We start from the raw sequence: 121,896 nt of genomic DNA on the forward strand, positions 1-121,896 counted from the left end.
CCAAAATAAATGTTAAATGAAAACAAATCTCATAGGAAAAAAATTCTCCTATAACCAAAAATCTCAACACTGGTTGGTTAACCCAGCTCCTGGGAAGTAGAGGCTCCAAATCCCAGGCCAGGAATAAAAAACCCCAAAATCCCAAGTCGACTTGATGGAGGGGCAGAGGTATCAGGTCATCCTCAGGTACATTAAGTCTGGGGCTAGCCTAGGGTACAGGAGTCCTCTCAGACAAAGGAAAAGGAAGCTGCAAGCAAACATCTGCAGGTTAGGGAGTCAGGGGTGGCCTTCCTCTGCCTGAAAAAAAAGCCCTCTCTATAGATTCAGGAATCCATGAAGATCGGTTCACTGTGTGACATGCTATCTCCACCGTGGTACCCAGATTTCCAGGCAGAGATTGAGTGCCTTCTCCAGGCTCCCAGAGCTGCTGGGATCCTAGGGATGTCAGTGTTCAGGGAGGGCTCCCTCCTCGCCCTGAACTGGCCCCATTAAAAGCAAATGACTAGAAAGAAGGTCTCCTCCTGACACTGTAGAGATGCCGGCTTCTGCATCCTCGCTCCGGACAATGGTGATGAAATGGCTTGCAATGAAAGACCAGAGCTGGGTTTGCTGGGTTCCTGCTTGTACCTGCATCGCAGGACTCAAGTCTCAGCTTGCTTCTTCAGGTTAAGTCTGGTGGCCAGGACCTTGCAAGCTTCCCCATCAGGGTAGGGATATAAAGATTTCTGAATGGTTTCTTCAGCGAGTATTGAAGACCTAGAACACAGTAGGGTGGGGGAATATGGAGGTTCTTCCATCTTGAGAATAGCCCAATGCAGGTCCTGATATTTATATTGCATACCAAAGGAAACACAGGCTCAGAGAGATCTAGGCACCCACACAGAAAAGTGTGAAGAGCTAGCTTCAGAAGCCAGCGCTTTGTCCCTACTGCAGCCAGGGAAGGATGCCTGAGCTTTGTATTTGATGAACCAGCAGCTTTCTGAGCACTGGAATTTAGAGATTTTTTTTGTGGGCCAGTGCAACCTACCCTCACCACTGGTGGCCGATTCAAGAGACACAGGACAACTACTGTACCCTTGGCTGGCCCAGGAGGCAATACTGAGCCTGGAAGGAAGCGGCGCTGTGTATCCTGCCGCTGAGGGCATTCTAGCCGGTGCAGACCTGGGCGAGTCTAGTGAGTGGTGTCTGGTGCCCTCTAGTGGGCAAAGAGAGCAGCACTATGGCTTCATCCAAGCTGTGGAGGCCAGAATCAGATAAAAATATTAACAATAATGGCCCCACTCAATAAGTATTTTCACATGCAGGTACTTTGCATGAATATAATATCTGCACCAACTCCCTGGGGCATCATCACCATATTACAGAAATAATCTAGGACGAGATGATGCCATCAATTCCCTACCCCCATCCCCAGAAAACAACTTCAAGGCTTTTTAGTTGTCAAGAGCCAAGGAAGACGCCATCAGCCAGGGACATTCCTGAGCCAGGAGAGGAGCCGGAGCTGGACTTGGAGGTGATTCATGAGGCTTCTTGACCCTTTAACCCTCCACCCCTTTACAGTTTGCCTCCCCAACCTTTAGAGGACCTCAACAGTATATTCACATGGTCTATAACATCTGCAAAAGAAATATATTTGATTGCAATTGTCTGTGATTTGAATGTAATTGTCACTTAGGCAAGAGCTGAATGTCAAAAAGAATCAGACCAGATGGTGGGAATCAGAATATGTTAATACACTCCCCTCACCCAGCACCGCCAGAAACCATGGCAGTGGGCTTCCCTGGACACCCTTGTGAAGTGTGTTTGTGGGAGGCACTGCCAGGTGTCCACTGCTCCTGGAGAGGCCGAGTCCAGTGCCTCAGGGGCTCCTGAATGGATGTGGTGTGCTTAGCCTGGTGTGGGGGAGAGGCCGGGCCCCTGCTGACTTGGGCCTGGGGAAAGGTTTACACAGGTGTGAGGGTTTCTGCATCCAGCTTCTGAACCCTTTGCTGGAGAGTGAGGAGGCCATTTCGCAGAAGAGGAAACGAGTCTAGACACTGGCTGGATGGTGCTGGGCCATGGAGGTGCAGCCGTCAGTTGTCTCCCATTCCAGCTCTGGGCTTCTTTCAGAATGTCAGCAATCCCGGACATCCTGTGGCTAGCACTGGTTGTCCATCACACCCCCTGAGTGGGTCCGGGTCCTACCACCTAAACACTGGTCCCGCAAACCTGTGGGCAGGAGTCATGGCTCTTTCCACTTGACAGAGGGGAAAGTGGTGAGCCCGGACGGATGGAGCTACTCATCTGGAAACCAGAGGCCATCCCAGGGTTCCTAGCAGCCCAGATGCCCCTGCTTCCTGCTCAGGGATGTAAAACTCATTTTGACCAGCAGGGGGTGGCATGCCCTCAGAGATAACGCCAGGCAGGGCACAAACATTCTCGCTAGCAGAATTCAGATTTGTGAAGTACCAAACCTTCAGCCAGAGCTCCATCCCAAGCTCCAAGAGGGCTAGAGGAGCAAGCTGAGAGGCACAGGGAAGCGAAAGGCACTGGTTCCCCTGGCAAGCTGACAGGCCACAGCCAGAGCAATGTCATGCCTTCTAACACCAAAAGAGACGCCTCTCACGCCCAGCGAGAGAACTGCGTGTTAGCGCTGCTCTGCTACAGCTGGTACTGTTTAACCAGTAGACAAAGCTACCCAGGGTGAGATGGGCCAAGGGAGATAAGCTTGGGCACGGTCTGTGGGCTTGCACTGGCTTTACCACCTACAAATGACAACCTGGCAATGTCTATCAGTATCAAGCATGTTCATGTAGTAACATACTCACATAGCAACCACTGGCCACGAGCCCAGGAACTGTGGCTGGTCCTAATTTAGATGTTCTGTTACTGTGAAATGTGTACATTTTGTCATTACAAAATCCAAGGTGTGCGCATGTAACACACACACACGTGCACACACTCACTCACACTGGGGAGTGGTGAGGTCGCTGGGTTTTGCAGCACTTGGGGTTGAACCCCTCGCCTTGTGCATGGCAGGCAAGTACTCTACCACAGAACTACGCTCCAAGCCCTGTTTGCTTTCGATCTGAAAGAGTTCGATCGTGGGATCGATCTGAAAGAGGGAATGGTGGTCCCGGTTGTCTGGCGGCCACTACAGTTAGATGTGAAGAGAGTGGGCTTGATGCTGGGTATGTTAGCATGTCATAAACCAACGACATGAAGGGTCTGTAAGGTGAGAACATTTTCAGGAATAGTTGGGAAATAGAAACCAAGGAGAGACTGGGCTGCTGGGTAGCTCCCTGGGAGTGCATTCTGGGACTGATTCCCTGGCACCTGGGAAATCAGTTAGAAACCAGGAGCCAAAGGGAGGAGAGGAGGGCAAGGTGCTGGGTGGGGGGGAGGAGCTATGTGACTCCAAGATGTCACGTGACACCAGAGTGACCCTGAAAGCCTGGCCTTTCCCCAGCAGATCACAAGTACAAGGGCTGGCAGGGGAAGGCCAGCAGCCTACCTTCAATTTCTCACTCCCCATCAATAACCATGAGATACATAAAAAAGATCAGGGGCCGTGGGGCGGAGCCAAGACAGGCAGTCCAGTGGGCACAGCTCTAGGTGTGTGTGGGGGGAGGGGCGGAGCTTCAAGATCAAATATGGGCTGTGTGTGCATATGGAGAGAAGGGCTGTCTTGTCTACTAGGTCCTGCTGGAGGGACGAGAGGAGACAACAGCTGGCATGGGCGATAGACTCCCAAGGGCTGAGGAGAAGGTTTGCAAGGGAACCCCAGAAACAGAGATGTGATCTCTCAAGGCTAAGGTTGAGAGAGGCTTGTGAATGTGGCCATCTCTGTGAGACCCACTCCAGCGGGCGATGGGTCCAGAGAATTAAACCAGCAGTTCGGGCTGGGGAACCCGGACGGACCCTTCTTTATCACCTCATTCAGGGCCTCAGTCTCCACCTGAGGCATGAGGGGAGGGCTCGAGAAGAACACCAGCTGGAGTATAAGTCCAAATTGGGAATTTTAGTCAAATCCTGACAGGACATTCTCATTCTTTTCCTCTCCCTTCCCCTCCTCTCCTCTCTCTCCTCCTCTCCTCTCCTTTTCTCACCACCTCCTCTCTCCCCTCCCCTCCTCTCCTCTCTTCTCTTTTCCTGTACATGAGACTCCTCATACAGGGTCTCATGTAGCCAGGCTGGCATTGAATTTGCTATGTTCCCAAGGGTAGCCTTGACTTTCAGAGGTTACTGCCACCTTCTGTGTGCTGGGATTACACATGTAGGCCACCACGTCCCCCTTCATGTGGTGCTGGGGACTGAATCCAGGCCTCACACATGCTAGGCCAGCACTATACTGACTGAGTTATACCCCTGGCCCTGGATATTCGCATTTTTGGGTTGAGATTGTGTTTACAAGCTAAGGTGACCTTATATAGGTTCTGTGCTCCCATTCTACATAGTCCCCTTGGGGAGAGGGGGTGACAGAGACAGAGAGACTGGGGAGAGAACACAAAAGGTTGAGGCTTGGACTCCCTCAGACTTGTACAAGGTCTCTTCTAGCACACTGTGTTGACCAAGGAGACCCCCAAATAAGCTCAAGACATACTTGGGGGAGCAACAGGGAGACTGGACTCACTTTGCTATATCTGCCACAAAGACTTGGCTTTCCCAGTCCAGGGTGGAGGTCAAGATGCAGACTCACTGACATCCAGACCCACTGCGCATCCAGAAGAGAAAACAAGTTCAGAGAGTTGTCCATCTCTGCCTCTCTGCCCTTCCTCTCCCGAAGGAACAGCCCCTGTGTGCTCAGATCAGCAGGGTGGCCAGGGGAGTGGGAACCGGGGAGAGAGAGAGAGGATTGGGACCCCTATCCCCACAGCTGACATGCACTGCCTCTGATTCCTCATCTGTCAACTGGAGATAATCTGCTAACATCTCTCCTTGGTTCAGTGACCGTGGAAGTGTTTTATCAATGCATGACCGGCTGAGATCATTCAAAGAGGTGGGTGGCTTTGCCCCATCCTCAAAGGATAACCAGAGAAGGTAAGAATGGAGCCCTGGCCCCCACAAGATGAGACTGAGGGATTGTGTTAGCAGAGGGAAAAGGGGAGAGACTGCGGCAGGAGAGAGTCCAAGGCCTAGCCTTGGGCATGGGTTGAATAGCCTTGGGCATGGGTTGAACGGGCCTGGACAAAGGAGAGAGGTCCACACAGTGGGGAACAGACACACGGGCACACAGGTGTGGAGAGTAAGAGCACCTGCGGTGGGTGACAGGGTCCCACATCCCATGATAAAACAGAAATTCTAAGGGATTCACGTTAGCCAGGCGGGAGCTGAAATTGGTTTGCATGTTTGTTCCTTGGCAGGGTCGTATTGAAAGAGGGGAAAAAAGACCAGCTGATTGAAAACAGATTCCTGGGGAGGAAGTATTTCAGGCTGGCGTGAGATAACTGCCTGCAGCCTCTGGCCGCATCCCATCCATTCCCCAGCCCTGACGCAAGGCTGGCCAGAGCAACTTTCTTCCTGGCTTCATCAAGCAAGCTGAGGGCCCTGCTGGCAGGAGATGAAGCTTCTGCCATCCCTGCCTGGGTGCCAGAGTCTGCGCTGAACTTCAAACATGGACAGTCAGACTACAGGCCCTCGGCCAGGCTAACTGCTCCCATTGGCCTTGACTTCTCACCTCTGAGGGATTGTCCTGTTTCCTAGGTGAGCCACTGAAGTGAGAAGTTAACCAGCTAGTTCACAGGGGATCCTGTGGCCTTGCTGGCCAACCAGTCTAACTGAATGGGTGAGCTTTGGGCCGGTGGATTTATCCTGGACCTGGGTGTAGATAGGGAGGCTTAGGATGGAATGGAAGAAGTGGGTACATTATGATGTGAGGGCAGAATGGTACAGGGACATTCATCTGATACTAACTCAGATGCGGGGGTTGTTTGTTACAGCAGCATGACCTAGCTTATCCTGACAGATACAACTCATGATAAACTAAGGTATTCTCACTGTCTCTCTCTCTGTGTTTCTGTATATGTGTGTATGTGTGTGTGTGTATGAGTGTGTGTATTACGCTGTATTGTGTAGTGTATAGGTACATGTGCCCAAGTAGGGGTCAACGGTCAAATCAGGTGTCTTTCTCTATCACACTCCATCTTCATTTGGGAGTCAGGGTTTCTCCTTGAACCTGAAGCCCAGCATTTTGACTAGGCTAGCTGGACAGCGAGCCTTGGGATCTGCCTGTCCGTGGCTCCTAATGCTAGGGTTGCAGGTGTGTGCCATCATACTGGGGACTTTTACAAGAACTGAGGACGGAACTCAGGTCTTCATGCTTACCCACCAGGGCATCTCCCCAGCCCGATGGTGCGTATTCTTTGGATCTTGGGGCTCGGGAGATGGCTCAGTGGCTGCAGTGACTGCTGCCCAGGCATGAGGACCTGAGTTCAGATCCCCAGACCCTCTGAGAAATGCCAGACATGGTGGCATTGAGCTGAAGCAGTATCACCAGGGCGGCAGAGGCAGGCGACTCCAGATTCAGTGAGAGAGCCTGGTCATGAAGTGGCAAGAGGAGAGTAATAGAGAAAGACTCCTAACGTCAACCTCTGGCTTCTACACATTCCTCTGTGTGTGTGCACGTGTGCATGCGTGCACATGCGTGTGTAAATATACAGAGTGTAACATTACTGTCTTAACTTTTTGGGATTTTCAGTGTTAGGAATTGAACCCAGGGCCTCACCCACAGGGAGAATGCATGCCCAGCCCACCTTACCTTTCAAAAGTTCAGCACAGTGGCACTAAGTACACTGTGTGCAGCCCTCACCAGCATCAACCCACAGAGTTCCTCCTCCTACAAAACTGAAACTTTGTATCCATCAGGTAACAAGAGCGCCCCGTCCTCACCCAGGGCCTGGCAATTTCACTTTCAATCTTTGCCAACTGGACTATTTTAAATAATTCTTTCAACTGGAATCATCCAGTGTTTGTTTGTTTGTTTTTGTAACTGATTTATTTCACTTAGTATGAGTCGGAATTTCCTTATTTTTCAAGACAGAATAATATTCCATTACATGGACTTACCACATTTTGGTTGACCATTCATTGGCCATTGGACATTTAGGTAGCTTCTGTGGTTTAGCTATTGTATATAGCTTTTTAGATATTTTTAAGCATTGTGTGTGTGGAGATGCTTGCCAAGAAGCCAGAAGAGTCCAGGCTTCCGGGTTTGGGTTCTAGCTTACTAGGCAGTTTTGAGTAAGCGGCTTCCTGATCCGAGGCCAGCCACCCTCACCTACCTGCCTGCTCTCAGCTGTGTGCCGAGGGCCAGCTGGGACCGCAGTGTGAAAGCTCTGGGCAGAGAAGCCACCACGGGAGACTATTATTGTTATTGCTCAGTGGACAGAGGCCAGTGGCTTCCCAGAGGCGTGAGTCACTCCTGGTGGAATTCCAGGCACCAGGAGAGGCTGTTCTGGGCAACAGAATCCAGATTCCACACAGAGCAAAGGCCTTGACCCTGAGCCCTTGGGGAAGCCACACCCTCTGTCCTGGGCCACCGCTGCTGTGAAGAAGCCTGTGGATGTCAGAAGCATTCAGGCTCTTAGGAATAGAGTCTCTAGCCCCACACCACACATAACTGTTAAGGATGTACAGAGAGGGGGATATACTCACCCAGAGTTGCACAGCCAGAAGAACTGGACTGGATACGGAATCTCATTCACACAGTGCCTCTCTGCCTCCCCCTTGGTACCAGTCATCAGTGAGTAAGAAGAATGAGTGGCCCGAAGGCCTCCAGAAGCAGGTTGGGCATTCCTTTGTGTTTCAGGGACACTGCCGAGGACTGGTCAACGCACAACCATCTGTTTACCTTCCCACTTCTTGGTTAACATGGAGACGGCTCAAAACCATAGGAAAGTGATTAAGCCCTTCCTTCCCACATCCGTGGCACAGGGCTGAGCTGTCACACACAGATTTACATGTTTGCCCTTTTGTGAACCTGGAGCCAGTGCTCCACCACTCAAAATCCCCGAATCCCTGGTTGAAAGGCATTCCCAAAGCCGTAAAATGAGGACAGGCAAGAGCTTTGACCGGAACCTGGGCAGGAGTCCTGTGAGATGTGTTCACAAAATGCATGCCCTGTGTCCCTTTGGAGCTGTGGCATCTCTGCAGAGCTCAGCAAAGAGCCCTCTGTGCCCACTGTCCAGGTGGGACAACCGAGGCTTATCACAGCTTGCTGACATGCCGGCCAGAGCGGGCAGTGAGGGTGAGGACCCACCTTGTCAGGACTTGGCTTTTGGTCATTGCACATGGTACAAGGAAGTGTGTGCAGAACAGGATAGACCAAATCTTGGAGATGCAGACCAGGAGGGTAGGGTGATGGGATCCGAGTGCCACCTACTGCCCAACGACAACCGAAGCATCCAGTATTGTGACACTGAAAACTCAACATAAAGACAAAATGCTCAAACCGCACTCAGAACTGCCAGACTTCGGCCACAGCCATTTGGAGCCTGACCTGGGATGTCTTACATAAAACCCGGAGCCTGGGTTTCTTTTTAATTTTTTACTGCATTTAAATTCATTTATTTTGTGTGGTGATGGGACCTCATACCATGGCACACTTGTGGAGGTTAGAAGCTGATTTTCTTTTTTTTTAAATTTATTTTTATTTTATGCTTATTGGTGTTCTGCCTGTGTGTATGTCTGTATGAGGCTGTCGGGTCCCCGGAACTGGAGTTACAGACATCTGTAGCTGCCATGTGGGTGCTGGGAATTGAACCCGGGTCCTCTGGAAGAGCAGTCAGTGCTCCCAACCACTGAACCATCTCTCCAGCCCTAGAAGCTGGTTTTCTTTTTTAAACGTGTGGGTTTCAGGAGTCCGTTAAGCTTGGTGGTGGCCACTTCCAATTGCTTGGAAAGTAAACTAATTTGGGGCTGGAGAGATGGTTCAGCAGTTAGAAACACTTGCTGTTCTTGCTGAAGACCTGAGTTCAGTTCTTAGGACTCATGTCAGGTGGCTTGCAACCAACTGTACTTTAGGTCCAGGGGACCCAAGGTCCGCTTCTGGCCTCTGTGGGCACCTACGTACACGTGTGCATATGTTCTCAAGTTACACACAAATAAATCTTAAAAAGTTTTATTTTTAGTGTATGTGTGTATGCGTTCCTGTGTGAACAGATGCACACACAGTTGGTCGTGCACATGTTTGTGTGTGTGTGTGTATGTGTGTGTGTGTGTGTTGACCAGAGGTCAACCCCAAGTGCCTCTGCTCAGGAGCTCTCCACTCTGGTCTCAATGAGACCTGGGACTTGCCCATCGGTTATACGCAGCTAGTGGGTCTCAGGGATCCTCCAGTCTCCAACCCCCCTCCCCGGCTCCCAGCACTGAGATTATGGGGATGTACAACCTGCCCCTTGAAACTCAGATGCAGGGGAGTAAACTAATATCCTCACGCACAAGCAGCAAATACCTCACCAACTGAGTCCCTGGGCCTGATTTCTTCTGACCCATGGCTCCTCACTCAAATGGACAATCTCAAGAAAACAACTCCCACTGTCAAATTTACTATTCAACAAGGGAACGAGAGACACACTTGGACCCTCAGATCTGGGCTTCGCACAGTAAGACTAAGCCACCTCTCCCTCCAGCTCCACCCCATCTCGGCGAGGTGAGGCTCTCACTAGGACCTGGTCTACCCTCTTCTGCAGTGTATTTCAATAAATCCTCTCTTGTCTTTGGTGTCCTGGTAAAGTCTTTTACCTTCTGCATCACTGACCTTCCCTGCGCCATTTTCCACAGCATGTTGGTGGCCTGTAGGGACAGAAATCCCCCGGGCTGCCTCTCTCAGTCACTTATTGTGGTGACGGGGTGAGTGTTCAGAGACATCTGAGAAACTCTGGTGCCGCACACCAAGCCCCCGTGTCTGCGCTCTGTGCGCTGGCACCCAGTTACTGAGCTTCAAGCAAGGGGCTGGAGGTTAAAACACACAGACACACACAGACAGAGAGACAGCGACACGGCTCATCCTTGAATTCCCCAAGAATGCCCCCTTTATTGTGTTCAGGGGCAGATTATATAGAGATAGCCATGCCCCAGCCAAACCCACCAGAAACCACTCTCCTGCCATCAGGAACTCCTGAAGGTCTCCTGCTCAGAGCAGCTGTAGGCACTCAGATCAGGGGAAAACAAGAAATTCGGGATCTGGGGTCTCACTGCTCCCAACACTCCGGCTAGGGTAGCACCCTACCACGGCTTTGAGGCTGCTGCCAGTTGTCAGGCCACAAGCCAGAGGGTTTCTTTCGGTCCTTGCGGATCAGTCTATGAGAGCAAGGGCAACTCTCCTTCCTTTTGGAAGTTCCCTTACACACTGTGGTAGCTGCTGCAGGGCTGGTCTGCGCACCATCGCGAGGGCTCCTTCATCCCTCTGCTCACTCCTCTCTGCAGGGCTGGTCTGTGCACCATCGCGAGGGCTCCTTCATCCCTCTGCTCACCCCTCTCTGGCACTTCCATTGCATCATTGCCCCCCAGAGCAGAAGGGAGAAGTGTTTACATGGACGCCATCTGCAAGCCTGGCAGTTCTCTCCTGGACATGTGCAGGTGACCAAGCTTTCACATCTCCGGGGTGTTGGTCTTCCTGTCTCTCATGACCAGTCCACAGCTGGTTTCTGTCTGTGAGTCTCCTTTGGATGTCGATACAGCCTGACCAACTGGACACTCTGGCCCCGTGACCCAGGAAGCTCCAGCATCAACCTGAATTTCACTTTCACAGGCTGGAGGCCCTCCATTCTTAGTGGGATGCTCCAGCTTAGAGTGGCACGTACGTCCCCTGCAGACAAGCAGAAGGGCTGTCACCTACTAGTCATACCTTCTGAGCTGAAGTTGCACAACGATAGGTTTCACACTTGCTCTTCCTCCCCAAGTCTCCCGAGGATGTGTTCTTTTCCAGCTGTTCTCTGCTGTGGGATCCCTTCTCTCCGTTTCCTTTCCCTGATGCCGCCTATAACCACATCGAATGTCTGCTGACAGTGTGTACAGACTTAACTTCTGCTCTCCACCACTGCCTCGTTCTGCATCTCTGGGGACAGCACTGGGACTTTAATTGAGGACTGCCCACTTCTTTCTACGCTGCTTCCTGATTCTGACAAACTAGAGGGACATTTTCCTAGGAAAGGAAGTGAGATCTCAGTGTCTCTAGCACTCCCTTCCTCTTACAAGGACTGTCAGCGGTGACCCCTCCAAACTAAGCTCCCCCTTGTAACTTCTTCCTACCACTCTGAATTAAAACGAGACCACGAAAAGAAGACAAACAACTGGACAATGGGTCTGGGCTCCTTCTTGGGACCTTAAGAGAAGTTTCTGAGGCTGTGGATGCCAAGAGCAAAGAAACAATATGGAGATGAACACCCCTATGTAGCTCTCTGGGGGAAAATATCACACTGTAAAAAGCATATAAACATAAAGATTGTAAAAACAAAAATAAAATTTTTGAGGGGGGTGTAAGATAGGTAAAACAAGACTTCTCTTTCAAAACAAAATGGCAATGCTGAAGCCCCAACCAGAAATGTCTGCCAAAGTCCATTGTGGTATAGCCACGCTGATGAGAGCTTTAAAACTCCTGAGGTCAGCACGCTGACGAAAGCTGGACTGTATCTTCTGTTCCAAACAGTGAGGTTCTCTTAAATCTGTTCCAGATAACATTTATAATACCTGAATTTGAGAACAAAGATTTTGTTTTATTACTTACTTTTTTTTTTGCTAAGTCTGTCCAACTTAGAAACTGAAATCTTAACGAAACCAGTCATTTCAAAACATGTTCCCCCTAAGTTTTGTCTAAATGTCATACAAAATATTAAAGCTAAAATCTGTTATTTCATCTTCAAGATGGGTGAAACTGTCCTCTCAGCCTTCGGCTTCCTAAGCTTGAATGCCTAAACCAATGAGAGCAAAAAAGATAACCAATATTGTATTTCTTATCCTATGAGGTCAGCCAGGGTGAAGGGGACAATGAGGCCCCTCTCAAAGGACCCTACGACTCTGAAAAAAAATTGGTTTGATCTCATAAAATCTGTTGGCATGGTCAGAAAGACCATGGAGAGCCCAGAGGTGACACTAGCAAACTCCACATTCTTCAAAGTGGATAACCAGTCAGAGGAGAAAATGCCCCCCCCCCCCAGTTGCATGGTCCTCAAGACCCTTATCCATCCTAGCATACACAGAGAAGAAAAATTAAGCCCCTTAAGAGAAACCTTTGAGTTGGGCATGGTGGCACATGCCTTTAATCCCAGCACTCGGGAGGCAGAGACAGGACGATCTCTGAGTTCAAGACCAACCTAGTCTACAGAGGGAGCTCCAGGTCTTGAAGAAAACAAAAATCAAAACCAAACCAAGAACAAGAACAAAAAAAAAAAATCAAATGACAAAAGAGTGTAACCCTTGAAGTGTCTCTACTGAGCTTCACAGTTTAATGAGAAAAATTAACTCTTGGCCACCCGTAAGGCCCAAGGCACTCAGCGGGAAATCGACTCCAAACAAAGCAGTGTTAGAAAATGAAGTGTTCTCAGCTCCTGAACACAGTTCTCATCTGACCTGATTCACCTGGGGACCTGGTGATCCTTGAGACCTATAGACCATCCAGGTGACTAACCACATAAGTAACCTATGGACACCCGTGCATAGCTTCAGATTGGAAACTATCCAGGTGGAAGACGTCCTATGCTACCCACGCTTGCCCTTACCTGTATCCCACCAGGCAGGTCCTTTCTCAACTGCCATAAAAATCTTTTCAAGATGTCCTGTTCTCCCATCAAAACTCATTTGTCTGACTCTGAGTAGAGAGAAACCCAGTCCTCTGCTTCACGTCTCCTCTGTTATTGCTAGAGAAGAATCTCCATCACAGCAGGATCCATCGCACCCATCCCAGGCTCGCCTACACAGCTGGCCTTCACAGCTGTATGTCGCCTCAGTCCTCCAAACACACCCTTCACTCAGCTTAAGAGTCTCAAACCCCAGAGGGCCCCTAAGGTGTCCCTCGGTACACAGTAACTGACCGTATCTAAACCTGTCTCCTGATTCTCTCCTGCTTCGTGGGGGGCTTTCAGGAAAAATGAAGCTCCCCCAGCTCCCCGAGTCTGCCTGTTCTTTTTCCTGAGAGATAGGGTTTCTCCTTCATGTCTGGTCCACTGCTCTGCTCTTCCTCTCACAGCTTGTATGCCCAGTCATTTTTCTGGAAAACTGGCATGGTGATGGTTGGCCTCCATTGTCTTCCTAGCAGGGTTTTGTATTCTACTCTGTATTTTTAGTCCCTGCTTTCTCCAAGGCGAGTCAAGTTGTTTCTTCCAGAATTCCTGGCTGGGACAATTCCCGGGCAACTTCTCCAGATGGATTTGGACTCTCTTGGTTCCCATGGCCCCTTTCTTGCTGTTATTCACCCTGTTTTATATTTCCAGCCCCTGCTTACTTAACCTTCTGTCGTCAGTGTCTTAGGGATCCATTGCGGGGATAAAGCACCATGACCTAAAGCAACTTGGGGAGGAAAAGGTTTATTTCATCTTACAACTTTTGTAAGTCCATCACCAAGGGAGGCCGTGGTAGGAACTCAGAGAGGGAACCTGGAGGCAGGAACTGAAGCAGAAGCCCTGGAGGGGTGCTGCTTACTGACTTGCTCTGTGTGGCTTACTCAACCTGCTTTCTTCTGCGCCCAGGACCACCAGCTCAGAGGTGACTCCGCTCATGATCGGCTGGGCCCTCCCATGGCAGTCATCAATTAAGAGATTCCCTACAGACTTTCCAGAGGCCAGTCCCATGGAGCCATTTTCCTGATTAAGGTTTCTTCTTATCAGATGACCCTAGCTTGTTTCAAGTTGACATGAAAACTAGCCAATGCAAATTGTTATCTTCCAGACAACATGATACTAAGGTCCAGATTATACTGTCTCAGGCCATTGCCATCAGAGATAACAATCATTACCATTGGTCGTGGCTATTCTTGGTTGTGAACTTGACTACATCTGGAATTAACTGAAATCCAAGTAGCTGGATATGCCTGCAAAGGATTTTTTTTTCCTTAATTAAATCATTTGAGGTGGGAAAATCCACCTTAAATCCAAATCTTTTGAGGTAGGACTATCCATCTCTCTCTCTCTTTTTTTTGTTGTTGTTTGTTTTTGCTTTTCAAGACAGGGTTTCTCTATGTAACAGCTCTGGCTGTCCTGGAGCTAGCTTTGTAGCCAGGCTGGCCTCGAACTGAGAGATCCTCCTGCATCTGCCTCCTAAGTGTTGGGGCTAAAGGTGTGCGCCACCACGCAGTGGAATATTCATCTTAAATCGGGGCCACACCTCCTGCTGCCAGCCTATATAAAGGACGTGGAAGAAGGAAGCTCTTGCTGTTGGCCTGATTGCTCTTGGTCTCGCTTCACTGGGATTAGAGCCCACTTCTTCAGAAGTTCCAGGGTATACTAAATTCCAACTGAGACATCAGCCTCGTGAACTGAACAACCATGGGATTCTTAAACCTTCCGTCGGGAGACAGGAGGGTTGGGCTAGCTGGACCACAGCCTGTGAGCCACTCTAATACTCCCCCCTTCTATATAGATAGACTCATTCTACCGGCCATGTTCCTCTAGAGAACCCTGACTAATACACCACCTCAGAGTTACCGACCATTGCCACCACCATCTCAGAGTCGCCAGTTGTTATCACCACTGAAGGTCTCTCTATCGCTAAATGGTGGTCCCACAATCTGGCCGTTCACTTCTTGTAGTAGCTATTTCCCCCTTCTCTGGCACACTTCTGGAGAATTTTATACCATCCTACCTGTGTTCGTTAATTTTCTAGTTGCTGTGTGAAAATACCTGGCAAAAACAGCTTAAGAAAGGAGCCGTTTCTTTTGGCTCACAGTTTGGAAGTGAAGGCTGTCGGGGCAGGGAATTCACAGGGGCAGGGGCCTGAGTTGACTGGTCTCCTCGCAGCCATAGTCAGGAAGCAGAGGCAGATGGATTCTCGTGCTTGGCTGCTTTTGTATTTCTAATGCAGTCCAGGACCTCAGCACATGAAATGGAGCCACCACACGTAGGGGGGTCTTCTCTCCTTAATCAACCCAATCCAGATAACCCCTCATGTATAAGGCCAGAAGCTTGGTGACTCTAGACAAGATGTTGAAAATCAATATCAATCATCACAACCCCAGCGTGTCATTCCTAAAGCTGCAACCATCCATCCCTCAGGACACCTTTCCCACAGGCTCATGACCGTCTCATGATGCAAAATCCATACTGCCCGATGTCTGAACTCTCATAGTCTTTCAGAGTTCCAGCACGGACTGTCCGAAAGTGTAAATTCAGAGTCTTCAAGCCTCTGTACAGTTAAAAGATGAAAATAAAAAGCCCTGTACTTCAAACACACAGCAAGGAGGACCAGGTTTCTCTTTAATAATGACTGTGGCTTTCAAACCTGCTCTGCCTGTAACGTTAAGCTTTCTCCCGCCTTTTCGTGTCTCTGTGCTCCATTTCATGTGTGTCTGTAAGTACCTACAGGAGCCAGGAGAGACGCCAATCTGATCCCCTGGAGTACAGGTGGTTAGGAGCTGCTGTTGTGGGTACTGAGAATTGAACCCTGGTCCTCTGGAAAAGCAGGAAGGAAGGGCTCTTAACCACTGAGCCATCACACCTTCCCCCAATTACATTAATTTAGGAAGGCAGAGAACAATCCGTAAGAGTCAGGCCTGCCCTTCCACTATGTAGGTCCTGGGGATTTAGTTCTGGTTGTCAGATTGGAGGCCTTCCTGCTCTGAGCCACGTCATCCACCTTTTGTTCCGTCCTCTTCTCCCTCTGACCGTGGCCTGACTGAGAGCATTAATCAGTGTTCGTGTGTAGCCTGAGTTCTCGTCTGTCTGGAAATTTCCTCCACCAAACAATTAAACCCACGACTCATGTATACAGCCTCACTCAAGTTGTTTTTTTTTTTTTTTTTTGGTTTTTCGAAACAGGGTTTCTCTGTAGCTTTGGAGCCTGTCCTGGAACTCCCTTTGTAGACCAGGCTGGCCTCACTCAAGTTTTAAGATGGGGCAGAATCCAGCCAGATTCTCTGTTAGCATGTAACAAGAATGACCCAGTTCCTTATGGAGTCCTAATATCCCTCTGTCCAGTTAGCATTAATTGTCAAGTTGACTGTAATGGTTTGAATAGCTATACCTCCCATGGATTCATGTGTTTGAATGCTTTGCCCATAGGGAGTGGAACTATTAGGAGGTGTGACCTTGTTGAACTAGGAAGTGTGTCACTGTGGGGGTGAGAGCTTTGAGGTCTCATATATGCTCAAGCTATGCCCAGTGTCTCAGACCACTTCCTGTTGCCTAGGGATCCAGCCCCATGTCTGTGTGCATGCCACCATGTCTCACCATGACGATAAGGGACTAAACCTCTGACACTATAAGTTAGCCCCAATTAAATATTTTCCTTTATAAGAGTTGTTATGGTCATGGTGTCTCTTCGCAGCAATAGAAATTCTAGCTAGAGCATTGACACAAGCCCACATCCCCTGAAGAAGGAAGTCTCCACTGAGTAGTTGTCTTTATCAGGTTTGTCTATGGACATGCCTTTGAAGGATACTCTTAACTGAAGTAGAAGAGCCCAGCCCACTGTGAGCAGCACAATTTCCTGGGTGGGTGGTCCCGGGCTCTATAAGGAGACTAGCTAAACATGAATCTGTGTGTGAGTCAGAGATCTAGCCAGAAAAAAATAACAGTCCTCCATGGTTTCTGCTTCAAGTTCCTGCCTTGCTTGAGTTCCTGCCCCAACTTCCCTCAGTGAAGGACTCTGACCTGGAAATAAAAGCTGAAACCAACTCTTTTCTTTCTCAGGTTGATTTTGGTCAAGGGTTTCATCATCTCAATAGAGAGAAAACTGGAGCACACTGGAAACCTTTTGAGTCAGGGCTCTACTGCCTGCATTTTCGCAGCATTCTGTTCTTCCAGACTCCCACCAGAAGGCTCATTAATCTCTGCTTGTAGCATTCAAGAACTTTTTCTAGCCTAAAGCTATAAATTCTTCTACATTTCTCCTGAAAACTTGTTTCACAGTCCTGTGAACCACAAGGCTTCATCACATTTAGTATCCCACTCCTGGTACTAACTTCCTCTTTGTTACTTTTCTAGTTACGGTGACCAAAATACCTAACAAAATCAACTGAAGGAAGGAGAGGGTTGGTTGGCTTAGTGTGAGGGTACTGTCCAATCAGGGTATACCTGGAAGTCATGGGAGCAGAAGCTTGACATGTCTGCATGTGTTGTCAGAAAGCAGAGAGAAATGAGAGCTGGTGTTCACTTAGCTTTCTGCTTTTCATGTAGTCTAGTACCCCAACCCACAGAATGGTGCTGCCCACAGTGAGGTGAGTCTTCCTCCTTCAGTGAACCTGATCTGCACAGTCCCTTACAGACATGCCCAGAAGCATCTCTCATTAGTGATTCTCACCCGAGAAGTTGTCAGTCAGTATTAACCATCACACTGTCCTATGATCCAATGGTAGACTCCCGATGCTAATTAGGGTCCCACCACCCCTACTCAGCTCTGAGGCAGCCCCAGAAGAAAGATGATTTTTGCCGTTTGACAATTTGATCTTGCTGATCTGTCAAAGGGGAAATATAGAGACAAAAAAATGTTGTGGGAGGCCACTTGTTCATTTCCCAGCCACTCAGACAGATGTAGCCCCACCAGAGACAGACGCTGGAACTTTACCCGGTAAACCACAGCCTCCTGGTGATACACAGATGAATAGAAATGGGTTAAATTAAGATGTAAGAGTTAGCTAATAAGAAGCTAGAGCTAATGGGCCAAGCAGTGATTTAATTAATACAGTTTCTGTGTGGTTATTTCAGGAGTCTGAGCAGCTGGGAAATGAACAAACAGCCTCCTACAACACAAAAGGACAAAAATAAAAATTCCCACACTTTAACAATCAGGCTGCAACCACTTGGAGTTGGGTCCGTCATGTCTTACACAGACACCTGGAGCCTAACCCCAGTGGCCCACAGTGCCTTACCCCGGTGGCCAGACTCAAAAAAAAAAAACATCATAAAGATTACCATTTAACAACTTAACGACCCCCCCTATGACTCCAATATCAGTTTACCTGGGAGTCCTTCAATGATAAGGCTAAGCTCTCCTTCCTTGGCTGCTGTAAAAGCACACCCACCTTGCAGCAGTGTGGTCCTCTCTCTGAGAACACACCTGTCACTTTCTAGCAGTGAATTTCAACACATCTCTTTTATCTTTGTGTAGCCTGGTGGATTCCTTCACCACCCCATCCCTGGCCTTCTCTACATTTGGCACGGTAGGCCACATTTATTTCCTCTGTTTCGTTTCCTCTCCACCCTGTTTCTCAATAAATGTCCTCTCTGTTGGTGGCTGTTGAGGTAAAGGACTGATGGCCACATTGTCGGTCAGTGTGAGTCCCTTTAGCCTCACCTCAGCGGTAGGTGGTCTGAAGCTCAAGGAAAGGTGGCCCAAGGTCATGCAAATAGGAAAGGCAAAGCCAGGGTTCTAGCTGAACCCTACTATATGCCAAGCATCATGTCAGTGTCCTGTTGGAGGTAGCAGTCCTGCCTGGGAGAGATTGTAACTGCCATTATTACCATCCTGCTTTCTCTGTCCTCTCTCTCTCTCTCTCTCTCTCTCTCTCTCTCTCTCTCTCTCTCTCTCTCTCCTTTCTTCTTTCTAAAAAAGTTCAGACATACAGAAGACATTTGCTGTTTATCCATCATTTCCATTCCACAGCTGTCGACATTCTCCTCGCTTTGTTCTGTCTCTTTTGTGCCAACATTTTCATTCCAGAATTTCCTTTTAGAAAGTTTGAAGGTGGGGAGTCGAGTCTGGTTTACTCCCTGGCAGCTGGTGGGCTTTCCATAAGTAGTCACCGAATGGAAAGATCTCAGGGCTCCCCGTGCCAAGCGTATGCCGTAGGTGCCATCTGGAGAGAGGTGCGGCCGGGAGAAGAAACTGAAGCATGGGAAAGGAACCCAGCTTGGAGGTGATGAGGCAGAGTGCCCTGGGGCTCTTTCTAGGGGCAATTCCTGCACTCTCTTGGTTCCCTTGTACTGTCTAGACATCAGCTGCTGGGGACACCTGAGGGAAGTTGGGGGACTTGGCTGACAGGGGCAGATCACACCTCTGGGAACCTTAGTGCTCTTAATGAAGCCTGCGCCCTTCTTCCCAGCCCTGGGGTGGAGGCAGAATGCGCCTTCCCAGACGGGTGACCTTTGGGGTTTGTTATGAATAGAGATTCTTTCTGGGGAATGTGATGGCTGATGGCGGGAGCCTGCGTCCCCAGACTTAACACCCAGGAATGTGGACAGGCATTTCCAGCCTCTACCCTAGAGACCAGAAACTGGCTCTCTCAAATGGCCCTGGTTCTAAGAAGCTCTCATAGACACCCAGTTGCCGGGGAGGAGGCCTGGCACCAGCCATCCTCAACTGGAAGGCAGAAGTTCATAAAGTGGGCTCTAACACCAAAGACAGCTAAGATCCCTCTTTGCCTTCCCAGCTATGGGACTGGACAGGCACCAGCTTGGGCAAGCAACTCTTCACATCATCAAAAAATGAGATGATTATCAGGGTGGTTTTGCACCAGGTCTGGCAGGGGAAGGCTATCCAGGCACCTAGAATAACCTTTATTTTTTGCAGTGCTGCAGATGGGGACCAAGGCACCATGGGGGTAGAAAAGCTCTCTCTTCTAGAGCACCCCCCCCTACACTAGCTCCTACATTTCCTATTGGCTGCTTTTCTGCAGTAGGCAGGACCCATTTTCTAGCCATGGTCCCTCTTGGATCCCCTTAGCATCCCTCCACCTCCACCTCTTCTTCCACCCGTACAATCACACTCTTTACTCTTTTGTTACCTGTCCCCGGGCAGCGTGTGTAATTGCTACACTCTCCTGTACCTTCCAAGGACTGGCTTTTTGCCTCTGTGCCATGCCGTGTGACTAGTGACAATGGATTGCCGCCTGAGTGAAGTGTTTGTCATGAGAGCAGGAGGATCTCAATGATCTCCACCAGAAGCTGAGTGTGGTGTTGGGTAATTGTAATCCAAGTATCTGGGAAGCAGAGCCAGGAAGATCTCTGGGGCTCTCTGGCAAGTCAGCCTAGTGTACCTGGCCAGTTCCGGGCCAGTGAGAGAACCTGTCTCGGAAAACCAAGCAGATGGCGCTGAGAAACAACACCAGAAATTGACCTTTGACTTCCGTATACACTCATCACACTCCCCAAACCCCGCATACAAACTAGTGTTTGGCATGTGCCAGGCACTGTGCTGGCCTCTTCTAATCTTTATCCTGGTCCTTTGAGGTCTAAATGGTAGGCGTGCACACTTTGAGGAAACTGAGGCATGTAATGGTTACGAAACTCACCCAAAGATGTGCTCTGAGGACAGGCTGACGTTAAGGGTAGATTCAAGACAATACCAACCTCCAAACCCAGGAGCGGGGAGCCCAGAATACTCTTCTTCTTCCACCTCTAACAGGGCTCTCTTCACCAGAGAACTCACAGGGGAACTCCAGGTGGGGGCCCAGTGATGAATTCAAGAAAATTGACCTTCCTTAGTTAAGACAGGTATGGGGCAGAAGCTGTCTGAGCATCTCGGGGCAGAACCAGTTACTTCTGGGTCGAGGTGTTTGCCTTTAGGTTTTGATAGTCACACCAATGGGGAAGATCTTGACTTCTATTGACAGGGCAATCTCTCTGCACAAGATCCTGGAGCACCGTGCTGCTGTGACCAGCCTGTTCAGGGTCTGCACGAATCCGCACAATAGCCCCTTCCTCATCAACATATGTGTACGCAGAGGATGCAGCTCTCGGGGACTGACCAGACCCCTGGGTACCAGGCCAGGGTCTCATTACAGCACTGGTCTATCCAAGATCCTGATTCACGGTCAGTTTCCCAGTGGGCTGGGGATAAAAGAGGCTTGTGAGAGCCTGATCCTGGTCCCTGCCTTCTTCTGGGCCTCCTCCTACCGCTGGCACCCAGCCATTGTAGGTAGGCGCTGGGACTCAGTGGGAGGGAGTTTCACTTCTGGCTCAAACAAGCTTCAACATCACACAGTGCACACTGATTTTGATGAAGTGGGACACAAAGTGATTTTGACTTAGATGGGTGGACTATCACCAGGAGCTATGCTAAGCCTCTTTATTTGCCCGTTTGTAACTCACTTTCCATCCAGGTCATGTGAGTGGCCCTGTGTCTTGTCACATGTAGTTTCTACTCAGGAATCTCCACATTCCTCAGCCCTGCACACCGGTGTTCATCACTTCATAAAGGGGCCAGAGGTGAGCAGACTTACTCATTTGTCTTCCTACAAGTGAGGTACCCCATCATCTTTAATGTGCCCTTGCCTTAAGAGTCTTCTCAATGAGTGCATTAGTTTCTGAAAGTCCTGTCCCCGGATCTTTAATTTTTACAAGAAATCCTCTTGGAAACCTGGGCTCAGAGATGGGAAGTAACTAGATCAAGGTAACCTAGGACAGAGCAAGTAAATGACAGACCCAGGACACAGCCAGGCCTGTCTTACTCCTCTGAACCAACTCCATCTGTCTTACTTAGGGCTTCTGTTGTGAGGAGACACCATGACCACAGCAACTCTTATAAGGAAACATTTAATTGGGGCTGGGTTACAGTTCAGGGGTCTAGTCCATTGTCATCATGGCAGAATCATGACAACATGCAGACAGACAGGATGCTGGAGAAAGCTGAGTTCTACATTCAGGTCTGCAGGCAGCAGGAAGAGAAAGCGACACTGGGCCTGGCTTGAACATTTGAAACCTTAAAACCCACCCCCAGTGATACACTTCCTCCAGACAGCTACTAAAATAAGGCCACACCTCCTAACAGTGCCACTCCCTATGAGGCTATGAGGGCCATTTTCATTCAAACCACCAGGTCATCTTCCTGTCTGGATGCCAGACAGTTGGGTCTAGAAGGTGCTTGCAGGCTGTCTTTCCCCCTCAGTGTTAGGGGTGGACCCCAGGTCCTTATATTGCCAGACAAGTGTCCCACTACTGAGCCATGTCCCCCTTCCCTGCCACTACAAGTTCCAACCATTTTTAAAGAGGCAGTGAGTCTAGAGAGTGGAGTGGGTGCAGAGACCCTGAGTCCACCTTGTGGGGGTCGAATCCCAGTTCAGCCTCCTACCTTTGTGACCCTGTTGAAAAAGCCATTTCACTCTTTGATACTTCAGTTCCCTCTTTAGTAAAATGGGCACTGCAGTGACCCATAATGTCTGGGATGATGTAGGGGCAACTTTCATGCAGAACTCTCTGAGGATACGGTGGTTTCCCCCACCCGCTCTGTGTGTGTTGTATGTGTGGAGGCCAGAGTTGGCATCAAATGTCCTCTTTGATCACTCTCTGCCTTACTTCCCAAGACAGTCTCTCGCTGAACCTGGAGCTCACTGATCTGGCTAGACTGGCTGAGCAGCAAGCCCCAGGGGTCCTCCAATCTCTGGATCCTCAGTGCTGCAATTATTGACGTATGTCACCGTGTCCAGCTTCTGCGTAGGTGCTGGGGATCCAACTCAAGCCGTCCTGGTTGGAGGAGCAAGCACTTTACTGACTGAGCCATTTTCCCAGGCTCACAGAGACAGTTGCTTCTGCCTGATTCCCACCATTCCTGCTGCAGGGGGTGAAAACCTAGGCTTGGGATTGGAGTGATGCCTAGGGTACCCCCAGGTCTAGCCTATCCCTCCTGGGGTGTCTTGGGTAGTATAAGTTGTCTGAGCTCCTGGGTAGCACATCCTCAGCCTTCTTGAGGGAATGAAGGCCCCAAGGAGGAAAAGGAGTGGACAGGAAGTCCCCAGGGCTCCATACCACCAATACCACCAGCTCCAGAGAAAACACATCATTACTGGAAGCCCAGATAGGCAGAGGGGGTGGAAGTGGCCATGTCATAGAAAACCACATGAGGCCGGCCAAACCCCATGTGGCTAGCTCAATGGGATGTTTACGGAAATGCTGGCCCTGAGGTCGCCCAGCTGCTGGGCTGGGATGCCCTGGGTACCCTCGGGGCCCCGAGTGCCAGCTTGGCAGGAACCATTAAGAGCCACAGTTGAACCCTGTTTACCTCCATGGCCAGCTTGGGAGAGGAGAGCGAGGGTCAAGAGAGTAGGCAGAGGGATAGCAACCCTCTAGACCACTCCTGGGCACCCTGCAGCAGTGGTCGAGCAGAGCCCAGGCCCTCTCAAGTACCCTGGGAAAGTGACATTCCCTCAGGAGACACACACAGAGGGCACTCCGATTCTGGTTGTGCCTACACTACCTAATCCTGTAAGGCTAATGCAACTTCTTGGTGCCTCAGTTTCCCCACCTCTGGAGTGGGGACGGTGGCAATAGTACGATTTGTGGGGACGTTGACATAATGAAGTGATTTAATGTTTAAGGTTGTTCAGAACCACCTGTGGATCATACTAAGTACCCTGTATCTTTGCTGTAAATACAGGGTATCTGTATTCAGATTCAGGCCTGAAACTATGGAGGAACTGAAGTTATGAGTCAGTCAGACTTAGGTCCTGCCTGGGGACTGAGGGGTATACTTTGGGGGGCCACTACCCATCCCTAGTCACAACTGTGGTAGACTGGGGTACCATTTGCCTCATCAGTTTCTGTTGGAACAGGGAAGGACTTGGGTCTACCCATTGCTCTTTTGGGGACCCCGTCTAGATCAGCCCAGATTCATGTTTTTCATCTGGCTGTGGAATAAGTAGACACACGGTGCTTCTGAGCCTTGAGCATGCTGTAGGCCCAGAGCCTTCTAGTCTGGGGCTTCCCTCAACCTCTAACCCAGAGGAGGGGTCAGTTGTTCATGGTGGTAATTTGAATGTAATTGGCCTCTGGTGTGGGAGAATTGTCTGTATTCTGTAAATCATGTTTTAAATAAACGCTGATTGGCCAGGCAGGAAGTATAGGCAGGTCAACCAGACAGGAAGTAGAGGCAGGGTGATGAGAACAGGAGAATGCTGGGAAGGAAGAAGACCATTCCTCCCGAGTCCTGCCCAGACCACAGAAGATATGGGATGTGTCCTGCCCTGCTGACAAAAGGTACTGAGCCATGTGGCTAACATAGATAAGAATAATGGGTTACTATAAGTTATAAGACTAATATGAAGCCTGAGCTAATGGGCCAAGCAGTTTATAACCTAATGCAGACTCTCTGTGTGATTTTTCTCTGGATCTAAATGGCTCAGAACTGGGCAGGACAGAAACCCTGAGGAGCAGGCCTTCATGTTACAGGCCTCCACAAGTTCATAAGGAGCAGCACTATTAGGAGGTGTGACTTTGTTGGGGTGGGTGTGGCCTTGTTGGAGGAAGTGTGGCACTGTGGGGGCAGGCTTTGAGATCTCTTTTGCTCAAGCTTCACTCAGTGTGATATTCAGAACTTTCCTGTTGTCTTCTGATCATGTCGACCTGCAGCACACTGCCATGCTCTCGCTATGATGATAATGAACTAAACCTCTGAATCTGTAAGCTGCCACCTCAATGGGATGCTTGACTTTATAAGTAAAGACATCATGGTCATGGTGTCTCTCCACCCTAACTAAGACACTTGCATACGGCAATCAGGAGAAGGTACACTGGCCACGTTTAACTTTCTTGCAATGCACATCCTAGCGCACAGCCCCCTGCAGCTTCTCTCAGGGAATAGGCGACGATCTGAGATCTGACCTTCTCTCTCTGAGCTCCCTGCATATGTCCTGGGAGAAGCGATCTCCTAACCTCCCAGCCTCTAAGGACCCAGAGGGCTGGACCCAGCTACCCTGGAGGTCTCCAGCGCTGGACTGGGCAGCACCAGAGTCAGAAGAGATCAGCAGGAGTGAACGCTGGTTGTGTAGCTTCCATCTCTGGGCCTCTCTGCCCTCCTGAGTGTGGAGGGTGCGGGACTCTTGGATGTAGAAGGGCTTTTCCAGGCTGGGATGTAGTTTAGTTGGTAGCGTGCTTGTCTAGCTTACCACGAAGTTCTGGGCTCAATTCCCAGAGTGAGATAGCTCTAGGTGAGATAGCTCACACCTGAAATTCCAGCACCTGAAAGGTGGAGGCAGGAGGATCAGAAGTTCAAGGTCCGTGACAGGACTAGCATGCTTGAGACCAGCCTAGGCTTCCTGGGCTGTCTCAGAAAGAAACAAGACACTCCTCCACAAGGTCTTAGGGGCTGCTCCAATCGAGGACCCCCCCTCCCTCTGCTACATTTCAAGCCATTTTTCTTGGGCATGTTTTAAACATAGTAGTTCTTAAGGGGCTATGTTCTGAGTCTGCTGTCTGGCGAGCTACCCTGGAGGCAGCTATAGGCAGAGAGAATCAGGCTCCCATCTCCCACCGGGAGACCCCGAGGCCCAAGCTGATGACTGGAACAGTGGCCCAGCTCTTTCTTGGCATGTCTGCCACCCCATGGCTAGAGCCTTCAATAGTGGCGCCTAACCAAAATCTCCCACTTCCTAGCGAAAGCTCCCCCAGCACGGCAGGGATGGAAACAATTAGCTCCAGGCCAGGCCACACGCTCACATACCCTCAGTTTGCTAACCACATTGTGACTCGGGAGCTAGACAGGTCCCAGGAGGCTAAAAGGACAACTTGTGATGTCATCGTTGGGGACTAGGCCTCGTAGAGTTGCCCGACGTCACTCTGTCAGGTATGGGAGTGGGGTTCTGATTCCTGCCTCTCCAAGCAGCCCTGCAGTGTGCCCAAGGCTTTGGTATCATCCCTACCCCAGCTCCCTGGTTGACACTGGCCTGCCCAGCTGCAGCTCCGCTGAGCCCCTGCCCCCCATTAGGACCTCATCCAGACTCAATTCTACCACCTCCAGGCCTCTACTCCCTCCTGCCCCTGCTCAAATCACCTGGATGGCACCCATAGTTGCTTCCAAATTCAGTGTCATACCCTGGCTTAGGCCTCCCCCCCCCCATCCTCTACTTACCGTGTGGAGATCGTCTCTACTGGCCTCGGTCCCCAGACCCCTTGAGCTTACTCTGGACAGGGATGTGCTTTTGAGACCAATGCATGGCATATACAACCTGGGCTTGTAGAATGAATACATGGATGGTGGATGGATAGACAGATAGATGGGTTGGTGTACAAACAGATGGACAGGTGGGTCAGGTACACAGACATGAGTGGAAAGATGGACAGGTGTCTAAGGCAGAGAGTGTCACTATAGGGACCCCTAGGGAGAAGTGGGTCCTTGGAATGGGGGTCTTCTAACCAAGACAGGGGCTCTCAGATGGGGTAGGGATAATCTAGCTTCTTATTGCTCCCTGACTTGGTGCCCAATCAACTGGTCCTAACTCAGCGGAGTACCTCGAATTCTGAGTTACACTGTGGGTCTCTGCATTGCTGAGGCTTTCCCTCCAAACCTATCTCCTGGTCAGGACTGCCTCTGGAAATAAGTGATTTCCAGGGATATAAAACATAGACCTCTGGGATCAGGGAGGCCTGGAAAATAATTACTTTTCATTCATTTTACAGATAAGGAAACTAAAGCCAAACAAAACAAAGAATTTGCCCAAAGGTGCACAGCCATAGGGCCAGGATTGGAGCTTGGCTTGAAGCCTGGCTTCTTCAGGTCCCTGATTCATCCAGACACATGCTGGGATCTGTGGCTTTCCCTGGCATGCTGTCCTGAGAATAAGCCCTCATACCAATTCCCAAAGCCCTGCCATGTGCCATCATAACCCTCAGCTCGCCAGCAGCTGCACACTTGGCACTATCCCGATGCCATCCCCTCGCGCTGAAACCCCCAGCTCACACTGGCTTACAGCCACACGCTATGACGGTCATATGTGTGCGCTAAGATCACCACATTCCAGCCCTCTGAGGGAGCATGTCATTTCCCACACACTCCTTGCCAGCTCAGACTTCAGCCAAGTGGTAAACTGTCCAAGTCTGCAGCTGTCTCTGGGGACCTGTCACACGGTACCTGGGACCTCAGGGCCAGGAGCAGACATCTGAATTCCTGTCCAGCCAGCAAAACACGTGGAAGGAGAAGCCACAGAGGGGCCTCGCGGGCTGGATGTTTGCAGTCAGCCAAGCAGGCAGTCATTCCCCCAACCTGTCCCTCCTGTCACAGCGGAGGCAGGGTGATGTATGTGTGTGTGTGTGTGTGTGTGTGTGTGTGCGTGTGTATGTGTGTGTGTGTGTGTGTGTGTGTGGTGAAGGGGAAACATTCATTGTGAAGATAGAGCCTCCAGTTTGGGGGTCGGAGCCCATGTCTCTTTTATGATGCACATGATGTTGCTAAAGATGCAGAATGGGTCAGCATCGAAGGCCTGAACAGAGGGTTGCTGTGTGCAACAGGAGATTCCATGAACAAATCAACCAGCTAGAGATCAAAAGAGTTCAACAAAACAAGACAAAATTAAGAGCAGACACACACTGAGCCGGCTGACCAGAATCTAGAGAAAGGGCTGGGATGTGTCTCAGGGGCACAGCACTTCCCCGGATTTCACAAGGTCCTGGATTCTATCCCTAGCGTGCACCCACCAAGTAAAACAAAACACACAGCAAAATGGTGGCAGTCCCCTGGACCTAAAGGTTAAGCAATTTAAAGGCCACTGTGAGCCAGTGATACAATTACACATCTGATAAGCTAAAGGCTGGGGAATTGAGCACTTCTTAGGAAGGGGCCTGCAGGGATGACTCAGTGGGCAGTGTATGAAAGCCTGAGGACCTGAGCCTGAATCCCCCAAACTCATAAAGAACGGCAGAGTCAGGCAGTACGCACCTAACGCCAGCACGGGAAGGCAGAGGCAGGAGGATCCCAAGGGCTCAGTGGGCAACCAGCCTCATCAAATTAATGACTGCAGGTTCAGAGAGACCCTGCCTCAAAAAATGGGCTGCAGTGTCACAGAGGAGGAAACACAACATTGTCCTCTGTGTCCAGTGAGGCACACATCCACCCTCAAATCATCAGCCCCAGGGCGTCTAGCGGGGTGCAGGAAACAATTCTTTTGTTGCTCAGGTTGCAAGGGGAGCCGGGAAGGGGCGGGGAAGCTGCCAAAAGAGCTATTTGATAAGTGACCAGCGTTACAAAAGCGAGACCAACCCATCAAGGAATGTTACAGGCCCGTTTCATATGAGCACAGATGGAGACACTAAATAAAACACTGGCTGGATCCAGAAAAATCACCGCATTCCCCCACTATCAGGAAGTTTATCCCAGAGAAGACAGCAACAGTAGAGAGCTGGCCAGCGTATCTGCCTCGGAGGATCAAGGGGGAAAAAACAGCCCCAGTGCTCATGAAGCCGGGAGCAGACACAGCTCTTGGACAGGGTCCACCGTCTTCATGGAAAAGAATTACCTTTATCTCATGGAGCTTTTCATCCTCCAAAGCTGCATCTATGTCCTGGAGGGCCAGGGAAAGACGGGAGCAGCAGATACTGCTGCTGGGGTCTGAGGCCTGTGGCAGACAGCCAGGCATGTAGGGAGAGAACGGAAGAGATGCCATTCCTGGAGGGAGACAAGGCTAGACAAAGCAACAGACAGAACATTAAATGGGACTTAGCAAAGCTTCCAGGTTCGTGGTCACCAGCAATGATAATAACAACAACAACAACAACAAAATTGCTATTTTTTACATCAGCAGTGACTAACTCAAACTCATGTCAGCTCAAACAGGAGGGTCTATGGGGACTATATAAATATTAAAAACATTGGTGACATATATATGTGTTATATATATTATATATATACACACACACATATCATTACCCCCTTAACTGTGAAAATTAAATCTATAAGGTACACCCAGGACACATATGTAGCTCTAGGGCCAGGGTCTTTCTATGTAACCCAAACTAACCTTAAACTCCCTATCCCCCTGCCTCAGCCTTGTAAGTGCTAGGGTGGCATGTGTGCTTCTCCGTGCCTGGCTCCAGTCTCCTCTTTTAAAGTTTTATTTCATCTCCCCTGTACATGAGATCCATCTTCAAAGTACTGTCATGGCCCAAGATGGCTGCCGAGCTCCACCGCTGCATCTTTGACCAGAAGCAAGAGGAAGAAAGAGTGTTGATGAGTCAGAGAACGTCCTTCCTTTTAGGGACTGGTCCCAGAATTTGCACCTAGTGCTGTGCACAGATCTCACAGCAGGAAGCTAGCCACACAGCCTTGCCTAGCTGCCAAGCTGGGCATATCTCTGTCTCAAACAAACTCAGGTCATAGTGACGGTGACAGAAAATAAAGATGATTATTGGCGTGGACATCATGCAGGTCCGTCTGAGGCCCAGAGAGGGTATGGAATTTCCATGCAGCCACAGAGCAAATGGACAACCAAGGCAGGGTGTCAAGCTTGGCTCAGGGTTGATTGCACACTTCAGCATGCCCAGCCACAAAGTCCAGCTGCTTCTCAGTCCCTGTCTGCCTCATTCCGGGCCTGTGCCCATCCCCAATTCCTCTGCCCCCACTACCTAACCAAATGACTGTGATCTACCTTTCAAGTCGCCTAGTGTCCTGCCTTCATGTGACATTGCTTAGGCCCAGTAAGCAAGAGAAGGGCCAGCGGAGAGCTACAAACAGCAGGTGCCCACACTGGCCACACCACTTCTGCAGGCCCTGCCTGAGGCAGGCCTCTTTTTTTAGAGATGGCTTTTAACACCCACAGTGGTAGGCGTAGCCTGCGTGTGACCAGGAGGGAGCACGTGGATTCCCCGCTTCTTTGTTTTCTTAAGAGATGGGGTTTTGCCTTGTAGTCCAGGCTAGCTCCTTGTGTTCTGGGCTCACAGGCATGTTCCACTGTAACTGGAACACACTCTGCCAACTGAGCTGTAGCCCTGGCCTTCAGATCCCATGTCCTTATACCCCCACACCCATCAATGAGACCTTAGGGAATGTTCCCTGCACCCAATAGCTACAACACTGGAGACGTCCTACAGCTGGCAGTGTGAATCCTGTGTTTTATCTTCCATGTATTCCCGCACAGTCCAGTACCCAGGAGGCCTCAGGCGCACCAAGCGTCTTCTGCTCTGAACAGGCCAGGCTGCTGTGCTGGCTCCCTCCTCTGGGCATTTGACCGTGCTGCTTCCTCTGGAACACTCTACCTCAGAGCGTCTTTCTTGGCTCTCAGAAATGGCATCTCCCTCAGAAGGTTATACCCCAGCTTTAGTCTGAAAAAGGGGGCCTCCTCAGTGTTTCCATTGCTGCTCCCACACCCAGCACCCAGTCCCCAGGTCTGTGCCCGTGTCTCCAGCCCTACAGAGCCCCTCAGTGCTGGTGGGATTTAACAAAGACGATTTAGCTTAATCAGATCAGCAGGGCCCAGCTAGTGCCAGCAGCACATAGTAGGCCCAGCCCGCTCAGCTTGGCCACACTAAGCCACCTTTGAAGCCCAGGAGGCAGGATAGGGAGGCTCCTGGTCGTCAAGAGAAGCCAGGCTGCCAGGGAAGCTCTGCTCTGGGTCACACCCACCTCTGGGTGACTGCCAGTCTCCCTGCCAGAAACCGCAGGCTGGGTCTGGGCTGCCCGGAGTTCGGGCCACAGGGCTCAAGACGCCGTGGGTCAGATCTGCAAAGGGGCTTTGCTGGACGCTTCTAGTCTCTACAGGCCCCTGGGGGTGGGACAGGGGCCCTGGCAAGGCTGGGGCTGCTGTGGCAGTGGCTTGGGCTGGAGGACTTTCTTCCTGGGAGCTGAGCCGAGAGGCTCCTGCCGGCTTGTCCTCAGCTCTTGGCACTGGCGGTGGCTTGGGCTTCACACACTGTCAGACGCCTCCTTGGTGGCCTCAGTGGCCTCACGTTCAGGTAACTGGGCTCATTCTTGGGACTATGGGGAGGAGAGTGGGCACTACAGGTGGGGTGTGTGTGTGTGTGTGTGTGTGTGTGTGTGTGTGTCTGACCGTCCATCTATGTCTCTCTCTCTCTCTCTCTCTCTCTCTCTCTCTCTGTACCTAGTAGAACCTTCTAGAACATAAAGACTCAGGTCTTGCCTCCCAGGTTTGAAGCTGGCTTCCCGAGGGACACGGTGACATGAGGGGCACCCCACTGACCCATCTTCTGGCCATCTCCTTCCTCTGCCTACCCTCAATGGTAAGGGATCCTGGTCTTTTAAAGTAGAATTATGGGTGGACAGATATGTGGTTACAAGAGGACCCTTGGTGGGACCCTACACTGGGTACAGTCTGGTCCTCCCTGGGCTCAGACCGTCGTTCCTTGCAAGTTCTGCTGTGTGACCTCAGGCACGTGAGCCTCGGCCTCAGCGGAATGGGTACAAGGATCCTCTGGGGAGATCAGTGAGGAGAATTGCCCCGAGCCAAGATGAGTGTCCAGAAGAGGACAGTGATCAGGCAGGGACCCCCAGTCTCCTCCGCAGAGAGCAGAGAGTAAGAGTTGCGTAACCAGGGCAGGGATGGATGCTGGGGTCCGATTACAAAGCACAGAGTGCTGGCCCTCGGGTGGTCGGTGACCCTCTGACCCTGGTCAGAGAGAACAGGAGACATCTGTGGGTAATGTCCCTCAGTGTCATGTGGAACACTTTTAACGGACTTCTGTATAGTTCCACTTTGCCACCCACTCACAACAGTCTTATAAGTCTTTTAATCAAATGAGACTCAGAGAGGGTGAGCAATTGCCCCAAAGTCACACAGCAAAGAACACGAGATGAGTAGCATGATGGAACCTGGGACCTCCCAGGTTCTGAGGAGACCTCCCACCCCAACCTGGGCAATGCTTCACACTAAATGCTGACTTCCCAGTAACATGGATCTGGGGCTCCAAGAGGTCTCCCTGACAAGGTCAGAACCAGCCGGCTTCCAGTCTTGGAAAGGATGCTGGAGTGGGTGACTTCGTCTCCTGGGCTCCAGGGAGAGAGAGGGGCTCTGAGAGACCGAGGAAGAGAGACCTGGAGCTAGGTGATTGGCACCTGGCACAGAAACCCGGGGATGCAGCCATGGGGAGTTGTGAAGCCACATCCTTCACGGGGGTGGGGCAGGAGTGAGTTCACAGGGGTGGGGCAGGAGTGAGTTCACGGGGGGGGGGCAGGAGTGAGTTCACGGGGGGGGGCAGGAGTGAGTTCACAGGGGTGGGGCAGGAGTGAGTTCACGGGGGGGGGCAGGAGTGAGTTCACGGGGGGGGCAGGAGTGAGTTCACGGGGGGGGGCAGGAGTGAGTTCACGGGGGGGGGCAGGAGTGAGTTCACGGGGGTGGGGCAGGAGTGAGTTCACGGGGGGGGGCAGGAGTGAGTTCACGGGGGGGGGCAGGAGTGAGTTCACGGGGGGGGCAGGAGTGAGTTCACGGGGGGGGGCAGGAGTGAGTTCATGGGGGGGGTAGGAGTGAGTTCATGGGGGGGGTAGGAGTGAGTTCATGGGGGGGGCAGGAATGAGTTCACGGGGGGGCAGGAGTGAGTTCATGGGGGGGGCAGGAGTGAGTTCACGGGGGGGGGGCAGGAGTGAGTTCACGGGGGGGGGGGCAGGAGTGAGTTCCAGGTCTTCCGGGCAGGCTGCGGGCTCCTGGCTCTGGACTGGGGTCGGGACAGGGATCCTGAAAATAGTGAAACTGTTGGGACAGCTTGAACATGGGGACATGGTGGTTAGCAAGGGCATAGGGGAGGAGGGGGCCGGAGGATGGCGGGGGTATCTCTTCCATAGGCCAGGCAAGAACATGTACCCTGTCTTGTCACTACCCTTTAACAAACGAGTAAACCGAGGCAGAGGCTGAGCTGCTAATAGAAGAGTCCCTAGAGGGTAACGGGTAGGCACAAGAGTTAAGTCTGGGCTCTGGCTTCCCAGAAACCTCCTTTCTGGTCCTATCCACCAGGTAATCACTTCTTGCTTTTGACCTGTTTTGCCATTATTGTTTTGGACTTCATTTTTAAACCAGCAGCTTCTGTAGCCCCGTCTGGCCTGGAACTCACTGTATAACTCAGGCTGAGTTCCAACTTGAGGCAATTCTCCTGCTTCGGTCTCCCAAGTGTCAGTTCATCATCTTTAAACCAGACAAGCTACCCAACCTCCCAGAAGAGTGCTACACAGACAGCTTCTCCACACAGCACCCAGAGTAACCGGTATCACTAGTGGGTTGTGCTGGGGGTCAGGACCTGGAGAAGCTGGGTGCTACCGGGGCCTGAAGCCGGCCTGGGGCTCAGTATAGGCTTATTTCCTGCTCAGCCAGTCCTGGTCAGCCAAGGGAGTTAAAACCCTGTTCTGAACATCTCTCCTCTTTCCTCACAGGCCAGCTCCAAGTGAGGTACCCCAGAATGTATTATATCCCATATTGAGGTTACACAGAAGGCTTGGAGAGGTGACAGTGTGTGTTCTTTATAAGCTCCCAGAGACTGCTGGTCCTAGAACGCTTTGGAACCTGAAATTCTGCAGAGTACCCTGCAAAATTTAGGTGGGAGCTTCTGGTCAAAGACAGGCAGCTACTCTGTGGCGGCCCCTGCTGGTCACAGTGAGAACTTCGGGTCCTGGAAAGTAGGGTTTGGGGACTCTGGGTCCAGGGGCGGAGGACAAGATGCCCCTCCCACCTTAGGTAAAGGGATCACTGCCTCTTTGGGCCAATCAGGAGGTTTGGGGTCTTTAGTTTTCTCTTCCTAAATCACAAATCCTCCACATAAGACCATCTACTCTGCTAAAGAGTGAGTGACCTCCACCGCTGGGGCAGACAGTCAGGAGCATCTTGAGTGGTACCTCCCTCGTGGTCCTCACCCCCTAGGAAGCCCATGGCATCTGACACTTCATCTAGGTATTTTTGTCCTGGGTGGGAGGCACAGTTGTGTCTTTGGGGGAAGTCTTGGCCCTGCAATGAATGGGTATTGAGCCCCTGGTTAGGATTTTGCCTGTTCCAGGAGAAGTCTGCTTCTCTGGTGTAGTGATATTTCATTTGTATTTTAGTAAATAAAGCTTGCCTGAAGATCAGAGAGTAAAACAGCCACACTGATCAGCCATACAGACCAGGCAGCGGTGGCACACACCTTTAATCTCAGCAGCTACTCTAGTTTGCCATAGAAATCGGACGGTAGTGGTGCATGCTTTTAATCCCAGCACTAGAGAGGAATATAAAACAGGAGGAGGCAGCTCTCACTCACAGTCTCATTCCGAGATTCCTGGAGGCTGGATCGACATTTTCGGACTGAGGTCAAGGTAAGAGTCTGTGGCTGGCTGCTTTGCTTTTCTGACCTTCAGGTTGAACCCCAATTTCTGTCTCTGGGTTTTTTAATCATGCTACAGTCTGGGGCCACGAGTCCACATCAGGGAGGTGGTCTTGGCACAGCTCCCAGATCTAGCTATGGGCAAACACTTTTTCCCCTTTGGAGTCAATTTCCCCATCTGTGCAGGGAGGTGGGGAGTGGGGATGGGATGGAGGTGTGGGGGTGGGGAGTTGGGCTGGGTTGTGCCAGAGAGTCTGTGAATCTAGCTGAAGCTAGAAACTTCTAGATAGCTTATTAAGTAGAGCGCAGATCCTGCCTCGGTGACTTCTAGTTGAGCCCTGGTGGCCTGGGAATCTGTATTTTCCCTTTCCTGACTGATCTGACATGCACTCAGGGCTGGGCTGTGTGGTTTCTTCGCCCTGAGGGTAAGCACTCACCCAGGAAGTCTTGGCTTCCCTTCTCACTCCTCAGGCTCTCGCTCTTGCTTTCCGGTGAGTTCCTAGGTTAGCCTCCATTGTGATGAGCAAAGATGACCACCAGCGTCAACCACACTCAGGAGGCTGGGGAGACGGCTCAGTGGGTGGGTAAATGGCTTGCTGTGCAAGCGTGAGGACCCGAGATCGATCCCCAGCACCCGCACGTAACAGCCAGGCACAGTGGGGCACACCTGTACCCCCAGTGCTGATGGTGCAGAGATGGACAGGTCCTCAGGGTTCACTTGGCAACCTAGCCAATTGGTGATCATCAGGCACAGTGAGAGACCTTGTCTAGAGAGAGAGAGAGAGAGAGAGAGAGAGAGAGAGAGAGAGAGAGAGAGAGAGCTGGGTAATGATAAGGACAGAGGCAGCCGTGGGGTGGTGATCTCTTCACATTTACACACATACATGTGCACACCACACATACATGTGTCCCCACCCCCCGCAAAAAAAATATGGCTGACTTACCCATGCTCAGGGGTTAGTGACATCATCCCTGCTTTCTTTTACACGTGAGGAAAGCCAGGTTTGGAGAACTCAAGGAACTCTCAGGGAACTCCACCAACATGGCAGAGCCTAGAACTGAAACTCTGGCCTGGGGTCCTTGCTCCAGAGCACAGTGTCATGCTTCCTCTTAGGAGCACCCTCAGATGGCCCTGGTTCAAGGCTGGTTCTGTGTGACCCCAAGGCCAAGCTACGGATCCCATGCTGTCTGATTTGGCCACGAAGTGACCGGTTGTGAAAGTCTCAATACCTGCCGTGATAGTCAAAGCTAAGTGAGGTCTCTGTCTCCTCAGGTGTGTGCCCAGCTGTGCCCAGCGTCCTGTACTTGTCCCTGGACACCACCCCAGTGCCCACCGGGGGTGCCCCTGGTGCTGGATGGCTGTGGCTGCTGTCGAGTGTGTGCACGGAGGCTGGGGGAGTCCTGTGACCATCTGCATGTCTGCGACCCCAGCCAGGGCCTGGTGTGTCAGCCTGGGGCAGGCCCCAGTGGCCGGGAGGCCCTGTGCCTCTGTAAGCAGGTTTTCCAGACTAATGGTGGGGGTGGGGGTAGGGGTTGTCAAGGCCAAGGGTTCAGAGCCAAGTGGAGCTCGGCTCTCTGTGTCTCTCTGACCTCGCTTTAGGCTCTGTGTTCATTCAGCTCAGCTGATGACCCAAGGCCTCCTGGGCCCACTCCCTGTTTCTTCCCTCTTGCCCTCTGCTGGGACTTCCCTGGTGATTTCAATCCACACCCATCCAAATCACAGCCAGTTCCAAAGCTGGGCCAATTGCTACCCCAAGGCCAATCACAGCCCTGTGGGGAGCAAGAGCACAGCCTCCAATGGGGAATGGTGTGTGCCCCCACCAAGGCTGGTCACTCACTGTTCGTGCCCCATAGTCCCGTTGCATCAGTTCTACACACAGGGAAACTGAGGCTCAGAGCTAGCCTGCTCTATGCCCTCCAGCCTGTCCCATCTTCAAGCATTCCCTCCATTCCCTACTGGGAACCGTGGGCTGCGGTGAGAACCCCAGTGCTGTTTCCTATTGGTATTGGATGTGTGACATTCCTCACGGGTCTCAGGCCTGGGTGTCCTCTGACACTTTGGGGCAGGGCCAATGTTGAGGGAGGCTCTCTGTGGCCTGACAGTTGGCAGCACCCTCTGGACCTATGAGGTGCCAGAATCAGCTACCAGTGGTGATCTTGCCAAGGTCACCAAAGAGCGAAATTGCACCTTGGGCTGAAGAACTTTAGAGAAACAGAGAAGGGTTAGATTTTTATGATTCATCTATTTCATATAAGTGTGTTTCACACTTGGACAAAAATGACCTCATCTGCTCCCTTTCTTGCTCCTCTTCTCGGCTCCAGCCACACTGGCCTTGAGCACCCAAGTGGCGCTCTCCACCTCAGGGCCTTCACCCTGGCCGTTCCTCTACCCTCATCCTTTCCCTGATACACACATGGAAAGCTCCCTCTCTGCCTTCACACCCCACTCACACGCTACATCATCCATGAGGCCCTGTCACCACCTAGTTAAGATACTGCAATTCCTCTCTAGTCCCTTGCTTTCTCCCGGCCCCATCACCAGCCGGCCCAACCTCATTGGCTGTGTTTGTTTTCACTGGAGTGCTCCACAGAGGAGGATGTTTGTCCATTTGCCCACATAGCCTGAATTACAACTGCTTGGCACATGGCCTAGGCCACTGTAGGTGCTCAGCAAATATTTGGGCATCACGTGGCTGACGGCAGAGGGTTCTAGTGGGGCGGGCAGTAACAGGAGCCCTTCCCTTGAGTCAATCCTGTGGGAAAATGCTTTAAAAGCTGGCTTTACCTTACCCTTAACACTGAGGAAAGAGCCTAATGTGCCCGTTTTGCAGGCGAGGGAGCTCAGCTCAGAGAGGCTCATGCCACTTACACAGGTCGCACAGCTTGCAAGTGGTGGAAGGGGAAAAACAGTAACTCTGGGATGACTTCCAGAGGGGAGAAGGGACGTTGAGAGCCCCCGGATGGCAAGCCTGTGCCTTGTGCTCAGGGGAGTCTGGGGACCTCAAGTGAAGACTGCTGTCATGTGTGGGTAGGGGAATCCTGAGATGGTTCATGGGGTTTGCAACCTCAAGGCGTCTCTCACAGTGCATCTACCCTGCTGAGGGGTTGGCTGCCCAGCCCCACTTGGCCACACCCAGCCAGCTCACCGCTGATGACCTCCAAGGTGCCAGGAATGCTTGCTAAAATTATCATCCTCCAGTTGACTAAATGCGCCTCTGTTTACCAGGTCGTCCTGGCAACTGGGGGCCCAAAGCAAAGCAGCAGAGGTCAGGTGGTGTGTGCATGTGTGATGGACGTGTGTGTACGCATGTGTGTGCGTGTGTGTGTGTGTGTGTGTGTGTGTGTGTGTTAGAGTGAGCCCAGAAGTAGCAAGACCAGGTAGGGAGCAAGATACAGCTACCTGAGCAGTTCCTAGGAAACCATTGGCAACATGGCCCAGGCCAGAAGGTCCAATCTTTGTATCCAAGGCATTGATCTGGAGGCAGTGGGGACAGGGTCTGATACAATCATCCTCTCAGAAGATTATGGGTATGCGAAGAAGAGTACTCTGGGCTCCAGCTCTCCAGGCAGGTGGTGATGGGGCCGGCCACTTGGAGGATTTAAGTAGCAACTACTGAGCCCCATGGCCAGCGAGTTAAGCCTTGGCAGACAGTGATGACCCCACATAGGAAGAGGACAGACGCGATGCTACCTGAAGCCCCAGGTCCAGTGTGCTTTATGGCTAACTACTAAATATCACTAATTTCACAGGGTCTCCAGCCCAGGCTGGCCTTGAACTTCTGAATCCTTGCCATCCCCCCCCTCCCCGAGTGCTAGGATTACAGGAGTGCCACCAAGCATGCTACCACACTGAGTTCATACATTGCTAGAGGTTGAGTTCAGAGCCATGAGCAGCCAGGCAGGCACTGTACCCACCCACTGAGCCACACCCCTTTACCCAGGCTTCATTTTGTCAGATTAATTATAATCATGATTTCATTTAGTCTATGACACACTCTGAAATAAGAGCCAATGTATAATCTTTTTCATGTAAACTGGTGCAAGAAGTGAAATTACTTGGTCCATGGGGTCCAAGCCAGGCTTGCCGCCTCTCTGGCAGGCCCGTGGGGGAGGGGTCGGTGAAGAGACAGGGTGTCTGGCACTCTGGTCTCAGGCCCCAGAGCTGCTCTGCTTTCTCCTCCCTCCGCAGTGGAAGAGGATGACGGAAGCTGTGAGGTGAACGGCCGCAGGTACCTGGATGGGGAGACCTTTCAGCCCAATTGCAGGGTCCTCTGCCGCTGTGACGACGGTGGCTTCACCTGCCTGCCGCTGTGCAGCGAGAATGTGAGACTGCCCAGCTGGGACTGCCCACGCCCTAGGAGAGTAGAGGTGCCTGGCAGGTGCTGTCCTGAGTGGGTGTGCGACCAGGGAGCGAGGCCAAGGATCCAGTCTTACACGGCCCAAGGTGAGTGAGTGTAAGGTGGGCCCCGGCCACCAAGGCCTCAGCTGCTGGGGTTGGGGACGAGCGTTGGGATGCTGCAACAGTCTCCTGGAAACTGACAGAATAAGAGGCAACCACTTAAGAGATATGATTTCAACTAATAAGTCATTTAAAATAAAGTTTGAGGGACTTGAGCTATGACTTTGTATTTAAGAGCACTTGTTCTTGTAAAGGACCCAGATTCAGTCCCTAGCATCAATGTGGCGACACATAACCTTCTGTAAGTCTAGGTCCAGGGGATCTGATGCCCTCTTCTGACCACGGGGGACACCAGGCATGCACAAGGTGCACATATGTGTATGAGGAAAAATGTACATGGGTAGAATAAAAATAAATCTTTAAAAAAAAAGAGTTCTTGTTTAGGTGACAGAGTGGAGAGGAGGGAATGTTAGCCCTTGAGCCAAATTTGTGCATCTCACAGCAGTGGTATAAATAAAATAGCACAGATAATAAATATAGTATAGACTAATATAATATGACAAAATATAGATATACGTATAGAACATATATTTATGATACTTAATACATGTGGACAATTTACAATACTATGAATACATGATGATTTGGATTTAGTAAACGATTCGATAAAAACTGAACCAGGCAGGACTGGAGTTTGGGACACAGTCCAGGGCTAGGCAGAGATACAGACAAGACAGCTACATTCTTCGACCAACTCCTCAACTCTGGGATTTTGTTGCCCTGTTTCTTTAAAAGCATTATGGTTATCATATGAATTTGCCCTGGGAAGGTGCCCAGGAAGTAAGGACTGGTTCTGTGGATGCCACCACATGCAGAAGGCAGGAGACAGGGTGGGTTAAATACATGGACGCTACATTTCCATACTGATCTCTGGCCTTGCTTGCTGCGTGACTCTGAGAAAGTTGTTGACGTTCCCTGCCTCAGTTTCTCCAACTGGAAAGTGAAACTAATAAGAACCCCCACCTTTCAGGACTGTGGTGAGGACAAACTGAACTAGGACAAGTAAACAGGTTGTAAAGATGCCTGACACTAAGCCTGCATAAGTGCCCTGGCCACCATCATCCCTGTCAGGGATAAGACACAGCGAGTTAGGCACATGAGAGAAAGTCGTCCAGCTCACAGTATGTATTCCACACCCCCATAGTACTTGGAATTGAACCCAGAGCCTTGTACACACCAGGCAAATGCTCTACCACTGGGCCATGCTGCCAGCCCTTCACTTACATAGTAAAAGTCAAGATAAAAGCTCTACCTGCCACCTGACTTCCACTGTGTGTACATGCATAGGGCCATGAACATACTAGCAGCTGGTCCTCTATATCCGTGGATTCAGCCAGCTGCTCATCAAGGATAGTTTTGTCATTGGGTTCGTACTGAGCCCGTGCAGACTATTTTATGCATGAGGCTCTTCCTTAGCAAAGGTGGTTTCACAACTCTTCAGTAACGTTTCCCCATTTTAGCTAGCCTTAGTGACCTGGACATGACCTGTGTTTCTAGGTGTGTATGTGGGTTCTGTGCAAACACTGCACCATTTGTACAGGGGTGCCGGCACCCTCACATCTTAGCACCCTTGAGCAGTCCTTGATCCAACGCCCGCTTCTCTGACACATAAACATGACACCTGTGCATTCAAAGCAGGGTTTTCATCATCAGCGCCAGTGACGTCTGGGATGAGTTTCTCATAGTTTGGGGTTGTTGTGAATATTGTGGGATGCAGAAAGATAACTTGGCCTCCACACTCTAGATGTCAGCAATACCCCCCCACCAAACAAACAAACAAACAACAACAACAAAAAAAATCCCTTGTATACACTGACCATGACAACTGAGAAATCTCTCTAGAGTTTGCCAGATGTGCTCTTGCTCCTCGGGGCTAGAAGGAAGAACATCAGACATCAGAAGTGAACGGGGAAGGTAGAGCCAGGTCATGGCCAGCCTGTTATCTGGGCCGTTCTTGCCACCAGGCGTGTGCCTGTATGATGCCCTGTATTAGAGGGTAGGAAGGTGAGAAAAAAGGAAGATGGTGGTTTTTAGTCGTCTCGTGATGGATGTCTGCGGGGTGCACTGTGCTTAGATTCCCCAGCCATTGCTTAATTTCATCCCCAATGTCGGGAAGTTTAGGAAGAAACTAAGGCTGAGTCTCACCAGGGTCCCTGTGAGGGCTAGCAGGGGAGCAGACTTGTCTGTGGAGTCCTGACTTTTCCATGTTCACCCTCTTCTTTCTAACCCCCAGGACACCAACTTTCTGGCCTCGTCACTCCTGCATCTGCTGATGTCGCCTGTCCCACATGGAGCACAGCCTGGGGCCCCTGCTCAACCACCTGTGGGCTGGGGATAGCCACCCGCGTATCCAACCAGAACCGATTCTGCCAGCTAGAGATCCAGCGCCGCCTGTGTTTGTCCAGACCCTGCCTGGCTGCCGGGAGTCGCAGCTCATGGAACAGTGCCTTCTAGAGCCAGCTGGAGATGGAGATACAGAGCCTGCCATTCTCAGCAGGTGTCCCTAGGACCTGGCCCTGGACTGATGGTAGATGCCCCTTTCCATGCTCTTGGCTGCAGTTAACTGTCCTGGTTAGGTTCCTCGTCCGGGGCCACTGAGGGTTGCCTGTTCTGTCTGAGGTAGGTGGAACAAATGACCGACTCCATTAATCTAACACAGCCTGGGATTCTGACCCAGGCTTCTGGGCTCTCCTGGCTAGTTCCTTATCAAATATGCACACGGGACAGCTTTCTTTCCAACTTCACCATACAGAAAAAGACCACAGAAAGGATCTTGAAAGTTAAGTCTTTAACTGGGCAAGTCTCACCACCATGCCGGGGACAATAGGGGTGAGGGGACACCAGGAAGCAGATTGCCTGAAACTCCCAATTCCCTTCTTGGACTTCTGTGCACTTGTTCCCAAAGCAAGATTATGGGTGGGCTAGTGAGTCTGGCTCCCCTCGTCTGAGAACACCTTACCTGTCTGGGAGGAGTTCAGTGGCAGAATTCTCTGTGAAAGTGAAGAGATGAAGTCATACTGTCCCGAGGAGCGTCAGCAAGATCCGTGAACTTTACTCTGTATTTGTAAGAATGCAGATTTCCTAAGCACTCAAAAAGCATGAAGTTCACAGCTCCATACTCCAGCAGGCCAGGCCTCTTCATCATGAGGAAGACGAGGGAAAGTGGAGTGTCCTTTGGAGGATAGGGCCAGCCTGGAATAAAAAGCCAAGCCACATGCGGAATTTTGTTTGGTGTCCTGTGTTTTCCTGTCAAAATAAAAACAAAAACAGAAACAAACCCCCACCTAAATATAAACTTTACATCCTCTCCCGTGGTCCACTTTGTGTTTATTTTGAAAAGAGAAGTGCGGGCTGGGGAGACAGCCTCGTTGGTAAAGTGTTTGTTGGGAAAGCGTGAGAACCCAGGATGAATCCCTGGAACTTACATACAAAAGCCAGATATGGTGGGGCTCACTCATGATACCTGTACTGGGGAGTCGGAGGCAGGAGGATCCCTGGGGCTCAAAGGCCAGTCAGCATAGCTTACTTAGTAAGTTCCAGGCCAATGAGAGATCCTGTCTCAAAAAACAGTGGACAGCTTCTAGGGAAAAATGACTGAGGTTCTACACACGCACACATTCATAGACACACAAGTGCACATGCACACACATACAACACACACATACACATACATGAATACCACAAACGACAAATAATTTTTTTTTCAAGACAGGGTTTCTCTGTGTAACAGCCTTGGCTGTTCTGGAACTTGCCTTGTAGACCAGGCTGGTCTCAAACTCAGAGATCCACCTGCCTCTGCCTCCTGAGTACTGGGACTAAAGGCATGAGTCACCACACCCAGCAACAAATACTTTTTAAACTGGTGCTATCATCAAGGTCTAGCTAGACAGTCAGAGAAGTCTCTGGTCAATGTGGTGGTACATGCCTCTCATCCCAGAACTCCAAGGAAGAGGCAGGTAGATGGATCTTTGTGGGTTTGAGGCCAGCCAGAGCTATCCAGTGAGATCCTTGTTCAAAAACTAAAAGCTAAACAACAATAATAGTCTTTGTTCTTAAACAGTGATTTTTTCCCTATAAAATTTTGTTGAGATGTATGTAATTCATGCAGTTAAATGTACAAACCACAAACCTGTTGAGCCTTCACAACTGTGCACCCTGCAACCAACACCTCCATCCAGGTATTAAATGTTCCCATCACCTCAGGACAGCCCTGCTCTTCCTGCTGCCCCCTCTGGTGATCTGACGAGCCTGTTCTACCTGATCTCCATCTCCACAGGAGTGAGTTTTGCCTGTTCCTGAGCATCACACATTCGAAGCCACACACTCTTTAACGACTGACGTGTCCCACTCAACAGAATAAAAAAAAGAAGAAACATTCAGTATAGGTACCGAGTCTGTCTGAGAAGCTGGGAAGAGAATCAGGTTCAGCACCACACCTGGAAGTGAAAGCAGCCTCCGCTGGCAGGACAAGGTTGCCAAGCCCAAAGCTGGCTTGAAGGCAAGAGGAGGAGGCCCCCTCACCAAACAGGGAGGGGAAGGGCAGCCTTTGTGATTCTGTGTGGTCAGAATGATGGAGGCAGAGCCAGGAGCCCTCCCTGTGTGCGAAGAGATGGCACTGGGCTCAGAGATGAATGATCTTCTGACCTTCCTCCAGCAGGCTTTCCTAGCTGAGCTTCCTGGACCTGGCTGGCTGAACCCCAGGAAAATGTCTGCACTCCCTTGCTTAGTGCTGGGTTGGAGCAGCAGGGGAACTGCGTGCTATTAACCCATTGCTCTCTGGAGACTCCTTCTCTGTCCCTATGGCTGAAGCTCCCAGCATGGAGCCAGACTCTGTGGACTGGGGCACTCCATCTTCCTGCATGTTGAGGGAGATAATGAAGGTGGGGCTCCCTTAGCGGAAGGGAAGGCAGAGAGAGCTCCCTGGCCTGACAAGATGCCCAGCCCCCTCCCTGTCTTAATTGGCAATAACTCTAGAGAATCTGGCCCTCCAGACCTTACCCTGGGGTTGGCACCAGGATGGTGTCATTGTCTAGAGAGCACGTGCTGTGTCCTGGTGCCCCTGTCTGTGACCTTACGACCTGGGAGATACTTGACAGAGCTCCTGCTCTGCAGAGGGGACGCTGAAGCTGGAGAAGTAAAATTCAGCTGCAATCAGGGCTGGGAGGCTCGGAACCAGCTGGACCCACAGCCTGTGCGCTCTGTCCTCCACCCATCTCTCTCCTCTCCTTTTCTCTCCTTCCCCTCTATCTTTTCTCTTCTCGTTTTTAATCTACCTCTTCTCTCCCCTCTCCCTTCCTCCCAATTTGTCTTTTTCCTCCTCTTCCCTCTCTCCCTTCCTTCCTCCCCCCTCCCTCTCTCTTTCTTTTTTTCTTTCTTAACTTTAACTAAACTATTAACTATCCAGAGCTCATGTGGTCATTTGTCAACTGTTCAAGAACAGCCTTCCCCTCCACCTGCATCTGGTCCGAGCAGGATCGTGCATTTCCTTAGTCTTCTGTTCCCTCCCCACTTTGCTAAAAATCTGTGTATTATTAGTGGTTTCAAACGGGCTTTGGTTAGAGGAATCAGTAACATGGTGCTGCCCCCTAGTGATATTTGTAAGCATGAAGAGTGGAGAGGCTGCCAGCTGATGAAGTCCTGGAACTAGAAGTCACTGCCGCCCCCTATCGCCCAGTTGCAAAAGCGCAGCCTATTTGGAGATGGTGCCCCAAGCTTCAACGTGAGGTGGTGACAGAGGTAGCTAGTTTCCCCCTCCCCTTCTGGGGGAGAGTATTTTGTTGTTTTTTTATTTGTGCTGAATGTGTTATTTAATCACCAGGCCCTGAGGCAGGGTACCTTGTCTGACCCCACTGTGAAAGCCTTCTCCCATTGGTCACACTGAACATCCAGGAATACCTCTGTAAGCACAATCATGGCTAAGTCACTCTCTTAAAGCCCTCTGGGACCCTGAGATAAACCTGCACCTGATTGGAACAGATTCCTATGACTCCCAGGCCTTTTGTGTCTTCCATATCTTCTGTGCCGAGCACCCCCATGGGTGTGGCGTCCCCTCTTGTCCAGATTCTCCCCTCTAGGCCTTTCTCCAGGCTGCCTGCTCTGACCAGGATGGCTCTGGATAGTCCTTGTGACTCTTGGTCTCACTTTTCTGAGGCAAAACTCCTCTGGCTTCCAACTAGATAAAGAACAGACCCATGTAACTAGTGATTGACAGGTTAAGGAGTCAGGGAGAGAAAGACAGTAGGAGCAGAGGGAGGGTGGAATGGAACACACAGCCATGACTTTTGGGGGAATTATAAGGCAACAAATAGACAGATATTATCACTTAATGCCATCCGGAGAGCTGGCACGATTTTACCAGGGGTCTCACAGTTGGTACATTGCAGGCTCAGGACCTAAACCTGTTCCCTCACTCTAGAAACTTGCCTTTGACTTCACTACATATGCTGACGGAACCAGACCAAGAGGAGGAAACCAGTAGGATGTTTCCAAGAAGGGCCTGCAGGTGAGTCTTGGAGCTTTCGGGAACATAAGGTTCTTGGTACCTTGTGTTTGACCTCAGCTGTAAGTCAGACTTCATCTAGGAACCTGAGCTATTAGAAGTCCCACTCAGAAGTCTGTTGTGTATGTATCATCTAATTTGACTGTCACACAACTTACCTGGTGTGTTCATAGGGTGATGCTCGCTGCCTTAATAAACCCAGCAAGCATTCTGAAGGGATGGCAGCTTCCCTTCACGTGATGCTCCTGGCCACTTACATGGTGACCCACCATTTCCCAGGGATGGAGAAGTCCCCCTGTTCTCTAGAGGTCATGCCTGGAACCTACACTCTAACTTGCACTCCATCAGTGATGCTTACCCCATAATCACTTGTGGCTGTAAGACAGGCTGGCAGATGAACTGTCTTGCTGGGCAGGTGTCTCCCAGAGTCAACACCACACTATGGAGTCTTTGTTAGCATTAGGGTGACAACAAAATTCTCGTTAGTAGTCTGTTTAAACAGCTCACCGGGCTAACTGGTGCTCTCCAGGCAGTTTGAATGGGACACTCCAGCCACACGCCTGCTGAGTGGCCAGCAGGCCATTCTCTGGCACCCTTGTTCCCTCTGGCTTCCTGCCATCAAATTGCATGCTTGCCAAGAGTTCGTCGGGTTTGTTTCCAAACTGGTCTGCACCAGCCACACTGGGTTTTGTAAAGAGGCAATTGAATTAGCCGTCCCATAAACTGGTGAAACATGAGCACAAAGGGAAGCAATTTTGCTTTTTAGGAAAGCTCGATAAAGACCTGTGGTTTAAAAGCTACTTTACGTCGGGCTTGGAAGAAACAACTCCGAAAGCTCTGGAAAGAAATATCCAGGAGGCAACTGGAGTGACAGCTCAGTGGATAAAAGCATATGCTGTTCTTAAGAGGTCCCAGGTTTGATTCCTAGCACCATGCCAAGTGGCTCACAACTGCCTGTGACTCCAGCTCCAGGAAGTCCAACGTCTCTGCAGGCACCTGCACTCTTGTGTGCACACACATGCATGCACACACGCACATACACACAATTAAAATAATAGAAATAACTTTAAAAGAAAGACCCACACGAGTGTAGAGGATTCTGCTTTCCAGCTGTTCCATCAGTCGCCTGCCAGTCCCTGGGCGTCCTTCACATATGGGGGGCAATGTGTAAAGCTCGTGAACTGGGCTAAGCCCCCTCCTCTGTGATGTTCTTGGGGCCGTGTGTGTGTGTCCCATTCTGTGCTGAGCACCCAATTGTCATTCTCTGCACTTTGATCACTTATGATTCTCCAGCTTAACTATGGCTACTGCAGAGAGAAGCTTCTCTGACCGAGGCTGAGAATAGCACTAATCTATGGAAATAAGCATAAATATTTAGAAGGGAGCTTGGCAACATGTTGGATACATGTTGGGTACAACAGTAGTGTGTTTCCTCTAGAACCTCTTGAGCCGTGCTTTTGGCCAGGTTTACAGTACCAAGCATGAATTTCTTCCTGTGGATCAGGCCTCAAATGCAATTCAAAAGCAGTTGGTTGCTGCCGTAACTTTCATGCCACTGTTGTTACAGTGGGCAGGCAAAGTGCCTGGCAAGGCAGTGTTGTAGGATACAGGGTTGACAGCAGATCAATCCCACTGATGGCTTTTCTCCCCTAGAAAGCCTGCATAGCCCCTCTGTCCTAAAGAGACACAGCAGGCAGGGAGTTTTCATGTCGGTCCCAGCTTTGCGTCTCTGTGTCCTGCAGCCAAAACGTGCTGTGTCTTCTGAAGCAGCGTCTTAACATCTGGTTCTGCTTGGCAGTTAAGAGCAATAGCAACAGTCTGTGTTGTTTTGGGGATTTCTGAGGCCTTCCTGATCAATAACCTATGCCTGATATTTTTATTTAATAACCTAAGTGTTCCAGTGGGAGCATTGTCCACAGATGCAGGGTATCCGTGTTCAGACCCATTCTATATTTTAATAATTTGTAATTAGTTTATGAAGCAGTAGGTTTCCATACTGGTTTTCAGGAAGTCTTTAGTCTTGGTTAACCCAGTCTCTCTTCTCTAGGGTGGAATCAAAGTGCCTAGCCCACGGCCTTGCTTTGAGGATTAACTAAAGGCACGTCTGGCAGGGTGGGTCATACAAAGGGCTTAGCCCACGGCCTTGCTTTGAGGATTAACTAAAGGCACATCTGGCGGTGGGTCATAAGAATGCTAAAATCCAGGTGTGATGATACATGCCTGTATTCTTAGCACTCAAGAGGCTTAGGTGAGAGGAGTGTGAGTTTGAGGTCAGTCTATACCACATAGAAAGGTGTGTGTGTGTGTGTGTGTATGTGTGTGTATGTGTGTATATATGTGTGTGTATGTGTGTGTGTATGTATGTGTGTGTTTGCGTGTGTGTGTGTGTGTGTGTGTAATATTTAACTAGGCAAAGATGTGCTGCCTTTGTTTAATTATGTAAAGGTGTGCTGCTTTGTTTACGCTGCATTTGTTTAACTATGTAAAGCTGTTTCACCTTGCCTGCCTAAGGCACCAGATTGGTCTAATAAGAAGTTAAACAGCCAATAGCTAGGCAAAGGAAGGATACAAGGGGCTGGCATGCAGAGAGAAAAAGGGAGGCAGCCAGCCAGCAGTCAGCCAGCTGGGGGCTAGCCAGCCAGATTTGGAGGAAGCAGGAAAGCAGATTGGACAGTAATTAGATGAGGTAAATAAGCCTTGGGGCAGCACATAGATTAATAGAAATGGGTTAATTTAAGCTATATAAAAAAAAGCTAGGGCTGGAAAGATGGCTCAGAGATTAAGAGCATTGCCTGCTCTTCCAAAGGTCCTAAGTTCAATTCCCGGCAACCATATGGTGGCTCACAACCATCTGTAATGGAGTCTGGTGCCCTCTTCTGGCCTGCAGGCATACACACAGACAGAGTATTGTTTACATAATAAATAAATAAATATTAAAAGAAAAGCTAGCTAGAAACAAGCCTAAGCTAAGACAGAGCATTCATAATTAATAATAAGTCTGTGTGTCATGATTTGGCAGCTGGTGGCCCAAGAAAGACAGCTACATGTTTGTTTTTGATTTTTTTTTTTGAGACAGGGTTTCTCTGTGTAGCCTTGGCTGTCTAGGAATTCTCTTTGTAGAAGAGGCAGGCCTTGAACTCACAGAGATCCGCTTGCCTCTGCCTCCCGAGGGCTGGAACTAAAGGCGTGCACCACCACTGCCCTCTGAAGAGCAGAAGGTTTAATATCTCCATTAACCTTACAGTAGCCATCCTCGTGCAGCTGAAAAGGAGCCTCGATGGCTCTTAGTAAATGGTCAGGGACAAGTGTCACCACTGCAGCCCTGGCTGAGACTACAAGCCAGAGAGGGGTCATGCGCACACAGTTGGCATCTGTCCCGCAGATAGCATCCTCATTCTGGGATGTCACCAGCATTCTGTGGTTAGTGAGATGCAGCCCAGATCCCTAAATGACAGTCAGGCTGCTGACAGGCCACAGCTGCTCTCTAAGGAGCTCCCAACGATGTCCCCTGGGGTGAGAACAGTCAATTCTGTTAAGAGAGACACATGGGGATCTTATCAAGGGGAATGCCTGAGCCTGCTGGCCTTCTGGAAAATCACAGAGCTTATTTAACTGAAAAAAAAAATCAATTTCCTCTGATCCCCAAAGCCCTTCAGAGTGAGCAACAAGGAAGGGCTGGGAAGAAACTGGCTGGATGGAGAGGGTGCCATCATTTGCTGGTGAGACCCTGTATTGAGCACATTTTATTTGATTCTCACAGGAATCCTATCAGGCAGATACCCTACCCACCTGCTGAGGCAGAGATGGGTAAACTGAGACTCAGAGAGATGAAATCACGTGCCTACGATGGGACCCAAGGTCTCAGATAACTATCTACTCCGTCCTGGTCCCGTGTATGACCTTAGATGAGTCCCCTTTCCTTTTCTGGGCCTCAGCTTCCTCTCTCCCAACATGGGAGTGGAAAGGCTGGCAGCTTTTAAGGAGCTCCCAGGCCTCACTGAAGGGCCGTGGGTATAATGCTAGCACCAGGGGTCAGAGGAAAATCACTAGGTCCCCTTAGGTTCCCAAGCAGGGGGAGCAGGAGGGTAGACAGAAGGAGGGAAGCTGGAAGGAACGCCTTGGGGAGTTGTTTTTGGTGTCTGCTCAGCTGACGACTTTTCAACCTGAGAAACACACATACACAAACCTAACCTCCTCCGGCTTAAAATAGAGCTGCTGAACCAAAAATGCCAAGCACAGGGCAGAGTCACCTGCCTGGCAGGGCCAGACAGTGCCTCCATGGCCCCAATTATACCCACCCTAGTGGGTACCTCTGACAAGGCACCCTCAGCTCTGTGACACCGGAGTCTCACAGTGTAGCTCCATCTACCAAAGCTCTCACAGCCATCACACAGGCGAAGAAAGCAAGGTCCCCAGTGACGTGGCTGGCAAGAGTGGTGTGCCCTTGGGACTCAGGCAGCTACATGTTCAAGTCCTGTCTCAGCCATGACCCCAGGGACTCGGCAGGTTGGCACCTTCTCTTTCCTGGCCTGTAGAGGCGACAGAGTGGCAATGCTGAGCACACACAGGACTCCAGAGTCTCTAGTCTCTCCTCTGTTTCTGAAAACTGAATTCCTGGCATCTGTGGATAGGCAGTTTTGAAGGGGGAGGAAACAAGACTACCAGCTCAGGGGCACCTGGGAAGCGGAACGCCACAGCGTCTGTCATGGTCCTTTGTGGGAAGCATTGGTATCTCCGTCCTCACAGGGGGAGACTGAAGTACAGAGAGGCAGAGATGTCCTACCTGCGGACGTGCGAGTAGAAAGTGGAGCAGTGGGAATTTAAACTCAAGTCTTTGTGGACCCCAGCTGTGCTCAGGAGCATCCTCATGAACTGCCCCACCCCATGACGAAGCTGCTCCCCAAGCCTGCTCTTCTCCAGCTCTTCTTGAGTGGAAGGGCCTGGTGCCCTGCCCCCACCCCGAGGATTCTGCCCAGGTTTCTGCTTCTCTAATGCAGAGAAGAATCAGAAAAACAAACTTGCTGATGCCCTTACTAAAAATAAAGTCGCGGCAACTGTGTTAGCTCTCCCGCGTCAGCAACCCGCTTCTGGGCCACTTGGCTGCCATCCTGACTCTCTGGGGGTTGAGGGCATGCAAATCTTTTTCTATTGGCACTGAGCCCCAATTCCACCCCAGAACTGAGGTCTTTCGGGCCAGGGTCTACTGAGTGTGATAGCGACAGTGGCTAAATGCCCCTAGGCAAATCCCGTTGGCAAGCAGGTGCTGCTCCCCAGCATTCTCCATTCAGCCTATGGCAGCTGTCAATCATCACAAACATGGAGACTTACCCCCACATCCAAAAATTTCCTTCTGGGGCTGAGAACAGAGAGAGTTCGTACAGTAAAGTGCTTGCTTCACAACCATGAGAACCTGAGTTCAATCCTCAGCACCCATTTTTTAAGTCAGGTGTGGTGGCATGAGCTTGTAATGCCAGCTGAGGAGGTCAAGTCAAGAGGATCTCTGGGGCAGGCTGGCTAGCCAGTTGCCGCAACTGGAGAGCCCCAAATCCTAAGGAGTGACCTTGTTCCAAGAAAGTAACAAGGTGGGTAGCTGCTGAGGAGTTGATGTCTGGGCTCTACACATGTGCACACACATGTGTACCTGCACATCCACCCCCACCCCCCAAAAGAACTTTCTGGTTCTTTCAATATGGGCCTTCATGGGCTAGAATAAAGCTGCCTGTATGTCCACATTTCTTTTTTCTTTAGACTAAGCAGGGATCCGTCCTCTTCCAACTTCTAGCTCCTGGATGTCACCCACCCTGCCTCATCTTGGGGGCCCCTCCTCCAGTGATCAGGTTGAGGAATTGCTTATGCTGCCCTCTCTCCGGCTGTCTCTCCTGCCTTTATCTCCAAGTACAGGGTCTTCTGTGGTGATGTTGGGCCCACCCAGAGATTTGAGATCATTCCCCATGTAGAGGCAAGCTGCTCAGCAACCAATGGTATCAGCATCCTCAGTTTCTCTTTGCCAGGCAGCCAGATATATTCGCAGACCCCAAGAATGAGGATGCTTTCACAGATCCAATGGATGAGGCATGGGTATCCTTGGGGGCTGTTCTATGAACTACCGCAGTTCCTATGAGATGGAAAAAAAATTAAAAACAAAAACTGTATTCTAAGCTAGGTGGTGGTGGTCCATGCCTTTAATCCCAGCACTTGGGAGGCAGAGGCAAGCGGATCGCTGTGGGTTTGATACCAGATGCCTGGTCTACAAAACGAGTTCCAGGACATCCAGAGCTGTTACACAGAGAAACCCTGTCTTGAAAAACAAAAAACGAACAAGCAAACAAACCCATCGTTCTATGGATGGTGAAACTGAGCCAACCCAAGCTCAGGAGGAAGCAATGAAGGTGAGCTGCTCTTAACTTGCACATGGAAGTTCTTATTTGACCTCACATTGCCACTAGGTGTGTGCTGCAAGGCAGGTCTGAGTGCTGGAGACCAGAGGATCATCCTGGGGTGTGGGATGCAAGGGTTATACTGCACTGGGAGGGATGGAAGATGGCAGGCACTCAGGCCTTTGGGGGCTCAGAGGAGACCACCTGAGGTGTCAGGAAACATGTGGCCAGGGTGTGAGCCAGCTGAGTTGGGGGGATTAAGCACATCAGTGTCTGTGTGGCACTTCTTGCTGCTACCTGGTCCCTGGCAGGGATGCAACAGATGTCCGCTGAGTGGGCTGGAGAGAAGGCTGTAATGAGTCAAGGGAGAGTTCATGCAGGAACTGAAAGTTGAGGGTGGCTGGGGGAAGCAAGGTGAGAGGTTTGGGGGAGGGTGCTCTCACTCTCTGCCACCTTTTCTTCCACATGGCAGTCCCTTGCTTTTTCTGAGGTGTGGTGGTGAGACATGATGCCAAGTAGCCCAGCCCGGACTCGAACTCCTGATCTACCTGCCTCCACCCCCCCCCCCCCGCAAGTGCTGAGTGTGGACTGTCATGCCTGCCTCTGATGCCCTCTTGAAAAACAAAAAGCAAACAAACAGATGATGGTGAAATTGTGTGTGTTTCTGCTTACGGCTTTTCCATGCTTTCCAGTTGTCCTGCAGATTCACCCTGGGATCTGGAAATGCGGTTCAGTGTTTAAGAGCACTGGCTGCTCTTCCAGAGGACCGAGGGTTCGATTCCCAAGCCCCCACATGGTGGCTCACAACTGGAGACTGTAACTCCAGTTCCAGGAGAACCTACGCCCTCTTCTGGCCTCCATGGGCCCTGTGCAAATGGTACACAGGAGTATATGTGTATATGTGTAGGCAAATATAAAATAAAAATTAAATTAAAAATGGATTTATAGAAGTCATTTCTTTCTGTTCCTCCTGTCTCTTCAGCCTGTATCCCAGTTCTCTAGACTCAGCTTCACTGCTGCTCCCGGTTGTCTCCTGTCACCAAATCACCTCCCTTTTGATTGTGGCCTGGATTTTGTCTCCCGGGTCACTCCTGGATGGCTTGGCACGCGCCTCTCCGAGCGCTATTTTTCTCCTCTATTACACATGTCTTACCTTATCTTTTTGTTCATTTATCATCCCTCCCTGCTTGTTGACATACCCGTTCTACTCCCACCGAGAATGGTAGGCACCAGAGGGCGCTTAGTAAACATTTCCTAGATGATAGACGGGAGGAAGAAAAGGGTGACTAGCCCCAAGTCTTAGGGCGAGCTCGGGATGGAGGCGGGCCCTCTGCACACCTGAGCAGGGCCTCTGCACCAGATGTCCCCGCGGGGACCTGCGTGAGCAAGGGCGGGGAAGCGGCGGAAGAGCTCAGAGCCGGCCCTCTGCTGTACACCAGGCGCAGAGGGATGGAGCTGGCACCGTCGGGGCGCACAGAAACTGGGACTCAGAGCAGGCGAGACGCGATGAGGAAGCAGAGTGCGCGCACGGCCGCGCTCGTCCTGTGCATTCTGTCCTACTTGCTGGTGGGCGCCGCGGTCTTTGATGCGCTGGAGTCCGAGGCCGAGCGCAACCGGCAGCGGCTGCTGGCCCGGAAGCGCAGCGAGTTCCGCAGAAAGTACGGCTTCTCCGCCGACGACTACCGCGAGCTGGAGCGCTTGGCGCTGCAGGCAGAGCCGCACCGCGCCGGCCGCCAGTGGCGTTTCGCAGGTTCCTTCTACTTCGCCATCACGGTCATCACCACTATCGGTGAGCCCTCGGAGCCTCCCCTCTGTCCCGCTCAGTCCCGATCTCTCCTCGGGTGCGGTCCCACCCCGGTCCCTGCCTTTGGAAGGAGCATGTTAGTTAGCTCTCCGAGGCTCATTTGCCTCACTGGGCGAAACGGGGGTAGTCAGTAATGGTTTGCCACGAGGCTGTAACAGGGGTGCTTAGAACAAACCCCAGGGTCTTGGGGAACAGAAGTGGGGCTTCTTTGTCCCACTCTGTCAGCTGTGTAACCTTAGATAAGTTTCTTGACTTCTCTGAGCCACTGTGTTCTTAGAAAACTAGGAGTCCTAATGTGTTTTGCAGGGGGAAGAGAGGAACGCCAGCTGTAGTGGAGATTATTATGTGTGCGTGCAGATCGTTTTAGCATAGAGCCTGATCCACAGAAAGCACCGTGGAAATAAGATTGTTTTTTAATCATATTGATTATTCTGTTGGCCCCATATAACAGAGCTGTCATTCGTCTTGGGACTGCTGTGTGGCTAGCGGCTACCCAGAGCCTAATAAGAGTCCCATCATTTGATTACCAAAGTTTGCCTCACATTGGAGCATCCAGAGGAACCCCTATGTATACCATCTGAATTCCAGCTGTGACCATAACTGCAGTTGTTCAGGACCTGAGGGCTAAACCTGGGGAGCCTGCCTTCAGACCTGTGTTAGCTAGCCACTAGGTACCAGGCTCCAAGTGTAATTGCCAGATGTCCCGGTGGCCTCAGAGGAGCAAACCGGAAACCAACATCTGGGAGAATGTGCTTGCACAGGAGCCAAGGGTTTAAAAGCACACCTGCAACCCTAAAAGCTGAGTTCTGGGCACCTCCAGCCTCCTGCCTTCTCAGGCAAGCTACCGTGCCCCCTCAGAGACACCTGTTTTTGTCAAAGGCAAAAGCAAATGCTCTACCTCGCTGGGTGAATACCAGGTTTAAAGTGAAGTCAGATGTGTGAGCCGCCCAGCACGGTGCCATAGGCTATGTGGGCACTATTCATTAGGAATAATTTATCAGTTGCCAGCTGTAAACCCAGCTCCCAGCAATGCTTCTGCCATCTCTTGTCTACAAGCCCCATTCTCAAGACCGTGCCTACAGAGGTTGTATCTCTTCTGAAGCCTCTGCCCCTTCCCGTTTTCGCTGAAGGTCTACCAGCCAGATTTGGCCTCTTCCCGTGCTAATGCTAATCTGAAACCAAATTTGGGAAAGAAACCAGGGATTGGGGGGCAGGGGATCACCACTACCAAAACAATGGCGTAGAAATGGGAAATGTTTTGGCTTTCTGGCCACTTGGGGGCACCACTACCTGCTTTTTTTTAAGGGGGGGGGCTCTTGGAGTCCAGAAACTCTGGTTCTGCTTTAGCAGAGGCATGGACAGGCACTGGGACCTTTGCACAGCTCCCTCCCCCGCAGCCTGCTTCCTGTATCATAAAACAGGGTTAACCTGGGCCTAATGAGAGAACGGAGAGTACCTGGTATGCGTTGTTGTTGTTATCACTCATTTCCCGATGCTCAAACCTGGCAGATCTCAAGAAGATGAGAGCAGTGCTTCCTGGCCTGCTGGTCCTGGGAGGGCACTGTCCCCCTCTGGCTTCCCTCTCCTCCCATTTGCTCGGAGTCAGTTAACTTTCTTTGAACCTGTTGTCTGCGTGTCTGTACAGAGCACGGGTGACTCGGAGTGCACAGATGTGGTTACCATGGTCCCTGTCCTCGAGGACTCACAGTAGCGATGGACAGAGTGTATGTCTCCCCTGGGTACCACGGGGCCATGCAGTGGAAGGGCGATCAACCATAGGGGCTTTAAATCCTATGCTACATTGAGACTTAGAATATTATACATGTTCACACTGCACATTTCACAGGGTACCAAGGGGTACAGGATGAAAAGGAAACTTGTTCCTGCCCTCCCTTCCCTGGAAGCCATTTGGTCTTTTTTCTTAGTGTATATTAATTTTGCAGAACAATGGGTTTCACCGTGGCGTTATCATACATGTGTACCGGGCATGCTGATCATATCTACCCCGCTACTTTCTCTTGTCCTCCTCTGGTCCTCTTTCTAAGTGGTCTCTCTTATAGCTTTCATGAATTTTTTTTTAAAAAAACAACTCTAGATTTCATGTGAAAGATGAAACATGCTATTTTTGGCTTTCTGAGACTCTATCCTATCTTTTAACCCATTTATCCATCTCCCTGGGTCCCATACATCTGACCAGTCTCTCACACATGTCCAGCTACATGCACTGTATAGCTCTGCACATGCTCTGTGTATATTTTCCTTCAAGTACCACACGCTGTCTGTCTAATATATTATATACATTCTTCTGCATATTCCCACTCTTTTCATTTTGTACACCTTTTTTTTTTTTTTGAGACCGGGCCTCATTGTGCCCAGACTGGCTTCAAAATCACTATGTAGCTGTGAATGACAGAACTTTTGGTCTTCGTGCCTCTGCCTCCCAAGTGCTGGAGATTTACAGGTGTGTGCCACCATGCTTGCCTTGTATGAGGTAGTGGGAATTGAACATGGGACACCAGATATGCTAGTCAAGCAGTCTATCAACTGAGCCATATCCTAGACCCTAATTTAGGACATCTTAATGCTTTTTTATATCAACCCTAAAGAGCCATGACACCTTTTTCCTCAGACTGAATAGCAGGTCTTCTCAGCCTTAGAAGTACTGACATCTTGCTCAGGTTAATTCTGTTTTGGGGGCCTGCCCTGGGCCCTGTAAGATGTTGGTAGCATCCTCGCCTCTGCCTCTGGATGCCAACACCACACAGCTAACCCCATTCTCGTCCCCTAGTAGAGAATACCAAGAGCTTCCTTAGGTGCTGCCAGATGTCTGCAAGGTGATGTGGCCATTGTGGTCTGGTGAACTGTTCTAGGGTTCGGATAATGCTGAGACAGAGCTAGCCAGGCCTCTACTGATGGATGGGTTCTGACTTTTGCTATGACCACAATGGCAGCCCATGTGTGGGTACCATTTTGCACATCTGTGTGTACTGGAGGTCTAACCATGTGGAGCTGCACAGGTCTAGGGGTCTGTATGCTTTACCTTTGGGCAGAGATATTGCCGGAGGAGGGATATTGTCTTTGGGAGAGGTACTCCCTCGCGTCTCCCTGGCTATGGGCCCATGTACGTTATTGTTGTTCTCCCCAGAAAGAGACATATCCACACACTCCACAACAATGGCACAGTGACCCACGGCTCAAGGAAGCCCACACATGTTTAGGTCCATGAGGGAGCCAGTGAATAATACTTGAACAAAAGACTCCCAGAACCAGTTGGTGTTTAGTGAAGGCCGACAGGATGGCAAAAGAAGATGAGGAATTTGAAGGGATGGGGTGCTGGGAAGGGAACAGAAGGCAGTCCAAGAGGAAGGGAAATCTGAAAGAGGTGGAGAAGCAACATTCTCCTAGGGAAACAGCAGTGTGTGCCTGGAGAGTGTGGGTGTCAAGAGGATGAGCATAGAGACTGGGAATTTGAAAGAAGGGGTGAGGCTAGAGAGTGGGGAGGAGGGGTGAGCCTGGAGGGTGGGGAGGAGGGGTGAGGCTGGGGAGTAGGGAGGAGGGGTGAGGCTGGGGAGTAGGGAGGAGGGGTGAGGCTGGGGAGTGGGGAGGAGGGGTAAGGCTCGGGAGTGGGGAGGAGGAGTGAGGCTGGGGAGTGGGAGGAGGGGTGAGGCTCGGGAGTGGGGAGGAGGGGAGAGGCTGGGGAGTGGGGAGGAGGGGTGAGGCTCGGGAGTGGGGAGATGAGCAAAGAGGGATGAGACTGGGGAGGAAGGAGTGGATGAGGATGAGTGAGTGGAGGCATAAGGATGGAAGTGTGTGTGGGGAACTGGGGGCTCCTTATGAGAACTGGGACTTCACCCTGGAGGTACTAAAAAACCACAGAAGACCTGTCTGCCGTCCCTTTAGACCAAGGCATACTTTGCTAAAATTCCATTTTCCCGTACACCTCAGGTTGTCAGAGCACCTATAAAATACGTGTAGACCAAGTCACAGAACCCTTCCAAAGCCCCTTGTGTAGTCCTCCAACCCCCAGGGCAGCCAGCCACAGCGCTGGTCTGTCCTCCAACTACTATTTCCAGAGCATCCTATCAACTGGGTCCATGCTTTGGGGCTGAGCTTCCTCCACTGCACCAGGCAAAATACATTTCAGATCCTTCGCTACCGCTGGGGACAGAAGATGCCCCAACAGAATTCTGTGGTTCTGAAGGACCACAGGTAGATTATCCATCTTTGGAGGGGGGAGCGGCAGAAATTGAGACACTGGGATGTGAACAGCCACACAGGGGTTCAGAGTGTGGGGACGATCTAAGTGGGGCTTGGGGCTGCTGGGGGCAGGCTGGCCTGGGGTGGGGGTGCCTGGAGGCAGGCTGTGCTCTCAGTACCCCATCCCTCTCCCCACACAGGGTATGGCCATGCTGCCCCAGGCACGGACTCCGGTAAGGTCTTCTGTATGTTCTATGCACTCCTGGGCATCCCCCTGACGCTGGTCACCTTCCAGAGCCTGGGCGAGCGTCTAAACGCGCTGGTGAGGTTTCTGCTGCTGGAGGCCAAGCGCTGCCTGGGTCTGCAGCGGCCGCACGTTTCCGCAGAGAACATGGTGGTAGCCGGGCTTCTGCTGTGCGCTACCACCCTGGCCCTCGGCGCCGCTGCCTTTGCGCACTTCGAGGGCTGGACCTTCTTCCACGCCTACTACTACTGCTTCATCACTCTCACCACCATCGGCTTTGGCGACTTCGTGGCGCTACAGAGAGACGAGGCGCTACAGAGGAAGCCGCCCTACGTGGCCTTCAGTTTCCTCTACATCCTTCTGGGGCTCACGGTCATTGGTGCCTTCCTCAACCTGGTGGTCCTGCGCTTTCTTGCCAGCGCCTACACTCCTGAGCGCTCAGCCCGCTGCGCCAGCGCATTCCGCAGGGGGGCGCTCAAGAGACGCGCCCGCACTGCGGCCTCCACCTGTATCTCTCAGGGCATCCATCAGCTGGATACTTGGGCATGCGACAACCCGGCCTTCTCGCCTCCCTTGAGTCCAGAAGCCCTGTACCACTGCCACAATAGTACAGACAGACGCCGAGCTCGGAGGCAGTCCATCTGAAAGTCCTACCCTACCCGGGCGAGGGCTGACCAATCAATGTCTAGCCGCGCCTGTTAGCAAACCCACCCTTCCTCTGGCTTGGAGGGGGTTGAGGCTCCCGTTACCATCTGCGAATCATCCCTTCTAGTAATACATGAATGTTGCACTAAAAGCAGAAGCCGACTGTACAGTCACCCTGGAGGTGTAAACTGTTTGGTCTAAACTTGTAGGAAAATGTGGCCTTCAGCCCCTAGGAGGGGTGACACCAGGTCACCCCTTCAAAGGATGACAAGCGGCTAGCTTCTGCCCTGAAGAGGAAAGGCACGATTTTAAGCACTAGAATTTGACTAGTGGGCCTGGGTGCTCATGCTAGAAGTATGAGACAGATTGAAGGCAGTTTATGGCTCACAGTGGGCAATTTCTGCACCAGGTAGATGGCATTCCCTTTGCTCTGCATGAAGGGTGGAGTTATCCCAACTGTAAATGGTTGCCCCACTGTCAAGCAGAAGCCCTGTTCCTGCGTAGCCCCTTCTGGATGAAGGGGATGGTCTCCCCCTCTCACTACCTGTAGGCAGCTCAGTGGTGTGGGATGCATTTCATTCTGGGTCCCACCAATCACCAGCAACATGTCATTGGGATTCACATCGCTTTCCTGAACCCCAGCTTCTCCACCAGTAAGACAGAGCCCATTTGCACACCCTGTTTCACAGGGCACCTGGGGGAGAGCTTCCTGACTTGAGTTTCTGCTCACAGAGGATGCTAGTCAGCCCATGGCGAGACACCTTGACACCCTAGAGTGTTCACCCCTTCCAACACGTGTCCCTTATCTTCCCAGACGGAATCGTCTTGATGCAAAAAAAAAAAAAGAGCAAAACCAGTGTAGAAAAGCCAAAAACTTTCATTTCCAGCATGAGCTATGTGGTCATGAACACAATGCAATGTGACCCTCTCCAACTCAGAGACCCCCAAAACCCTCCCTCCCTGAAGGACCAGGCTATTCCTGCTCCCCAAGAGGACACAGGGAAAGGTGGGTAGATTGATGGAGGCTCCCAGTCCAAGGACTCTGGGGTCCCACCTTCCTGCCACCTTGAAGGAGGATACAAAGGGCTCAGAGATAACACCTATGTCTGCTTCCAGCCTCCACCCAGCCCACACAGGCTCTCTTACTGAGATGAAGAACCCTCGGGCTTGCCAGGTAAGCTTGTGGGGACTCTTCCTCCACCAAGGTCCTGTTCCACAGACACAGGCCCTCTTGGGGGGCCAAGAGAGCCAACGCAAAGGACAGAAAGGGGGTCCAAGGCTCTGGGTCTGGTGTAGCGCTGTTGCTCAATAAATAAATACAGGTGACCTTGCCTGGTGCAACAGCTCTGCTTTGGGAGAGCGTGGGGGCGCGGTGCTGCTTCTGAACCTCAAAGTGCTCCAGAGTCTCCTGCCTTAAGTAGCCCACTGGTGAACTGCTTGTAAAAAGTTAACTACTTCAGCTGTGTGCTTGCACGCCTGTGCTGTGGGCCGCCGGAGAAGGGGCTGGCACTCAACCACTGTCAAAGCCGGCACTTCGGTGGCAAGTGCTTCTCAGGACTCCACCTCTCCCTCCTGACAACATGAGCCGCCTTTCACTTGCCCTTTGAGGGTCAGAGTAAAATCACTGGGGGGACACACTGGGAAGTGTTATGGGAGGTGGTGTTATCCCTTCTGGAGGTGAGAGGGGACTTCCTGGAGCCCCCACTGTACAAACCTAGGAGGGAGCTTGTGTTTTCCACCTCTCAGCTGGACCTGGAGAGGTTATGACCCAGAACAAACGGCCACCCTGGCACCTCCTCTTCTCCCAATTCAAGCCCAGAAAAGGCACTAGCCTAGAGGAGAGAATCAAGCAAGGCAGTGCCACCTGTACTTAGAAGCTGGCAATGGGGATGGTGGCAGACCTGCCCCTGAGCGCTGGTCTCCTGGCTGTGGCTCCCAGCTCTGTCCTCCCAGGCATAATGCTGAGGGGCCTTAACCAAATGACTTCCTGCTGGGGCCTGGGTTTCCTGACTTCTCAGATTGGCTACAGCTAGTCGCGCCATAATCTGGAGCCACTAGGAGGCTCCAAAGAAAAGGGATAGGAAGGATGAGACCCCCCACTTCATCCTGCCCTGGCTCCAGCTCTGCAGGAGACGTGAAGAGGAGATGTAGGTAGAAGTGTCACTGGGAATACTAATGACCCCAGGATGGCTCTCCTTCAGCAGGGCTTTGGTATCCTTTTTTTTTTCCCTGCAAAATGCAAATGGACTAAAGATTCACAGGCCCTGCCTTTCCGAATGCAGAGGCATTCTGGGAAAGGAAAATGGAGATGGCCCTTTCCATGGCAGTCCTAAATACTGCCTCTGTCCAAGAAAACAGAAACACCCCTAGAGACCCAGCACCAGAAAGGCCCCCAACTCCGCCCTCTTACTCCTCTCCAGATGGCAGAGTTTGAGTTGACAGAGGATCAGACAGCAGTAGGGACAAGCTGAGCTCGATAATCCCCAGAGCTAACGGTGAAAACCACTCCCCTTCCACAAGTCCTTGGTGAGGACAGATATGGTTCCCACACCCAGTGGTCACAGCCCCTTGAAAGTGGGGCACACGCTTACAATGATACAAAGAAATGGGGCTCCAGCCCCCACTACACCCCTCCAGGAGGTGAGTGAGATTTCACAGAACAAACAAGAAAATCACTGAGGGGCCTCACTGACCACCCCAGGGTGGTGTTATTGCTTTGGAGCCAGTGCTCCTGCGTGTTCTCTCTCTCTCTCTCTCTCTCTCTCTCTCTCTCTCTCTCTCTCTCTCTCTCTAACAAATAAGAGCTGAGCCCCTCCTCTGGTTGACAGCCAGGTTCTGTCCCACCCTAAACAACCACAGCAAAGACGGCTGGGTCTGGGTAGAGAAGCCGCTCTCCTGGCTCAAAATATTCCAGACAGTGAGTAATAACCTAACTGCAGAGATATCACACTGGTTAAAAAATAAAGGTGGGGTGATGGCTAACTGTGGGCCTCAGGTATGAGCCCCCCCAGAGCCCTTCTCCCTTGTGCTGAGGGCCTGCCCCTCTCTCCACAGACTCAAGGACACTCTGAAGACCAACCAGAGAAGAGGGGGCCTGTGCACAGCCCTTCCTTGTGCAGTGTCTACAGCTCCACGTGGAGGTGACAGAACTGGACCAGAACCCTAAAGGGCACTCAGAGCTAAGCCAGCCTGGGAATGGAGAGAATTTCCAAGTAGAAGGAGTTCCCTGGTATAAGAACCAGGAACAACAGGGGGTTCAACAGAGCCCTGGCATCCTCAGTGGAAAATGACACCCTCTCGTGGAGCCCAGGCCCCTCTACAAGGCCCAGCGATCCTCAGGAGTGAATCCAAAGATCAATGCTGAGGGTATTTCCCCAGAATGCTGAATACAATGAACAATCAGGGCTACTACCCTATAAGGGAAGAGAGAGGAAGACGGGGAGGAGAAGGTGGAAGGGCTGGCCTTTGGGGAGCTAGGCAACCCCTCCAGCCCAGGCTAGAGAAGGAGGTCGCAATCTTCTGGAATGTACTGGGGCCCCCCTTTAACCCCAGCCTGGGGCTTGAAGAAAAGACGACATCTGAGCTAAGAATAGGGCTCAGGCATGAACGCTAAACTACCCAGCTAACCTGGACTACACCCTACACAGCAGGGACTAGGTGAAGAGGAGTTGGCAGGCTGCTGGGCGGCTCCCGGGACAGTGATAGAAATGTGCTTCTATAGGGGCCAGACTGTGTCCTCCCTTGCATGCAAAAGGGCTCCTGCAGGCCCTAGGGAGGGCTACAGGAAAGGCAGCTACCCAGGCCTCATCGGAGCCTCTAATTCTTACACTCAGCTCTGCATCTCTCTTCTTGTACTTCCTTGAGCCATGGCGATGAGGCTGGGGCAGTGGCTTCTGCCCTTCGTACAGGATGGTTTATTTAAAAAGGCTAAAATGGGAGGGGCTCTAACGCCTCCCCAAAACCCTAGACCAGAGGCAGAGGGATAGCAAGATGGCCTTTGATCTCATCCAACAAGGAGGGGTTCTCCTGTTTGGGAAACCCTTACCTTGGTACCACTAGGCTTAATCCCAGCTTTCTTCAAAGCTCGGCTCCCACTACCCCTACACACAAAAGAACCCTGTGTGCAAGGTTCCGGAAACTCGGGTCCCCACAGTCCTCCACCATATCACAGATGACAATGCTCCTTCCAGTCCACCAAGAGCTCCAGACCAGCTTGTTGCAATCCCATGGAGCAAGGACCCCTGGGGATCCGTGCCAGGCCTCGGGCACCTCCTCCTTTCCTTTAATCTCTGCTGGCCCCCAATTCCTAGAGCTTACAGCAGAGGGGCAGGCAGGAGGGGATGGATGGATGGACTCAGACAGGCTGCGGCAAAGCTCCTTCCACGGGCAGGCAGAGGGAGACCCACACTCCCCTTCAAGTGGGGAGCTCTGGGCCCCCGGGAGCTGGCTCCGGATCCTTGCAAACTGCCCCGTCAGCGCTGGGGCAAGAGTAGCTGCCTGAACCCGGTGCCGCAGGAAAGACACTTGCTGGTAATTGGCACCATGGAGAGGGCCGGCTTGGATCTGGACTTGGCTCTGGGCAGCGAGCTTCCAAGGAGGCAAAGGGGGTGACAGGTGGGGTGGGGTGGGGCAGGAGAGTCGCCTGCTCCACCACCTCAGTCTTTCTCTGACTATAGCCGCAAACACCAGGTCAAAACCGGCCAAGTCAAAAGTGTAGCCAACCCACTGGGAGAGGGAAGGTCTCAGGGGTAGGAGGTGAAGGAGCGAGGAGGGGCCCAAGGGGGGCAGGTCTCCCCATTCTGCTTCCCCACCGTGGGGAAGAACCCCATCCTCCAATGTCCAATGTGCCCCTGGGCCTGGGGTCCCAGGTCAGGGCTGGGTGGTCTCCAGGCCATCTCGGGGAGCCCCTCCCCAACTCTGGCATTAAGATCGCTCGCCACAGGGCCCCACGGTGCTCTCAAGGGACAGCTGGGATGCCTGCCGGAGCAGAGGACCTGTGGCTGGGTCCACCATGGAGGAGGTGGGGAAGAGCTTGTACCAGCCCACGGCCAGGGTGGTCAAGTCCAGCTCCTCCAGCAGCACTCGAGCCACGCCCATGAACTGCTTCCGCTCCATCCGCCCATAGTTGCCCCACACAATCACCTGTAGGACAAAAAAAAAAAAAAAAAAAAAAAAAAAAACCGCAGCTGATTCCCTCTTGCAATTGAGAGCTCGGCTGTTTGCTCAGCTGGCTAAGTGCTTGCCCCGCATGCACAAGGCCCTGGGTTTGATTCCCAGCACCACACAGGCACCAGGACCACAAGCACTACACAGACACATATGCAGGCAAAACACCCATACAATAAAAATTAAAAAATAATGCCTGTCACAGTCATTCATAGGCTCTGAGCCAGAACCTGGGGTCCCTCAGGCCAATGCAGCTAAGCCCTGTAGTCTACCTCTTTAAAAGTCATGCAAGGGAGAGATGTTGCGGCCAAGTTTGATGACCTAAGTCCAACGCTGCCAGAGTCCACACAGCCCACAGAGTAGGAGGGGAGAATGGACTTCCGCAAGTTATCATTTGATCTCCACATGCATGTGCCAAGTGCACCCCCAGGTCCAAAGAAGTAAAAATAATAAAAGCCACTCCTCTGACCACGGTTTTCTGGCTCTAGTGTCCCTATTACTCCATCTATACCTTGGCTTCCTTCCTCTTGCTCACACTATCTGCTCCATCCTCCACATGACCCTAATCTGAGCTAAGTCAGGCCTTGAAGGATGGCCCTGCATCTGCAACACGATTCCATCCCCTGCTTTCCCCACAGGGAGCCTCAGACCCCCTCATAAAGCATGCTCACAAAGTGTGGACACCGCAGACACTGCTAGCTTCCTTTCTTGGTCCAATCTTTCTCTGTAGCACCTTCCTGGTCTCTTGGTCAGCACCTCTTGGAGCTGGCCTGTGGATCTGGGTCTGTGGCTGCAGGTCCCTCGTCTGCCGTCCTGTCTCTCAACAACGGTGAGTTAGCACAGTCCAGCTCAACAAACCCTAGAGCAGTGGTTCTCAACCTGTGTGTCATGACCCCCTTGCGAGTTGAACGACCTTTTCACAAGGGTCTCATATCAGATTTCCTGCATATCAGCTATTTACACTATGATTCATAACAGTAGCAAAATTACAGTTATGAAGTAGCAATGAAATAATGTTATCATTGGGGTCACCACAACATGAGGAACTGTATTTGAGGGTTGCAGCATTAGGAAGGTTGAGAACAGGCTCAAAGGATAGTCCTTAGTCAGACAGAACTGAGACTGTCTGCTTGGGTTTTGTTTTTTAATCTTTTTAGAAAATTGGTTTTAATTTTATGTGTGGTATGTGTGCAGATGCATGGGTGTGTGCGTGTGCACACGTGTGTGTTCTGCTGCCTACAGGGGCCAGTAATCACTCTCAACTACGGAGACAACTCTCCAGCCTATATATACACATCATATACATACATCTTTGATATTAGCTTGTGCGTGCATGTGCACAAATGTGTGCATGCATGTATGCAATGTTCATGAAATGTCATCCATAAGGAGGTCAGAGGACAACTTTTGGGAGTTAGTTCATTCCTTCTCCCATGTATTCCAGAGATGAAACAGTCAAGATTCATGAGGGACCAAATTCATAGTGACACAGGAAGTTGTGGGTACAAGAGACACAGGAAGTTGTGTTTCAATTCCCCTGGGTAAGGCCCTTGAGAGACCCTGTCCCCAGTTAACATCACACACACACACACACACACACACACATACACACACCCCACCCCCTTACCTGCAGGACTTTGCCCTGGGGACTTTCAGGAAACAGCAGCACCTGGTTATACAGTGGGTCCAGTGACTTGCGGGCCACTTTGGTCTTCTTCTTGGCAATGCAGACACCATTCTCCAGCAGATAGGCCTTGATATAGGCAGCTGGGGACAGAGGGCAGAAGGCAGGGTTCTAGGCTGCTCCCTTAAATCGTGGGTAATAGAGGGGTCACCACCCACTTCTGGGAACCGGAGAACCCCCAGGAGTATGAGAAGGGCCACAGGACAAATGGGTGAGGTCATGTCTGGGAGGCCCTGCTTTCCTTCTAGGTCTTCATTGCCTCCCCTTTCCTCAGTCCACAACTGCCCACCATGCTAACCTCACATATTCATTTCCCAACCTCTCCATAAATGCTTTCTGAGCCCTTCTGGGTGCCAAGTATACTAGGTATGTTAGTATATACTAGGTATAAGGGAATAATGATAATGAAGAAAGATGTCTCTCCCTCCCAGAAGTTCAGTCCGGTGGACCACACCATATCTCTCTCAGATGTCCTCACACCTGGCAGTGTCTTGGAGCCTGGCTTGGCAGTCAGTCCCCGAGCCTGGATGATGTCCACCTCCAGCTGGCCATTCCGCTCTTGCAAGCCAATCTCCACATCCCCTGCAAGAGATGACACTAGAAAGTGGCTCAGAAGCTCCAGCAGGGTCTTGCTGTCTACACCCACTCCCAACCCAAACAGCAGACTAAGTCCCATCACGACAGCGTGCACACTTCAGAGTTAGGCACCGTGGAGGGCTGGACTATGTAGCCCAGGCTCCAAATCAGGTGCTCAGAGCACGACGCCATCAGGCAAGGGCTAGGAGGGAGGGGCACAGGGCTTCGAATACTCACCCATGGGTGTGGTAGCCAGGGTCTGGCGGCCCACAAACTGTGCTGGCCCCATGCTCCCGAGGAAGTCACTGAACTGGGCATCTGAAGCCAGGCAAACACCTCCATAGTTAAGACTGGCAGAGGAAAAAGATGTGCGTTAGGATTGATGTGCAGATCCAAAATATTCCTCATCTCACGGTGATCATTTTGTTTTGTTTTGAGGCAGGATCTCTCTATGTAGCCCTAGCAAACCTGGAACTCATTCTGTAGACCAGGCTAGCCTCAGACTCAGAGATCTGCCTGCATCTGTCTCCAGAGTCCTGGGATTAACAGTATATGCCACCACTGCCCAGCCACCATGGTGATCTTCCTCCATACCCACCACTGACCTGTACCACAAATGCTGATTTAACTGGCCAGGGTGGCTGGAGGGATCATGGGAGGTAGTTTTGACAGGTGCTGGCATAAAAGGCTTAATGCCTTGATATTCCCAGAGTGGTCCAAAGATCAGCAGCATCAGCTACATCTGGAGCTGGTTAGAATTACATCACATGTGATGTCTCTGCAGCTGCTAGACCAGAATCAGCAGCTCAATGAGAGGCTCACTCAAGACAAGGCCAGACGATCACCGCCCTGCACATCAGCCTTGGGCCAGATAAGTGCCGCTGCTGCTGTTTGGCTTCCTGGTACCCACTTTTCCTTCTTTGGTAATAGAGCCTCCAGTTTCCTTCAGAGACTGCATTTCTTCCATGGAAGGCATGCGATTGTGGCAGGGAGGACCAGCTCTCAGGGCACTCCCTTTCTCCTTGGCCAGGGCCAGGCTCCAGGACAGACATATGGCTCAGTTCAGTCAGTGAAAATCCGACATGGAAGATTTTGGGAACTGTGGGAGTGTGAAGCCCCCTATTACATCAGACATGTAACTGGAGTGTTTGGTATGGAAGCCCAGGGATGCAGCCATTATCAGACTGGAGGTATTGTGTGGGCTTCTAGATCAAGCTTTGCCTGATGCAGTTACCTCCTTCTGAATACATAAGTCAGTAACAGTTACTATTATTACTTCGGTTAAGCCAGTTTTAGCTCGCTTCCCTCCCCTCCCTTCTCCAGTGTCTCTGGCGGTACTGAGGGAGAGGCGAGGGACACTGACTGATCTCCACCTACAGGAACAAGACCATTTTGTCACCTTGTCCTCACCATCACCATAGGAGGCCCACATTTTCACAAACAAACAAAAAAACCACACATCATTCTTTCCCACCATTATTCAGATGAGAAACACATTTTCCCAGCAAAAAAGGGTAACCCTAATTCTTGATCAGAGCTGATGGATCCAGGGTCAGATGCCTGAGCTGAGCCAGGTCACCCAACAACTCCAGTAGTTAAAAGGAGTGCCCCAGGGGGTTAGACCAGTGACTAGCCTAGGCCTCACAAAGCCTGCAGGCTCTGCTAGCTCCCAGGTCAGGGCTGCTCGGGTCTATTCTCCACCATGCCAGGTAAGCTGCTCAGCCCACTTGTCCCCTTCCTGTGTAGTAATGGGCAGAGCCACAGCAGACACAGGACTCCACATCCCTTCCCATGATTTCCTTCTACCCTTTGGGTTCTCCATGCAGCAGCAGCAGGGTGTCAGAGGGGTGCTTTAGGAGAGGGGTAGCCCAGGAGGGTGCACAGGCTGAGGCTCAGCTTCATGACTTTTAAATTGCAAATCTAAGAAACGGACATAGAAAGTCAGGAACAAAAATGGGATAGTCCCACCCAGAAAACAAACAAAAAGCCATACAAAGGCCCCAGCCTAGACAGCAGAGGGAGTCTGGCAAGGACGGAGTGAGCTGAGACCTATGGTCCCCAGGTGAGCTGGTGATGCTGAAGGACCACAGAAAACCACAGACAGCCTGTGGGGATCTGAAAGCCGCAGTCTCACACCACCATTCTGAGAAGGTGGAGCCAAGAAAGGGCACCATGTCCTATAGAAATGGCAGCCTGCGTGTCTTCTCAAGTAACCCTGAGAGAGTCTCTGAGGCCCCAGTGTTCCTCCACATCCCAGATACAAAAGTTGCATGTATACTGGAGAAAAAGCTCCCTGGAGGCTGATGGGCTGGGGAAGGAACGTGGCTGAGACCAAATGATGACAAGGGGGCAGGTGACAGCGGTCACATGCCGGAAGACACTGCAATGATGGATGATGCCTAAGGACCGCACATCCTTCTTCCGCGGTCCCAGCGGCACAGTGATAACAGCCGACACCACTAACACTACCAGCACCGATAACCCTGCAAAGAGACAGGCACTTCAGCCGGTGTCTACGTGATTCATTCATTCACCATATGCTCTTAGCACATCCCTGGCACCCTTCTGAACATAGACCCCACCAGGGAACAAGGCAGACAGTGATTTCTGTCCTCAGAGGCATGGAACAAGAAATACTATCAGTGGGCTGGAGAGATAGCTCAGTGGTTAAGAGGGCTGGTAGCTCCTGCAAGGACTCAGGTTCTATTCCCAGCAACCACACTGCAGCTCACAACTGTCTGTAACTCTAGTTCCTGGGGATCTGATGCCCTCTTCTGACGTCTGTGGGCACCAGACACATACACGGTACACATACATTTGTCCAGACGAAACATGAATACACATAAGTAAATAAACATAGCTAAAAATAGTATCAATTATATACCGGGAAAGAAGGTGACAGATGCTACGGAAAGGAAGAGATGAACATGTGGGATGCTTGCCGCAAACTAAACAATGTGTTCAATGTCTGCACTCTCTCCATCCTATTAAACCAATTGTCCCTTGGTACCCATGACAGATTGATTCCAGTCCCAGGATCCCTAGAGACCCCAAAATCCACACAGATGCTCAGGTCCTTCCTATAAGATGGATGCATTGATAGTGTTTGCATAGACCTATGCATGTCCCCTCTTGCACTTTATTTTTTAAAATTTAATCTTATTTTGTTTCATGTACATTGGTGGTTTTGGCTGCCTGCGTGTCTGTGTGAAGGTGTGGGAACCCCCGGGGTTGCAACTACAGACAGTGGAGAGCTGCCCTGTAGGCCAGCTTGGAACTGAACCCAGGTCCTCTGGAAGAGCAGGCAGTGCTCTTAACCGCTGAGTCATCTCTCCAGCCCCCTCATGTACTTTAAATCACGGGCAGATTACATATGACACTTCCCACAATGCCACTGCACGTGATAGCGTAAACAGCTGTCATGCTGTGTTGTTTAGGAAAAATGACATGGAAACTTTATACATGTGCAGTACCCATGTGACCGCTGCAGACCTAACAGATCTATGACCTAATAGACAGCGTGAACAAGGTGGACGATGCTCGCACAGTAGGACCACAGGAATGGAGGGCCGGAGAAATAGCAGATGCTGTGGCAGGGTGCACGTGTGCCCCGTTCCGTCGGTATGTCTTCATAACAGTGATAGGTGTGTGGCAAGTTCATATTTTGCTTTGGAAACATTCTGGAGAATTTTTTTTCAAATATTTTTGAGTCGAAGTTGGTTCATTCCATAGAAGCAACTCATAGATATCAAGGGCAGACATATTTTGGCTGTTGCCCTGGGCCTGTTTTGGAGTCAACATGGATTCTCTCTAAATGAACTCTATGTCTAGGACATAGATAGAACCTTCTAGACAATCCTGAACCACCTGAGAGTAAGCTTCAACAAACCAGAAGAATGGGGCCTTCACTTTGAGGTCTGTAACAGGAAATGATCAATCCTTACTGTGGGCCACCAAAGGCCTAAGGGCATTTACTACCCATATTAATTTATTTGGCTACCTTAAAATCTCTTGGCATACTATTTGTGGACCCATTTTGTAGATCAGCTGGAGGGAGTAGTAGCTACTCAAGCCAGGCAGGTAGTGTCTGCCTCACCCTGTTCTTCCAGCATGCAGCTCTGTACTCTCACCTGGGCCACACAGTCTGAGGGCCTCTCTTTGGGCTCTGACAATGCTTTCTGCTTATATGCAGGGCAGAGAGGAAGCCCTTAAGGGTTAGCCCCTCCCACCTCACCCCAGAAACAACATCCAACTGATGATAACTGTGAACGGCCTGCAGGTGGGCTGATGGATGGATAACTTGATCTCACATCTTCCACAGCCTCCTCCAGCTTTGGCTGCCTGTTGGGGAAGGGGGTCATAGGCATGACCTCTGCCCTATATGAGCACCTCCCTTTCTATCAGATTTCTTCTCCATCCCAGTGTTGCTTTCTGGGGTGGCCTCCTAGTCCACCTAAGTCAGCCTCAGAGAGAAAGGCTGCCTGGCATTGGAGACACACAGGAAAATCCCTGTGGCTACTATTTTCATTTGGCAGCAGTACCTATTGTACTTATAGAGAAAGTAAAAAATAAACACTCACCAAATGTTTGGAGATTAAAGTGCGCACTTACCACTTTCATAAAACCAGAGACCCTGAGTTATGTTCACTGAAACTGACACTAGAGTCACAGTTGAGATGTGGGTTTTGTTCTATGGTCCAGGCTTCCCCTATCCTACCTTCCCAGTACCCTGGGGGATCCAAGATCTATGCTGTAAGGAGAATGTAGGCTCTAGAACCGAGAGAGATGGAGAGGTAGTGGTGCCTTGTGAGTTTCAAGGCAGGAAGGAGCCCAGCCCCCAAATGGCACCAGGCATTCTGCAAACCAAAATTGAAAGTTTCCTCCAGCATCCTCATCGCCTGCTCCTTGATTCCTGGTGGAGTGCAAGCAGACAATGGGGAATTGGCAGGCCTGGTAATTAGCGGTAATTGTTTCTAATATCTGGGCGGCTGCCTGATTTCCCATCCCAGGGTGCCTCGCTGGCTGCCAAGGCACCAAGCTGCTACCCTGAGCTAGCAAAAACAACATCCGTGGAGAGAGAGGCACAGTGCGCCTTGCCCCTGCTGGCCAGAGGATCAACTCCACCTTGGGATTTTCCCCTGGAGGTGTGGGGGAAAACGTAGTTTAATATATCAGACGAGGTTCTATGTATGCCTCTCTGACTCCCAGCGGGTCACCACTGTCACTGCGCTTTGGTTGGGGATCTTAATCCGTTAACAAGATCACTCTGCTAGGTGCCCAGTGTGCCTTGCCATGTCGGTTGTACATGTTTCCAGGCACTACGCAGATCTGTTAGCAAAGGCACTTGAGAGAGCCTGCCGACTGGAACATGTTTCGCACATGCTATGACACAGAATAGTCCTTGTGTGTAACAGGAGCTCAGTAAATGTTCCCAGCCAAACTCCCGAACTAGCGGAATAAAGGATAACGATTAAGATTTGCGGCATGATATGCACCTTATATTCCAGTGCTGGGCAACACGGGTGAAGCTTTTTACATTTTTAATTGCATTGATGTGTGTGTGTGTGCGTGCGTGCATGCACGTGCACATACACACGTGAGTGTGCGTTCACATATGGCACCAGAGTGCATGTAAGTCAGCGAACAACTTGCATGGTGAGCCCTGGAATTGAACTCAGGTGTCAGGCTTGGCAACAAGTGACTTTATCCTCCAAGCTGTCTTTCCAGCCTGTCTGGGCTACAGTCTCCTCTTATATCAAGTGAGAATGAAGAGTTCCTGTCTAGCTGAATTGCTGGGGAGCTTGGGTAGGATATCGCAGGTCCACACAGAGCTGCTCCTTGAACCAGTCACAGCAAGACATCATGTCTGCCCATCCCTACTTCCAGCTTGGCACAGTCTGGTCCTTCCCGTTCCGGCATGGCAGCATCTGGATGCCTGGGACCAAGCAGAGGCCATGGGGGTAGCGGAAGGACCTTCAGGAGCCAGTTCCTCCCGCACCAGCACAACACAGGCAGAGGCAGAGGCTTGAAACACAATTCCACCCACTGTTCACTGGCCTTTTATTTTGTTTTAATGGTGAAATGAGATTTCCTGCAACTCAAATCCTATTAGTTTTGTTTCTGGAGCGCAATCCATTTGTCTTTGATTATTAACCTTTGAGCTTAGCTTGGACCCTGTGTTCTTGGTGGTTAAAGAAGTAATTGAGTAATTTACAGGTTCGACTCTATTCTCTTTTCCAGTTGGATCACCCGACTTAATGGCATCAGAAATTAAAAGGCTGAGCAGCCCTCGTGGTGATTACAGGCTGTGGTTCTAAAAAGTTCTGGAAGCCCATTCTCTTGCCCATTTAATCACTGCCCGCTGCCTGCTCCACGCATGTCCATCCAGCCAGTCACCTCCCCGCAGATTTAGCTCACTTACACTACAAGAGTTCCGCTGTAAGGCAAAGTGTGCATCCCAGAAACGACTGAGGAGAGAAAAAAATCCTGCAGTGAAGATCACAGGTTAGGAAGAAAATGGGTCAGTGTCACATAAAAAGGTGTGTGTGTGTGTGGTGTGTGTCGGGAGCGGGGGCAGGAGCCTGGTAAATACGGTATAGAGTTTAACACACATTAAATGGCTGAGAAGGGCTTAAGTATTTCAATAAATTCGGGGCTGCACCTTGCCGCGCTGAAGATGGCTGGCAGTGTGGAAAGGGCTGCCCTCTGTGATCTGTTGTGAAGCCCTAGAGAGGCTGGCTGAAGCCAGGTGGGGGCATTGTACCACAGCATATCCTGTTAAACCGGAGGTGCCTCGGTGTTTGGAGGTGTGTGAATTCCTAGGTGAGAGTAGCCGTCCTCGTTCTCCTCCTGTTGCTGATAGCCGAACCCTTGCCTGACTGAGCAGATGCGGAACCCGGGTGATGCTCCGATTGCTCCTCAATACTTCAGTCGCACTGTGACAAATTCTAGTTTTCAAAACAAGCACGGTGGCAGAATTGACCGGAGGCTAAGAGACACTGGGTCACATGATCTAGACTGCAGCTCTCAAGGAGTCAAACTTTTCTGGCCCACTCCCTGAGAGTGGGTGTGGGCTCCTAAGAGTGGGTGGGGGCTCCTGAGAGTGGGCGGGGGCTCCTGAGAGTGGGCGGGGGCTCCTGAGAGTGGGCGGGGGCTCCTGAGAGTGGGCGGGGGCTCCTGAGAGTGGGTGGGGGCTCCTGAGAGTGGGTGGGGGCTCCTGCTTGGGGCCAAGGATTTGCTTTTCTTTCCTTGACAACCTGTCACGAGCCAAGCCTGATACTATCAACTGATTCACGTTAACCCATTTACTTCAACACCTTTATAAAACTTGATGAACCTTACCACCAATGTCTATTCTAGAGAAGGGTAAAGCAAGGCACAGAACAACAGGAATCCAACCAGGATGACTTGGCTAAAAGGAGGCTCATCTGAGATTTGAACCCTAGTTGTCTGGCTCCAGCATCCAACTTCTTAACCCTAAGAAGACATGGTTGACCCCTATTATGCCCACGGTACTGATTCCCAGATTTCTCCTGGATATCAAACCTCATGGATGCTCAACTCCCTTAAAGAAGACGATGTATTTGCATATTGACTGTGAGCAGTCTCCTGCATGCCTAGATTACTAATGACTAACACTACACAAATTCTATGCAAATATCTGGTCTTACTATCTGGTTTAGGAGGAAATGACAAGAAGAAATGTATGCATGCTATACATGTTTAACACAGGCAATATTCCATCCAGATATTTTCTTGATGATTGTCTGAATCCATGGATGTGGAGGCCCCAGACAGGGAAGGCCAATGGAATTGTCTTCATGTCCCCAGAGCAGAGCCTGTGGATTTGCAGTTCAAGCTCTGGGATCAGGCAGGCCTGGGGTTCACCTTTCCAGGCCTTTATTTTCTTTATAGTAAAACAGAAAGAAGTAACTCTGAGTATTAAATGAGCTAGATTCCTGGGGCAGAGTCTGACATGGTCAAGTGCTCACCAAAGCCTAGTGCTTACAAAACAAGAAAAAAACTAACTGCTTTCTCCTAGCCCAGGGTCACACCCTCCACTAGTAAGGTCGACTCTGTTAAGCAGGACAGGTGCGGGGGCGGGAGGGGGGTTCTTGTTATCTGTTGAACTGCTGGGCTTTTGGTGATCACACAACCCCGGGCCTGGGTTGTGGTGACCCTGTCATAAGCTCACAAGCTACTTTCCTAGGCTGTGGGCAGAGTGACCCAGACACCTCAGAAGAACAACAGAGAGAAGGAAGAGGCAGCTGGGTGCTGGAAGCCAGGTCTGGGAGCTGAAAGAGAGAATGCTGAGTCCCTGGCTTTTGGGAGGTGAAGGGGACAGAGAGGACAGAAAGGAGTGGGATGTGCATCTGCTTCTATCATCTCTAGTCTTCAAAGTTTGAGGACACCAACAGTGGGTCAGCGAGGAAGGCACTGAATTTAGTGTTTTGTGGGACAGACAGTGGAGAGTGCTATGGTTGGAGAAGCCAAGGGTGTGCAAGCTGCTGACCCAGCCAGAGAAATGGCAGACTTGCGAGCCATCCATTCCTCCCGCCCATGCCCAGAGCAGACATTGCTAATCAACTTCAGCACCCTGACCAGGCCTGAATTTGGCTCCATAATCCTCCTCAACACAGCGTTGCTGGGGGTCACTACGGTTCAACTGGCACATGAGCTGAAGCAACGTGCTAGCTCCTCCCTGAGATCTGGAGGAGCGAGTCAGAGGGTGAAGAGGGGGTAGGGACAGGAGTGCGGGTTGAGGAGCCATGGATGCTGAGACAGAAGGTTCGGGGAGGTGGACTGAGAAAGGCTGGGCAAGGTCAGCAGCTGTAAGAGCAGGATGGCAGACTATGGAGTCTGGACCACAAATAAGACTTGCAGGTATTGAGGCAAGAGCAATGGGCACCTCAGCGAGGGTCCTCATGAATGGGCATGGGAGGAATGGATGATCCAAGAGACCATTAAAATGGGCACATCACTACAGGTTAGGTAAGGAATAAGGGAGAGGGAGTTTTGGGCTGGGTGGCTGGGCAGTTTGGGGGTCCTGTGCACTCAATGTGATAGATTCTACTGATCTATCTGCCACTTCTAAGGCCACCCCTTGTGTGCCTTGCCCATGTTTCTCTGGACCCTCAAGCATTTCTCTAGTCCTTTGACCATAGTACTACAGAAAGAGCAAGAGACCAAAAGGGGAGTTGCCTGGCTGGTGGCAGTTACCTGCTGAGGTTGCACGGAGTAGCCTGCTTGTTGCTAGCTGCCAGGCTCCCCCTAAGGACTGAGCAGCCCATAGAGGAAGCTGGTGCCATCGAACACCTCCCCTGCCCAGTCTCTCACAATATTTTTCAGAATCCCCTTCCAAGTAAACCTTTTCCTACTAAATGCACATATGAGATCTGGTTGGAAGCATCTTAGACCTGGGGGCAGGGGTGTGGGATATATGTATGTGTGTGTGTGTGTGTGTGTGTGTGTGTATGTGTAAAGTGTGGTATGTTTGTAGGGACATGTGTGTTTAGGTATGTGTGTGTGACATGTGTATATGGGGTGTATGCGTGGTGTGTGGCAGATATGTGTAAAGTTGAATGTGTCTGGCGTGAGTATGGTATGTGGACTATGTATAAGTGGTGTGTGTGGTGTGTGGTGTATGCATGTATGTGTATAGGTGTGTGCATAGGTATGTGTATAGATGTGTGTATGTAGGTATATATGTGTTTGTGTGTATGTGATATAGGTATATGTTTTTAGGCATGTGTGTGTAAGTGTCTGTGTATCTACAGGTGTGTATGTGTAGGTGTGTGTAGAGGTATGTGTGTGGGGTGTGTGTATGTGGTATAGGTGTGTGTGATATGGGTGTATTTATCTAGGTATGAGCAGGTATAGAATTGTGTGTAGGGATGTGTGGATGTGGTATAGGTGTGTGTAGATGTGTGTGTGTGATATAGGTGTATTTATGTAGGTGTGTGTAGGTAAAGATTGGTGTGCAGGGATGTGTGTATGTGGTATAGGTGTGTATATAGATATGTATATGTATGTGATATAGGTATATGTGTCTAGGTATGTGTGTATGTAGGTCGGTGTTGGTCTGTGTGTAGTGTGTAGTTGGTGTGAGTTAGTATCATCGAGGCTCTTTCTCAGGCTTGAACTCTAGCTTGTACGCTTTCCTGCTCTGACGCTAGCCCCTCCATTCTTAGCAAATAGAACTCCTATCGGGATGAGGAAGAAAAGGAAAGTCTTTCCAAGCTCCAGAAGATAACACACAGCTTGTATGACATGTTACATGCCGAGTCCTGCAGAGGAGGAAGATGGAGGGATTTTGTGTCCTCTGCCTCCAGAATCGGTAATTAAATGAGAGAAGGGGTTGACTAATTGGATAGGTGCCGGACATGAATCCCAGCTCAGCTGTTTCCTTGCCCTGTGACCTTGGGCGAGTTACACCCAGCTTCTCCTCATCTGTAAGTGGGGCTATTAGCATTCACACCACCATCCAGCTGTTCTGGGGATTAAATGAGTCAACACAGGTCAAAGCCCTTGGCACAGTGTCTGTGCAATGCTCTCTGCAGCGGTCACACGGTGGCTGCTATGGCCGTTAAGCCAGGGTGTCTTGACACACCAGCTGGGCATCTTGGTGTCATGTGGCTTCTGACCCAATGGTGTGGGTAGACAAAGGTTCTGTAACAAGCACCCAGGGGTTACTGGACTATGGTCCACTCTTTGAACAGCAAGGGATACGTCGCTGGTATTTTGCCGCCTAACCTACAGCATACTCACAGGCAGAGGGCTAAGTTGCATGCATTTCTCTACCTGGGCTCGCAGCTTGGCCGCCATCTTCATACCTGCCCTTTGTATCGGTTTCTAGATGAGTGGCCAGTGCCCTACAGCGGAAATCCCTGAGGACGTAATTTCCCTGATGGCCAACTCGACTGTCTGGCATACTACAGGTGCCTAATCACATGTGTTGACATGGAAACTCATGTGGGAAGCCCCTCTGCTTTTACATGCCTAGTAGCTCGGTGCTCGGTGGTCTGATCCAAAAGTGCCAGGGACAGTGGCTTTGTGGGGCTCCTCAAGTGAGGCTGGCTTCCTGTGAGCATCTGCTGGCTGGCAAGAGTCCAAGAGGTGTGGAGAGGGGAGGACACTCACACCCCCTCCTGTTTCAGAGCCGGGCGGCTGGGTCTGGGCACTTCCTAAGGAATGGAGGGGGATGACCGTAGATAATACTGCCTGTCCCTTTTTCACCCAGGCTCCAGGTGAAGTGGCAGCACCTGGTTGGCCTCCAACAAGATTCAACCCCTTCTGGATTTCTAGCGGTTAATAATTCTGGGGTGGCTTCGTAGGCTGGTGATGCCACCAAGGACACAACATCCCCCACCTTTCTCCTTTCAGACTAGGCATATGGTATATTAAGTTGTGTATCTATTATCCTCTGTCCCCACTGCTGGGACTAGAATCTTCCAGACGACCTTTGATCCTTCCTTGGTTTGGTTCAATCTCCCCAAATTTTTAACGGTCACTCCAGTCAACACCTGCTCGGTGCTAACTTGCACTCTGTAGACTCATTTGTATCTGGGAGGGCTCACGCTATCTGCTAGGAGGTGACTGACCGCAGACAGCAAAGGACACAGCTCACAGTGACTGAATTAACAATAAACAATGATGACAAGGACCACCATCACTGTCAGCTGTATGCTGACCATTCTTCTAAGTGCTTCCTATACGTCCACTCCTCCTCACCCCTGCTCTCTGTGCAGTCCCCTCTATCACTGTCCCCTTTGTCCTGTTTGTCCCCCCCCCCCTGGACAAATGGCTAGGGAGGAGGCAACTTCCCCCAAATCTGCGTGGCTACTAAGAAGCACAGACCATAGATCTGGGCTGCCCGACTGCTGAACCTATTTTGACCCTGTCTATAATGCAGTTGGACGCTCTGGTCCCTGTAATCATATTTCAGCAAATGACAGCCAGAGCCCCTTCCTATCCACAAGCAGGCAGTACCTCTCATCTTTCTCACTAAACCTTCCTACTATGCTTCCCTTGCGGGAGACCCGTGAGGGACTGAGCCTTTCTTTTCTTTTCCACGATGCAGGACTGCAGCTTTGATACGTCAACTGCCACCCAGGACACCACACTGCTTCCCCAGGGCCTGGCTTTTTAAATCTCCCGAGGCCAACATTGTTTTCTGGTCTAGAGATCACAGATGTACCCAAGGACAGACACCTAACATGCCAGTAGCAGGGACAAGACTGAACTGGACTGGCGCCGGTGAGGAGGCAGGCACTACTCCCCGGATTCCTAGATAATTTCTTCCAAGCTTGGCTGCCCTGCCGAGAGTTTCAGGTCACACAAAATGCTGGCTGGTGCCCTCCTTCTCTCTCCTAGTCCTTTCCCCTCCTATTTCTTCTCCTCTCCCTTCTGCTGTCCACCCCTCTTCCCTCCCACAGGAAAGTCTCCCTTGAGGTGGGTGGAACAGCAGCTCTGCCAAGACTGGGCCATTCATGAGGCCGGAAATGCTCAGTATGGGAGGGGATGGGAGGGGTGAGGATGGGTGGGGGCAAGGCTTTTAGCCAGCAGGAGTCCCAGCTGAGGCAGACCAGAGAAGAAGGGCAAAGGCTGAACCCTCCCTACCCCACACTGGCTGAAGTCTGTACCCAGTCCCCAGCTGTGAGGAGCAAGCCACTCAGCCAGTGCAATCCAGCAAAACAAAGTGTTCTGTTTCTTGCCTTATCCAATACAGCTGCCACGAACCACGTGCTGCCACGAGGACCTGAACATAGTTAGCAGGACGGAGAAGCATGGCGGGCTATTTAATTTCAGTTCATTTGCATAGCCATGTGCAGCAGACAGCTGTACATACAGTACAGACCATATTTTCCCCAAGCCTCAGTTTCCTCATGTGTAACGACAGGGAATGTGACACCCCAGGTCCCTTCCTTGCCCCAAAGGACAGTTGGAAAAATGAAGCAATGTGGTAGTGTGTAGAGTGACCTCCAGCTGGGGTCAGGACTCCTGCGTTCCATAGGTGAGTGGCCGTGTGGCCCTGGGCAAGGTCCCAAACCCCTCTGAGTCCTGGACTGTCTGTCCAGTATGGAGTCACTTTGAATCTAAGATTCTTAGCCAGGAATTCATGGATGGCCATGAAGGGAATCTAGGAGGAGGTTTGTGTGACTCGTGTGTGCGTGTGTGTGTATGTGTGCGTACACATGCGCAGGTGTGTTCATAGTGGGAGGCAAACCCCAAATGTCCCCTAGTTTTCTAAGGGCCCCATGAAGGCAAAAAGTCCCTAGCCTAGATCGGACCCTCCAGAAGGCTGAGAAGCTGACTTCCTGGCGCTCTCCCAGACACACTGATCAGGTGTCTGGGATTCAGGGCCCTGTCATCTGCATTGGTAACACGTACCCAGATTCCGGTGTGCAGCCCCAGAGGAAGCCCTGGCCAGAAGCCAGACAGCACGGCCTTCTCAGGACTTGACATACATGAGTCTTTATCAAGCCCTAGTTTGTATTTTTAAAACCCAACTGGGATTTAAGAAAAGGAAACAACAATGACGTAATACTGAACCCCAGCAACTCCTTCCTCTGGGTTGCCTTTCAACGCTGATATACAGTTGGTGTCAAGCACTGTCCTGTGCTTTTTATACACACCAGCTCAGGATTACAAAGATTGCAGAAACGCTTAACCCTTGAACGTCTGTGTCTGCTTTCTTCTGCTGCTGTGACCCAACCCTGTGACACAGCTGCTTAGTGGAGAAAGGACTGATTTCAGCTGGAGGTCAAGGGTACGGATCACCAGGATCACCACCGCAGGGAGCTGGGGCAGCTGCTCGGGGGCCCCCCACAGCCGAGAAGCACAGGGCCACAGCTAGCTTTCTGTTTTTCAGACAGGGTCTCAATATATTGCCCTGGCTGTCCTGGGACTCAACATAGACCAGGCTGGCCTCAAACTCGCAGAAATCTTCCTGCCTCTGCCTCCCGAGTGCTGCAATTGAAGTCACGTGCCACCATGCCCAGTCTTAGCTTTCTCCTTTTTCCATACGGTCCAGGACCCACACGTAAGGAATGGTGCTGCCCCCTTTGAGTGTGGATCTTCCCAGCTCCATTAAACCAACATAACCCTCACAGGCATGGTTAGAGAGACGTGCCTGGAGGCCCAGGTGATTCTCTATCCTATAAAATTGACAGCTAACAGTAGCCATCACAATCCCAAGGTGGTTGATGCTCTTGTATCATTTTACAGATAAGGAAACTGAGGTTCAAGGATGTGCTCTGGTCAAGGTCACACAGCTTTAAAGTGGTAGAGTTGGGATTAAGCATAAAACCGAGGCTCTGCACCTTACTGACTTCATCTGAAGGCATAAGAGGCTTAGCCAACATCCCACCGGCCCAAAGACTAAGGGATGCTTGCTTAATGCCCCCCCCCACCGCAAAGACTGGGATCAGGAAGGCCACAGGAAGGCTCAGGCCCCACACTCACTTGCCCTCCGAGCCATAGCTATTCATGCTGTCCTCGATGGACTCATGGCTGGCTTGGCGCAGCGTCCGGCTGGGCATCTCCACGGCCAGTCCCGTCTCTGTGCTCCTCTGAATGGCACCCTTCAGCCTCCGGCTGTCTGCTGTTGAGCACAGGGGCCAAGAGAGATGGGGAGAGACACAGGGAATAAGAGGGACAGAGAAAGAAGTTTTCTGGTTAGCGTTTCAGCAGCTGACAGCAGCCAATCCTCAGCCCTAACCCAGCCCACCATTGCCCTTGGTCCCGCTGGCTCAGCTGTACCCACTCTCCCTGGGGCACAGGGTGTTCTTCATAGGAACCCAGCACGCAACGCCCTCTCGAGCTTTGTTAACGAATAGGCTTATTGGCATACTTCTCCAATCACCCCCTGGTCCCTCTGGTGCCTATGGTCTTAGGCACCTACTAAAGGTCATACTCTTTCTGGTATGCAGGGTCAGGCCAGGGCTTCTCAGTGCCAGAGTGTCTGACTGTGAACATCCTGCCATGTTGCTGGTCCTGTCTTGTTCACTCTGGAATCCCTAGCAGTGTCCCTAGCCCTTCACACTAGATGCTAGTCTGAGCTGGCCTCTTCCCAGTACTATAATGGCATCATGGCTTCTCAACTCTGAGTGTCTCAGATGCCCATGTAGAGAGCTAGCAAAGCCATGTATGTTTGCCAAAGTGTGTGCTCACATGTTCCTGTCTTCTACATGTGTCCTTGGTGTACTGATACAGAAATGCCTGTATACTCAGAGAAACACATATGACTAGACACGCGAAGATGCAAGGAATCCAAATGTCTATAGTGTGTGTTTCTACCTGTGGCTAGCTGCTGTCTGTGTTATCTGAGTGTCTGTGTGTTTCCACCTGTGGCTAGCTGCTGTCCGTGTTATCTGAGTGTCTCTGTGTGTTTCTGTGGGTCTCTAGCCACTGTGTGATGTGTGTCTGAGGTAACTGGGTACACCAGGCGTGCATCCTTAAAAGGTCCCTGTCCACCCACTGGAGAAAGCACACTGAAGAAGCAGCAATGTGCATTTCCCTGATGTCACCCGGTGTCTTACAAACATACGACGGAAGTGAGTTCCTATCTCTCTGCATTCAGAACCAGAAACATCAGGTGACAGAGGCTTCCCTCTACAGGTGAACACATGCAGACAAGTGCAGTCATGAACAGAGACAAACAACCCCTCCCTGAGGCTTCGGACCCACGATCAGGCACCTGTGGGCATGTTTCAGACCCCTCCATAGTCATCTGATCCCCATCCTGAACTCTGTGCCCCGCCTCCATGTCACTGTCACGGACTGACACAGAGTCACGCATGACAAACAGCTCAATCTCCAGGGCTGAGGAGGTAATTACCAGGATGTAATTTTTGTCTGTGACAGCCAGTGGCCCTCAAGGAACCTCACACTCAGGCTCCTCGGCCTCATGCCAGCTGGACTCAGGAAACAGGGAGTCTGGCTCTTTAGCAGGATGGCCAGGCAGTGGCCATGAAGACCAGACTGTTACTCATGGAGCTCATAAGGGGTTAATGATGAGATGTTTGCCACCATGCCTGGTGGTCAGTAGAGATGGGGACTAACTTAGGACACTGATTCCTTGACTGGCTGAGCTGGAGCTACGGATGCCGTCTTTCCTTGACATCATCTTTGATGGTCTCCACCTGCCTCTGGCCATTGCCTCTGTTGTTCACAGCCCCACTGGCTTCTACACATTGGGCCCTTACCAGCCACACATTCTTGGGGGAATCTCTCTCTCTCCTCCCCCCCTTGCCATCAGTGGCTCATCACTAGCCCACAGCCTCAGAGCCACTCTATGCAAATGAGCCCTACACTCAAGTCGCAGCCCCTAAGCCTGTGTTTATTACAACTGCATTCCATCACCATACGGAGGAGAATTGGGCCCCTGACTCAACCTAAAGAAAGCTCAGTCTACTATGGGCTTTCTTCTTCTAATAAGATTCTAATCCACCCCCTCCCAAGTTCAACACCCCCCCCCCCGAATTACACAGGCTTTTATTCTCATCCATTGTTTCCAGGGCTTGCAAAGTCTTTGTCCCTTATACTACATATTCCCCTCCTTGTCCATCTTCACAGCTGGGTACCCCTGCTCCCTTGAGCTTGAACTCTAAATGGCTTCCGAGCCGCTCCCAACCCACCGCCCACAAGCCATTAACGGACTGAAACACCACTTCAGACCAAGGCACTCCACTCTGGCTAGTCCACACTACACAGGTAATCACGGAAGAGCACAAAGCTGTGCACGCAGGGGTTCCCCACCGTTCCGTTCCCATCAATGAGATGTTGGAGTTAACTGCCCATCGATGGAGGACCAGTTAATTAATGAAGCATCGCTACAATGAAAGGCCGTGTAACTGCTGAAAAGACTCAGCTACATCCACAGCGCCACAGAACGGCTCCCTCGGCATACTGGCAAGTTAGAAAAGCAGGTTGCAGGCCGTATGTAAAATGTGGTGCCATTTCTGTAAAGCTATAGATAGTTGTGCATGCGTGCATGTGTGTGTGTGTGTGTGTGTGAGAGAGAGAGAGAGAGAGAGAGAGAGACAGACAGACAGACAGACAGAGGGAGAGGGAGAGAGATTGAGCAGCTCATTTTTATATTTATTTATATGAACAGAAAAATCTAGGAAGACATGAGCTAAAAAGCCAATGGTGAGTAACCATGGGGTGGGGCTGTCAGAAGGAATGTGTATAAGATCATTTTTTTTGTAACTTTTTAAGGATATGTGCACAGACTGTAAGTGCAGAGCCTGGTGAATTTTTTTTTACAAGCTAAATAAAATTGTATAATTAGCATAGATTCTAAAACAAACAACAGCAAGCATTCCTAGGGCCTCAAGGAGCTCGGCACCTTCGCCAGCAGCTTCCAGGGGCAGCCACCACGTGGGGTCTCTAATGGCAGCAATTGCCTTGGCGTGGTTCTCACCATTACATAAGGAGCAATGCTTTTCTGGGGAGAAGCAGCTGCTTTCTTCTACGCGCTTCCACCTTTGAGATCTGCGCACGCTGCTGTTCGCCGTGGCTTGACACAACTTGTTCACACGCTGTTTTGGGTGGGGGGCTGTTGCTGGCTTTCCATCAAGTGTGAGGCTGTGGATGAGTGGTGTGGCTAGGGCTGTTTTGGTGGAAGGTGCTCTGGCGAAGGGGGGATCTGCACCTGCGACTTTTGGAAATGTACCTGAGAGGGAAGCGCTGGGTCACAAGGTAGATATTTGTTCCGCTTTAGCTGACTCTGCCAAATAGCTTCACCGATTTAGACTTCATCTAGTCCACTGGGGAGGAGATTTTATTCCTCTTTTGTGTGCTTATTTGCCATTTGGATTTTTTTTATAGTTAAATGTATTAAGTCCACAATATAAATGAAAGTAAAATACAAATATATTCATAAATAGATCACAGCTCTAACCATGCATGACCTTACTCCAAACCCTAGAACGGCTCTTCCCGTCCCGACAAATTAAATATAATCACTGAGCCTGAGACGCCACCGCTCCCTCTGTACCCGTTCGCTCACAGCTCCCTGCCTCCCTGTTTCCCTAGCTTGTCTGGGCTCTTCGTGCTCTCTGTCTGTCCGCGTCCATCCTAGAACTTCCCCATCTTGGTTCCCTCTCCTCTCCTTTCTCCCCTCCCCCAACTTTGGCCTCAAGTTTCCAGCCATCGCTCAGAGTCTATGGCGGCACTCTAGATCCCATTTTGTCACAGACTGGGAGTGACAGCACAGAACTCTTGGAGGAGTTGTGAGCGTCGCATGTCATAGGTTACGGTATGGCACGGACAATGCAGCCACAGTCCCACAGCGCAGGAAGCCACCTGCAATGGGTCTGTACCAGACTGGCATTGCCAACAGCCAATAGTAGACCCAAAAGAGGCTGACAGAGCCCTGATCCTTCCTGCAGAACTATTGGCTACTGGTGGGTTCTGAGAGAGGGGCACCCATTCTCTCAGCTGTGTACCCAGGGATTGGTCCACACTCATGGTCACACAGATGGGTCAGGTTAAACTCAGTAGGTCACATGAATATACACACAAGACATGGGTGTAAGAAAGGGACTTTGAGGAGGAGTGGGGGTCCCCGGGAAGGGTGGAAGATGAGAGAAGATAGAGGTAACAGCAATCAGAAACCATTATAACTGTTTATGAAATTGTCAAAGAACAAGTTTAATAAAAGATAAAATAAATGTAATCGTTTATGTGATAATGTAGCAGGACTCCACCGTCTGGAAATTCTAGGGACGCAGGTCGGCACTCAGTAAGGGTGGCTGTCACCAGTGCATCACTGCTGTCACGGCAGTGCCATCGGCCTGCCTAATTCTCACAGTAACCATGAGATAGCTGCCATTCCACTTCACACAGGGGCCCAAGAGCGACTTCCACTGGGTGTGGGGGTGCACAGCGGCGATGTTAGAAGTCGGGACAGGCAAGCAGAAGAACTGCAAATGTGTGGTTAGCTTAGTAACTTTCCTGCGGACACAGACACTCCCGCAGCTGCCAAACCGGGTCTTTCTGATTCCCACTCCAGGTGTTGTGTGTGCGTGTGCATGTGTGCATATGCATGCGTGTGTGTGTTTTGTGTGTGCATGTGTGTGTACGTGTGTGTGTGTGTGTGTGTGTGTGTGTGTGTGTGTGATGGTATATGTGGAAATCAGGAGTCAGTTGTTACGTCCACCATGTGGGGCCTGGGTCTTGGCCATAAGCACCTTTACTTGCTGAGTCACCCTACTGGTACCCTCATTCAGATTCTTTCTTTAGTTAAGATTGATTTTTATTATTTTAATTATGTGTAGGTGTGTGCATGTGTATGTGGGTATGTGCACATGAGTGTAGGTGCCAGCAGAGGCATCAGATTCCCCAGGAACTGGAGTTATAGACAGTAATAAGCCGCCATGCAGGTGCTAAAAACCAAACCCAGGTCTTTTGGAAGAGCAGCCAGTGCTCTTAACCACGAAGCCATCTCTCCTGCCCTAAACAAGCCACTGAGCTGGATTCACCGGCCTCTACCACAGAGTTCAAAGCCATATCTTCCAAGGAGACATTTTTACCCAGATCCTTGAGTTGACACCTAATCTCCACCTCTACAGGAGCGCGTTGGAGCAGGGTCCTGCCAGCCCCACGTTGCCAGTGTGAGCTCAGTCCACACCTGCTTCTATGCAGCACCAAGAACACCACCCAGTTGCTCACCCCACTCAACCTGTGTTTCACTAGGCTGGAGTAAAGGCAAGACCCCAAGAAAACGACACGTCTCCAGCAAGGGACTGTTATTCCTTGCTCATACCCAAACAGGAACAGGCTTACCGCATATTCTTCTAAGAGCGTTTACAAAGAGCAAGAGAATAATAATGACAAATTATGAGAGCAGACGCAATTATTTTTGGCTGTTACCCTGTTCTTTGCACTATTAGACATGTAATTCAATCTACGATGCCTGTGAGAGGCAAGCGTTATAGCCTAATTTTACAACAAGGAAACAGGCTTGGAGCTGTTCAGTAACACATCCAAGGCATACACCAGGCAAGCCGGAGCACGTGTGAGGCCAAGACCAGAGTGGGAACAACAGACCCTGCATCCTCAGCCACTGAGGTCTTGGGTAGAGGATGGAGGTGGAGGAGGGAGGGTGGCGAGCTACTGCTCATCTTGGCATTTCATTGCAGGTGAATGCCGCCAGCTTTGTTTTCCACACAAGGAGGCTGAAGCTGAGAAAGGTCACATGGCACTGTCCCAGGTCCCTAGGCCCTCCGTCTCTAACCACCACTGGTCCTCCAACTAGTGTCTAAATCTCTGTGCGTGTGCACTGTCGGCTCACACAGCAGCCTGTGAATCCCAAGGTACAAGAGCTCCAGGTGACTCCGTTAATTAAAACCAGGACAAGAGAAACACCAAGGCCCTGCCATTGCTGCTTTTTCTGATGGTTGCTACCCCCCTCTGTGGCCAACCTCTCCCCAGCCTTGATATTTCTAGGATTTAGCTTCCCCTGCCTTACTTGACTGAGCTTTCAAATCCACCTGAAAATTGAAGGCTGAAACCATCTGTGAGGTTCGGAGTGCTGACAGTGTCTCTAAAGACAGACAGAGAAATCACAAGCCTGGTGACTTCTATGAAGAGCCTACTGCCCCTCCCTACATGGGCCTAGAACCCCCACCTAGCCAGTCAGCACTTTGACCTAGAGCAATCAGAATCTGCCTTCCCTTGGTGCCAAATCAGGTTTCATTTGGAGTGACCTTAAGGACCCTCCAGACCAATACCTTCACGGTTCACAGGACAACTGAGGCTACAGGAGGGGCATGCATCACTGGTCATGCTGGTGATGCAAGAACTCGTGCATGGCTCTCAAGCTCTCTGTTCTTTGGTCCACAGCTGCTCACTGAGAGTTGTACAGCATCTCTATTGTAAGAGGCTTCTTGTTCGTCCCCAGCTACCCAGACCCAAAATAACCATGCAGAAACTATATTATTTGCAATACTGCTTGGCCAATAGCTTAAGCGTATTTGCTATCTAGCTCTTACATTAGAATTAACTCATTTCTATTATTTTATATTTATCACGTGGCTCGTGGCCTACCAGCAAGGTTCTGGCTGGCGGGTTGCTTTTATCTTGTCTAGGGGCTCCATAGAGTCTCCTGATTCCACCTTATTTCTCCCAGCATTCAGTTTAGTTCCCCGCCCCCCCAGCTCTACTCGGCCCTATCACAGGCCAATGCAGATTCTTTATTCATTAACCAATAAAAGCAACACATACAGAAAGACTTCCTACATCACATCTCCAGGAGGTGCTGGTGTCTAGTGGCCTGAAGCATAGGCCATGTCTCCACAAGCCTGGTTACCTGGGTCCTTAACCCTGACCCCAGCTGTACCGTCAACTATATGATTTTGAGTAAGCTGCCCCATCAGGCAGCCTCAGCTTCCTCCTCAGCTGTACAAGGTGGTGCACAGCTGTGAGCCCAGCACTCTGGGGGCCGAAGTAGGAAGAGAGACAGTCCAAGGCCAACCTGAGGCCCAGGCTGCAGTGAGATTCTACTTCAAAAAGAAAAGAAAATTGTAAAGGGCTGGAGATGTGGCCCAGTGGGGGAGCATTTAAAAAAATACACATAAAGTCCAATACACATTGACCCCAAAACTGAAACACGTGCATACAGATTTTAAAATATCTTTCCGTCATTTCCCCTTGTACGCCAAATGCTGTGTCCACTACACAACTGTCCTTCCCCATCAGCTCTCCCCTACAGCATGCATGAGTTTTCTAAAGAACACACCGTTTCTTTGATTAGAAACCTTTGAGGCACCCCATGGTTTGCAGAATACACCAAAGGCTATAACACACCGCTTTTCCAACCTGGTCCTAATTTACAACCCCAGCTTTATGCTGTTGATCCATTTCCCTTTTCCCCAGTGAGCTCAACATTCTGGTAGATGGAATACTTCCAAATGCGGTCAGCCACCTCCCAAACTTCTCATATCACCCTGCACGGAAATGTCTTAGGCCCTCTCCTCTTCTCCCTTGGATAGAGTTTTGATTTGCTTTTGAGACAACATCTCACTATGTAGTTTTGGCTGGTCTGGAACTTGAAACAGACACCAGGCTGCCCTTGAACTCACAGAGATACACCTGCCTCAGTTTCTCCATAACTGGAACTAAAGGTGTGCCGTGACCCATCACACCCAGCCTGGGGGAAGATGTTTTAAAAGCAACTGTTTTGTTGAATTATAATATACACAAAGAAAAGTATACAAGTATGTAGCATACAGTTCTTAGGAGCTCAGAGCTTAATCAATATTACATGGTGTACTTACTGGTCTACAGTGTCAGCTGTCAGATGTGGAGACAGCATTTCTAATGCCCAGAAGCTCCCTCTGCCCACATCTAGCTACCTCCCCACAAGAACAGTTTAAGTGTTCTGACTCCTAAGAGCACAGACGGTATTATCCACTATATTGTCGTCAACCCCCACCCCGTGTGTGTGTGTGTGTGTGTGTGTGTGGTTTAAGTTTGTGCGGGTCTATGAAGACCAGAGGTCAGTGCTGTGTGTCTTCCTCAAATACTCTCCATCTCATCTTTTGAGACATAGTCTTTCGCTGAAGCTAGGGCTCACTGATTGGTTAGAATGTCTAGCCAATGAGTTCCAGAGATCTGCATGTCTCTGCCTACCCAGTGTACCTAGAGCTCACTGATTGGTTAGAATGGCTGGCCAATGGGCTCCAGAGATTTGCATGTCTCTGCCTACCCAGTGCACCTAGAGCTCCCTGATTGGCTAGGATGGCTGGCCAATGGGCTCCAGAGATCTGCATGCCTCTGCCTACCCAGTGCTGGCTTACAGATGAGCTCCTCTGCTCTTTAGAAATCTGTTGGGATCATCCTCAGGTGCTGTGCACAGTGAGCATTTTATGGAGAGAACTGTCTCCCCAGCCTAGTCTGTAATATCTAGACCCACCTAATCTATTTTCTTCCCTGTCTGGCTTCTTTCACTCAAAATTATACTTCCGAGGTTTGTCACTCTAACAGCTCCATTCACTTTCTATTGTAGCACAATGTGTGAATGTATCAAAATAATTCTCATCCATTCTATTATTGGTGAGCCCTTGGGTAATCTCCATATGGAGATATTACAAATGGCTCTGCCAACACTATTCTTGTACGTGTCTTTTGGTGACCATTTGTGCACAGTTCTGCAAGGCACAAACCTAAGGCTGGAAATGCTGGGCCATAGATGCGGATCTAGAAGGCTCCCTATAGCATGGTCAGGAATGGGTAGGTTAACATACAGATTCTCCTTCAGTGGGAAGCAACATTGCAAAGAAATGGCATTCAGTGCAGGGGAATAATGGTGGAAAGACTGTAGATGGATGTCGGCTTGGCTCACAGCTGCATTCTCCCAACAGAAGGTTCGTTAAGTGTACAGAGAGTGGACAACACTCAGGGTGGGAGAGGAAGGAGTAGACACTAGTCTGGAACCATCTGGCACTAAGTAAACTTAGTATATTATCATTAACCTCTGTCAACTGTTCTCCAGTACCAGGATTTGTCTCACCGATCTTACGACACACATCCTCAGCATCTCCAGAATGGAGGGGCTAGGTGACTAACAGCATGTAGAAGCTAAATTCTGCAAGAGTTCCTCTTGGTGGAACAAAGTCATTAGTGGTTCCTAAAAGCCTCAGACACTACTGTGTGTAGGAAGCCAAGCAGCAGCCCCAACAGCCATGGGAACTGTCCATGGTGCCAAGAACCAGGTGCAGAGGTCTTAGTGCTCATGGGGCAAAGGTCATGGTGCTCATGGCTGGGGTGGGGGTGGAGGTCTCACAGGGGGGATGATTCTAAGACTGGGAGACACGCCCATCTCATCACACTTTCTTTCCACCAGCTGCCCCCAAAGAATTACGTATCAGGAGCTGGAGAAAAGACTCAGAGTGAAGACCCGAGTTCAGAGCCCAAGCACTCATGTAAAGCTACGGGTATGGCCATATGCATCTGTAACCACAGGGATGTGGAAGGCAGAAACAAGAGGATCGCTGTGGCTTGCTGGCCACCAGCCTGGCTCCGGGTTCAGTGAGAGATCCTGGCACGACTGAGTGACAAAGAGCAGGACCCCGACATTATCCGTGAGGCATTGGTATGAGCACCTGTACACACACACGTGTGCAAACATTAACAGTAATAATAAAATTCCCTACTTTCATAGGAGATCACATCACCAAGTTGGGCTCACGATTAACCCCACCGCTTCCACTGATGCTGAGTACGGACCATTTTCACAGAAGAGTTGGACCTGATGTGCCAGCCCAAGGTAGTTTTCGTTCACCCAGCAGGCTCTTTACTAATTACCTATTCAGTACCCCAGCCTGTGCTGGAGACTCCCAATGCAGATGAATGAAAACCTAGACTTTGCCGAAACTCTGTGTACCTGAAGAGGCAGACAAGCCAAGGGGCAATTATAACACAAGGTGTTATAATTACAGTGTAGTATAGAACAAGGGCAGGGATGTATGTAGAACATTATGAGACCCGGGGAGAGAGATAATTAATCTTACCCCAGAAGCAGAGGTGGGGTCTGGGTTGAAAGCAGAATAGTTTCAATGCTGAATTATATTTAATTGCAAATTAAATATAGTATCTCATTGACCACGCAAACAAAATAGTATCTCATTGACCACGCAAAAAGTGCTACGCTCGGGTACAGCTGAAGAGTCTGTCGACACGTGGGGAACATGTGGGAAGAGGGTGGAAAAAAATGACTCAAAAGGTCAGTGAAGGCTGGAAGGTTCTGGATGCAGAGTAAATACCATAGGGGAGAGGGTTCTCCACTAGCACAGGAAGGAAGGCAGCCATTCTGCCGCAGCCAACATGAAAGGATCTTATAGAGAAGGGGCTTTGCAACAGTCACCAGGAGACAGTGGACACCGAAATGATGTTCCCGCCAATGGCTACCTTTCCTCAGGAAGCCATTCCTACCAGCACGCAGGACCAACTGAACAAACACACTGAAAGAAGCAGACTATGGACAAAGGGACAGTCTATGTCTCCGTCTGGCACTGGGAAGCATCACAGGACACACAGCATCCAAGTCTTCCAGGGTTTGCCCCAGACCTGTACTATGAAGCCAGACATCACGCGCTTACCAGGTGCTCCATCTACACCCGCTTACTCATCCCTCACCCAGCAGCCCACTCACTTCCGTCTCAGCAGCACAGGCTCCGGAGCCGTATAGCTGGGTTTAGGGTGAAAGCAGCCTTCTTCTCCTGACCTCCCTTCTGAGGTGCCGGGGCAATCCAGGGCTTGTCCATGCTGGGCAAGTGCTCTGTACTGAATATATCCCCAGCCTAGCATCTGTCACTTCTGAGAAAACTAAAGGAAGTTACTGAATGTATGGGCCTCGATTCCCTCGTATGGTAGAATCCATCACACACTTTTGTAAAGAGTCAGTGTTATCAGTCGGCTCTCGCTAGGTTATGCTGCAGTAACAAAGGCTCCAAATTTCATTAACTTATAGAACAAAGGTTTAGTTTTTTTCCCCATATTCAACATTATTTATGAGTCAGTAGGAGCCCTGTCCCAGGATTTACTCTGGGACCTGGGGTGAAGGAGAAAGTCCTGTGTGAGAAATGACACTTCAGTGGCAAGAAAGAGAGACAGGGCCACGGAGAACGGTTTTCAGTCACTGTACTTTTCTCTTTGTTTATTTCAAAGGTTTAAAAGATACCTCAAAGAAAAGGGAAAGAAATATGATCGCCCTGATAATGTGAAAAGGCCAAAAGAACAGAGGACGGGGAAGCCTGGGCACACACACTGGAGAGAGAACTCATCTAGTCTCTGGATGACTCACGATGACAGGGCAGCATGCGAGCTTCACAGCAGAGAGCCATGTTAACTGGGAGACAGAGTTTCTCCTGTCCCTTGTGGGGCTGAATCCAATGGCATAACATGCGCAGGTCCTGTCACAGCAAGAGAAGGGCATAGAGGAAATTATCGCCATGATTACCAATGACACTGAGTTGGACAAAGTCTTCCCAGTTCTCAGAAACTTGGGAAACTAGCTCTGAGAACTGGGGCAATCTGCCGAAGGCGCCACACCAGACAGTGGTAGAGGCGAAATTAGTGGGCACAGAGTACAAATGCTGACAGCAGCTTCCTTTACAAGATTTAGGGAGTCCAAAGGTCCATGAAGACATGAACAGCTATGCAAACTGGGGTACAGACATACAATAGATTGTTATTCAGCTATAAGAAAGAATGAAGTAGTGGTGTATGTCACAACATAGCTGAACCTTGACAACATTATGCTAAGTGAAAAAAGCTACTCTCTCTCTCTCTCTCTCTCTCTCTCTCTCTCTCTCTCTCTCTCTCTCACACACACACACACACACACACACACACACACACAAAATCAGTAACTTGATTTACACCATTGCAGAAGCAAATCTATTGAGATAAAATGACTAGTGTTTGCCAGGGCAAGAGTGAGGGGATATGGGAATTGACACGTGAATACAAAGTATCTCTGGTGGGTAGCAACAATGTTGTACAACTGACTGGGATGACAGTTAATTATCTGTGGGTATACTAAAACCCACAGAACTGTAAACTATACAAACTATACAGGTGACCTATATGGTATGTGGATTATAGTCCAGTAAGAGGTGTGTGTGTGTGTGTGTGTGTGTGTGTGTGTGTGTGTGTGTGTGTGTGTAACATATATCTCTCCATCTATATCATCTCATATTCCAGGCCTAACTTTAACTCCATTCTACACAGACCCCTCAGAGTCAAGGAGATGGTACATGGGGACAAGGAAGGCCTCTGTCAGGGACAGGAAGCACTTTAGCTGAATATGAGGCTAGCTTGTGAACCCTGCTGGAAGGCCAGGTAAGCCTTCATCCCAGAATGCACTTGAACACCAACAGGGACCCAGAGATGAAAGCACCCTGATGGGTGGCCTGTATCCATAGGTTGTTCTTCAGTGGCAGGTCCCTGAGAGGAAGGACCAGGGGAATCAGAAGATAAAGAGGACAGGAAAGTTTGGAACCAGGAGGTTTTGAACAAGCTATGTCTTATGCCAAGCACTTTTATTAAGAAGTGCCACATCTTATACATAGTTTTCATAAAAGAAAATCAGTAGCAAAACTATCATCCAATAGGACGAAGTTAGCAGGAAGCCAGCTAACCAAGCGATGCTGCACAAGGGAACACGGGATATCTCAAGTAGACCGCGCACATTGTGGCCTTGGGACTGGTAACCACAGCCCCTTGTGGGGAAGAGTTGGCTTCTCAGGATCCAAAGCCACAGCTCCCCCAAGACCCAGGCCCCAGGCCATTACTGCCCTTGTTAAGCATGTACCTGATTTTTGATAGTTCCTTCTCCATACATCAGGGCCTCATGGAAAGTCCTAGGACAGCCTAGCCCTTAACAATGGAGAACAAGGATGTAGGGCAGAGGGTGGGACTAGGGGGACAAATTCCTTCCTCCCAACCCACCAAGCTGTCTTCTGTGCTTCCGGCTCGCCACCTCCACCCTCCTCAACTAACACATGACCAACTTCCTTAGAGCTTACCAGAGAGCAACCAATTGGAACCAGCTGAGAGCACCTAGCAGCAGCGCCCATGAAAGCAATTCCACCTTGGGTGAGCTGCCTTCAGCGCCAGGAGCCATGAGAAGTGATATGTCTGCTGTAGATCCTGTTCCACTCCTTGGGTCCCAAAACCAGTCCTTCTTTGAACTCGGCAGGACAGCAGCTCCCTGCGCCAACTAATTCCTCCCCACAAGAAACGCCCAGTTTAATGCAAGCTGGGATCCTTTCTTCTCTTCAGTTTAAACAAAGACATCTCGCTACTCGGCCCAGCTCGGCTGTGGCACCTGTTTCTTTCCATTCTCTCGAATGAGGGCAGGGACCACGCCTGCCTTAGAGCTGGCAAGCAGCAGGTGCTCCAGGCAGACGCTGTGCCCGGTGAATTTCAACCTGGCACCTCTCAGTGGTAACGTGCAAATGGCCCTCTGAAGATCTTGTCAAATGCAGATTCTGTCCCTGCAGGTTTGGGGTGGGACTTGAAAGGCTTGCCTCTCTGACACCCCCTAGATGAGGCCAATGCTATTGATCTGTGGCCCACATATTGAGGAGCGAGACGACTCTCTTTTTTGATTTCATCACTTTTCTTGGTCTTGAAGGAGCCTCTTGGGGAGCTAATGAATGCTATTCACTCCTTTCTTAGAAAAGAACCTTCCAGACAGACAATACACTGCAGAAATCTTTAGGGCTTGTAATTTCGCGGGTTAAAAGCTATTCTTCAGCACCTAGAAACCTTAGTTCTGATGGAAAAAAGGAAGCAATAGGGGCAGGGAATGTCAAGCCCTAGCGAGGACTCAGGCAATGTGGATCTGGTCCCAGCTGTACCGTGGACTTCCCATGTGACATCATAAAAATTTCTGACCCATCTGGCAGATTGGTGATGATGATCAACATATTCTCTCTCTCTCCCTATTTCTCTCTCTCTCTCTCTCTGGTGACTGTTGCCTAAAATAGCCCATGCTAAGAATTCTTACACTGTGTCTGGATTGAGAAAATAAAAAAAGTGCCATGATTGATTGGTGATGCCTACCATGGTCCCAGGGAAGAGGGTCTTGATTAACTGGTGATGTCTGCCAAGGTCCTAAGCCTAGAGGGCCTCTGGGACTTCTTTCCAGATGTCTGCCTACCCCGAAAAGCCTTCCAGTAGTGACAGCCATAGCTCATCTTGAGTCACACTGGCATGGGGAGAGTGGGGAGTTGGGAGAGAGGTTTGGGCTCGCATCTAAGATAATAGGGAGGGACGGCTTTTTAAAGGTGTTGCCCTCCTTGGTCTGTAACCCTCTTTGAAAAGAGGGAGCAGAATCCCTGTTGGTGGCAGAGGACAAGGTGTCCTTGTACCCCATCCTTGGCTACTTCTAGCTGTGAAGACACAGGTTCAGGTAGAAGGTGAAATATAGAAGGGCCCCCCAGTTCCCAAGGAAGGGGGTGCCACCGCCCTCTCATGGTTGCCAAGTTGCCACATGTGTAGCCAAGTGAGGCATCAGGCAATCTGCCAAGGGGCAGGAGGGGCCTCACCTCCCATCAGACTCCCCGTGTCTCCATCCTGCACTTTCTCAGGCTGGGCCAGTCACCCCTCCTGAGCATATCTTGGTTCTGTCAGCTGGGCCCACCCTTGCCCTGCTTCTTCAGACACCAGATGTACACACATGTGCTCGTGTACTAGTGGGGGGAGCACTGAGCATGGCAGGTGGGGGGCAGAGCACTGAGGTGGGGGGACAGAGTACTGGGCATAGCAGGTGAAGTCCTTGTCCTCCGGCCTTTCCCATCTAGTCAGAGAAACAGCCAATGGGACAGCAGCTTTATAGACCGTGTGCTCAACGAACAAGTTGGAGATGGCTCATTCAGTAAAGTGCTTGCCTGGCAAACACAAGGATCTGAGTTCAATCCCCAGAACCTACATAAAAAGCTAAGCATGGAGGCTTACACTTGTAACTCTGGGGAGGAGGTGACCGGAATATCCCTGAGGTTATTGGTCAGCTCCAGGTCATTGAGAGGCCCTGTTTTAAACAGAAACAAAACAGGCACCTGAGGAGTGACAGCTAAGATTATCTCTGACCTCTGTGTGCATGAGCATGCAAGCATATTCCTGCACGTGCACACATGCACGCGCGTGCACACACAGACACGTAAGTCAGCAAGAGTAGCTAGGTCACAGTGATCAAGGGGAAATAGTATTCGATGAGATCAAGATGTGGGAAAGGGGCTGGAGAGATGTCTCAGCAGTTAAGAGCATTTCCTGTTCTTGCAGAAGTTCTAAGTTTGGTCCCCAATACCCACATTAAGCAGCTCAGAAGTGCCAGTAACTCCGGGGGATGTGACACCCTCATCTGGTCGACACAGGCGCCCGCACACATGTGCACATACCCCACACAGACACACATGCATACACATAACTAAACAATAAAATAAACGTGTAAAGCTGCAGGAACGGCGAGAGAAGGCACGGTGTGGAAGACAGGACCTCCAGTCTGGAGGCCTGACTGACAGCAACGATGATGACCTTGACAGCGATGACAGTGTGATGAGGGGAAAAGCAATCCTACATTCTGGGTCTTATGCTTACTTCATAGATGCGTGAATGAGGCTCAACAAGGCTTTCGTTGCCTGCATTCAGAGGAGTTGGGGTAGGGACACCAGCGGCCGGGACCCGAGCACCGTGTCTTCCTCTAGCACACCCAGTCCCATTCCATATAAATCGAAAGCACACGTTTCTGTGCTCTTAATTCTGTGGAGTCCCTTGAAAGTCTATTGAGAGTTGTTTTCCCCCGGAGAATAGTCCTGATTTCCCCCAAAGGACAAAAGACAGGCACCCATGACACCACTTGTTCAAGGTTATGAACTGAAAATAAGTATTTCATAAACACTGGGGCTTCCAGGTGTCAAGACTTAGATTGGCAAGGGAAGTGAGCCAGGAGCAGGGAAGCCGGGAGCATGGCAGAGAAAGGGAACCGAAGGACGGGGCTGAAACGATGAGGGTTGAGACTGAAGAAGTCCCTGTATCCAGTGTAAATGATCTGCTAGCCCCCTTCCTTCCTCCCGTCCCATAAGGACTGTTGGGAAGAATCTGATGAAGCTAAAGAAAAGGAAAGAAAGATGTGGAAGACGTGAGCCAGAATTTCCCAGCTTGCCAGCTGAGTGGATTTTAGAACCCACCCCTCACCCCAACTTTCTCACTGTTCTCTTTTCCCCCATCTCACTCGTTTATTTTGTTTTGTTGAGACGGGGCCTCGTGTATCGCAGGTTGGCCTTGAACTCCTGGTCCTCCACTTCCCAAGTGCTGGGGCTGCATGTGTGCACCACTACCTGGTCTGTGTCTTCTCATCGATAACACTGAATGACCCACCCCACCGTAATGACGATGACAAGTGGGACTCACCATGCTGACACTTCCGGCAGCCATTTGTCAACTTGCTCGCAATGTTCCCATCACCCAGGGTTGGGCTGGTCACACACTAAGCACTCAATAAAAACATTTTGGATATTGATTTCACCATTCAAATGTCCTCCATAATGGAAATGATAGAGCTGGCTGCTCACACACACCAGCTTAATCTTTCCAGTGACCTGACCATTAAGAACCATACGTCCCTTAGGTTACTCACGTAGACGCTGAGATACAAAGAGGACAAGGACACAGCCTATAGGGTAGGACAATAATAAAGAAGGGAGATACTTGAACTCAGGTCTGACTGTGTTTGAAATCCATGTTTTGTTTTGGGTTTTTTTTTTTTTTTTGCTTCCCAAAGTAGTTATTTTGTAAATAACAAAAGTCTCCACTGTGCATGCTGGATTAGCCATGTCATCATGCGTCAGGACTAATGGTTCAGGTGACTTTGGATACAAGAAGAAGCTGCCTGTTGGTGGAGGAGTCCCAAGAGGCTATGAACTCCCTTTCCTACCACTGGAGGCACCCAAGAGAGACGATGCCCCCATTCATCAGGGAAATCAGGAACTGAGCTGTGGTTCCTGGATGGAGACCGGACAGCATATTGAATCCCCAGTGTGGCTGAACACAAGCATCACCGGGGTGCATACGAGACAATGAGTTTCCAGGCTTCATGAAGATATTTGATTGAGTGTCTAGGTTGAGCTGGGAATCCAGAAAAACATGGAATCAAGGACCAGTAAAAGAGGAGCACGCCCCCTCACCTAAGACTTCTGGATTCCAGAAGTCTTCGGAACCACCAGCCCAAAAAACACAGTGCCCATTCTCACTATGCATAGTCTGTTTAGTAACAGAGAAGAGTTGGTCTGTACATGACTATATCCAGCATGATCAATGATCCATCAGCTCCTTCTCCCAGGCTGCCTCCTCCCGGGGCTCCTCCAGGAAACACCCCCTCCCCACTTCCGAGGCAGGAAGCCTCTCACTGAACTTCCACACCAGAAGGGTCTCCTCCATGGACCACTGTGTCTACATCTACCCGCCCCCTGCCTTGGAAGGCTAAGATGGGGTTATTACCACAGTCTGTGTACCCATCCCAGAGGGTGTGGCCCTGTGTAGATGCTCATGAACTACTCACAAACAGGGCCCGCTCTGCTCCACGCCGGACAGACAGGAGGCAGTAAGGGACGCAGCCACTGCAGGGAGGAAGTAATCCAGGTCACCAGGTTGGGAGGAGACAACCTACAAATGCTTCCTGCCACTGTGTAGAAGAGGCTGGGGCTATTTATAGCTCACCAAGCCTTCTGCTTCTGCATTGAAATGCAGGGCCAGGCATAGAATAAAATCCCGGGAAGGGCTCTCAGTTTTCCGTTTTATTTGCTGATTGGTTTTACAGGAAAAAGACTGGAAAAGCAGGGATAGATACGCGCCATGGCCCATCAGGCTGAGTTGTATGAGCTGTGCTGTCCCTGTTCAGCCTGGACAAGCTCGTGACCAACAGCATTCAGTTCTAGACCTGATCCTAGAAATCCGAGGGAGGCCAGCCTGTGAAGGTCCTTTTGAGGTGATTTGTGAACAGTGGTGGCTCCAGCTCAAAAAACAGCGTCATAGTATAAGCCTGCTTTGGTTTAAGATCCTCGCTCTGTCTCTCTCTGTCTGTTTGGAGAGAGAGAGAGAGAGAGAGAGAGAGAGAGAGAGAGAGAGAGGAGAGGAGAGGAGAGGAGAGGAGAGGAGAGGAGAGGAGAGGAGAGGAGAGGAGAGGAGAGGAGAGGAGAGGAGAGGAGAGAGAGAGAGAGCATGGAGGCCTGAGGTCAAACTCAGGTGTCATTCCTCAGGAGCTGCCCACCTTGTGTTTTCAGACAGGGTCTCTCAGGGGCCTGGAACTCACTAAGTGGGTTGGGCAGGCCGGCCGCTGAGCCCCAGGAATTGGAATGTCTGTTTCCTCAGTACCAGGATAACACACATGTGCTATCACACCTGGCTTCTTTTTGGCCCCCATACATGGTTCGGGAGCTTAAACTCAGCTCTGGAAATTGTTTTTATTTTCTTTTTATCTGCTTTTTCTGTGTTCTCCCCAAGTTTCCACTATGACCACACCCTGCATTGCCTGAGCATGTGAGACCCGGGGAAGCCAGTACAGGTGTCTATATCTGCTACATATGCAGCCCCAGACCCTGGACACACAAGGAACACCCATGAAACCTCAGCACAGCACCTGATAGTGCAGTGTGTATGCAGGAAATGCCAGTGGGGATGGTACATGTATGTGTTCATAACGTGTTTATAAGCAAGGCTAACATGTGGAGCTGGGAGCCGGATGGTGCTGGTGCACGCCTTTAATCCCAGCACTTGGGAGGCAGAGGCAGGAGGATCTCTGTGAGTTCAAGGCCAGCCTGGTCTACAGTACAAGTTTCAGGACAGCCGGGGCTACACTGAGAAACCCTGCCTCAAAAAAAAAAAAACCAAAATAAAAACAACAACAAAATGTGGAGCTGGGGAGATAACTCCACCAAGTGCCTCCAATGCAGGCGTGTAGAAGCCATGGAGCTGGGAAGATAACTCCGCCAAGTGCCTCCAATGCAGGCGTGTAGAAGCCATGGAGCTGGGAAGATAACTCCGCCAAGTGCCTCCAATGCAGGCGTGTAGAAGGCAGATGTGGTGGTGAGCACTTGTAACCTCAGCCCTGGGGAAGTGGGCCCAGGATAGAGCTTCCTGGCTAGCCTGTCAAGTCCAATCAGTGAGTGCTGCATTCAATGAGAGACCCTGCCTCAAAAAGTAACTTTGGAACCTGGAAACAACCTAGATGTCCTTCAATGGAAGAATGGATGAAGAAAGTGTGGAATATATACACATTAGAGTACTACTCAGCAGTAAAAAACAATGACTTCTCAAATTTTGCATGCAAATGGATGGAAATAGAAAACACTATCCTGAGTGAAGTAACCCAGACCCAAAAAGATGAACATGGGATGTACTCACTCATAATTGGGTTCTAGCCACAAATAAAGGTGAGTCTATAATATGATATCCTAAAGAAGCTAAATAAGAAGGTGAACCCAAAGAAAAACATATAGCTATCCTCCTGGTTATGGGAAGTAGACAAGATTGCCAGGCAAAAAATTGGGATCTTGGGGGTGGGGTGGGAGGGGGGTAAGGGGAGATGGGGAGAGAAAGTGAGAAGGGGAGGATGGGGGGGGAACTTGGGGAAACGGGTTGATTGGGATAAAGGAAGGTTGGATAGGGGAGCAGGGAAGCACATATCTTAATTAAGGGAGCCATCTTAGGGTTGGCAAGAGACTTGGACCTAGAGGGGCTCCCAGGTGCCCAGGGCGATGTCCCCAGTTAGTTCCTGGGGCAGCTGAGGATAGGGAACCTGAAATGACCCTATCCTATAGCCATACTGATGAATATCTTGCATATCACCATAGAACCTTCATCTGGCGATGGATGGAGATAGAGACAGAGACCCACACTGGAGCACCGGACTGAGCTCCCAATGTCCCAATGAGGAGCAGAAGGAGGGAGAACATGAACAAAGAAGTCAGGACCACAAGGGGTGCACCCACCCACGGAGACAGTGGGGCTGATCTATTGGGAGCTCACCAAGGCCAGCTGGACTGTGACTGAAAAAGCATTGAATATGGCGGACAATGAGGGCTGATGAGAAGCCAAGGACAATGGCACTGGGTCTTGATCCTACTTCATGTTCTGGCTTTGTGGGAGCCTAACAAGTTTGGATGTTCACCTTCCTAGGCCAGGATGGAGGGGGGAGGACTTTGGACTTTCCACAGGGCAGGGAACCCTGACTGCTCTTCAGACTGGAGAGGGAGGGGGAGAGGAGTGGGGGGAGGGGGAGAGGAGTGGGAGAAGGGGGAGGGAAATGGGAGGCTGGGAGGAGGCAGAAATTTTTTTTCTTCAATAAAAAATAATAATAATAATAAAAATGTAAAAAAAAAAGTAACTTTGGAGAACAGACATCTGACATCAACTCTGGCCTCTACATTCACAAACAGAGTGCAACACCCTACACACACGCACGCACACACACACATGCAAAAGTTAAGATGATAAATGGGAATGAAAGGTACCCTGTGCCGGGACAAGATCACAGCCTGAGGTGCTCAGGGCCAACCCAGCCCGCCGGAAGTGTGTGAAGGACTGGCTCTTCCTCTCTCCAGCCCCGTTCTCTGAAGGATGGTGAAGGTGGAAGTTAAGTCCCAACCATCTCATCAGACCAGTAAGATCTGAAGATAACGATGTAATTCTGGTCTCCACGAAGGCCGTTGCTGAGCAAAGCTCTGGGGCCTTCTCCAGCCCACACATGCCACCCCTCTTCCCTGGATCCACTTTCTACTGTACCTACTTCGCTCTCAACAGACATAAATAATGTAATTACTTTGTTCTCAGAAAGCCTATCCTGTGCCCAAGCCTGGGTGTCTTGCAGCTAGTAAGCACCTTCTTCTGAACCACAGTGGTTCTCAGCATCCTACGCTCAATGGAACATCCCCTTGGCCATGCCCTGAGTTATCTGACCTGTTGTCTTTGCCCTGGGCAGTAGAAGGTCCTGGCTCCATAGCAACAAGGATCCAGCACACAGAAACAAGTGCCAGTGACCATTGGCTGCGTCAATGAAAGGTGACCTGGTGTGACAACCTCAGTGTGATCCCTGGAACTTACACAGTAGGAGAGAACCAGCCCCTGCAAGTTGTCCTCTGACCTCCATGAACACACTGTGCCATGACTGCTCCTATACACAAGATCAGCAGATAAATGTAAAAAAAAAAAAAAACAAAAAAAAAAAAAACAACAAAAGCTTTTTTTAAAAGGCAGTATATGTGGATCTGAAATTACTACTGAACGATCCTGAGCCAAATTCAAGCCTGCCCTTTCTGTGCCTCGGTTTCTCCATCTGCAGTGTCAGCTGTGGTATCGTATTCTCCTCCCAGCCTGATGCCTCGATAGGGGCTGAAGTGCTCGGAGTATCTGGCAGACACATCCATTAGGACGAGGATGACTTCAACACTGAGAACAGTTCTGGATCCCAGAATGTCAACACTTTCCCTTTGGGTCCTGACGACGGCTCCTCCCTGGCTCTGGTCTGAGAGGATGCTGGGAACTCTCAGGCAGGCTGTGCCCTGAACAAAGGTGCCTCGGGGAGGGTGGCAATGGCAGAGGTGAGGCATTGCTCACGGAGCATATACTGCTGATACTGGACTGAGGGGTTCTTTCTCCAACTCGCCCTCCTGGAGGAAGTGCCTCGGGGTGTGAGAAAAGACACTGTTTTCCGGTGGGCACAGAAGTGCCGTCTAAGCCAGGCTCCTGCACCTGAGCCCATGACGTGGGTCACAAGGGTGGATGAGCCAAGCAGATTGTCTCACTCTTAGTTCAAAAGATGATGTAAAGGCCCCTAATATGTACGGCTCTGGCAGGGATACAAACGAGGCTCTCATACTTATTCTAAATATTTAAAAGTTATAAATCAGGGCTACTAAATAAAATATGTCCCCTCCTTCTATTCTGAGAAATATGTCTTCATAATGACCTTGAAGGCTGGGGCAGGTTCAGATTTAGAATCCGCAGAGGCCCGCGGCTGACGGTCAAGAGAGGAGGGTGCTGGATTTCAGCCATAGCCCACCCCTGCTTGCCACTCCCAGCCCCCACTGCACACCTGTGTGCAGTCTTCACCTACACAAAGGGCAGCTTCAAGGTCACTGGTCAGGTCACCAGTGGTGGAGTCTGCCCTCAGTTGGATGAACACAGGGAAGGGATCTGAATAGACCCCACTGGTTCACGGCTGCATAAGTCGGGAATTCTGGGATCCCCAGCATGTAAAGGCCAGCTGGGTGGCGCCACTCTTTCTAAGGTTCCTCATACCCATGAGATAGGTCTTGGCTGGAGGAAGGTCAGACAGAAACAACCAGGGAATCTGGCAAATCTCTGAAAAACTGGGACTAAGGTGGTGAGAAAACCAGGGCTGCCAGTAACCACCTGCAGGTCACGGGAATAGTGGCTGATCCTTTTGAAATGGTGACTCAGTTTCTACCAAACTCTCTTACAAATCTCGAGATCTGACACCTCCTGGGGGGGGGGGAGAGTAAGCCTAAAGGTTTTCTCACTCTCTTCCTCCACAAAGCCCAGATTTGGAGGTTCAAATTCTAAGACAGACCTGAGTCTCTGCAGGTCTGGCCTGATGCTAAGCCCTTCCTAGGGCTGGAGACGTACAAGCAGGGTCAACCCCTCCAGCTTCAACCTTTAACTAAAGAATAGTTTTCCTTTTTTTTTATTATTTTAATTTTTTAAAAAAGACTCAGACAGTCACCTCTGGAGAAAAATTACGGGTTTCAAAAGCTCTCGACAAAGAACCCCCTTCCAGAAATGTAAAGCCGGCATTTTAAATTTGGCTCTTATTCACGGCTGGAAAGTATTAGAACGAAGATTACAAATTTAATAATGTAACCCGGCAGGAACTGGCCCGGCCTCGGCTCTGGGAGAGTAATTTGTTTCTGCCTTCCAGCTGCACTTCCCTGCCTCCGAGCATCACCAGACCAGCCTGGTGATATACTCCTGCCTTCCCTTCGGTGCTCTGGCCTACGCAGCAGCTTGGACATCGGCCCATCACAGGCCTGGACCAGTGCCCATCCATGTGAAAAGAATCACTATGTGCAAAGGGACCGACCCTCCCCTTTGTCTCCACTCTGCCCTGTGAGGCCAAAGAGGTCTCTGAATATTTGCAAACCCCATGTCTGAGCGTCATGTCCCATACCTGCTAAACAGACAACAATGCCTCCAGCTGCCCTGAAGTTCAGGTGCAAGGGGCGGCAATGACGTATGACCCAATATGCCACCCCACCAGCCACATAGTCCTTCCTCTGGGCTTTCAAAAGACCCAGCCCTCTTCCAACTTCAGGGTCCTTGACAGCTGCCGACCATGACAAGCGCTAATGTTTCCTGAGCTCTAGGTCTCACTGGGTGAAGGCTCCTCTCTCTTACCCCTAACCTACGAGATGGCAGCAAAGCCAAGAAGCTAAGGTCAGACTCCAGGAACCCTGCCCCTGACCCCTTCTGTGTGACCTTGGGTGGCCTCTGTGACCATCCTGGGTCTCCATCTTCTCATCTGTAACATGACATCATCAATCCTCCTTAGGACGCCATGGGGCTTCGCTGAGCGAGTGAGGTGATGGGCTCCGTGTGTAGGGGCTAATCAGCATTGTTCCCTTCTACAGCAAAAAAGACAATCTCCTTGGAGTCGCAAATAACATAGTTAAGGTTCCTGATTGCCAGTGGGGGTCAGGCTGGGGTTCCTGACTCTGAAGCCCTCGGTTTTTACCATGCCCCATCTTATTGGAGAACCTCTGGAAGACATAATTGGAGAGCAAAATCTAGTTATAGTTCTATCATGGACAGACCTTAGGTTAGTGTGGTGTGTGTGTGTGTGTGTGTGTGTGTGTGTGTGTGTGTGTGTGCACCTGAGAGAGTTAGAGGGACAGGGACAGAGTGGGATGGGCAGAACAACCACACAGACTGGAGACTCCAGGACTCCACCTGTGTCCCCATACCTGTCTATCGGAGCTTGGCACAGTGGCCTCCTGTCCACTCTAACACTCTAACCCTCTGCTGCCGCACAAGGTCAACTGTACTCATGCCCCAGGTCCCATCTTAGCTGTCCCCTCTGTCCTTCTCAGGGTCAGCTCCCTTGCCATGGCCTTTTCCAGGATGTTGTCTTACCTGGCTCTTACCACTGGAGTGACAGACTCATCTGCTGTTTCTTTGGATTGTCCAATATCAACCCAAAAAAATCACTCCATGAAGACAATGAGAGGGAACTTGACTTGGGTTCCCAGAACGGGGCCTGGCAACAGCAGCCACTAGAGAAAGAAAGGGAGGAACGAGGTACTAGGAAGGGAGGAAGAGGTTCGGGAGCCAGAACCGCCTGTCCTAAACCAGTGGCCCGGGTGGGACACAGGATCACACAAGTCCCTGGAGAATGAGAAAAGCAGAGGGCCATGGAAACACACAGTGCAAGCGGAGGACTTCAGCAGCACTTCCCAGAGGAGGGAGAGGCACCCCAGGAGCGGACAGCCAGGAGAGGCGCAGAAGAGGAAAGCTAGAACAAGATCATCTACTGGGGTTGGGGAAAGAGCTCCCTGGAAGAGAGCTTCCTTAGCACATGCATGGTCCTGGGTTCCATCCAGAGCATGGAAAGCAACGAAGCATCAGGTGTGGAGACGCCATTTTGAGCCAGAGAGCAACAGAACTGTGAGGTAATAAGGCCCTGTCATGTGCTTGCTAACGGCAGAACTGTGAGGTAATAAGCCCCCCGCCCCCCGTCATGCTCTTGATGTTCTGTTCATCCTTCAGCCTTCTCTCCACACTGCCTTCTAGTGATCAAGCAAGCCACACCCCTAGCTACAGTGAGCTGTTGCCAATCCCGGGGTTCACTCCCCTATCCTGACCTCTTCTACCAGCACCTGCATTTCTTTGCTGGAGGGTTATTCCCCCCTCCCCATTCTGCTGAAAATAATGACGATGATCCACTCTCGGCACCCACCCCTGCTCCCATTACTAAGGAAACTGAAACATAAACAACCCAGTTCCTTTGTTCAAGTGTGCCTTCTACTCTAGGGGTTCTCAAGCTACAGCCCTTATAGTCTGAGTTCACCTGTCAATAAAGCTTTATTAGGACCCAGTATTTGTTCATTTGCATACAACCCGTGGAGCTGAAAAGTTGCAACAGAGATCCAGGACCTGAAAAGACCAACGTATTGCGGCTGTATGGCCTCTCACAGAATAGCCCCAGAGAGTATCCCCAGAGTCTCCAGCCAGGCTAACCTCCAGTCCTCCTCACTCAGAGGTCACCGGCCTAAAGACGTGCTGTGTCTGGCTTTTCCCCTGTCTCACTTTCTCACATCCCTCCCGGGCATCACAGACCACTTTTGTCAACTCTATGAATAACACACAATCGCTATTTGACTTTCAATTCAGAAAAAAACAGTATCTTCATGAGCAAGGTTCCTCTGCGGCTTGAGTTTGAACCCTCACCTCAGTCTGCATCTGAGGAAACCCAAACATGGACAGCAGGGCAAGTGCTGTTGTGCCCCTTCTGCAGAGCACCCCTAAACTGAGACTATCCCTGTGCATACATTGCTTCTTCCACAAACACAGAGGCCATCGCTGTTTCTTTTCTCAGCTTCTCCACCATGGACATACCAGAGTCAAATGGGTTCATGCAGCATCCTGAGCTCTCAGGTTAGCTGCTGCTTTAGAGCCACGCGCTGTTCAGCCAATGAGGAAACCAGGGTTCAAGAGGAGAATGACAAGCCCCGGGGTCATCCAATCTACAAACTGGTAGAAATGAGATCTCAAATCCAGGTCACCCTAGGACAGATCGGCTTCCCTGCAAACTGTCACATCCCCTCAGGCAGCCTGCCCACTTCTCCAGTTCAGGCCACGGTTCCATGGGACAATGTGAGATTGAGAAGCTTGAAATCCCTTTTCAGCCTGGAGGACTCTGTGCCTGGAAGATGCAAAGAGGAAGTCAAGGCAGATGGCCTCCGAGGTGGCACTGGGAAAGAAGCCTTGGGAAGCATCGGATACACATATATGTTCTGGAAGAACTGGAAATGCAGTGCAGAAGGCGGAAGAGACCACTGGGATGGGTTCAGACTTAGGCTCCAGCTCTCATGAGGTGGACAGCCCTGGCCAAGACAGGAGTCAAGCCATAGACTCATTTTGTAAGTGGACCTCTTGAGATAACCAGGCCTACCTCACAGAATTATGAACAGGCGACATGCCATTGCCTAGGCATGGGTCAGTACAGAGCTGGCTCATCAGCTTCCCCTACTCTAGACAGAGTTCCCTGACTGCAGATGTCTGGGCCCCATCAGTGCCCTGGATATACCGTTTTACCAAGCACCACCCTCATCACCTAAGTGGCTGTCCTAACTTTAAAGCCCCGCCTTTGGCCGATGGGAACTGCCTGGCCCTGGAAGTTATGTCTGCTCCCCAGTTGGAAGGCTATTAACACAGGGGGTCAGAAAGCTGGTTTCAGATGCTACCACTCTGGGCACAAGCAGTCGGATACCCATGGTGGCTCCTGTGTTCCTTGCTCATAGGCCTCTCTGCCGTGCCTCATACCTGTGTTCAGCCAAACTCAAAGTTCAGGTTAAGTTGTGAAGTAGGAGGGAGAGTTTGCATGGCCTCGATATTGCTTTCCACCTGAGACAACCCCGAGGACCCTAAATATCACCTATGTGCAAAATCCTCCCTTGCGAGAGACTCCCAGTTTGAAGGTTCCCTCCTCTCCAGCACTGATACCCACCCAGTTATCCACTGATCCGGGGTATCCTGGTGTCAGGGCACTTGAGGGTGGCCTAGCCCAGGCTCAGTAGGCCTTAGAGACTCCTGGTCCAGCATGGTGTTGGACTCAGGCATAAGAAGTATGTTCCTCAAGACATGCTCTGAGGCTCTAATTAATTTCCATGGCAGGTCCCAATCAGTGACACATCCTCCCACCGGGTCCCCGGGGGACTGCAAGTGGCATTTTCCAGGGACATTGCGTGCTGGAAATGTATGGTACAGACTTGAAGCCTAAGGTGCCAGCAGGGTCCATCCATCATAGCACATGGCACATCTGGGGTCAGGGAAGGCTGAGTCACGAGTATGGGAACACTGGCACTGTTTCTGGCTTTCTTAGCCACCTGCTGGGAGACTTTGGACAAATGAGGATGCCTCGCTGGTCCTTATCCAAGATAGCCAGGGTCAATCTCAGGGGTTAAAGCCCCGTAATACTAAGCACTAGAACACCTCACTTTTAGTGCACACCAGGCTCTATATAAAGAACTTGACAAATACCAACTCATTCAATCCTCACAGCACCTTTGCAGTGGGAAGGGACTCCGATAAACCCATTTTACAGGTGGCTCAGTGTGGTTACATAACTCCATCACAGTCTCTCGGTAACACTCGGCAGGGCCAGGACTAAACCCACACCTTCTGCCTGAAATCTGACTCAGTGACCCAGGCTCAGCTGGCTCCTGTGCAGCCGTCACAGTGCCTGGCTCAGAGACGGAGCCCATCACAGGCACTGGATTCAATCTGATAACAGGAAAGCAAGGAGACACTGGAAGCCTCGAAGATCTGGGCATGATGGTGCATGCCTTAGGGAGGCAGGTGGATCTGAGTTTGAGGCCAGCCCAATCTACAGAGTGAGTTCCAGAACAACCAGGACTACACTGGGAAATCCTGTCTCAAAAATAAAAACAAAAACCAAAGACTGACGTGGTGGCTTTGAAGTGGACCGGCGGGAGGTGGGTGGAGAGTTTCTCTGATGGCCTTTGGTGCTGTTCAGCTCGTTCCAACACAGATGTTTTTATCCACAACAGTAACAGACCTGGTTGTGAAGCCTGGTGCCAGTGCGCATATCTGGAGGGGGCAGGAAGATCCAGTGATGGGGGGCCCAGGACACTTCTCACTGGGTATCTTTCATACATTTAATTTTAGAATCTGCACACACAAATGTCCAAAATCCATTATTTTTTAAAAAATTTGTTTTTTTGTTTATTTGTTTTTGAGACAAGTCTTTCTTTGTAGCCCTGGCTGTACTGAAACTTACTCTGTAGATCAGGTTGGCCTCGTACTCAGAGATCTGCCTGCCTCTGCCTCCTGAGTGCTTATTTTTTTTTAATTATTCAATGATTCATCCACCAAAGATCAGCTAAAGAGGAACTCTGAATGAAAGAACTTGGGATGGGAAATAAGTGAGGGGTGAGACCTTTTCTCTGTAGGAGGCTCTGCTCTTGTGAAATCGAAGACTAACAGGCTCTCGTTTGGAAGACGGGGTACCGAGTCCTGGGGGCACCTGGAGAGAGGGCTCAGTATACTGCTCTCTATGTAAAGACTTGAGTGTAACCTCCAAAACACCCATAAAAACCATGGGGTGGTGGTGCAACCTTGTACCTCCCCAGTACAGGAGGGGTAGGCAGGAGTGTGCCTGAGGCTCACTGTTTGGCCAGCCTGGCCTAACTGGAAAGTTCCAGGCCAATGAGAAACTCTGACTTAAAAACAAAACGATATAAGATGGATGTTCCCGAAGAACAATGCCCAAAGTTGTCCTCTGGCTTCCAGGACTCATGGGCACCCACATGCACCCACATACACACACAACCACACGTGACCAGAGGAGACACCAAGATTCATGACTGTTCAGACTCCTAAGGCAGCCAGGGGCACCCAGTGAACCATTATCCAGCCAGGCCCAGGCAATGCCACCCCAGTCTGTGACACGCTCCCACCCTCCCACCATTCAGCCAGCTATGCATGTGTGTCGCCTCATTCCAGGAAGCCAGGAAGGGCAGCAGTTTCTGTTTCTCCACATGTGGTACAGACAGCCTCAAACTGTCACAGGATCTCGATTTCTGTGCAGCATTTTGTAGCACACAAGACTGAAGCCCAGGCCAGTTACCTACAGTGGACTCACAGTTGGCAGGCCGCTGCTACCCAAGCCACCCCTCCAAGAGAGCACTCCATCTGCTATGGTCACACCCCACCAGCAGACTAGCTCTAGGTACCTTGTCTTGCTTTTTGGAGTTGTATTTGGGCCAGATAAGAAATTTATTACTAGGCAAGGTCCACCTCCTGCTAAACATTCCCTAGACACTGGCCGTCCTGTCTCAGAAGCATCTCAACAAACTGACTCAGCCAGCCCCTTGGCACCACTTCGCAGCGGTATGTTTCTAGACCCATGATCACTTTGACTTACTTCTTCCGAGTCGAGGCTGTCCTCGAATGAACTGTCTGTATGCACACATGGCCCTGCCTACTTTTCTTCAGTGCAGGACAGGGCAGTGCCCTGTTCCACCTGGTAAAAGGTGCTGGACCCTGTCCCTCCGAGATCCCAGGGCTGCCTCTGTTCAGCTCTCGGCTTGCTGCATCTTCTAAGTCACACTGCTGCATTCCTCACTTGGTCACGGGGCTTCCCGGAGGCTCCAGGGAGCTCACTGTAAGTCTCACACAGCTGAGGTTCTTCTGGCCCTCAGAGACCAGGAAGAAACAAGAGGGCCTGCAGACAACAGCAGCACTGAAGCCGAAGACGTGGGGAGATGCATTCAAAGGCCATCATTTGAGCTGGGGAGATGGCTCTGGCAGTTAAAGTCCTTGCCCCAAAAGCATGAGAACCTGAGTTTGAGCCCCAGAACCTGCATAAAAAAGCCACATATAGTAGACATGTTTGTAATCCCTGGGCTGGGAAAGTGGAGACAGGCAGATTCTTGGGGTCCATGACTGACCAACCTTGTTGAGTTCCAAGCCACTGAGAGATCCTGACTCAAAAACAAGGTAGATAGTGCCTGGGGAACATCACCTAAGGTTGACCTATGGCCTCTACACATTCATGTACATGTACACGTACACACACACACACACACACACACCCTAGAGAAAGAGAGGGATGGGCAGACAGACAGTCAGGCAGAGACAGAGAGACAAACAGAGAGGGGAAGGGAGAAAGAGAGAGGTGAGGGAGATGGTGAGAAGCAAGGCTCTCAAGGACTGTCCCACACTGAACAAGAAACCCTGGATCTGCCAGGCAGTGGTGGCGCACACCTTTAATCTGAGCACTACGGAGGCAGAGGCAGGCGGATCTCTGGGAGTTCAAAACCTACCTAGTCTACAGAGTGAGTTCCAGAGCTCCAAAGCTACTGAGAAACCCCATCTTGAAAAACAAAACAAAACAAAACCTGGATCAGGGCAGTGTCTACAGTCACCTGTGAACAGACCTAGGTAATTCTGGGGCTCATTGCTCAAACTGATGGGAAACCACAGCAGTCGCCACTGCTCAAACCTGCTGTGAACTGTGTATCGGATGCAAAATCACAGAGGCCACAGCCCTCCATGTCCAGCTCTGGAGATGTACGTTATATAATCCATCCCTTGCAGCAATGAGGTGTCTATGACCATGGCCCATCTTACAGAGGAGAAATTAAGTGCAGAGAGGTGAAGAGACTTGCCCCAGGGTCCCCAAGGTCAACGTGAGTTAAAAGAAGCAGGGACAGAAGCAAGGGTCTGTGGACAACCTCACTCTCTTCCCCACCGTGGAAGCTGCCAGGGTCCCTCTCAGATCTGTCAGCCTGAGAAGCTATGGAGCTGGGTCCAGTGAGGAAGAAGAAGAGGAGGAGGATTAAGGGCAAGCAGGATGAGTAGTAAGAGGCCTGCCTGGCTCCACAGTGCCCCCCACCTTCAGCCCCAAGGAAGCCAGGCTGTGCTCTCTAAGTATAGCCACCTGCTCCCAAGGATGGGTCTGAGGAGGTGTTCTTGGTCCTTCACTCTGTCTCTGTTCACATGGGGGTCTCTCCTTTCCCCACACCGGACCTCAGTTCCCCCACCAGATACCCCTGATCACTCCCTACCAGGCAATGAAGATCCAGTTCCTAACCAGCTACCTACCTCTGTCTGCCTTCTGTTCTCTGGGTCACCCTGACCTCAGGGCCTTTGCCCTGGACTACCTACCTGGAAAAGCTGGACTCTTTGTCATTTAGGCTTCAACCCTGCTTTCACTGCGCCTCAGTTTCCCCTGACAATTTGGTGTTATCTCCTCGCTCATCACTCAAGACAATCTGAAAATATGTATTTTGAATTGATTACATAGTTACTGTCTATATGCCTCAGGCCAGGACACAGCTCCCATAGTAGAGCAGAAACCATGTCTGACTCATTCCCAGTACATCTCTAGCACCTAGAATGTAGTTTGGCACTGAATAACTTAATGAATAAAGGCCAAAAAGCTCAACAGTCAAGACTCTGAACCATTAACGTGACCTTGACAAGCCACCCCAGCCCACCTGAGCCTCAGTTTTCTTCTTTGCCTAGTGAGGAGAACGGACCACCCACTACTTTCCAACGGTCCTTTCAGGACAGCTTGTCTTAGAAAGCCAGACCTGGAACCCACCCAGTTTGGTCCATCCAAAGTAGGCAGCTAGCCAGGGTCCCGGCAGTGCCTCCCCTGTCCCAACTCCACCTGTGTCCCTGCCCAGGCACCCAGCCCTCTCACTCCCCCACCGCAGAAACTGTTAATGAAGTACGCGCTGCTCAATGCAGTTACAATTACGGGGGCTAAGAATAAGGCGCTGACATCAGTTTCCAAGTGAATCAGAAGGGGAGGGGGGAGGAAGGAGGAAGGAGGAGGGAGGAGGGGAGTGGTGCTCCAGAGCTGTCAAGTAGAAATAGCACAGCGTTAAATATAATCTAGTCCTGGCCTACATCGTTCTGCAGAGGCAGGTGACGGCTGGGCCCTCAGGGCCAGGGCAGACAACTGGATCCTTCAAGGAGGTCACGCAGCCACAGCTGCCGCTGGCCAACTCATGGGGACCATCCAGGAACGGTGGTCTGTAGCAGGCTGCCAGTCCCTGGAGGGCTTACATAAGCCAAACGGGCCCCAGTACCCTGGCCTTTGTCATTTGCTCTTGTGACAGCCCCTTCCCACATGGGAATTCATCTCCAGAGCTGGAAGGTAGCCTCCAGGCAAGCACGGCTGGGCTGAGATCACCATCCGTGGATGGCCCCCGCTGACTAGGATTTGGCATCCATAAAATGGGCATGAATGTAGCAGCAGCCAGCACCTCAGTTGATACAGAAATCCATGAGATCGTGGAAAGCAGTGGACACCACCAAGGAAGCCCTTCAGATATTTTATTTTAAACCATCCTGAGAGATGCTCCGACCAAGATCATTATCCCTCCTTGAACCCTGAACTCAGGAAGCTGAAGGGATTTGCTTGAGGCCACGGGTCATGGAGTCAAATTCAAGCTCTAGGATCTTTTCACAAAGACAGTGACTGGTGCGGCCCCAAGAACAGAAGGGGCACTCCCCTGCTAGCTTTTCAAGGGTATACTGGCGATGGCTGTGGGGTAGAAAAGCAGCTGGGGTGGGGGTGCTGCCTTCCAGTTCCACTTTCCTGCACAGTCCAACTGCCCCCAACTCAGCCTCCAGCCAGAGCACTGGAGAGTGGCAAGGAGGGAGGCGGGGCCTCCTGCTCCGAAGGGAACCAACTAGATGAATCTTTCCTTCCCCACCTAGTGGGGAGGGGGAGGAGTGGAGGACAGCTGCAAACCAAGAAAGTTGGAGCCCAAGCAGGGGACTGAAGAAAAGAGCTCTGGGGGTCAGAGAAAACCCTAGCAGCAGTACACGTGTGCGTCCGTCCGTCCGTCTGTCCGTGTGTGTGTGTGTGTGTGTGTGTGTGTGTGTGTCCTTGCACCTGGCTTTCCTGAAATGATTCCTTCAGGATAACATGCTGCAAGTGCCCTGGTCTACATGCTCACCTTATTACTCAACTTGAACTACAAAGGCACTCGGCTTGATACACTAAAAGGCTTCAGGTTTCCCCATCAAGAAGAATTCTGCCCAGCTCCCAGACTTACAGACGATTACGGAGCTGGGTGTGGCAGTACAGACCTGTAATCCAAGTGCTCAGGAAGCTGAGGCAGAAGGATCACACATTTGAGGAAAGCCTGGGCTACGCAGTGAATGCCCGGCCAGCTCGGGCTACTTAGTGAGACCCTTTCTCAAAAAAAACAAGGAGATTACAGTTCTAGGTGGTAAGCTGGGGTGTGGGTAATAGATGGCAGAAAAGAAAAGGGGCACAGGTTGTAACCTCCCCTGGGGTGAGGGAGGTGAGAGAGATAGAGGAGGCTCCAGAGCCGAGACTCAAGCTTTAAGGTGCCCGCCCCCCCCCCGTAAAGATATGATAGACTGGAGCCTCCCTGTATCATGCCCACAGCCCAGCCCCCCTTCTGGAGCTGCAGGGCTCACTGTGTTCCCACCATTTCTAGGGGAAGGAGCATTTTGTAGGACATTTCGTTTCCCAGATGAAGCTTGGGTCAAATTTCAAGGACAAAAGTTAGCACTTGGCCTGGGAACGAAAACTCCGCCAAATCCTGTAAATTTGGGAGGGAGGGTGAGATTTCAGTGTGGTCATTCCAGGTGCCTGGGGGTGCTGGCAGGAACTGGAACCCTGATTCCTCCTGCCAAGATCTATTTGGCAGGAAATGGGTGGCTTCACAACCTCGAAGTAACTCAAACAACCACCTCCATTTCCCCTCTGTTCAAAAGCGGGGGTGGGGATGAGGGCTGCGGTACTAGTTTGTGGATCCCACCCACCATGCTCCCCTCAAAAAGATTTGGTCTGAGCGGAAGAGGGAGGTGCTATGAAAGGCATTCCAGCCCAGAGATGTGGCCTTAACTGCTAGAAGAGGGACTGGTAGCCGGCTGGTGTTGCCATGGTAACTTCCTCCCTGAGCTGGATCGAAGCATCCATCCTATGGGCAAATCAGAGCTGGCTCCTCCAGCTTCTCCGCCCTTCTCCTGGGCGGGCGGGGGAGAGCTAGACGCCAAATCACTTGGTCAGGCTCAGGGACACTAGCCTCAGGTCCAGACCCTGATAAAACAACTTCTTTTGGTATCTACTAGAAAGGGGGATATACCCCTGTTCCCAACTATACCCCTAGGGAACCAGCCTGGGGATGTGCTACATACAAACTCTTTAGAAAGAGGAGGGAAATAAGAAGCCAGACTGCTTCCTACCTTCCTTTGGCTTGCAAGTCCCCTGAGATACCCACCCTTTAGGCACTTTCAAGAAGGTGAGCCCAGCTCTACCTTCATAAACTACGATGCAACTAAATTAGCCTATTAAAATGATGGCAGCTAACGCTATGAAAGGCAGGATTTTCTTTGCCCAAATGCACAGGAGTCTTCTCCATGGCCATGCTCAGAGACAACTCTCATTTGTTAATGAGACAGACCAACACTAGAATGTATTGAAGCCCACTTCATGCCAGGTCCCACTGCATAGCAAGCAGCATGATTAAAAACAAGTGTGTTTGGATCATTTTCCCAGATTTAAACCCTAACTCCCTCACTTCCTGGCTAAATGACCTTGAATGAATTACTCTGTCTAGACCTCAGTTTTCTTATCAGAAAATGGGGGCGTTAAAAAGGATATTAATTTTATGGAGGTGTTATGAGGAAAGATTAAAATAAATGCCTAGAAAGACATGCAGCATATGACAATAATTTAAAAAAACATTGACCCGATGGAATCTAACCGGGAGTACTACTATTTTCTTCCTCATGTAGGTGAGAAGAAGGTCACATGTCTAGCTCCTTCCCACCCTAGTTGCAAACCCATGGCCAGTAAGACTGAGCAACAAAGGCATGGACATCAGTACCCAAGTCTCCTCGCTAAAGCCCTAGCGTCCTTGGGAACAAGGTAAGGCAGCAGCAACGTAAGACATGCACGCGGAACACACGAGGGAAGATTCCTCTTGACAGGCATTGAAGCAAGCCTGCAGTGGTCCTTTCCTTGGGCTCAAGGGTGTTGGAAAGACATGAGAAGAGAAGGCAGCTTCTTCCTCTTATCCCACCGCCCAACACTCCTAAGTCCAAAGCAGGGATGTGATCTGTCCCATTTAAAGACCAGATGAAAAGTCTCCTCCTCAGCCTATGACTCAGGGAGCTAGCTGGAGACAGCACGAGAGCCTTGAAGATGTCTCCAGCCTAATCTAAGGGATGGGAAAAGATATCTCGACATGGATCACAAACAGCAACAAACGGGAGGCTCCCAGATGAGCACGTAGCCTATTAGGGACACACTTCAGAAATGGAGCCACCAAGGACAGACTGACAATAAAAGGGGCCAGTGGGAGAGGAGAGGAAGTCAGGAGGAGTCAAGTCTGAGCTGGCCTCCTCTGGCTAAGCCAATCCCAGTGCAGGACCCCAGAACCTATTCCAACTGCCTTTAGATGTTAGCTCAGCTCAGTACTGTTTTAAAGGAAATAGGCCCAGGATAAGAGGAAATGAATGAATGAGAAGATCAAGAGAAATGAAGCATCAGGACAATGGTTCTTACTTCCAACTCTCACCGACCCCTCATTATTCTTCCAGATATGAAAGCAGACTTTCTCCTCCTCCTTCCCAAGCTCGAGACAGCCTTAGGCATGAGCAGGTGGCCTGAGATGCCCAAGCAGAGCCCTGGGCTACCAACCACTCCCCAAGGCCTTCTCACCTGGGAACCAATTTCTGCGCTGTGAGATCTGGCTTTTTAAAAACCCTCCTCCAGAAAGAGAAGCCACTGGTGTTCTGAGGAGAGCCGGAAACCTGGTTCTGCTCTCAACTTTGGGCAGGAGACACCGGATGACCTTGGGTTTTACACACACACACACACACACACACACACACACACACACAAGGGCTTCAGTCATTCACACACATTCTCCCAGATACACAATCCCCACCCTGTGGATTTGGGGCCTAGGAGGGCTGAAGATGGTCTCTTACGAGTGAAACACAGGATTTAAAGAAACTCACTTAGGAAGGGGGAAATTAGACTAGCATTTAGAACTACTGTTAATGCTCTCAGCGAAGCTGTCCTTGACTCAAGTGAAGCCTAGAGAGAGTCTTGCAGGAGTCAAGGTCTGTGACCCACCATCTGCAGCATGATTGGAGAAAAACCAAACCATGCCTGTCTCGGATGCTCCCACACTCCCGGGCTCCTGCCCAGCTTGCCTCTTGAGACCCAAGTAAGCGGCCTGCTGAACTTTAGGAGAGCAACCTGACATCCTTTCAGGGCTGGAAGCCTGCTCCCTCCACAGGGGTTCCAAGACCCCCCTCGCCACCCCATCCCTACAGCAAGCCTGATTTCCTCCCTCTCTGAGTTAGCTGCTGTAGAGGTCACCACATTGGGGGCCCCTCCCCAATTCCACCTCACCTGGTCCTGTCTAGACTAATAATACAACATTCCTCAGCTATATCAGGGGAGAAGCTGAGCTCCTGGGCCTCCGTTGTTTGATGTGTTAGACGCCTAGTACCTAGGCTGAATGTGTCACAGCCATCTTCACCCCCAACTCCCGCCTCCAGGGCAGTAGAAAATTCTCTCAGGGGTCAGCTTCAACAGTTACCACTACCTCAGCACCCATAGACTCTGGGGAGCTTTCCCTTCCCCATCGGTCACCTGCAGGTGAGCACCCATGACCCACCACTCTGTCACATAACAGAACCCAGGCAGAAAGCTCCAGCCAGCAGGGAGTTGAAAGCTGAGCTCTTGAATTCCTTAAATAGTGCAGCAAAATTCTGGGGTAATGCATACGTGCTTTTTTTTTTCCTTTTGAGAGAAAATTCGTGTTTTAATCAGTATCGAACCCACTTGTTCCAACACATATACACACTCCTCTTCCCCGCCCCTCATCGACTTCAAACACTCAAATTATCAGTTCGAGAACCGTTTCACTCCACCCTCCCACCACACGGAGCCTCGTCTCTGAGGCGGCGTCACCTGCATTTTGCAGGTGAAGAAACTGAGGCTCCCGATGGCATGACTTGTCCAAGGTCACAGCTATGGAATAAAGGAATAAAGATTGGAATCTCACTCTAACTCCTAGTCTTGGCACTCTTTGGAGGACCTCTCACCCAAATCTTCAAGGTATCCCACCTGTTGTTGGATTCCCTGCTTTACCCCAAAACCAAACTCACAGCTTTCTGTACCCTCTGCCTGGTCCCAGGATCGGAGAGCTGGTTTCCTCCCCACCCCTGGGCAGTGGCTGCCATGGGAGGGGGGAGGTTTGGTTTTGGTTTGTTTGGTTTGGTTTTCTTGTTTTTCTAGGCCTAGGAGCAGAAGGTTTGAGTTGCGGGTTGGTAGCTGGGTTCAGCCCATCCAGAAAGGGTACTCTAGGGACAAGGGCACCCGAGTCAGGGGCACACACTGGAAGGTGCGCTAGTGTAGTTAGCACTTACGCTGCCTTACACCTCCCTGGGGAGGAAAGAGGAAAGGCCAGCAGACACCGGGCCAGTTCTGTGCGGCCCGCCCCAATCTGAAGAGAGTCTGGAGCCTCAGCCTGTGGGGGAAGGGAACGAGAGACAAACAGGGGCACTCAAGGCTTTGGCCTCTGAACAGGGGTCTTAAGCGGGGAGCCTCCGGATGTAGCTAAGACAAAGACCTCAGAGAGGTAAGGTTTGCGTACCACCTTCAACAGACGGCAGGGAGGCACGTCGGAAGCCCAGGGGTGAGGCGGCCTAAACCCTAAGATCTGATTAGGGGCCATATACTAGACTTAGGTGGTGGCAAGTCGGGTAGCCGGGGAGTCTTGTAGGTACACATAAATAGGAAGAGTTGAGTCCAGGCGACCCAAGGGCCCACCTGCGCGAGAAGGATGCGTGCAGATGATCAACGGGTTCCTGGGGCGGAGGGGCAGGACCAGAGCTTATCCTAGATCCCTGGGGTCCCGAGGGAGTGGAAAGGACCCCTGGATACCTATCCGGGCGGGACCGGGAGTACAGTGGAGACAGTAGTCGCCTCCCCCAAGCGCCCCGGGTCCCCGAGGGTCCCAGGCATCTGTATCCCGGGACAGCCTCCCGGGGTGGGTGGACCGAGGCGCGCTCACCTGCGTCCTCATCGTCGAAGGAGTTCATGCACGGGAAGTAGATGGCGAGCGCCTCGAAGGAGGCGGACAGGCTGAGACGGCTCTGTGAGCGCTCCATGCCCGCACCCGCGCCGGGAGCCTCGGCCGCGGCGGCGGCGGGCGGCTTGGGCAGCTTGGCCGCCCCATTCTTGACGCGGAGTACGGCGCGCGGCGTGGTGGCGGCGACCCGGGGCTCCGCGGGCGGGCGGCTGGGCTGGCGGCAGGGCGCAGAGGGCCGGACGCTGGTGGCGCGTGGAGCTAGAGACGCGCGGTGCTCGCGGCGGCGGCGGTGGTGGTGGTGGTGGTGGCGGCGGCGGCGGTGATGGTGGCTGCTGTGGCGGCGGCGCAGCGCGCTCTGGACCGCGGCGCCCCCAGCCTGCTTACCGCGCGGGGCGGGCCGGAGCCGAGCGCCGCAGCCAATCGCCGCGGCCCGGGGGAGGGGGCGCCGCGGGCGGGGCGTGGGAGCCGCGAGGGTGCGGGCTGCGCTGCCGCTGCCAACCCGGCAGGTGCATGAGCCCGCAGCAAGGCTGTCTGCGCCCTGCTGCTGCGGTTGAACCCCCAGTGGCCGCTCTCACCCGTGACTGTGAGTTCTCAGACCCGTTCCAGAGGCAGGTGGCCAGTCACCCTGATTCTAGCAGGCCTCACCCAGGGACCCAGATGTGTCCAAAGGGACACAGTCCAAGAAATCAAAAGAAAAACACTTGCCAGATCCCCCTAGGACTTCAATTCATACTGAGATCCTCAGATGCACAATCAAGATGTATTCACTGGGTAAGAGAGATCTCGGCTCCCTCACACTCGGGGGTCGGAGGGACAACTGAGCAGACACACCCTTGTAGACACCTGAACAGACATTCTATAGGCACACAGAGACTCCTAGAGACATAGTGTCAGATGCACTAACCGGTAAATTCAGAGGGTACACAGAGACCTGCAGAGTCACAGGGAGCAACAGGCAGGACATGTCCTCCCACACAGCGGAGACCCTCTGACCCCACAGACGTTTAGACAGACACACACCTTCTCGTGCACCCACACTTTAAGTTTGCAGACACCCTGGAAGTCTCTCTCACACAGAGAACATAGTCCCAGACCACCTTAGACACTTAGCACCCCTCCTCCTGCGGTGACCTGTGTGTCAAAAAGTGGGACAGTCACCCTCAGAACGTTCATACCCACAGACACAGCCGTACAGACTGAGTCACTCTCGGGGATGGATTCATTCTGATGCAGACACCCTCAGACTCAAGATCTGAGCCATCGCTGCAGCTCACACTGGCACATACTCCGGTGACATATCCTGATGGCCACAGTCCCTGGAATCACACCCACAGGCTCAGTTACCAGAGCCTGGGTAGAGACAGACAAACTCAATAGCAACTCCCTGCTGCCCTTCCTCCCGAAGCGGCTCCCCTTTCCAGCCGCTCCCATCCCTCTCCAAGAAGCAACCATCTGAGGTGGCCTCAGAAAGACAGCTCGGTCCCTTCTTTCCAAGAGGCCTAGGGCAAGCCTCTCCATCTCACTGACCTATTTCCTCATCCGTGTGATGGCAGCGGGAACCCGCCATTCTGGATGGGTATGAGTATTTGTTTTCTGTTGCTTCATAACCAACCAAATAGCTTAAAGCAACAGATCCTTATTAGTGTACAATCTGTCTAGATCGGAAGTCTGGGCAATTCATCTGGGTTCTCTAGATTCTTGCAAAGTGTTAGTCCGGTGCGGCTGTTATTGCAGACTCTAGGGAAAGATCTGATTCCGTGATCATTCAGGATGCCAGTGGGATTCAGTTCCTTGTGCCTGTAGGACGAAAGGCCATGTCTGCCAGCAGCTCAACACCTGCAAATGGTTCTCTGGTTCTTGCACATGGGCTCTCTGTCCTCAAAAACCACTGCAGGAATGCTAAGCCCTTCCCATCCTTTGATCTCTCTAACTGCCCACTGGTTCATCCCCCAAACAACAGCACTTCTTTATCCTTTATATTGCTGTATAACCTCATAGTGGCAGCGATGTCTTTCCCTAGTTCCACACACGGTCAAAGGGGATGATGCAAGGTGGGGATCCCTGAACCATCCTTGCAATTCTGTCATCTCACCAATTGCCTGGGACAAAGAAGGCACTCCCGAGGCCTCTTCCCCTTTCCGAGAATCATACTCTGACCTGAGAGCCACGGATGTCAGAGTGGTCTGCACACAGCCACCCCGCATTGGTAAATAGAAGCTCCGCTCTTTCCAAGCTTTCAGACAAGGCACCCCTCCCCCTCCCCCTCCCCCCCCTCTCTGACTCCTATCCTCTATACCCAAAATATACCTAGTATACTTCTCTGCCATAAGCCTTCATGGTTCTCATCACATTCAGAGTCGGAGTCCAGCGTCTACAAGGCCCTAATTTTGTGTTCTGCACCTCTTTGTCCACATCCCCCCCATCCCTGTGGCTCACTTGGCTTCAAACCCATTGGGATTTCTCTTCCCTCTGCCAGAAACACTCTCGGGAATGCCACAGGGCTGCTGTCGTGGATATTCACGCAAATATCGCTTCTGCAGTAACGGCTGCCCTCATGGCCACCTCCCTGAGATGACAAATTCTCCCCATCCTTATTTTCTGTGTAGCTCTGGTAGCCATCTGATCCATCATGTCTGCGGACAATGGATGTTTCTTGTGTTTATTCATTCTTTCTGTCTACGCAGCCAGAGCCTAGTAGGATGCCTGGCAAAAAGAAAAAAAGCTGTACTTGTTTAATTGTAGGGTGAATGAATGAACCCTCATACCAGTTTATGAAGGGGGTGTCCACTGGCCATGTGAGAAAGCCATCCTGGGGCCCTCCTCCATTTTTACAAAGAACTGAGATTTATAGCAGGAACCTGATGTTCCCAAGGTCACAGGAAAGGAATGAGAGTGGAGCCGGGAGCAGCGCAGCTCCAAAGTCTGTCTTCTCCACCGCTCTGTTGGCCTCCTAACACGGGGCAAATTATTTCAGGAACGGACATGCAAGGGGGCTGTGGGAGGGCCCCGAACTTGGCCTGGAATCGGGGAAGAAATCTCAGAGACCAGAGAGGAATGTTCAAGCCTAAATATTGAAAGCAGGCTGTGAATGAAAACAAAGCCCGCAGACGCTGAGCTAACCCCGGGAGGGTCAAATTCCAGCCCTGCCACTGCTCAGCGGGACCTCCGTGCCACTTTTAAAAAACGAACGTGCAATGTTTGTCCCAGCCCCTCCCCGTATATGTGGGTGACGCTCAGTGACTGACGATGCTGTAACCCATAGAACACGGGGGCTGCAGCATATAGAACTTCTGCAGGTGAATCAGGAGGTCCTGCAGCTTCTTCCTGGCTTGCTCAAGCTCCACACCCTGGGAGAAGCCAACCTCTGCCCAAGATGCCTAGCTGTGTGAAGACCCATGCTGGAGATGCCATAGGAAAGCCCCACGGAGCTACCAGCTACCAGCCAGCCTGGACCACTGACCATGTGAGAAAGCCATCCTGGAGCCCATCCTGGGTGACGCTTGATAGAGCCACAGCTGACACCTGCTGGCAACCAAGCGAGAGGTGTTGAGTATTTGCTGCCCCGCTTGGCACTTCTGGAGAGTGTGTCTGTGTCTAGAGATCCTATTTTAGGCCATAGCGGAACAGTGACTTTGGACAAGTGAATTAGCCTCTCCGGGCATCAGTGTCTCCAGCTGTAAAGCAGATACTCACAAAGTGGGCATGGCCATCAGAGTCCCTCAGCCTGATGCTCTGAAAATACTTCAGATACAGTGTGTGTTCTGTAAGCGTGAGTTTATGGGTCCACACAGCTCCTCCTGTCAGAGCCAACCAC

The 121,896-nt window shown here is 50.9% G+C and overlaps 3 protein-coding genes across 4 annotated transcripts; 2 read left to right on the forward strand and 1 right to left on the reverse strand.

Moving 5' to 3' along the window:
• Nucleotides 1–30,436: 30,436 nt before the first annotated feature.
• Ccn5 (cellular communication network factor 5) lies at nt 30,437–41,824 on the forward strand. The gene is made up of 5 exons (XM_075962989.1): nt 30,437–30,716; nt 30,909–31,001; nt 35,332–35,548; nt 38,248–38,502; nt 40,751–41,824. The coding sequence occupies exons 2-5, from the start codon at nt 30,942–30,944 to the stop codon at nt 40,969–40,971; spliced, it is 753 nt and encodes a 250-aa protein (XP_075819104.1). The 5' UTR covers nt 30,437–30,716; nt 30,909–30,941; the 3' UTR covers nt 40,972–41,824.
• Nucleotides 41,825–52,766: 10,942 nt separating this feature from the next.
• Kcnk15 (potassium two pore domain channel subfamily K member 15) lies at nt 52,767–59,076 on the forward strand. The gene is made up of 2 exons (XM_075962990.1): nt 52,767–53,182; nt 57,595–59,076. The coding sequence occupies exons 1-2, from the start codon at nt 52,843–52,845 to the stop codon at nt 58,281–58,283; spliced, it is 1,029 nt and encodes a 342-aa protein (XP_075819105.1). The 5' UTR covers nt 52,767–52,842; the 3' UTR covers nt 58,284–59,076.
• Nucleotides 59,077–59,142: 66 nt separating this feature from the next.
• On the reverse strand, nt 59,143–118,455 carry Rims4 (regulating synaptic membrane exocytosis 4). 2 transcript variants are annotated; one of them, XM_075962992.1, is made up of 6 exons: nt 118,065–118,455; nt 80,173–80,308; nt 65,947–66,059; nt 65,614–65,715; nt 65,077–65,216; nt 59,143–63,425 (listed from the first exon to the last, which is right to left on the reverse strand). In XM_075962992.1, the coding sequence occupies exons 1-6, from the start codon at nt 118,159–118,161 to the stop codon at nt 63,207–63,209; spliced, it is 807 nt and encodes a 268-aa protein (XP_075819107.1). In that variant the 5' UTR covers nt 118,162–118,455; the 3' UTR covers nt 59,143–63,206. The 2 variants fall into 2 exon arrangements, with proteins under 2 accessions (XP_075819107.1, XP_075819106.1); XM_075962991.1 differs by having other exon boundaries at nt 80,173–80,311.
• Nucleotides 118,456–121,896: the final 3,441 nt, after the last annotated feature.

This window comes from Microtus pennsylvanicus, chromosome 2 (genome assembly GCF_037038515.1).
Source record: "Microtus pennsylvanicus isolate mMicPen1 chromosome 2, mMicPen1.hap1, whole genome shotgun sequence".
In the NCBI taxonomy this organism is placed as follows: Eukaryota; Metazoa; Chordata; class Mammalia; order Rodentia; family Cricetidae; genus Microtus; species Microtus pennsylvanicus.

Excerpts from the sequence above, each read along its gene's own strand:
- Ccn5 (XM_075962989.1), top strand. The coding sequence starts at position 30,942 with ATGAGGGGCACCCCACTGACCCATCTTCTGGCCATCTCCTTCCTCTGC. Across the intron at positions 31,002-35,331 it reads TCCTCTGCCTACCCTCAATG|GTGTGTGCCCAGCTGTGCCC; the intron begins GTAAGGGATCCT and ends CTGTCTCCTCAG. Across the intron at positions 35,549-38,247 it reads CCGGGAGGCCCTGTGCCTCT|TGGAAGAGGATGACGGAAGC; the intron begins GTAAGCAGGTTT and ends CTCCCTCCGCAG.
- Kcnk15 (XM_075962990.1), top strand. The coding sequence starts at position 52,843 with ATGGAGCTGGCACCGTCGGGGCGCACAGAAACTGGGACTCAGAGCAGG. Across the intron at positions 53,183-57,594 it reads CACGGTCATCACCACTATCG|GGTATGGCCATGCTGCCCCA; the intron begins GTGAGCCCTCGG and ends CTCCCCACACAG.
- Rims4 (XM_075962991.1), bottom strand. The coding sequence starts at position 118,161 with ATGGAGCGCTCACAGAGCCGTCTCAGCCTGTCCGCCTCCTTCGAGGCG. Across the intron at positions 65,716-65,946 it reads CCTGGCTACCACACCCATGG|GGGATGTGGAGATTGGCTTG; the intron begins GTGAGTATTCGA and ends CATCTCTTGCAG. Across the intron at positions 63,426-65,076 it reads CCCAGGGCAAAGTCCTGCAG|GTGATTGTGTGGGGCAACTA; the intron begins GTAAGGGGGTGG and ends TTTGTCCTACAG.